At 35.4% G+C, this 144,179-nt stretch overlaps 11 protein-coding genes across 11 annotated transcripts; 3 read left to right on the top strand and 8 right to left on the bottom strand.

Moving 5' to 3' along the window:
- Positions 1-25,488: 25,488 nt before the first annotated feature.
- Positions 25,489-25,975, bottom strand: LOC110861390 (minor extracellular protease vpr). Its single transcript, XM_022110495.1, has 3 exons — positions 25,919-25,975; positions 25,765-25,848; positions 25,489-25,701 (listed from the first exon to the last, which is right to left on the bottom strand). The coding sequence occupies exons 1-3, from the start codon at positions 25,973-25,975 to the stop codon at positions 25,489-25,491; spliced, it is 354 nt and encodes a 117-aa protein (XP_021966187.1).
- Positions 25,976-26,029: 54 nt separating this feature from the next.
- Positions 26,030-27,491, bottom strand: LOC110861389 (bacillopeptidase F). The gene is made up of 5 exons (XM_022110494.1): positions 27,482-27,491; positions 27,018-27,246; positions 26,780-26,952; positions 26,374-26,565; positions 26,030-26,307 (listed from the first exon to the last, which is right to left on the bottom strand). The coding sequence occupies exons 1-5, from the start codon at positions 27,489-27,491 to the stop codon at positions 26,030-26,032; spliced, it is 882 nt and encodes a 293-aa protein (XP_021966186.1).
- Positions 27,492-29,163: 1,672 nt separating this feature from the next.
- On the bottom strand, positions 29,164-41,200 carry LOC110861388 (bacillopeptidase F). Its single transcript, XM_022110493.1, has 7 exons — positions 41,158-41,200; positions 40,870-40,945; positions 40,701-40,778; positions 30,541-30,737; positions 30,265-30,459; positions 29,544-29,929; positions 29,164-29,466 (listed from the first exon to the last, which is right to left on the bottom strand). Exons 1-7 carry the CDS (start codon positions 41,198-41,200, stop codon positions 29,164-29,166), a joined length of 1,278 nt encoding a protein of 425 aa, XP_021966185.1.
- A 6,269-nt stretch (positions 41,201-47,469) lies between these two features.
- On the bottom strand, positions 47,470-51,344 carry LOC118433108 (glucose dehydrogenase [FAD, quinone]-like). Its single transcript, XM_035844706.1, has 4 exons — positions 51,164-51,344; positions 50,055-50,241; positions 49,128-49,476; positions 47,470-48,389 (listed from the first exon to the last, which is right to left on the bottom strand). The coding sequence occupies exons 1-4, from the start codon at positions 51,206-51,208 to the stop codon at positions 47,501-47,503; spliced, it is 1,470 nt and encodes a 489-aa protein (XP_035700599.1). The 5' UTR covers positions 51,209-51,344; the 3' UTR covers positions 47,470-47,500.
- Positions 51,345-51,556: 212 nt separating this feature from the next.
- Positions 51,557-55,532, bottom strand: LOC118433109 (glucose dehydrogenase [FAD, quinone]-like). The gene is made up of 6 exons (XM_035844708.1): positions 55,022-55,532; positions 54,217-54,356; positions 53,598-53,657; positions 52,962-53,148; positions 51,834-51,965; positions 51,557-51,757 (listed from the first exon to the last, which is right to left on the bottom strand). The coding sequence occupies exons 1-5, from the start codon at positions 55,200-55,202 to the stop codon at positions 51,865-51,867; spliced, it is 669 nt and encodes a 222-aa protein (XP_035700601.1). The 5' UTR covers positions 55,203-55,532; the 3' UTR covers positions 51,557-51,757; positions 51,834-51,864.
- A 12,711-nt stretch (positions 55,533-68,243) lies between these two features.
- Positions 68,244-71,040, bottom strand: LOC110861387 (aminopeptidase N). The gene is made up of 10 exons (XM_035844666.1): positions 70,896-71,040; positions 70,599-70,737; positions 70,360-70,507; positions 70,259-70,292; positions 70,134-70,194; positions 70,033-70,053; positions 69,625-69,965; positions 69,384-69,573; positions 68,984-69,296; positions 68,244-68,881 (listed from the first exon to the last, which is right to left on the bottom strand). Exons 1-10 carry the CDS (start codon positions 71,027-71,029, stop codon positions 68,712-68,714), a joined length of 1,551 nt encoding a protein of 516 aa, XP_035700559.1. The 5' UTR covers positions 71,030-71,040; the 3' UTR covers positions 68,244-68,711.
- Positions 71,041-71,104: 64 nt separating this feature from the next.
- Positions 71,105-71,745, bottom strand: LOC118433082. Its single transcript, XM_035844665.1, has 2 exons — positions 71,392-71,745; positions 71,105-71,323 (listed from the first exon to the last, which is right to left on the bottom strand). Exons 1-2 carry the CDS (start codon positions 71,740-71,742, stop codon positions 71,105-71,107), a joined length of 570 nt encoding a protein of 189 aa, XP_035700558.1. The 5' UTR covers positions 71,743-71,745.
- A 2,548-nt stretch (positions 71,746-74,293) lies between these two features.
- Positions 74,294-77,947, top strand: LOC110861386 (sodium-dependent nutrient amino acid transporter 1). The gene is made up of 12 exons (XM_035844687.1): positions 74,294-74,384; positions 74,595-74,687; positions 74,992-75,494; positions 75,653-75,803; positions 75,870-75,989; positions 76,366-76,381; positions 76,451-76,538; positions 76,612-76,798; positions 76,877-77,053; positions 77,122-77,380; positions 77,614-77,708; positions 77,777-77,947. The coding sequence occupies exons 3-12, from the start codon at positions 75,091-75,093 to the stop codon at positions 77,870-77,872; spliced, it is 1,593 nt and encodes a 530-aa protein (XP_035700580.1). The 5' UTR covers positions 74,294-74,384; positions 74,595-74,687; positions 74,992-75,090; the 3' UTR covers positions 77,873-77,947.
- Positions 77,948-89,551: 11,604 nt separating this feature from the next.
- Positions 89,552-92,320, top strand: LOC118433096 (glutamate receptor ionotropic, delta-2-like). Its single transcript, XM_035844694.1, has 5 exons — positions 89,552-90,102; positions 90,185-90,253; positions 90,332-90,683; positions 91,065-91,398; positions 91,847-92,320. Exons 1-5 carry the CDS (start codon positions 90,051-90,053, stop codon positions 92,183-92,185), a joined length of 1,146 nt encoding a protein of 381 aa, XP_035700587.1. The 5' UTR covers positions 89,552-90,050; the 3' UTR covers positions 92,186-92,320.
- A 251-nt stretch (positions 92,321-92,571) lies between these two features.
- Positions 92,572-93,974, bottom strand: LOC110861385 (L-xylulose reductase). The gene is made up of 2 exons (XM_022110489.1): positions 93,908-93,974; positions 92,572-93,305 (listed from the first exon to the last, which is right to left on the bottom strand). The coding sequence occupies exons 1-2, from the start codon at positions 93,972-93,974 to the stop codon at positions 92,572-92,574; spliced, it is 801 nt and encodes a 266-aa protein (XP_021966181.1).
- A 32,933-nt stretch (positions 93,975-126,907) lies between these two features.
- On the top strand, positions 126,908-127,759 carry LOC110861417. The gene is made up of 2 exons (XM_022110526.2): positions 126,908-127,117; positions 127,178-127,759. Exons 1-2 carry the CDS (start codon positions 126,921-126,923, stop codon positions 127,608-127,610), a joined length of 630 nt encoding a protein of 209 aa, XP_021966218.1. The 5' UTR covers positions 126,908-126,920; the 3' UTR covers positions 127,611-127,759.
- The last annotated feature ends 16,420 nt before the right edge of the window (positions 127,760-144,179 follow it).

Raw genomic sequence — 144,179 nt, 5'->3', positions numbered from 1 at the left:
TTACTTACAACAAACATTTCACAACCTGTCAATTTCCAAGTCCCCTAGGTGAGCAGCCAACTAACCACTGCATATAAATTTATCGACAAAATAAAACAATATCTAAAATGTTGGACCGTCCAACTTGGACGGGAGTAACTCATACATATGTACTTTTTAAAGTAGTGAATTAGTATCGCTACGGTTTACGTTTAAAAACTATTGCAAATTTATTAACTAAATTTGTCAACAGATTATGTGGCACCCGTTTCGGGAACTAATAACATTGAATTTTCAAGATTACAACTAAACCTGATTACTTAAGGGATTCCGATTATTAAGATTGTGGTATATAAATATATGCCAAAATAAAGTGTTTTTTTGCTCTCTGAAAATTTTGATGTATAATTCCTTAAAACTTGCGTAATTTTTAGTTCATGAATTATCCTAAATACGTAATATTGCGGGGATACCAAGTCAGTTTTCGAGATGCCTAACACTTTGCCATTGGAAAAGTGTGCGAGTATTTTGCTAATTTTGACAAATTTACTTTTTAGCTTAAACTCGTCCAAAGTTTGTCAGATATGACTGGAAATAATTCTTAGAACTATTTTCAATTAATTATGGCCACCTGTCTCCCATTTGGAGATGAGTTTGGCAAAAATTTAGAAAAATAATAGCAATTTCTCCCTTATTATAGTTCATCTAATAAAACGTAGCCTGAGCGCCATACATAAGAGGCACAGACAAAATTATCTACGGTTTTATTAGATAGACCATAATAGATATACCGTTTTTATATGAAGATACAGTTTGGTAATAAAAATTCAATTTGCTGATGTTTCAAAATTTAATAACTGATTTACTCATTAAATCTCAAAAATTATAAAAGAGACCTGAGAAACATGGCTGAAAAATCAGCGGTAGCGATTCACATTAAAGAACATCCAACTCATCAGACCCAATTTGGCTCCGCAAGACTTGTGTGTTCCGAGCCCCGATATTTTCATCGAAAATTTATGGAATGATTACACATTCAAAAAAGTATCAACCCACTCAACAAGGATGCACATCAATCCCATATGGACAGCTTTTATGTTACCATTAATACGTTGCCCACGGTGATCAATATGTATGTACCGTTTTAGTAACAATGTGTCAATCCTACATATTAAAAAAAAATTAATTCCCTGTATCTTTCTCTTGATGAAGAGAACAGTTATTTCTTGAAAGCTTGAGTGTAATAAATCTACGTTACAGTGTCATCCTTGAATTCCACTAAAGACTTCAATAATTCTAAAAATTGTAAATTTCATCAAAGTGTTTATACAAATAAATTGTCTCCATTATTACTTTGTATTCGCAATGTCGCTTAATCTTATGAACACGCATTCGCTTTGGCAGCTGGCAGACGGAGCATTATTTTTCATAACTCTTTCAATAGTGACTTTGCTTGAATCCCGTTTACGAATTCAAACGATATGACATCTGCCCATGACATTATACCACATTTCATAAGTTTGCATGAAGGATCTAGACTTTTACAAACAAAACTTGTAGAATTCACATTGTACTACTTCGAATTCTACAGAGGATGAGCTCCAAAATAATCACTGATTTTGAACTAAAAGTTCCCGGGAAGGGTAAACACTTGTCGCTCCAATTTTTCAGCATCCGTGCACAATATATCCTGCGTGCAAAACTTTAGATCTCCGGTTTCAAAAATGAGCCCCCTTGTAACCTCTAAGGCATAGGAGGTCATAAAAACTAAAATACTACCGTAGAAAGATAATCAAGTATTTTAAAAATCAAGGATTGTCAATTTGCAAGAGAGTGATATATAATTTGATAAATAATCAAGGTTAAATAATACATACATAATTTGCTAATATATTACTACGAATTGTCAAATTATCTTTCAATTTTGAGACGGACTGTATGTAATTATTTAATATAATATCTCATTCTCTAACACTAGAAAATTCTAAACTATATTTATTAATATTTTTTTTCAGTTTGCAATGAACTTATTTGCGATCATGTTCATTTTGACATCGCATGGATTTGGGTCAGTCTGGGGTCAGGAAGGATGGGAGTTTATGTTTGGTCCACCAGGAACTAACAGCCCACCAATCCACGTATGCGATGTCGGGATGGAAAGTTGCTGGGGAGGAGACAGTGGTTAGCCCTCTTAACTCTTTCTCTTTTAGGCGTATTAGTTCTTGGACAAATCTGTAACGTCTGGGTAGTGGACTTTAGTTCCGTTGTAATGAAATTGTTGTGAACATGAACCAATCTACATATTTACCTTGCATATTTCTGTTCGCCTACACATCTTTATCACTTAAGTGTTACTACAATGTTATAGTGAATATGACAATGTTATTAATTCTAGGTCTATGTTACAAAGAAAGCTCCCGTTGTGATAACTACTTTGACTGCCCCGACGGGATAGACGAGTTTCTTTGCAAGCAGGAGCCGGATGTACGTTGCAAAGTGGGAGAAATAAAGTGTGGCTTATCAAAAATCTGCAGGCCATGGAATTCAAGATGCAATGGGGTTAACGATTGCCCTGGAGGAGAGGACGAGTTCGACTGTCCCCTGGCACTAAATCCTCCCACTATTACTCAATGCGACTGCGGACAATTATTTTGCGACGGTATATGTAAGCCAGCATACCGTATTTGTGACAACGTGGCTGACTGCCGGGACAACAGAGATGAATCAAATTGCAGGATTCCTCCTCCCAGAGTTCGTCAGGTAATTTCATGATTTTGTTTTACCAGGTGAACGATTGACTAATAAATACTTAGGGTGACGATTGATGTATAACCTAACTTACAGGTTTTAGCTTATGTAACCTCATTTATCCGATTTCTAATTTTGTATCCTATATAGGAAATGTAAATATAGGGTGCCACGGGCACCACAAAAAAACTAGTTTTAAAATAATTGGGGTTAGCCCGATCAACACCACTATACACAATTTCGCGAAAGTTTTCAAAGCGTGCTCAATGACGTCCGACGGGATCCCTGGATGTTTTGGGCTGTTTTAGCCTACGGGAATATTCTTGTTTTCATAATGCCCGGAACAGCTTAATTTCGTTAGCTTGACGGGCACATAGTGCGTTCTCCAATCTGGACACGAAATGATTTTTTGGTTAATTAAAGAGCCAGTAACAATTTTGCTGTGGTGACAACTCGCCGAGTACGAGAAAAAGAGTATATCATCTTTTGTACATGGCGTGATAAAAGGAATGAGACGCATCTTAACACATTACATCATATATGTCAGAACTTTTATCGGAATGAACAAGGTCGAAATTTCTCCGATGGAGCCTTTTGCTAATCCAAGCAATAATTTTTTTCTTAAACCTAATTTGGGGAGAACCTTATCATAGTATTTCACATTCTCTTTAGTTGCTGCGTGGAAATATTTTCTCCCAGGCATGCGTATATATGTGTACGTGTTCGAGGTGCACTGCTCTGGTTACTACAAATGAACAACGGCTCATATGCGGAACCGTTCACACTCGGCCTGACTGCTTTTTCTAGGCAAATTTAAATCAGAAAAGTTAGTTCAGAATGCGTTTATATAAGTTTCAAATTTGCTACGAACAGTTTCGTTGAGAGTAGCAGGTTCAGCATAAGCAATATTGACATGGGGATAACAACTCTCTAATTTTAAGTGGTCAAGACTTGTTGAATTGTAATATTCAAATAATTAATTTTAGGTGTCCACCATCGCAGTTTGGGAAGACAGATTCGAGCAACATACCTTAACAGTTAGATGGTGGATGGACGCGCTTGATTCAAATGCATACTTTCTGCCCAGTCTTTGCGATAGCTTGTCACGGTGGTGCATGAACGCCACAATATGGACACGAGAAACGTCGTACCAATTGCAAGATGGGAAAGATGGTATCCGAATGCTTCCATTCTGGAGGTATTATGTGAAAATATTTGTCAAGATTGGAAACGATGTCTATCCTCCCGGAGTCTATAAAGAGATACAGACAGCATGCTCAGGTTTGCGTGAAAATTCTTTATGTCCATTGGTTTGTGAAAGTAATTGGTCGGTGATGGTGATTAAACATGATAACAGATAATGCGGGAATGTAAATACCGGACGAATATACGAGTTAGAATATCACCATTTCCTCCTCATTCGGCAACTTCCCAAACCCTCTTTAAAATAATATTGTTATCTCAGTATCCGATGGCGGAAAACTACAATGGTGTCCATGGAATTGAGAAACCTATACCACAATGTGTATAGAGCCTGGCACTATAGTTGATATTTTTAAACGAGAACCAATATTGAATGTAATTTTTATGAAAACAAGATTCTCGTTTAAAATACCAACAATAGTATCTATTACGGTGTGGCACTGGTAGAAATACACATGTAACAATTGTATTTGTTAATCAATTTTCACAAAACTTTGGGAGTTTATACAAGGATAACATAATATCATTCTTACTTACGAGTAGTTAATTTGAAGGGTATTGATCAAATAGATAGTAAGAAAGTAACGCGAGGTTTCGTTATGTCGGAAGTATGTTTTGCAGTGTTAGTGCCCGAGCTGATCTGCAGTTGCTCCGCAATTTTGATTTTCATTTGCGACGAATAGCTGTGCAGACTATTAGTTTCGGATCCTATGAGCCAACGAGATATTTTCCCCGCCACATGTAACTCTTCGTTGTGAGAATTTTCGTTTTCATATTTATCCATACCATCAAAAAGCCGTTGTATTGGACATCCCCTAGAAACTCAAGCTACTTAGGTGCTTAGGTTTGTGAATAATAGACATGTGTGCAGAGGGGATTTTCACGTTCTCTTTCTTAGGATGAGATGCTACGATCCTTGCAACACGCAAATTCAGATTAAAAATTGAGTTAAGAACAAGATCCCCGTTTTTTCAGACAAACCTGGGGTACCACAACGAGTTCGAGTTGAACAAATAAGCTATAATCAAGTAAATGTGTCCTGGAGACGGCCAGCATACGTGAATGGATTCCTAAGGATGTACTACGTTTACAGCCAGCCGGTAATAGAAAACCCCTGGGGTGACGTCTATTATAGAGCGGATAATGAGTGGTTCGTCTTCGAGGTGCCAACAACTTTTCAGACAATAACGTTCTGGGTGAGTTAAACATATTACAATTACTGATTAGCATGGAAAACTTTCATTTTGTGCTCAATAGTCGTCAAATTAAACTTCAAATTCATATATGCTGAAACATATCTGTGTAAATATTTTTCTTCCAACGAAACAATACTACTAATTTTTCTCGACTCAAAATTGTTTATAAATGTATGTATGCGTCCAGTTTTACGGTAACTGAAATCATTGTATTCGTGACAAATAGGTCAGAACAAGGATATCTAACCTGATGGGAAATAATTTGAGTAAGCCATCCCTTAGTACGACTCACGTTATGGTTCCTGTGTGCAAATTTATAGTGGAGCCACACTCAACTTGTAAGTTTGATTTACCTTTTGACTTGCACTATTCTGGCAGTGTCCTCTGCATACACATCGTGTATTTACGTTCTGACCAGAGTAGTGATGATGATACACACGCCAACTTGTTCTGACGCGACCCTGTAAAAGTTATAACTACACCTCCTCTACATGGCTCACTGTTTGGCAATTTTCAGAGAAGCCTACACTACTGTGAATACTTCTCGACAATGTGAAATTACTTTCAAGTTGAGGTTACAAGAAAGCTGCAGGCAAAATATCAACGAAAAATATGGCTCCAATTCTACAGCATACATACACATTCGTAAATCAGGTGGTATGGAATGAGGCAGCATCATTGTGCATAAGCAGTTCATCATACGTGGGTGCTTTTCTTATTTCTGAAGAGAGGTGCAAATCCGTTTCTCGTCGATATCACAGAATTTCATAAAAAAAAATTATAATCATAATTTGGTGTCCAAGGATCAATTTGATTCTACGAAACCACACTCCTTGAATAAATTATGGGAGGAATTCTTGAATAACACAAAACTCAATGTACAATCTGTAAAACAATAATTTGGTCCCCAGGGTGCATTTGAAATTATATTCCACCTACGAATACGAACATTTTATTGCATGAAAGGTTTCAAAATTCGAAAATATGAGGGTGTGGTCCATACATAAAAATCATTAAATATATCAATTGGCCAATATTTGCTGGCTGACAACCTGATGCCAGAATATTTTCCTTGAAACGAGTTACATTTCAAGCTTTTGGTGTCTGTCGGCAAAACGATGGCCAACGGAAATTTAACCTTAGTGGGGACTATATTTTAGAATTATTAACTTAAAAACGTTAGTAAATTGTTAGGAAATATCAGTATTTTAACGCTTTCATGGGCACAACGAATATATATATATATATATATGAAGTGGCTGTCGTATATCTATTCTGAAGGTATATGTACGGTACACTTACAGACGTCCTCGAGCATCAAATCTCTCTTGACTGGACTACCATTGGGCTGTGTACGGATTTGCAGGGGATAGAACTTTTCTATAACGATTACCAAAACATCTCGGCAAAAACTATGGTCGTGGATGCTTGGGCAGGTAAATACGAAAATACTATTTGTCTGAAAATTATAGGTCTGTCGCTCTGAAGCTCCAACTTTTCGAGATCGGACCAACTAATGAGGAGCGTCCTTGCACATATGTTCCAAAGATGTATTGATGATTTTTGCAGGGTTTATACAGATCTGTATAGACGAATAGGTAGGATAACCCAAGAAAGGTTTCATGTCAAGGTCCCATTCTCGCCTGCCACACCCCTACAAGGAGATGATAATCATCAAACTTGGCAGATTAACACTTTCACCTAACATCTAATTTTGCTTAGATGTCCATAATTTTTACAGAATATTGATCCCAGATGAGTACTTGTTCTACTACATATACCCAATAGTAATTTCAACTTTTCAAAAAAATTCAAAATTTTTAGAAATTTCCTGACCAAGGCCACGTCTTGAAAAAACTAAAAAGGTTTTGGGAATGAGAGTGCAAGTGTCTGGGACAAATAGAAAATGTGACAATAACCTAAAACAAACCAGAATTGGATTTTTGACAACACTTTTAATTAACTAAGAACGGATTTTTTCGTGTTTTACACACATTTAAAGTGGTGCCATGGCCATTCTAGTATTATCCTACACTCGCCTAGATCTGTCCACCCAGTGGAAATCCTCTGAGAGGTATATGTGCGTGGACTCAACTCCTGAATATTAATGTGATTATGATACATAGTGACGTATTGAATACCATTAACAGCTGTTTCGAGAAAATGAAAATTATGGTACAGTAGTTTTAACAACTATATCTAAATAAACAGGGATAGGGGAGAACTTCTATAAATTCGATATACCAGGCTTGACCCCAGGAACATCTTACAACGTCACCGTCACACCTTTCACCAACGGAATCCCTGGAAAACCTCACACGCACACGGTTGCAACACAAGGTACTTATTTAGTCTCCTGAAACAATTATTTGCGCTTTATTTTCTTATTAGTTTGCAAATTCATTATCAGTTGCGTAATCATCAGGAAATCTTAACGAATTACAGGAAATAGTTCAACAACTTGGTCTAGATACCTAAGGAATATTTCATTCGAAAATAATGAGAACTACTTGAGATTATTTTAATTAAGTATAGCCATTTTTAAAGGCTCTCAAGGATGTAAAGTTGAGAATGTTTTTTCAACACGTTGAGAGAAATTATTATTTTAATTGTTTTATTAACAATTGACCTCTTTATAGGGAAACCAGCAGCCTCTGTGTCAAACTTAAGGGCAAGTAGGACGGGACCAACTTCAGTTAAAGTTCAATGGGAATACCCACAAGGCGAGACCAGCAATTTTATGATGTTGTATTGGAAATCTGGTGAAGACAGAACAGTGGCGACAGGTGAGCAAATAACTTTATTGTTTTCCACAACGCATAAATGGAACCTATTGGAGCCGACACAGTGTTATGGGCAAGTAGAAAACCATCATAAATGTATATGTACAAAAGAGTTTCCGTAGATTATACGACCTATGTTAAGTACCTTTCGGATTTTAAATCTACAAAAATATGTTCAGAATATTACAAAGAGCCAAGGGAGGGAAAAGGCGCGGGTGCAAGACGCGACAGAAAAAGGTACCGTTTTTGGCTGCTTGTAAGTAACGTAGCAGGGTCAGATGTGATTTATGCAGACTAATTTTTAAAAATCATCGGACTAGTATTAAATTCTGGGTCGAATGTATATAATGGTTAATGGTTATGCTGGACGCTAACATAAGTAGGGATGGATACCTAGTTAGCCATACTCGGTGTACGATCTTCTTTGGGATCTAAGACAATATTTTCCTGTTCAATTTCAGAAATACTAGTAACAGGAATGTGGCATGAGTTTGCTGATCTGGATTCTTGTAGCACATATACCTTCAACGCTTACCTATTCGACCCATATACAAAATTCCGTGGGGACCCTTATGCTGAAACAATTACGGAGACTACCGGCACAAATCTAAGGGATCCACCGAGACACGTTCGTGTTTTTAGAGAGCGTGCAGAGAGTATGCAGCTCAAGGTTGATTGGAAGGCTCCATGTCTTGTTCGGCTCGGACCTCTAAATTATGTTGTGGGTAAAATTTAATTACATTAAAACTATTCACACAGTTTAGCACTCGTATATAATTTCCTAAATTTTAAACGATAGGTGGCTTATCGCGAAACTGGAAAAGGAATTAAACCCTGGATTAACATTCCAGTTATTGGCGGGAATAGGCCTGACAAGCTAAGAGTAGCACTAATTACCGCATACGGAGCATCATATGAGTAAATTAAATTTTGACTTTATTTATTTACAACATGCAAATAAGTTAAGTACCGTTCACGACCTATCAGCCAACCGTGTCTTTTACATTTGGATTTTATTCCATTCTTTATTACTTTCTGTCACACAAGCATCCTGGACACCATTAGGGTTGCCGGTGAGATGAGACGATCTCATCTCATGAGACCAGACGAGATGAGATGAGACGGCCGCTAAATGAGATGAGATCTTACGTGAGACCGCCAAAATGTTGTGAGATGAGATGAGACGAGCTGATAATGAGATGAGACGAGCTGAGATCCATAAGCAGTAATGCATCTCGTCTCATATCACCATAAATGAAACAAAATTAGATGAGATGGAACCTTGACTATCTCACTTAAGTTCCATCTCATCTCACAAGTTGGTGAGATGAGACGAGATGAGCTCTATCTCGTCTTGTTTCGTCTCACGCCAACCCTTCCCACTACTACCTTCTTTGTGAAACGTGTGGTAATGAACTTCCCTCATGCTTTTGAACAAGTTTCCTTGCATGTCTCCTCGTTTAAGAAATTGTTCACAACCACCTTTGTGTAGCGTTTGTATTTATGTATTCCACTATGCTAGCCTGGTGGAGCGGCCACATAAAAAAGCTGTATTACATACTCATGTATCTCTATTCTGATTTACCTATGAAAATATAAGTAAATATTCTAATTTCCCAGGTTAAAAATTAAAACCTCCATGCCAGACGCCATCTACTCGGAGATAGTTCAGTTTAGAGGTGGCGACATTCCCGTTGTCGACCGTATTGAACAACTCACGAAAATTAGCAAATGGGTTACAATTGGATTTGATTACGCGGTTCTACCGCCTCAAGTTTTTCTACGAGGAAGGTAAGATCGAAATACGATATGGTTCTCCTATATGCTTTCCAGGTTATATTTTTATATATTATGTACAAATTCAACTAATAAACATGTTCACCCAAAAACAGAACAAACTACTTTGTCCTCGTTTCGCAAGATATGAACGATGATACACCTGATCGTTTCGAAATCGAGGCGGGTCAAACGACATATGAGTTTGACAAATTTCACTTCCAAGCTGGAGTAAAATACTTTGCCGCCATTGAATTAATCGATGGAGCAGGCTACAAGTCACCAACTTCCGACTGGATTCCTTTGGATATCTCCAAATAGTGCGGAGCTTGATGATAATGTATAGTATGTACATATGTCTCATAATAACAGCTACGAATAAACTAAAAAATGGTGAATATTTGTGTTATGAAACATATCTACTCTTCATTTACGGCGAGCTGGGCCTTGGGATATGGGAGTCTAAATCCTGTCTCATACTTATTAACGTTGAACTGGATTTAGTCTCCTATATATCCCAAGACCTAACTCGCCGTGAATGGAGTGATTAGCTTGATAGCACGTCCGTAGGACACAATCTGTTCCAAAAATTATTGAGTGTACCAATACGTTGATGTAACGTTTTCAAACAGTTGACGACGAATTTTAGTTGATTATAATTTGCACGTCTATGTTGGTTAATATTGATATACATGTATTTTTATTATACAAACATTCCAACAAAAATGATGAATAAGTTTGCGAATTTGAAAGTAGTAGTGGTCCTTCCTTGATGACATCTACAATACAAAATTTCTTTGTGTTCATCAGTCGCACATTATATCTGTATAGTTTCAATTCACCTGTGGATATGAAAAAATCTTCAGTATCTAGATATAATTGTTCTACTCTAGTCTGATACTGGTCTAGTGTCCTCCAGACGTTGGCACCTGGCAATTGTCTTGCTTGCTCACCCCTAGTTTTGGGCGTCGGCAACAATTGCAGGGTGCATCCGCAGAAGTAAATTGATTACTATACTTTACGCCTGGGTTATAGTGATATTTGTATTATTAATACCTCCTGCATTATTATCTAAATGCAAGAGAATTTTGTAAATCTGGCGCATTAAGAGTAATTCGAGCTAATTCATAAAAGGTTCTTAATAATATAACTGAACATATTATTTCGAATGGGATTTAATTTTTTGAGAAGCAGTCCATTAATAATAATTTATTTCTTAACAGAGCAAGCATATGTCTAAATATGTACGCGTAATACAATTCGGTTCGACTATTGCATTTTCGCTCCGGAATTATGGTGAACAAACTCCGTTACCCCTAATCAGGTCCGGAACAACCGCATCCTTTACAGACCGATCCAACGGAAGGTAACCCAATAGCGCTCGCTCTATAATTATGTAGCTCAGCCGTAGAATTCAAGCATGTTCTACTTCCTTGGAAACCCTTCAGCTCGAATACCGTCCAGTTTGATCGCCCGGATGTGAAAAGCTCGGATACCACCAGATTTCCAGGGGTGATAACTAAATCCGCGTCGGAGTCATACACGAGACGAATGTGAGTTCCACCAGCGGCAGGCAAGCCTACGGCAATTGCAGGTGTGGCTGTATCCGGTGGGCCGTAGTGATACACTTTAGTCACGTTGTAATAATTTCCCATAAATTGTGCGCAGACCCTGCTTGACGATGGGAACAATGAAAAGGTACCTCCTGGCATGGTGGTCTTCCATCTAATTGATTCAGAATAATTTACAAATTTCTTGTATTTTTATATTACGCATGCTTACGCTCCCAGATAGCAAAATGACTCAAACCCGTCACCTTGCCCGACCGTGGCAGTGATGGGGCTGAAGTCTGGATAAGTCCTGTGCTGTCCCCGGTATAGTTACTATATTGATATAGAGTCATCTCCATTGGAACTTGTATGGTGGGATGAATAAATACTTGCAGAATAAGGACGAGGGCAGCATGGATGAGTCCCATGATTGAGGTGAGGTGATGAAAGTGCACAAGAGTAAACTGACGAATGGATGCCCGTTGTGGTGGAGGTAGGCCAATTTATAGGTGTGCACAAGCCCAGATTTGCGTGTTGAATCGATTGGGAAATTACAAGGTGATTATTGAAATAAAAATTTACATTTAATTGTGTGCTGCGTTGATATAGCCCGAGTCAGGTCAACGAGATGCTAAGGACCAGTCCGTCTATTTTTCATAAAATCGTTAAAGAACCGAATTAGTCCTAACAAGTTCTGCGGCCGGTGGAAGTTATACATTTGGATCGGACATGGAAACATTATATTTCCGAATCATTTGTCATATCTACCAGCGATAGCTTACTTCAACTAAATGTGACAAGTTTGAATACTCCGTCTGAGTCACAAGGTGTGAGAAAATCAGGTAAAAAAAAAATTTCAAATCCAACTGCTCAATAGATCCATATGAGTCATCAGCAGATTTCAAACCAATGGCTACATACCAAGTTTCAGCTGTCTAAGTCAATTTCGGAAAACCGGCGTGGGTCTCTATATCTTTTTTTTCTTTAAATTTTAAATCCTAATCCTTCACTAGAGACCCTTTTGATCCACTGTTCCAAATTTCAGCTGTCTAAGATAATTTTGAAATTTTGATGCATAATACCCCCACCACATTTTGGTCCTCTCAAGCCAATCAGTCGATAAAATTTGGCTCATCTTGGAACCTGGCCTTATTCTTCACCCTATATAAGGATGTACTTAATATTAGCCATGTACGACAATTTTGAATTTCTACAAAAAAATAAAGCAAGGGGGCGCTTCTCTTTGAAAACCTTCACCGACCAAAATGACCCCCACCGGTAAAAAAAAAACTGGACCGATTTGGCTCATCCTTGACCATGACCCATGACCCAATAAATATGTTGGCAAAATTTCAACCCGATAAGACAAGTTTAACGAGAGTTATCGACAGACAGACCGAAGGACAGACAGGTGGACATGACGGTTACATCACCCCTTCCTCAGGCTTTAAAAATTAATTATTTTTCCTGGTAATTGATCATGCCAAAGCTAGATAAGGCTAATTATTACTAATGCAAAACTTCCAGTCAGTTGTGATTCTTGTGAAATTCAGCCAATTTTATTCACCGATTATTGTGAAAATTCAGCGAAATTCTGAGGCACGACAAGTCAAGTAAAATTGATAACTGTCAATTAGTGAAAAGGATTGACCTCATTAATGGAATGATATATTTCGTTGAATTTATAGATAAACGTTTGATATATGATTGATGATTGATTAATAAGTCGTAATCAAGTATGACTCCACCAGCCCTGTGCAACTCAAGAGTTGTTCAGGTAGCAAAAATTACAAAATATGTACATACATATATAAAAATATTGTCCTAACTTAGGAGGAGAGACCCTCATATGTCACAAACCAATTGCCTCCAAATTTTGACCCATGGTAGGTTTTGCTATTTAAAAAATATATATTGAAGGATTTGACTCCATGGCCACACCCACTCGAGATTTTAAGGGTTAAAGTTTCGAAATTTTCCCCATTACTACAACATATGATCCTTGATTGGGGAATAGGAACAAGTATTAATAAATTACTTAAATCTGCTGTAAATAATAAATGGAGTTTTTACTTTACAAATGATTAAATGTAAAACATATTTAAAAAATATTTTTTAACAAAAAAAACATCCTTAATTTTAATTTTAGAAAAAATATGATTGTGGTTGTTTTTGAAGTAATTAAGAAGACGATTTACTATTCAACTTGGATTTTTTTTGGTTAAAAAATACAATTGGTTTGTGACATATGAGGGTCTCTCCTCCTTAATTCTGGTATACCAGTACCAAACGTTGAACCAAAATCATATATCGTCGTACTAATTCTAAACAGAGTTTTGTGCAATCGATTTTTAATTTTAAAATACATAAGTGCATAATAAAAACAAGTAAAAAGACACACATGCAATTCTGATAATATATTTAATATGAGCTAATTAGTTAAAGCAGGTAATCTCTTAATAATTTAATTAATTAACTCATATTATATTATCGGAGTTGCACGTTTGTCTTTTTACTTGTTTTTATTATGCACTTACGTCTTTTCAAAATTAAATATCGACTGCACAAAAGTAGTGGTTCTACTTGACAAAAAATAATTTGGGTAGGCCTTCATTGTCTTGGTGCTATTCATTACATAATGGGATAAGAAAACTGAAAGGAATGTGTACCGTGAATAATTTAGCACGATTTCATAATTTAAGTACCCCATATTTACCCCGAACTAATTTTTTTTAATTAGGCGCTGTTCGTAAACTTCGTAACGCTGGCTTAACATTAAAAGATAGGGATTTTTTCCTATCTTGTAATGCTAAGCCAGCGTTACGAAGTTTATGAACAGCGCCTTAAATATATTTATTGTAATAGTTTAATTTAATTTGTATTGATACAACAGTGTCAAGTAAAGTATTAATACATTATAGAAAATGGCAAAAGAAGGACCTGATATATAAATGACTCCAAGATTGTTTGAAATAAAGTTGGACGTAATAAGATTAATACCCATATTATAGTTCAGTTTTTGTTGGTTACGGAAATGAAAGGAATTTTCCGAAATGGAAGTCAGAGTGGATAAAGTGATTGACTTCAGAATATTTTCAAATAATTTTTGCTCAAGGTATTTCGAAAATGCAGCTTCTTTTAATTAAAAAGTGTCAAAACCCTAGTCATTGGTTATTTGGCAGGCGGTGTGATATGTTTAAATTATGTATGGTAAAAATCCCGAATTGTTGTGAATATTTATTTAGGCCGAAATTGGAATTTTAAAAAATCGCCAATTTGTGCACTGTCACGTCGATAGGATTTCATTTTAAATATTACGTACATTTGTACAATATTTTACAGGTTTTATGATGTCTCGTGGGGCCATTTTACCTACTCATTAAGTTCCTTTGATTAAGTAAATGAATTAAATTACAATTTATGTGCAAGGATAGTCAAATCAAAATACGCTATAAACCAATCTTGCTCATAGTTAATTTAGTAATCACCAACATTTTCGAACAGTAGCTTTTTGCGCGCCCTATTTGCATATTTTCATACTGAACTACGCTCGAATTATTAAGCTTCAACCTAACTGCTCGATTATGTAAGTACGTAATTGATTCTGTAAAAAAAACGTTTATTTCTTTTGTCTTCATGACTTAATTGTAAGAGGATAACGCCGTCTTATACTCCTGAAAGGGCATGATCTATGTAAATGTATGTTAGGTGACTGTCCAGTTTTCGGTGTATAGGCTTCAATTTGTAAATTGTGAGTGTTTGAAATCAAATTATATATTTGGCTACAGCTTTGGAAATTGGTACATGCATATAACATCGTACATTTGCTGAACTCGAAAATCACATTTGGTTAACAACTTTTATTTTTTCAGTCCAATAAAAATTTTGGGTGGATATCATTTCAAAAATGTTTCTTGCAAGAAACATAAATATTTTAATGCTTATCACTAAATTTAGACGTATATGAGTTTACCGGATTGGTTATAAGCTTCATCACAGGTGACGATCTTATCACAAATTGTATTAACTTTATGACCAGCTGTGATAAAGCATATCACCAATCCGGTGGAGTAGTATATGTACACTCTAAATAAGTTAGAGTAAAATAGGGGATGACACAGCTTTCTTGTTAAAATTGCACAAAGATGATTAAAATTCACACATAGTTGAGTTAATTTTGTCCAAAAGTTGTGTAATCCCGTATTTTACTCAACTTTTCAACTTTGAGTAAATTTTACTCAAAATTATTTAGAGTGTACGTCTAAATTTCGTGATAATTATTAAAATATTTCTGTGAGTGTTGTTATTTTATTGGTGAAGTGTAAGGGCAAAAACAAATTTGATTTGAAAGTCACTTTGAAATAAAATATTTAAAGTCACTTTCAATAATACTAGAGCGGTTATGTCACCACAAAATACCGCCTGGTAATATTTTTTAAGAGTGTATATACACACAAAATGTTTGCATGTGGCAAACTAATTTGTATCTTCGGTGTCGCCAGACTGAACAAGTTATGCAGTAAAACTGCGGAAAATAATCTATTTTTTCAGTACTGATCTCAAATAGTAATAAGTGAAATAGCACTCTAATTTCCAAAATCGTTCCATCACGCTAATATCACTATAACTTTTCGGGGAGACAAGATTCGACAAAGAGGTTTTTACAGGGGACTCCCCACGACCTTAAGGAACAATATTCCGTTGAAATATAGTCAAAAAGTGTTTCCTCTATGCTGCACCCGTTTCAGATTGACGCTGTCCAAAATTTACATTTTGAATTTCCGCGCGTCATAGAAGCCTTATATTAAAAAAGCCATCCAATATTGATAATGCACAAATAGGTTGCGGACTAAGGTTCGCAATCCGTTCCGCAGTTTTTCCGTTCCGCGCGGAACGGAGCGGAATTTTGCGGAACGGAACAGCATTTTCAAGGGATTTCAAAAATCCGTGCGGAACGGATTGGCTCCATTTTCCGGCGGAATATTTTCCGCATATTCCGGCGGAATTCCGCATATTCCGGCGGAACGGAATGGCTTAAATCTCAGTAATTTAAAAAAAAAAGTGATGTAATTGTCGTCAGTTAATCACTGCTCTCATTCATCTGAATTCACAAATATGTATGTCCCCTCATAAAAATGGACGAATTTAATCCTGTAATCACCCCAATTACTCTGATTCTGAATCAGAACTACCCTCTATATTTAATGGATGTGCCTTAAGGAGTATGGTATGTTTTTTTTAGAATAAACTTTTAGAATGCATGGGGAAATGCTTAAAATTGAATGACGTTCTAATACGTATTACTTTTTGTAATTCTGAATGGATTGTCAAGATTTATACTATTTTGGAAACCTTGAATCATGGGGAACAATAAACTCGAAATACATGGGTCAGATACTGTCGCTGCTGACCCTTGGAGGTTATCAGTATAACCTGTAGGTCACAATATATTGTGTGGATGGCAGGGGGCGTGGTTAATCTTATTTAATTAATTAAAATAATTTAATTTTACATGTAATACGCCTTCAAAAATTTCAAAATTAACAAGGCTAACAGGCTTGCTTAGCAGCAACATAAGCATGCAAATTTTAATTTTCCACACCCACTGGTCCCCTGGGCCAGGGGGTGCGGTAATTAACGACTTTTCCCCTCTATGTAAACCAGGGCATGTGACATATCATTTTAATGGTCGAATAAAGAAGACCGAGATAAGATTTTGTGGTCCCTTATGACCACACTTTCTGGGGGTGTGGTTTTCAATTTTTAAAATCTTAACGTGATCGGCTAGATTTACGGATTAAAATGTTGTCACATGCCCTGGAAAAGTCGTCCATGACCGCACTCCCTGGGCCAGGGGACCAGTGGGTGTGGAATACTTTCACGCCTATGCTGCTAACCAAATCTTGTTAATTTTGAAGGTTTTGAAAGTGTATTACATGTGTAATTAAATTATTTTAATTAAATAAGATTATCCACGCCCCATTTCACCCCCACAATATATTGTGACCTACAGGTTATATTGCTAACCTCCAAGGGTCAGTAGCGATAGTATCTGACCTATGGAGTTTATACATAAGCGAAAAAAAGATTTACTGGTTTGTAGGATTTTTTTCTTTCTTGACCTTGTGACCTTCATAACAGTTCACTAAGGTCAAAATTTCATATTTTGAAAATATATATTGTTCCCCATACCGATCTCATGCTTTTACCCCTTAATAAATTATGACTATTTTATTATGCAGTATTATTATTCCGTTCCGAACGGAATTCCGCCGGAATATTCCGTTCGGAACGGAAAGACGTTAAAAATCCGCATATTCCGTTCCGTGCGGAATAAATTAAAATCTCGTTCCGCCGGAAAATATTCCGCTCCGTTCCGGCGGATTGCGAACCTTATTGCGGACGTTATCCTGCTAACCGTTTTTTTGTAACATGCACCCAAGTCATTTGAAAACGTATTTAGTGACACCAGGACCACCTGACACAAAAAGGTCAATAGGTCAATAAATAAACAAAATTTCAAAAAAACCTACAGTGTGCAGTGTTGATTTAGCCCGACTCAGGAAGGGGCTCCTAATGCATTTTACCGCATCTACCTATGTCATAAGGTGCCCCCACACGGGCCCTTAATATTTAACGTTGGGTGAGTGATTCCATACTATATGTTTCACATATAATTCCATGCAGCATGAAAGTAAATGGGGAAAAAATAGAAAAATTATTATATGTAGTTGTTTGAAAATCAAGGCGAACAGTTTTTTATTTCTTAAAGTGGGTTATGGCAAACTTTACATTTCTTAATGAAACGAGTTTCTAATTTTTGTTTGTTTTACATTTTTCAATTTTTCATGAATTTCATAAAACCTATCTCCTCTTTCTAGTGGATTTTCTCCTACGTCTGGAACGAGTCAGTACGACTTGCAAAGGCCTGCTGATTAATGAATTTATTTATGCTGACTGCTTATTAAATCAGTGCAATTAATTAATACTTCTAATATAGCTGCCATACTATCTGCAAAAAGAAAATATATTTGAGCATGCGTAACAATTAGTATAGACAATTAGAATTTCATTACATGGGTGAGCCCTGGCACTGGCGTGGTAAAACATGTAACTTTATTTCATTATCCAGCTCGTGACATATTTGACAAACATTGTGTTGAGAAATATTATTTTCGATGAATGTAATAAAGCTGCAATGGAGATTTTATTACTATTATTTTACACTGTACGTGGTCAACTGCATTGCACCCCTGCTCATTCTCGTATCTGCTTATCGTCATAGTAAATGTTTCTTGTTATGGTTGTTCATCCACTTTCATGAGCTCCTACATATATTTAATCCCATTGGTACGTTGCATGGTTAACATTGAGTTCAGTATAAACTCATGAGGATGCTTTGAATGGGTTGTATGTATCTAGCGGCTAGATTCTCGCCAAGTTATTCGTACATTAAATGAAAATGAAGAGTGATGTAATATACAGGTCCAGGTGCAAGGTTGAGGAAAATCGGGTGGTTCAAAACAAGATCAGTTCTACATCCATTTTCATAGTGAGTTGTAACTTTCAGTGTTACGTTTCTTGTGTATTTGCTACATTTTTCCTGCTGCAAAACAAATCACAAGGTGTTAGAAATGCAAGAAATTGCAAGGTGGTACTTATAAATACAAGAAATTGGAAGGTGGTATAAATGCGAAAAATTACAGGGTCGTAGATGTGCAAGACATTGTAAGGAGTTAGAAATACAGGAAACACAAGGTGGTAGAAATGCAAGAAATGCAACAAACCATATTCTTGCACTTATTTATATTACGTGCATCAGAAAGACTTATCATTCTCCAGCTTCATTATATGGATGATTAAATGCAAGTGAATCGTACAAGATTTAGGAACACATTCATTAAATTAAACTACTCAAAGGAATTAAGTGGTCCACGTAGACTAGTGAACGACTTGCAATAATCGCTCGGGATGCATCGGCTATTAAGTAATCGTCATTTAGTGAAACTGACTCAGTTCATTATTACAGTTTGGTGATTCAGTTCAGTGTAGTTTTAGTGCTGGTGCAAAAAAAAAAACAGTACAAAAACGTTTTTGTGCAAAACGAAATTTCTTTCTTTTAAATACAGTGAAAATATAGCGGCTTCAGCAACACGGAGTATCACCAGTTTATGAACAATCATTTTAATTGCACTGTTCTAAATTCCATATTAAAAAAAGACGAACCGTTGTGGTAGATACATATGGTTTGGCGTCAAGATGACCCCGTCACGATGACCCGGCCATGATGACCCCGCGACACGATGACTCCTACCCATGAAGACTCCGCACCATGAGGACCCCTACCCATGATGACCACGCGACACGATGACTCCTACCCATAATGACCCCGTACCACGATGACCCCAACCAAAAAATAATCATGACGATATTTTTTATTAAAATTATCTAGTATTTTAATTAAAATTTACTTAACCTGTGAAAGTTGTATTTTTAGAATCTTGTTATCCTATTTTTGAACTAATTTAAACTTTATCATAACAAGATCAGTGTCAGCCCGAGTAAGTCGGAGTAAGGTGTATGATATTTTAGGGGCCACTCCGTCTATTTAAACTGAGTTGATACAAATATTACCAAATTCTACAACAGGTGGGGGTTGCATATTTGGGTCACTATAAAAACATTTACGAACTTGACTCGTGTCTTGACCCATACTAGATGTGTACCAGATGTGTAATAGACAGACACACATGACGGTTTAACCGTCATGTCTTTTTAACCGTCACGGTTACAAACGCTCTGACTCTGACTAAATCAACACTGCACATTCAATGTTCTTGTTTATTATGATAAAGTTTAAATTGTAGCAAAAATAGGATAACAAGATTCTAAAAATACTAAATACAACTTTCACAGGTTAAGTAAATTTTAATTAAAATACTAGATTAATTTAATAAAAAATATCGTCATGATTATTTTTTGGTTGGGGTCATCGTGGTACGGGGTCATTATGGGTAGGAGTCATCGTGTCGCGTGGTCATCATGGCCGGGTCATAATATCGGGGGTCATCGTGGCGGGGTCATCACGTCATGGAATCATACATATTCGGTAAGCACTTATACTTCGTGATTATAACTTCCATACTAAAACGTATAATACGTTTAACCCTGGATTATTAATTTATTACCAGAGTGCTACCGACTTGATAAAGTCTTATATGTATCAATATCTCTCTTAATTGATTTTTGTAGCAGTGTACAAGTAATTTCTCTACAAACTATGGTTGATCCATTATTATTATAAGAAACCCGTACGCCATAAGGTTTGTACGTTAAAAAGCTTCTTACAATGATGTATCAACCTTAACATGTTACATTGGGAGTTTTCATCATGATTTCGAATCGCTAGTGATTAAATAAATCTCTCAGGATTTTTTCTAATTTGCAAAAAAAACTTACAAGAGATATTTGACGTCAAAGTGACAAAATTAATTATCATGCACGGAGAAATTTTAGTAAAAATTTAATTCCCTACGTGGGCATTTGGTTTCTCATGCATTTAAATATGTATGTGCATCAATTATAAAGCAAAACAAAATTAATTTTGTTTATAATGTCAATTGACAGCACAATTGAGGGACTAAATGCTGCCAAAGCGATTGAATTACTTTCTTTGCATGGTAGCATATTTTCGTCAGTTTGATGTCGAATATCTCGTGTCAAAGTGACCATTCATGGAAATGACTACCTTTCCAAACCAAAAATACCACTATTATAGTATAACTGGGTTTGTCTAACTCTCCGAATACATTATTAGTGAATAGGGTAAGCGCTGTGGCACGACCTACGGGATCTGAAACCATGCTGGTTTTCATCGAGTGAATTATTAGATTCGATATGTTTGATTAATTTAAAGTTTACACAATATTCAAAAAAGCAGAGGTATAAGGCGATAGTTTTCCGGATCAGATAATTTCCCTTTACCTTTATATATAGGGACTACTTACATCTGTAGCTTTCTTAAAATATGAAGGAAATTAACAATCAATAAAAAAGTATGTAAATAATGTTTAAAGGTAATTGATACCAACCGGTATCAATTTCAGCATGTTCACAAGGCATATTTTGTCTTGAAATGAGAAATTGGCTTTCCTTTTTTATATACCTTTTGAGTGCGTTTATAGAAGAACCGGTTCGATTGGATACAGTGGAAGCATCCAAGACCAGTATCTGAAATAATATCATTGTCCGCAAGAGCACTGGAATAAAGCGTATTTGACATGGGATGTATGAATTGCTGCCAAAATATTTCATTATATACAATGGCTTCTAATACATGCTTGTTCTTTCTTAAATTCCTCCACGCACTCACCAATATCGATTTTTAATGCTGTTATCCAACATTTAGTACGAGTCACGCAAATGGCGAAGGAGCTTACATAAACATATATAAATATAATGCAACTCTCGTGTCTGTCTGTCTGCCGCTTGATTCGTCATTTAATGAAACAGTTTCTCTATTTTTTTAAATTTTCTTCTTTCACTTTTAAATATTTTACATACAGGTCGAATATCTGTCTATAGTCTACAGTGGGTCAAATTGTCTGTGAATTACAATTTGACGGGGTAAGCGTTGCAGTGAGACAGGAATTCGAAATTCCTTTTCGAAAAAAGGTATCCTGGAAGATATGCTTCTACATTGATGTTGGAATTTGGTTGAATACGAAAAGAAGAAAGCAACGCTGCCTACTTCTGATGTTTGAAACTCGTCGAGGCTGGAGCTCCGTAAGACGGGACCTGTGAGACTAGTAGTTCAAGGAAGTGAGGTTTAAGAATTCGGGCCACCCACAGAGAGGAGATAAAATACTTTCACCTTGGAAATATGAGAGAACGATGCTCCAGGTGAATGGCTATGTAAAAAAATGCCAAGTTATATAAATATGCAAATGTGTACCTAGAAATAAACTTTGTCGGCACATTTCAGTCTCTGTCACGGAATGCACATTTCAGTGTCTGTCACGGAATTCACATTTGCTCACATTTGTCTCAGTGATATAAATTCCCCTGCAACTAATTCTACGTCATAAAAAACCTGATACTAAAGCAAATCGGAATTGCGAGAAGTATAATTCAAAAACAATAATTCCAATACTAAAAGTGATTCACTCCAAGTATGTCAATGAAATCCTTCTGCCCCCTACTCTATCTAATTACTAATGTAAAATACTTTTACTTGGTCAGTCTCTTACTACAAAATGTTACTCACTGTGTTGGGAATGGAGGAAAGGAAATATTTCTGAAACTTGGAACTTCAGTCAATCCATTGCTCCATAATTTCCTTAGCCCTCAACAAAAATGCCGAATCCATCTCGTATTTGATCAATTGGAGACAAACAATCTCATCACAACCCAGGAAATCCCAGTCACACTCTCTAAACTTCCAATCAATTCGGAAGACATTTTCTCCTATGGTTATAATGAGTTGAATATATTTCAAAACAAAGGTTGGATCTGCGAGTTTCTCGTTCTTTATGTCATGGGCGAACTGGGCAATGGCAAATTGGTCATGGCAATAAGGCATTGGTTGTTTTTTTTATCATTTCCGATACTTGGTAGGAAATAACTGGTCAGGCAATGGCACTAAACCCGAGAGGTACGGTAATGGTAACGGGCTTCATACACAAGAGAAGGTGTTTATTCTCTTTCTAGCTAGACAGGATCCCATGAAAGAGACCAACTTCCAGGTAAAACGTAGAGATCCTGAGTGGAATAGGGATATTGGAGGAAATGGTTTAGCGCTGCTCTACCTCCCTAATTTGAATTTGAATTTCCCGCAACTTCATCCAGATTCACCAATCATTTGTATTAAGTCGGTAGTTAAGGTATATCCATCAAGGACTAAATTTGTTTGTAGCATTCTTCAAGTGGAAGACCTTCCCTTAACGGAGACTTTCTTCGTTTTACCAGAAAGTACCTTGGACATAATAGATTTCACCGATCTTAGTTATGGCAGACCTGTCTTTGAATTTAATATAATTGCCCACTTTATTTGCCAAGCTTTTCAGTTAGCGACAGGTGAAAACTATTGGCTCAGTATACAACATGGCTACATTGGAAGAAATAGGTCACGAGAGGAGCATGCTAAGATGCAATATTTGGTAACTTATCCAATTATTAGGAGGGGCGAACATCCTGAGGATCATACCATAATTTCACGAATTGAGGCTTGGAATTTTTTAACCTGTTACACAGAATCAGAACTATCTTTTAGATTTTACACGAATCCTTTCGACCTCGAGGTTTGGTTATTTGTTTTTGTCGCCCTCACTATTTTTACCATTTTAACCGATATCTTTGTTAGAAGAAGTTTAAAACTAGTTGTAAAAAGCAGTTTATTCTTCTTCATTGGAGCATTTCTAGAAGAAACTAGTTCGATTCCTAGTAAACTTGAGAGGCATTCCGTATTTCGTCTGGGGGTAGGGCCTTAGATTCTCTTAAGCTCAATTCTAAGCAATGTTTATGTTACCCTAATCCTGCGAGGTTTGAACGTCCCGCCGGAACCCACGAGATTCACATCCTTCGATAGTCTCGTTTCTGGGAATGCTTCTATGAATTATTCTAAAAGTGCTGTCAGAGAACAGTTCGATTTTACTTATACCATTATTGATGTTAATTATAACGCAAGCAATAGTCCAAACCTGTCCGATTTCCAAGGATTCAGCACTTTGTCAAAGGTATTCATCGGAGAAGGACTGGATGAAGCTAAAATATATCAGAAATGGAAATATGCTTGGTTGCGAAAAATTATGGATTCGCTCGATGGTGGGTTCCGTATGGGCGTTGATATAAAGAAATATTATCATATTCTCGCATACTTTGTCAGTCCCAAGTTGCGGTTCTATCCCAAAAGTTTACATGACATTGGAAAAACAACTGTTATTCCTGGAATAAATATTACAGTCGCTATTGAAGAGGAAATTGTAGACTGTGGACAATCCGTCTATGTCCACCACACGTCGAAGTTAAACAGATATCATGAACATCTTAAAAAACAATATCCCTTCATAAAGATTTATCTCGGGGAGGAACCTGGTCTAGAAGAAATGCATGGATGGGGTATTAAGTATTTGAGAGAATCAAAACTAGTGAAATATTTAAAATCCTTTGTTCAGTCAGGAATTTATGATTTTTATTCAAACAATTACCTTAGAAATAAAACATTCGCGGAAAAACTCCAATTTCAAAAAAAATAAAGGAGACAAGATTTAAAGCGGGCAAATACTAGGAACGTGTGAAAAGATTGAATTTACAAACTGGGGTCAACACTCTTTTTATCCTTTTAATCTCCATTTTGGGTGTGGCTGGAGGTGTTTTCTTGATCGAGAATGCATCCTCAGGTAATCAGCTTAGGGAAATTGGTCCCCGTTTTATATTATTGGGCCGATGGATTCAGTATAAAGTAAGATTAATTAAGGTTGTTTTATGCTAGTGGTAAAATAAAAAGTTTTTAAAATACGTGATCTAATGCAATCTCCACTTTTTTAGCGTCGCCAATTTACGTTAATAAAACTAGATTTTCCAATCTATTCTGACATGTCCTTGCTGATTTTCCTCCAAAGCCGTTTGAATCCCTGTAAATTTTTAAGCTAAGGCAGAAGATTAGAGCTCACATGTTTGCAATTATCACAAAATTTATAGATTCGCCCATATTGGGGGAAATCTGGAGGTTATCTTTCTTGGAGACAAAATCGACTACTCTAATGTCCAAGAATGGGGTGCAAACTTTGGCATAAAGTGATTTTGCGAAGTAATTAGACCTCATGGCCGGTAACAATGGAGAAAAATACCAAGGAGTGATGTGGTTTGTTCTCCTCCGCCCTTAAATAATATTAAACATTTTTACAATAGCATTATATACAATATCACTGAATTCATATCTATTACTAAAACAAGTATAGGGTATAATAGATTTTATTGTAATAGCTTTTCAGCGCAATGTACTAAGAAATAAACATTACGAGCAAATAAATATATGCATAACGATAAGCGCTAACTCAAATACCCAGGTCAATTCCTCACTGGTATTTTGAAAATTTCAGGCGTTTTATTTTCACAACAAATATTTTGAATTTATTTTGATAACAAATATGTACATGCATGTTGAATTTTGTTAAGATCAATAGCTATATTTTAGTCCTTTATTAGCAAGAAAATGAATTTCAAACAAATTTTCATTGCCTTCCACACGACCTATTACAATTCGAGAGCTCTTTTGGCGTTGACTCTCCCATACCCACACGCGTTATTCGGGTAGATCGGCGTAGTAATGTTTCCACATGACAAATCCTTACTGGTAATCGTCAAACGATCCGCCGTCCTTGCCAGGGCCGTCAAAAAATTGTCATACTTCCACGTCGGGTTTGCCGAAATTAGCAAGGCAACCACGCCAGCAACATGGGGACACGCCTGTTGGGTAATTCAAAATTTTAGATTTCCGTTGACAATCACGTCAATAGTTTAAAAGGTAACCATGCTCGTTCCCGACTTTCCAACGTATTCTGTGCTACTGTTACTGATCCCAGCAGAAATAATGTCACGTCCTGGAGCGGAAACCTGTGGTACCAGATTGAAATACAAAAATATTTATTTTTCTGAGTAAGGGTTTTTCTGTATTTAATTTAACCTTTGGCGTAATTTGTCCACCAGTCGGTGACGGACCACGGCTACTGTATGCCTCCATGGTGTCATCCTTCTTCGTTGCGCCTACAGATATAACGTCCGGATGATTTCCTGGCTATCCCGCAGTGCGGCAACCATCTCCACTGTTTCCACTGGAAAAAACAGCAATGATCCCTGCAGCGGTCCAGCTTTTAATAACATCGTCGAAAAATGTTCCTGTAACGTAAAAATTCCAACTGTTGCTGACAACGCTAGGTCTCTGCTGGAAAATCCATTGACCACAGGTTTTCACCCAACTTTCTGGGGCTCCACCGCCCGGACCCATTGCTCTGCAGGCTATCCATTTAGCAGCTGGGGCGACCCCGATGCGGTTTGGGCGTCCTACTATGGTTCCTGCAAATCAGGGCTAGCTAAAAAAAAATGCTTAATGATTGGAAACTAATTGGAAAAAAGTCAAACCAAGTGCGTGCGTTCCATGGCCGTTAGGATCGACAGGATATGGCGATTTATCAACTGTGGCGTCCAACCATTTGCCTGCATAACCTCCGCGCACTGCTTCGTGTACCTGGTATACCCCAGTATCGATTATTCCGACAACGACGTTCTCCCCTTTTGATTTTGACCAGGCTGCAGGGGCCTGTATTTTCTCGACTTAAGCAAAAAAATTATTTTAGGCTTAAGTAAGCATTACTAATTTTAAATTCACCGCTGCTCTCGATATTTCATTTTAAAGTGTAAATCAGAAATGTTGAAATACATTGTGGGGTTTGGTAAAATAAGTCGATTAAATATTTTGATGGTACGTACATAATTTGTTTGATATACAAAGTTTGTAAAATACTTCACCAATACTTGGAACACTTACCTCCCCATTGTCCCCTAACTTGACACGATTCACGGTTTAAAACATTCTTATCTCCATCAGTCCAAGGATCCAATGTCGCTATGTATGGTTCTCGCAGCGTAAACGTCCCAGGAAGTGCTCCAAGAGATTTCACCGCTGATGTAGGTTCACGCTGAGGTTCACATTCTTTAAAGCTATGTCGTTTGAAATCCAGAATGGTGTTGCAGATTCCGCCAAACCAAGTCGACTAAGGGCTGACATAAACAGAGCCTGGGATGCCGATGTAGTTTGCTTCATCAATGTTTCCATCATGTCAGATTTGGCAGATCCGCTTAAAAAACTTAATGCCGGGTTGCTCATTACTTTCCCAAAGACGGAGGGAAGTTCAAATATGGCGTCGCTCTTTTCCACATTTTGTAACTTGGACAGGAGTCCACTGGAAATCTTACCAGCGTGGATTTGGTAGCCGTTCAATGCTGCTAGTAAAACTACAAAAGATAAAATCATTGTTAATTAAATTAGTTGAGGTTAGTTTAAGCGGTGATCAGTTTTTCAGTTAAATATTTTACAATTTTATGGTTACGTTTACTTATATAACAAATGAAAATACAAATTACGATCTGGCTTGCGGTTTTTCCTGGAAGACTAGCTTTTATTATACACGCGAAGCTAATTTGCTATAAAACTGAACGTATCATAATGAGCCACATTAAAATTTTGTACATCTCGACATCTTGGGATGTCGAGATGTCAGGATGTAAACATCCAGCCAGACATCCCGAGATCCCAAGTTGTCATGAAATGAATGATTTTCAACAGTGTAAAAAAGAATTTGACTTTGAATTCATTAAATTTCTTAAGTATTGTATTGCTAACAAAAAGTTTAGTAAATGCGTGTAACTATTTTTCATTATTATAGTCAGTCAGGCGATATTTTAAGTTGGAAATCTGTATATCAGCAAACGGGGGATAATAGATTCGGTTAGACAATCATTTACAGTTTGAATTTTACATTTACGATCAATTTTTTTGTGATCCAACAAAACAATATGAAACTATGGTAAACATGGAGTAAATATATAATTAAATGAAAATAGATCCCGTGTTTTACGCGGGTTAACGCCTAGTAGTAATAAATAATGTTTAACATTAAATCTATAAATAAATGTATGTTAGTTTTAATCAATAATTTACTAAATATAACAGGTTGCCATCGTTACACAATAATTTTAAATAAACATAAATATTTGTCACCTCCTTCCTACTAGGAAGTTCCTAGTATTATAGTAAAATAAGAAAGGACACTGCAGATTCTGCAGTGCAGAATGTAGTGGAAAATCGATCTTTTCAGGGTTGCAATAAAAAATCGTATTAATAGTCAAAAAGCGAGTGAGGCAGAACCCTCGAGCCAAAAGTAAGTTAGTGACTTACCAACCTACATTTGTTACCAATTTTAAGTAAATCCATTAACCAGGTCAAATTCTACAGGTCATTATACCCGGTCTCATCATAATCCGATCGCCCTATACGAGATAAAACAAACTAAATATGCCAACTAATTAATCTTCTCGGAAAATTAAACCATCTGCATATATATTACCGTTGACATGTAAATGATTATGCTGGTTGTTAATAATTATGAATTCTACCACAAAGCAAACCCACACTTCATCCATTTAGGGAATTAACCCAAATATCTACATGTTTAATATAACTAAATACAATCAATTAATCTCTTTAATTGTGAGGTGAATAAACGATTTAAGATAACATTAAGGGGGAGAGGCCCTCTTCATGTCAGACTCAAATGCGCTCAAGATTTTGGCCCATACCTAGTAGAGATGTAATTTTTATATCACTATTTGAAATCAGTACTGACAAAAAAGATGATTTGGCGCGGTTTTACCACGTAACTTGTATATTGAGTAAATGCAGAACCTTGTAACTTTTGTGAAGATTAGGTTTCTTAGGTTAGGATTTAGGTTTAGGTAAAAATGTATGCATATTTCAAGAATTTATTTAATTTTAAATCTGATACATGTAAATAATTTTATCTCATCTTCCGTCTCCGTCAACGTCACGGAGACAGTTGGTAAAGGTTCAGTCTGGTACGTCTTCCGTTTCCGGAAGATTCACAAAATCAGGATTTTGCTTCAGTCGGCTTCGCCGACATCGCAAAATCTGCAATTGTAAATCAACAGAAAACAAAAATTAATTTTGGAATCTTTTAAAAATCAGTTGTACTACAAAATCGATTCTAAGGACACAAATACTTGTAAACTCATACTATATATATGTAAGTATTATGAATTTCTATATATTATTCATGTCGTCTACAATAGAATTCGTAAACCATTTATATGTAAAATTCGTTTTCAAATTGTTATCGAAAATATGTTGTAAGGCTACATTCCAAGAGCCCTTTGGACATTAATTCGCCCGAAACCATAACCATTGTTAGGATAATTTGATGTGGTTGTGTTTCCACATGCTAGGTCCTTGGCATCCACTGGAGGGCGATCTGCCGTTCTTGTCAAAGCATTGAAAACTTGGTCAAATGTCCATGATGGGTTTGCCGATAGCATTAAGGCGATTGCACCCGCAACATGAGGTGTAGCACTGCTCGTTCCAGAAGTTACGTAGTAAAGATAAGGCTTATCATTTTGAGAGTACCATGCAGTGTAAATTTCCTCCCCAGGGGCAGTCACCTATGCAAAAGGGATGTTCAAATTGTCTTTAAACTTTTCCACTATTAGCAGTAATTCATGGTTTGCTTCCATCAAACCTCCGGCTTAATTGCTCCGTTCACAGCAAAGCCACGAGCACTGAACGTAGATAAGGTATCATTACTTCTGGTGGACCCAACAGAGATGACATTCGTCTGATCTCCGGGTGACCCTGCGGACCTGCATCGATCTCCCTCGTTACCAATCGCAAAGACGGGGATAATGCCCACAGCCCTCCAACTCGAAATGATATCATTGAAATTTGTCGCTCCTCTGCCAAAAACCCAACTATTACTGACAACGTGAGGTCGCTGTTGAAAAATCCATTGTGCACATTTTTTCATGTTTCCTTCAGATCCACCGCCGTTAGCTCCAATTGCTTTACAGGCGATCCATTTAACGTTTGGTGCAACACCAATTCCTTTGGGGCGACCACAAAGCATTCCTATGAAAATTTTATGTTCGACATAAGAAACTGAAAATATGGCTGATTTCGAAATTTGCAAACTATTATACTACATATTGCAGGTAATGTTATACTTTTAATTTTAAAAATCTGTTAAAAACGAATGCATACATCAGGCCAACACTTAAATATATCGGCAGGAAGAAACGGTTCATTCGACAAACGTCCATACAGGTGTCTACATACTTAGTTTCTCTTCCACGATTATTAAAGTTAGTGCGAAAAATGATAGAAAAAAGAAAAATGATAACGCATTTCGTGCACATTATGAGAAACCAGAAATTATAATACGTATAACTCTCGGATTGCGTTACCCATTGTAGAAGTGCCGTGACGATTGCCATCGTTTGGCGTTGTCAAATTACTTTCTCCAGTAGCATCATACCATTTTCCTCCATAGTTATCCCTCAACGATTCATGTCCCCCGAAAACTCCAGTATCAATATTGGCAACCACAATGCCTTCTCCCTTCGTTCGCGCCCAGACAGCAGGAGCACCGATTTTTTCCACTAAAATTTAAAAACCTCAAATAAATAACTATTAAAATACAAATATATGAATTGCCTTAGTGATTAACGATAAATTTTCACCTCCCCATTGAATAGCCGGAATTGCGCTAGTCTGCGATGATGATGGAGTTACTGATGCATCCACAGGTTCTACGCGGGCTATCAGTTGTTCACGAATATTAAAAACGCCAATTGGAAGTGAGCCAAGAGTTTGAATGGCTTTCAAGTCATTGGCTTCAATCCGATATCGTTTGAAATCCAAAATGGGGTTGCTGATTCTTTTAATTCAAGTTCTCTTATTGCTGACATGAAAGGTGCTTGGGATGCTGTGGTGAATTGCTTCATTAAGTTCTCCATTGCATTCCCTTTTTGAAGCGCCACTTAAGAACGACAAGGTTGGATGGCTCATAACTTTTGAAAAGACGGACGGAAGCTCAAGTATGATGTCCGCTTTGCCGTTTCTCTTGACTTTGGACAAAAGCACGCTTGAGATAGTTCCCGATTGTGTTAACTGGATGAAGTAGTAGATTGTTACCAATAGCGTTAACAAGTTGGAAGAGTTCATGATGATGGGCAACTTTGCAATCGTTCGTTATCAAGTTTTTAGTTCTACATCAACTGATAAAAAATGATATACAAAATGACGTTTTATATCGCTTTTACATTAGGATGTGGGAGCGTTAATTGTTTCCAATTAACAAGTAAATAACTAAATAAATAAATAACAAACAAATAAATACTCAATGTATCTATTATAATATAATCAATTTATTTATTAATTCAAAACCTATGTATGTCATTTTTCTAGTTATCTGCTTTTTAAGTGAGATATCAAATAAGGTCATGCATTTTGTTTTATTGCATTGTGGTTTTTCCAGGTGCTATCACTTATTACAGGTTTAGGTTGACCATTAACATACGTGGAATTTACAATCATTTATACTTATTTATTCATTTAGTATGCTGTATACTAATTGGTTTCACGTGCTGTGCTTCAGTTACGTTTCGGTTGCTCAATTAATTCTCTCGCAATTAACCTAATTTACAACAATTTAATTTAATTTCTACAAATTGTAAGATAAAAACCGCAAGTTTAATTTGAAATAAATTTGAAGTGGAAATAAGGGTTTATAGCCACTTGATGTTTATACTTTCGAAAAAAATATGTTGCATGTAATTAATGATCACTTTAACATAATTGTGGGAGCGCCATCGACTACAACTAACACGTTTATATCAATATTAAATGTTTTACTTTTTTTAATTTGTCATTCAAGTCATACGATTTTTGTACGAATACATAATATGAGATATTTTTGTCCATTGACACCTACCTAAAGTTTAAATTTGCATTAGGTTCTTGACAAGATTAATTATATTGCCTAATTTTACTAATCATTAAAAACTATTATTTTACATGGGTCGTCCTAAATTAATCGATTTCACCAATTTTTAATGTTGGGAGGCCACAGCAAGCATTTTTTTTTAAACTTTGCCCTAAAAAATAATTAAACTTCTTAAATAAGAAACCTATTTTAGAAATTTTGGCTTCATTATATCTGTAAGATCCTGCTCTGCAACACCTATATTTTGTAAACATAATAATGTAGGAGCTTGTAAAAAGAAAAAAGTATCCATTCATGGGAAAATAATTTTTCAGACGACATTTTTAGGGATACAAGATAATCTGAACATGACCAATTCTACATGTTGTTGAGAACGATCTTATTGATGCAATGCATCCAAAATGAAAAGAAAAATGTTCAATATTACTAAACTATCTAAAAATAATTTTCAATTGTATGATAGGTTTCGGGGGGTACTGCCTCCAACCCCGTAAGTTTAAAAACAATATTGGGAAGAAACATGCAAATTTTTTTAAATTGCATATTTTCCATTTTTGTAGAACTACAACAAAGGGATCGTCCATAAATAAATTAGGGTCGGGGCGTATTAGTGTGGACACGAGGCAATTGTCGACAGTGACGTTTTCGATGGGAAAATATCATATTTTTTCAAAGTCAAAAAGTTCACATCATACGTCCACTCCTTCTTGTTCTGACTTATGAATATGAAAATATACAAAAATCGCTTTCATCCCAAATAAATTCTTGGAAAATTTTTCAATTTTAAAATCATTTTTTGAAAAGGGGTTAGTGTGGACAGTGGAATCCCCATGTTAACAAGTTAGAGTGTTCACACTAACCCCACATGGTGAGATTAGTGTGGACACCTGTTTTTATATTTTCAAAAATTAATATCTATTATTTCCAATGATATTTTCCAAAATTTTCTTTTCGCGAAATAATCTTAAATCGTTGATTAATCGTAAAAAAATTTCAAAATAATTATTTTTAACAAACAACTGTTTCTATTGCATTTAGTAATTTTGATATTCAAAAAAGTGTCCACACTAATACTCCCCGACCCTACATCAAGACGTACCATGTAATGGTTTTATACACAAAGTTGGTGTCAATTTAAAGACGCAGGGCATTACACACATAATTCATTGACATCGCGCTGTAATATTCATGTGGTAACAACTCGACATATATGAACCATATATATATATATATATGTTTCTGAATATTTATATATTTGCAATAGGAAACTATATTACAAAAATATTGGTCAGCTTATTTTCTGTGGTGAATAAATTAAAATACGAGCATAAACGCTGACAAGCCCACATTGTTAGTAATCTGGAGGAAATTTGAATGCCATACTGAGGAGGAGGGGCCGGGGTATGGAGACTGGCAAATCAATCCAAAACCGCTACCAAGTTGAAGCCCATGATAAGTTAGCCCTGCCTGTTAATTATTAGGATTCGCTGGCCACCCGTTTCCGAAATATTGACCTTTGACCTCAAAATAATTAATAAAATATTTTTTACTTCAACGGCGAAAATTTATTTTTTGAAAGCAATATATTAATATTAACGTTTAAACTATTGTTAAATAAAATTATATTTACTTTAGGGCGTTGAAGTAAAAAATATTTTATTAATTATTTTGAGGTCAAAGGTCAATAAACAAGTGACCAGCGAATCCTAATAATTAACAGGCAGGGCCAACGTATCATGGGCTTGAACTTGGTAGCGGTTTCGGATTGATTTGCCAGTCTCCATACCCCGGCCCCTCCTCCTGAGTTCTTCGGAGAAATTGAATAAATTTGTAACATTTTTGATTCAGTGTAATCTGACATTTTAAAGAATATTATCCTTAGAAAACCCAGGTTGTCGAAAGTTGATCCATAGCTGTGTGAACCACATTCATGCAAGTATATTTCTGAACAACTTCCAAAAACTTCTTTCTTGATTGCTCTTCCAGCCCTTAAAATAACGTGAAACGTTTAAAATAGAATTACTTAGGAGGTGTATATAAACCGTCCCAGCTCCAAAGCATCTGGAAAGCGCGCGGCAACAAAATATACAACAAACTACGGCGTTTATGTAGATTATCGTTACTTGGAAAAACCGGAAAGTAATTGATTGGTTGATTGTTATTAACGAATTCGTAAACATATGCCGTAGGATTTGTGAGTATGGGTCCAGTTGCAAGTATACACCTGCAGGGATTACGAGATATGGTAGTACAACAGAAAAGTGGAATATAAACGTCAGAGCCAATGCATCCATCCTACTCCTTGAAGATGAACCTATTTCAAGAAAAATTCAAAGTCGGCTCATAATGTAGCATAAATAACTAGCATAAATATGTATTTCTTGATCCTACATTTGCTGGAGATTTCTTCTGCATTCTTCATTTCATGCAGTACCACTGAAATCGTTGTGGTCCAATATATACTGCCCAGTTCCAAAGCGATGGACAATGCTACGAGTTGCCCGGATACTACGACTATTAGGAGGTAGAATATGGACATATAAATGATCCCGTACAGCTGCAGTGTCACAAGCAAGCCACAAGCTACGACTTCAAAAACCGAGCACAGAAAGGCGAATTTCCATCCAATCTGATTGTACGGGGATGGCGCAGTGTATTCAAATCTTTGTGTTTGAGAGTTCCAATTACTTGGTGATTTCCACAAGTGGCCCTCCAGTCGCTCAAGTACATCGAGTGCTTCCCAAACTGTCCGTGGCAACGCTTTCATCTTAAATTTATATTTGTAACCAATTGTTCAACAAGTTAAATATCCTTCGAAAATTACAAACATGAAATGAACGTTCCAGTAGTTGGAATAACTCGTTTGAACATTAGCCTGGCCGCTTTTACCTTAACTATTACACATGTTGAATTATTTAGTTTAATCATATGCATTTGTCTGATATAAGCTCAACAGTAAGTAAAGCTTGTTTATTAATCATGAAAGATTTCTGTATAGTTTAGAGAACACAATTTTAAATACGGGTAATGCAATTGTTCCAAATTTAATGATTTTCTGTATCTCTAGGGATTAGTATTTACATAATCTATAACGAAATCTACCTCTAAATTAGATAACCTAAATTATTCGCTTTAATACTTGATTATTTATTTAAATCTAATTGTGATATGATTTACTGTACCCACAAAAGTAAACTAAATGAACTCTCTCGCAAAGTTTCGGTGCAAGTAATTCGAAAATTGAAAGTGTAATTTTAATTCAAGTAATCATATTTTTTTTAATTTGGTAATCAATTTACCCCATATTGGTAACACATTTATTACGATGCGTTAAAGTACGATAGTGTGAACGCCTTGTAATTTTACCTGCTTATTGTCAGCGCATTTATTTAAGGAGTGTAAAAAGTCCATTAATTCAGACCTGGATGTAATTAGTGTAGCTTTTGAAAGAGATAATAGTCATTATCCACAAATCTGCCATACGAACATGTCTCAGATATTTTATCCGTATCTATTCATAATGCTTGACTCATGACAGAATAAAGTTTAGTAAATAATAGTCGTTTTAATTACACATACATCATTAAATTTATTAATGATACACATATTCAAAACTTTAGCAATTAAGTGGCAATGAATACTCGAGATGTTTTTGAAATAGATAATTTGTTCTCTTAACATTTGATGATTATTATTATTTGACAAGTATTAATCTAGTTTCCTCAATATGCTGCATATTTTGGCTGGATTTATCATAAAGGTACTACAAAATAATACTTTTACATAGCTGACTAAATTTAATCAAGGATTGGTCAACTATCTATTATTATATGCCATGGCCTTAAACTACGCGCACTAATCACATTTGTTATGAGTGCTCCTAACAGTAATCAATTTCATACATTTCCGCATAACCAATTTAATATTCTTGTAATCAGAATAATCGCAATTTAGTTTCAGTATATCTGTAACTAGGATTTGGACAATAATTCGTTTTTAATATTTTTGAATGTCATACCTCTACTTGTAAATACATTACGTTACTCAGATACGTCAGAATCAATTTTAATTCACTACAAAGACAGCCGTGAACATGAACACAATAATTTTTAGTCAAGAAGATTCTATAGTTTCGGTACAAATTTGTCATATAATGCTAGCATAAACTGACAAGCTAAATCCTGCCCTAATTATCTAGTAATACGAACATCACGATTACTTGAGAAAATTAGTTACAGCGCCTTGTGCAATTGTCACTGTAAACGATACCCTAGGTGAAGAGATAGTACCGACTACGGTAGTAATTGTTACCAAGTTATGGAAAGTATGCGACAATCTCTCATTCCCCCCAAAACTATTTCAACTTTCGCTGCAGTCATGTCCTGGACAAAATTATGGGGTGGGTCCCAATTTATTTGGAACGGAAAACGGCGCCGGATTCGAACCACAAAGAGTTTCTTTGGGTTGGGAAGATTTGCGATAGTTGTGTATGGATGGCTCGTATTTCTTTCGTATTTACTGATCCAAGTGGTTATTTTCGGAATTTTTGAACAAAAACCGATCTACTGGTATACACGATGTTTCCTAAGCTTTATTGGGGGACAGGTACCACTGCTAGTTATGGTGTTGCTTACCATAAGAGAAGACGAAATTCCGGCGTGGATTAATTCCGCGTTAAAATTTGATGTGTGGTTTTCAGGTAAAAATTTCGGTCACTAAATATAATGTAGTAATTATCATTATGATTTGGAATCACTCTGATGCTCTGCCACGGCGGTAATCATTTGCAGAGAAAATGGTATTACAGATAGTATCTGGCCTAGTATTTTTTGAAAAATTTATAAACGATCTGGAACAGTATGAGAGTTATCTAAAGTAATGATTATTGCTAAACTATTAAGGACAATATCATTCTTTGTATTAATTGGCTTATCAATTAAATTGTTTACAGATAATTTTATAAAATATGGTTCCACCCGATTTCCCGGCATTGTTAGAAACCTGACTATATTTTTAAGAATGTTACTAATTCTTGCGAAATTTTACGGTTTGGCAACTTTCGCTTTCGCCATGACATTTCCATACGAGCCGATTCTGTTTTTAGTAAATTTGCCGGAAGAGTTTCGTCACAGAGGATTTATCCTAGGACAAGCCTGTTTAGCAAGCGGGTTCATTCTTGCGGTTGGGGGAGGTCTCGTCTCCCTGCTGGGAATGATAATAATTTTTGCGACCATATTGTTCGGAGTGCTAAACGAGATCAGGTGACTTTCGTATTCGAAATATAAAATTCTCACACATATTCAGTCCGATTGGTCCGAATATGAAATTTGAATTTTGTTGTGAAATTAAATGTTAGTCAACTAAATTTTTCATTTTAAACGTGAATTTTTTTATTTTTAATTTTAGTGAATTTTTCTATTATTTAAATACAAAATACCTCCACTAGGTGGCGCTCCAAGCAGAAAATCCAATTTTAAGTTTGAATCTACCGCGCAATCGTAAATATAAATTATCAATTTCGAAATGTTTGTTATTATCTTTCAGATTGTTTTCAACCCCCCGTGGAAAGTATCGGACTCACGGATATCTTCGAACCTCTAAAAATATTAAACTTGTCTTCACCAGTGTCTCCATCTTGTGGGTCGGGGCGAACACTTGGTTCCGCTCGTTTCTGATGCCTGCTCAGATGTTGATTATTCGATCCGTTCAGTTTTGCAATTTTCTCGTTATTAGATATCGTAATGAAATTTCGATCCTAGATTTTCCTTTGATTATCGGGTTCTCCGCACTTTTTGGAGGTTCCTGGCTCGGAATTGTGGCCATGGCGGGATTGACGAATACATTTAGTGGCCAAGTTTTGCGTTCTTTTCGTAACCTAAGGGGTAATTCGGGTTTCGAGAAAAAAAGTTGGAACAGGGAGAAAAAATCGTTTAAACCACTGATCCTCAATGTTGGCCAGTTTTATGTCATGAATACGAAAACAGTGCTAAATGTGGCATCTTCGTATGTCTGGGGGACAGCGAGGTTGCTTATATTGTTTCCACATGAATTAATTTAGGGATAAAATATTTATGTGAGATTTTTGATTTGTGCAAGTAGTAAAGTTTGAGAATAATTAGATAAGTTATATTTGATGTAGCTTAACACTAATCTTGTGTCGCACCTGAACTATTCTCAAGTGTAATGCTGCTCATCAAGTGTTTGGTAAACTAAATTACCTAAATTGTAAATGATACTGCATTATCCCATTGGTCCGAATACTTACCTATGTCCGAATTAGGGTGACGTAATATTTGGAAATTTTACTATTGGAGTCAAAATTCTGTTATTTCTCCAAGTTTTCTTTTAAATAGATTTCCAATCGTTGTATAATGTACGAAGGGGGAGCAAACGTAAACATCTACCACATCTACCACGGTCACATTTTATAAATAATCTGTAAGATAATACGTACAATTTCGTAATAATACCTTGTAACTTATTACTCCCAAGTTACAAAATATGCAGAAAAAAACACAAGAATTTCGAACAAATAACTGAATTTGTCAAATCTAAGTAAATTCTAAGGAAACAATTTATTGTTTGGTAATGTCTCGTTTCGGTAATAGTAATGAAATATATGCAACCTGGTAAATATTTCCTGATATTTACCTAGTACTTGATTCCTGCAATATTAAACTTTACTAGCAAATAGCTAAATTATTCAAATTTTACTAAAGTATTTGAATTTCATGGTCTTCAAATAATATCAATCACAGTATGAATGTAAGGCTAAGAGCTTACTCTACGCAAATTCCCCAGCGCCGCCTTGATTAATTTAATTAGACAGACTGGCCTGAGCCAGAGACTGGTTCAATCTGGTTGACCGTGAAGGCCAACCGTACTTATTGCGGGTGAGATACCCGCACCTTCACTATAAAAGGAGCGTTCGCTGTGGCGAACGCTATGCACATGTATGTATAACCTCTCTCTCTCTTACTAACTCGCCTGCGATAGGCACTACCGCTGAGGATAGTGGTAGCGGTGCTTATGCAACCGTCACGTTCGTCATCACGATAGAGCCAAAACGGCTGAACCTATCGACTTGAAATTTTCACCATATGTATATTGGACAAAGTTAGGAATCAAGTTCGAAGATGAGCCAAATCGGTCCACTGGTTGGCCGGTGGGAGCCATTTAGGTGGTGGGGGTCTTATACCCAGAAATTTCAAAATAGTCGTAGAAAGCTGAAATTTAGTACATAGGTAACTAATGGCTTCTAAAGAAAGAGAATATGAAGTAAAATTACGACAATTTTTTTTGAGGGACCCTAGTGGGACACCCATACTGAAATGTTATTGGCAATATTTTTTCTTAATTTTCATGCCAAACTTCATAAAATTTGAAAATGACTAGATAAATAATTAGAGCAGATAAAGTTTTATCTTGTTCGGCTTACAAATAACTGAGATTGAAAAAAATATTGAATTATAAATTTTAAAATACATAAGGTTTTTGCTAATTTTCTTGAACGAATGCTCCCCAAATATTTAATTGTGGAAATGCATGCCAAAAAAATTTCGTAGATATGCTATAAATTGCCAAGTGTAATCTACATATGTGCTATAACAGAAATTGGATGACGATTTTCAGCATATTAAGACTCTACCAGATTGGTGATGAAGTTTATGACTGCTTCTGACGAATTTAGCAGCAACGGTGTTAAGCTTACCATAAATCCGGTAGTGTCATTTGCGTCTTAATATGGTGAAAATCGTCACCCACTTTCTGTGAGTGTGTATTGGCAATAGTTTAGATTTCAACATTAGTAAATAAACTCACGATCTGTCGAATTCGCCACCAGGTCCTCCGCTTTCTGGAAATTTTCAAAACATTGTCATATTTCCAGGATGGATCACCCGTAATTCTCCCCCGATTATTGAAATCTTCTGGATTTCCGCGTAAATAAGTTAAGAATCGAGGAACCCACCAATGGTACGACCGGAAAACCAGGTGGATCACTAAATTGCGTAAGAATAATGTTCTTAGAATATATTTAACTATCATTTATTCTAGTATTATTTATTTTAGAAATTTTCCGCAAGCTTTTACATAGAATTTATTGAAGTAAATCATTTTTCACGAATTAATCTAATACTCTATAAAAAAGTATTTCTGATTCTCTAGCATATTTAACGTGGGAAAAAATGGACTGGAGTATTGTGATCTATTAACAAACTGGATGTGCAGAATTATTTAAAAATACAAATGGCTTCGCAGTAAAAATTTGCGGAGATTTTATCAAAACTTACAAAAGGTTATGAACTAAATAATTGATATGTACACTCTCCGAAATTTGGTTACCGGAATCATTACCCCGTGTAGTCTATATATGACTCTACTGGTTTGGTAATGGTTTAGTTACCGCGTATTGTTCAACGACATCATTACCAACACGGGGTTATTTTGTTACTTTGTCATATTAAGATCAACATTGCGCAGTATTAATCAATATTATATGCGGTAATGAAATAACCCAGCTCAGTAATGTTATTACTACTGGTTCGGTAAATAATCAACACAGTGCAATATTGTTTCATTACTGGTTTTTATTGATTTTTATCATTACGGTAATTTAAATATTATTAGGGATTTACTACATTTACAATGTTTACAATAAATTCTACAAATACTTACATATGTGCAAGTAAACTTTAAAGATTCATTTCAAATATTCACAAAGTATGTATACATAAAACTGACAGCATCAAAATTTTAACTAATTACTTACTGTATATAATTATTATTTACTAAAAATTATTACTAGAATACACTTAATATTTACAAACAATTTACTAACTGAAAGTATTCTTTTTACTAACTATATATTAATGATTACGTGTGTAATTAATTTACCTGTTTAACACTTGATGCTGCGGGCGACGGATAATAATTATGATGCTGGTGTCGCCGATGAGAAAAATGAGCCTTACACTGAAAAATAATTAATTAACATAAATATAAAAATTAGATGCATACAGTGTGTGTGCATCTAATGCTCAGAAGATATAAATAAACTGCTTACCAAACAAGCACCTCTAAATTCTTCTCATCTTGGTCATCGTCAATAAAAATCTGGACGAAATCAGCTACTCTCTTCCCTGTAAACAAATGACAAAGCTCTTAAAATTGAATGAATGATAGGAAATTCATGTGAGTAATTAATTAATTGAATTATTACCTTACCTTTTGTAAATTCGTCAAAAGTACAATAATTTTCCAAAGGAGTGAAATATTCGTTAACTTTCACGGGCTGGTTGAACTTAAATAATGCGCGTCTTTATGTATCACTGCAGCAGTAAGTACAACTTACCAAAGTAGTAGAGTAAGAACACCAAGTTTGTGTTGACGCTCATTACTACGGTGCGGTACTGCTCATCTTCTCTTTTCCAATAACTAATTTACATCGCATGGTATTTTAGGATTACCACGATTAGTTTAAACAATCTTACCAATTTATATTGAATTAAACAAAATAAGCAGTAATGAATTTCGGTAACTAAATAATTACCGCTTTTGGTATAATTCATATTTACCAACAGAACGGTAATGAGGGTCATTAGGAAATCATTACCACACTTCGGAGAGTGTAGTTCACAATAATATATGCAATTAAGTAACGTGACTTGAAACCCCGATTAATTTTTCGAATCATGCTTTTGTAAACGTTTTATGTAAATTAATTTTCTCTTACGCGGAGTTGGGAGAAGGGTCACGCTTTTTTTTGCTCGACATTATAACCTGGGGATAACAAACTTAAATTATTTTAATATTGGGATGAATTAATTTTGGTAAACAAAAAAATTCAAATTTTTTTGTAAAAACAATGGAATGGAACAATGGAACAATGGAACAATGGAAGTTACACGTCGCAAAATTATTTTGGTAAGATATAGATTTACTTTTGAGAAATAGAGATTCATTTATTTTGGTTTTGTAATATATATTTTAACGCCTAATGCATTAGTCGTTATACCTTCATAATGGTATAAATCTTTCCAATAAGTTGGAGAAGTAAATTAGAAAATTTTATTTGAATAATTTGTTAAATATTTAAGAAAGTATACTTTCTTCAAATTTATATTTGGGAATTTTTATTTAAAACCGTAACCATTTTTATGACAATTATTGCCGAATGGGGGTAATTCCATAATTTAATGATTAATCTCGTAAGTATTAAGTAGTTAATTAATATGTTAACGAATAATTTTTAAAAAATAGTAAAATGTACCTATTAATGACTGACAATTGCACATGCAAAACCTGGCACAAATTATAGCGGACCCCGCCAGATTCGAGAAGAATGTTGTATTGTTGAGATAAGCGATTAACAAAACACTGTTCCGCCACCGAATAAAAATTGATGAGATGAACAGTAAGTCAGATAAATTGAAAAAATATGGAAAATACGTTGATTAAATAGCTAAATTATAATCTTTTAGCGAAAGAAATGATGTGTTAAAAAACAAATAGATAACGTAGATTTTCCAAGTGTGATCGGTTATCATTCAAGATTGGAGTAGTAAATCTTGACTAGAAGATAAGTCTAAATACGCAGTTTTAGAATAATAACCACGTATCAGGAAATAAATTAAGAGAAAATTATCTTGGAGGTAAAGCGAGATCTTGGATAAAGACAGTGATCGAATTTACTGGTAACTGGGGGCCACTTTCCATTGTTTATCATAAAAAATGCAGGGCCCCATTATTAGATGAAAAATTAATTAAGAATTTTGGTTGTGTGGTAACAAAATAGAAAATCTACATCCAAAATTGAACTTCGTTTAGCCCGACTCAGGAGTCATGTCATTCAACGAATTTTAACTGAGTGAATTACAGTTGTTCATATTTCTACAAAAATGAGCAAAATTGAACTGCAGCAAGTAATAAACATAAATTATACAAATTCGCCATAATGTTTCCACATTTTTTCCAAAATCTTTTGAATATTTCAGCCAGTAGGCATTTCCAAAATTAAAAACCTATCAGTACAACTTTGCGGAGCCCGACCCAGGTATTTTTATACAACGACTGAAAAACACTGTAGTTTGACATCTTATTACTAGTTTGCAGCTTCATTGAAACCGTCATACCAAATTTCAGGTAAATTGGACGATTTTATGAAATCGGTATGCGTCGCCCCTTATATAGGGATCCACAAAGTGAATTTTTTTCAATTTAAAGTGATCACTTCACAAAGTGATGAAAATTTTGTCAATTTCACTTCATACTCTTTCACTAGAAGCCATTAGCATTGTATGTACAAAAGAATATCTATGGAAATGATTTGCTACGTGGCTAAAAAATGCACAAGTTTGATAATTTATTGTATGAAAAGTTTCATCCGCACCTGATGCATATTTACACCATATATGTAATCACTCAATTACTTCACAATAAAAAAAATGTAAAAAGGTGCGGATGAAACTTTAGGTGGTATAACAAAAATCCCGTGGGGGTTTTCATGGTTTGACATAACAACCAGTTTCCAATTATGAGTTTTGACAAAAAATTCCAAATACACCACTTTTTAATATTGATTGGTATAGGAAGAATTCCAGAATTTGTCAAGAGAAATGTCGAATTTTTACTAGTTTTTACCATAGAGTTTTCCACATTTTATCAAAGAAATATTCTCAAAAATCAAGTTGTGAAAACTTGCATTTAATTTTTTTCGTAAAAAGTGCCCAAGTTACCATGCATAATTATGTTGAAATAGTCAAAAATACAAGGGCCAGAGATTTTTGCTGGTAATGGTCTCTAAGGGGCCGAAAATGGGGGGGAAGGTCGTATGTATTCTTTCGTCTAGATCCTATCATTTCGAAAACCTATCAGTACAGCTTTGAGGAGCCCTACCCAGGGATTTTTATGCAACGACTAAAAAATTCAGTAGTTTGACATCGTATTACTAGTTTACAACTTCATTGAAACCGTCATGCCGAATTTCAGCTCAATTGGACGATTTTATGCAATCGGTATGGGTCACCCACTAGGGTTCCTCCAGATGAAAATTTTGTCAATTTCACTTCATACTCTTTCACTAGAAGTCATTAGCATTGTATGTACCAAATTTCATCAAGATCCTATGACTTCGAAAAATCGGTGTGGCTCATCCCATAGGGTCTCTCAAAATGAATTTTTCTCCAATTTAAAGTTATATTCTACCACTAGTTGTCATTAGTGACCTCCATGTCAAATTTCAGCTTGATAGAACGATTTTCAGAAATCGGTATGGGTCACCCACTAGGGTCCCTCCAGATAAAAGTTTTGTCAATTTCACTTCATATTATTTCATTACTAGCCATTAACTACCTTCACGCCAAATTTCAGCCTTCTAGGACTATTTTGTATTTTCTGCACCATGGACCCACACCACTAAAATCACCCCTACTGGTCAACCACTGGACCGATCATGCCCATCTTCGAACTTGATTCCTAATTTGGCACGTTTTAAGTGTGTGCCAAATTTCAAGTCGATCGGATAAGTTTGAAGAGAGTTATCGCAAGACGGACAGACAGACAGACAGACGGCCATGACGGGTACATAAGCCCTGGGTCGGGCTAAAAATCGGTGTGGGTCACCCCACAGGGTCTCTCAAAATGAAAGGTTTTCCAATTTAAAGATATACTGAGATATTCAAAAATATTTTGGAACAAACAGATGAAAAAATTACGCAGAATTTGTGTAATGCATACTTTGTGGATGAGCCTGAATAGGTCAAAATCTTTTTGACCAAAGTCATTTTTGAATTTTGTCATTGTATTTATAAAATGCATCTTCTTACCGAATTTTATTCAAATCGGTCAACGCGTTATGAAGCTATCACAACGCAGACAGACAGACAGTGTCACGAATACACAAGCCCTGTCTCACGCTCAAGTGAGTATGTGTGGTTACCTCTAACAACAATTCATGCAGAATTCATCATAAATTCTATTGAATAGGATAATTATGGCAAAAGTAGTGGTGGTTTATCGTAAAATAAATGATGACTGCAACATGTCCTATTTCTGATTTTTGGCTTATCCAATCTTCAGAATATGCAGAAAATTGTAAGACAAATTTTGGAAATAGGACATGTTGCAGTCATCATTTATTTTGGCTTTGAAGTTACTCATGAAGTTCGATCACTGCCTTTCAGATTCTTTTATTCGGGAAAAGCAAAACATTGAGATAGTATTTAAGTAAGTAATACTACATATGTAAGTTTGAGTTAATTATTTAAGTAAGCATTTTACTTTCTACGGTTCACTTGTTATACGGCTTTCAAGGAAATTTTGGAGTGGTCAAATAAAAAACTTGCAAGCTCTCATTTAACATTAATAATTTAATTAGGCAACAGTTTTAATATTTACATTGAACACCATAGTTTTCGGGTATTCTTTTCTATTACGAGTGTGAAAAGGAAATTAAAAATCTTAATCTGGAGAGCTCCTATAGGATGATCCATCCCGATTTTTAAGAATCGTCCAATAGAGCTGAAATTTTTCATCGAGAATTGACACAGGTTTATAATGAGGGATTATGAAGTAGAATTGTAAAAAATTTCAATTGAGGGGACCCAATCTGATTCTTTAAATCACCCAATGGAGCTTACAGTTTGCATGAAAGTTGCTAATGGCTTCCAGTGATTGATTGAGAGGTGACAATTGTAAAAATTTCATCTGTAAGGATCCTATGGAGTAACCATACCAATTTTTTTAAATCGTCGTATCGAGCTGAAATTTGGTGCATGTGTTGTTAATGAGTTCTAAAGAAAGAATATAAATTGGAATGTAAAGAGAATATAAAGAAAGTATGGGTTGGGCTCCGCTAATCCTAAGTTGTACTGATAGGTTTCCATTCATTAATGCCCTTAAATTTATGTTCAAAAAATTATTTTGGACTTTGTTGAGGTTTTGTACTAGCCAGTTGCAAACTATATTATGGTAAAGTATTATTTAATTTTGTGCAAAGAATGAACACCAATATATATATTTCTTGAAGAAAATACAGTCAAAACAAAATTCTGCAGATAACTCTGCGGAAATTCACATATTTTTTAGTATTTATTTTTAAACCTACTTTACTACGTATGACGAACTGTACATAATGGATAAAAATATTCATAAATATTATTTGAAGATTACTTGCATAGCGTTACTTGCAATAATGTATGCATATGAAAAGAAAATTCGAAAAAGTTTAAATATGTGTTGTTATCTTCGCCTCCATACAACATGCCAAATCTGTAAAAAAAATATTACGTAGATGCACAATATAAAAAATCATATGCATTTCGAACAAGATCTGTGACCAAGTAGGACATAAGATACTCGACTAGTTAACACACATTCAACTTAAAACTTATATTTATCATTTCAGAAATTACTCTGAAAATCTCGTGATTTACTTTGGAAGAAATCTTAGGATTAATATCTAAATCTTTTGTGAAATACAGGATTCTAGAATAGTTTAAAAAATACAAATTTAACGATAACGTAAAATATAAAACAAGTCAACAACATCTTAATAACTAATGGTAAAAAAATATTAACAATTTCAGTACGTCAAAAACTACCAGTATTATAATTAGCATTGGAATTGATTAATAACTATTTTGTGGAATTGTGTGATAACCAGTTATCATTGCTTGTTGTTTAAGCTGTACAGGTTTCTGGCTAATTTGTTGATACCTCCTCCACTGGTTGTGGTTTCTTCGTTCACGCAATTTATTGAAAATTACACGGCCAAAGGATTCGTAATTATGGTCACTTCCCGCTCCTACGCTGTCTTCACCGTGATAGACAGCCTTCGCTGGTTGGATCAAACTTTGACCTTGTTGACCCCCTTGACCTCGAGTTTGTTGACCTTGGCTCTGTTGACTTGACCCACCTGGAATGAAGCGTCTCAATCCGGCCATAATTTTGGCCTGGATTTGACTCTGACTCTGACTCAAACTTGGTTTTGGGACACGTCTCACAACTTTCCCGGGATGTTGGTGAGTATGAATTTTGATTGGTTTTTCAAGATAGCGGTTTCCATTTTGATTTTGATGATGGCGCGTGAATCTATCGAAATCTGGGATTTCTAATTCGCTCTCGGGGAAATTAAAGTTGAACGGAACCGCGACTTGGGGTGATGTGGTACTGGTTGAGATAACAGTTTGTTGTTGCGCTGGAGGTGGCGCCATTCGAAAAAATGCGGGTGTCGATTGGTAAAATTGTTGTTGGCGGTGATATCTTGGTGGGGAATTTGCGATGATTGGATGGTATTGGTAGGATGGGACGGTTTGTTGGTTTTGGATTTGTCCAACATTTCCTACAATCTGATACATGATTGGCTTAGTCGTCGAAGCTTCTTCAATAGCGGGTTCGATTTTGAATTGGGTCATTACCTTTGCCATAGGTGTGGACTTCGTACGGTCACCACCTTCTAGAATAGATTCGTTGTCTGGATCTATCATCACAATTTCGGGGCGGTACGTAGTAGGAATTTCTGGATAGATTTGCCGAATCTGCGAAAAATCTGTGGAAACTATTTTTGGAGGAATGTATGAAGATATTGTGGTTGTTTCGAGTCCACCAGATGGCGCTGATGTTCCAGCGACGTAGGTTTTTAGCAAGGATTCTGATACAGATTCTTCACTGGTAGGAGATTTTGTCGTTGAACGCAGTCATTTCTGTAATGGTTTCTTTTTCAGATACTGCGTTGGTTTTCGGGTTGTCGATGAAACTATTGGAAACGACATGTGCGTCGGACTGTTGACGTCCATGTTGAATAACATGACCGGTTTAGATGTTGGCATTGTCGCCATGGTTTTTGGAGCTGGTGTTGTTGTTGTCGCTGATGTGGTAGCTAGCGTTGATGTAACGAAATTTAAAAACGAAAATGGCGCTTTGGTAGTTGTCGATGTAGAAACTTTAATTTTCGGAATCGGGGTAGGACTTGAGGTTTTAATCGTTACAGAAAACGGACTCATATATTTCATCACATTGTTGCTAGTACTGCTTGCCGACAATGTCGACATGGTTGTGATCTTTGTTGTTGTCAATGGAGAAAGGTCACTACCCTTCAGTAAAAACGAATTAATCGGTTTCTCCAATTTTGCCACGTTTTCTGACTGTGCTGTTCCAGAGTCGGCGATAGAATTAAATATATGGTTTTGCTGTTGACCTCCTTGAGCTAAGCTGGTGACCTCAGCGTTTAAAATATCGTCCAATTCTTGTGGAACGTGATGACTCCAGTGCGACAAAATCATATCAGCCGCCTTTTCCGCGATCGCGATGGTAGGCGCGGCAGTTCCTCCAGACACGATTGCAGGCATTATCGAAGCATCTACGACACGTAGGCCAGTAACGCCAAGGACGCGAAGTTTAGAATCTACCACGGCAAAAAGTGAATCCTTCAGTCCCATTGCGCATGTCCCGACAGGATTGTACGCGGAAACGGTAAAATGTCGGAGATAGCATTCAAAATACTCATCCGAACGAAACTTTGTGGATTCGCAGCCAGGCAGGATTTCTGAGGTGAAACGTCCCCCGATATTTTGGAAGGTGGTGGATCTATAAAATTTAAAAGACAGTAAAAGTTAATTTGTGGCTTGCAAAACTCTATAACATTTTCGCATTTCAATTATTTTTTCTACTATATTGAGTACTTGTAATGCCTAAAATAACAATAAGTAAACTTATCCTTAATTACAGTAATTATGGAGATGCACAAGAAGGCGAGTGGATTATGATATCAAATAATTTGTAATCAAAATTAAATTAAAATTAATTACTGTAATACCTTTGTGTTACATGCATTGAGTAACACCAGGAATTATAATTATATATAAGCTGACTTAATTACAGTAATGACACAGATGCTTAACAGTGACAACAATTTGGAATGTCAATCATTTATCGGCAACCAAATCAAAAATATTAACTGAACTGTATCTTGCTAACATACTTATAATACTAAATAATCAAAGCAATGTTTTGTTATCGTAAGAAGTTGTACATTTTACGCAACGAACGAAACTGTAAATTGTTAGAAATTTGCGTCAACTATTGAATTAGATCACAGAAAAATTCAAAACTGAAATTCATACATTGGGATAGTTTGCTTACAAGTTTTTAAACCATTAAAAGTTAACGAGTTAAATTTCATCATTGTAAAAGTCTCCTGAATTACCAACTAATTGAAAGGCGTTGCAAATCATTAAAATTTGTAAGATTCTGGTTAAATATTAATTTTGTATGAGCGCCAATTTTGAACATTCTTTACGGAAGGCCACATAAGGAAATCCTTACCCTTCAATCAATCTCAAAGCTTTCTTTAGTCCATCCACTCCCGCTTTAACATCAAGGTCCCACGGATCCTCCAAATATTTTGGATTAATCACCAACGGGTTGGCTGGATTGCGGGAGGCCAATCGAATTTCTCCACGCCCCGCAGGTCGGGCCACATTGACCCAGACGTGGAAGGAATGCTTTCCAATTGCGTGAGAATAATATTTTTTCAAAGTTTCGGGATTCAAGGCGTGCGTGTGGGCCAGGTCAGCAGAGAAAGATTTGTCCACAGTGGTGGGGAAAAGTGAGATTTGTAGGTCAGGCCATGTCGCTTCACCGCGACCTTTGGCGTACAATGAGGCGATCAAACCTGGAAAGAAAATAGGTTGTAAAAATTAGAAAATAAAGATTCTGTGATTTTCTGGAAATATTTGCAAAGTTTTAACTCTCGATCAATAAAAGATGGATTATCTGCACTGAAAATAATCCATCAACAAGGCGATAATTAACTTACTCCATAGCTGTAAATTTTATATATGATCGTTGTCATAAAAACCCTGTTGCAGATTTTTTTTGACTGTGACTTTCTCAAATTCTGTGGATTATTGGAACCTTCTCATAAGTTGTTCCCCTGTTGTTAATCAAATAATAAATTTTCGGCTTTTTAGTATAATAACTGTCAGATAAAGATGATACAGTTGGAAAAAAATGGTAAAATTTAAACGTCGTTGTACAAAATATAGGCAGAACCAATTGTGTAACAAGATGTAGATATTCTTCAGAAAGATCAAAATAACTGGTTCTATTAAATATACATCATCAAATAATTCGTACGGTATGTAAAAACATTTACGTAAATACACTAACTTGCAAAACACTTTTAGCAAATTAAAACTATTCCGACTTTTGGGAAATGAAATAATTTTCAAAACTTTCATTTTAACGTACCCGTTGCAGTGAAACCGGTATAACTCAGAGGTCCCGTCCCTTGGCCGCCATACTCAACATAACTCTCGGCTGTGATGTCCCTATCTTTTGCAAAGGTTAGGGGCTCGTTGATAAAAAAGGGGCCGAGATAGGTGCCCACGTGATCTTGCAAATTTTGACCAACCGGCAAATTCACGAGGGGTTTGACCTACACAAAATAAAAAAATAAATGTAAGTTTTTGATTGAAATTAATCAGCGGGCAAATTTCTCTCCGTTGCATTAAAAAATAATTAGATCTGTAAAATCTTGCTGACTATAACTTGTAGAAATACCATATTTTCTTGTTTCTTGTGTAAGGACAAAACGCTAAATGAAAATCTATTTAATCCCTTAAACATGTCGAAGCTACTCCGAATTGCTAATTGGCTTATGATCCACGCATTATAAATAATTTAAGATTAATTCCATGAAAAATAGTTTTCTCTGGATACGTGCTTTTTTGAGTATGCTAAAATTAAATTAAAAACTTGTACTAGAATTTGTTACATTTCAAATTAGCCTAATTATAATAGGCATATTATGTATTTAAATTTATAGATGGTTGGATCATAATAAAGTTGCATCAAGATCCACGCCGTGATAATTAGTTTTGCAGTTGTATTATGTGTCACAGATAAAATTCAATCAAGATGTATTCAGTCAATTACTTTGTAATGGAATAAATGTATGGCCCTCTATACTCCGATAAAGTCTTTTTAAGATTAGCGTAAATTAAGGAATGTTACTGCAAAATAGGGCGAAATGTTTATGAAATGGGAAGCAGTTAGTGAAAACCTATAAAATATTACATTTCAAAGCGAAATAATTTTAATAGTTTCAGCCTGGAATTTTAGTCTTGCAATAAAAAGTTGCAAATTATATTAAATTACTTTTCGTAAATTCTGTAGCTAGTTGGGTCAAGTTATTCAAGTTAGTTGCAGATTTTCCGATATTATAAGCCTTTGCTCGGCTTACGTTAGTTTTAATGTACAAATTTTGTAAATTTTAGGATTTTTCATCTCAATTTCCGCTTAGATAATTTAGCACATTTTCTAACCATTTACCCCACTTGAAAAGTGAAAGTCCTTACCCCAAATTCTTCTAAATGTCTTTTCGGTCCTATTCCTGACAACATTAAAATTTTCGGAGAACCGACCGATCCCGCGGACAAAATGACTTCACGGTTCGCATACACCAAGTGCTTTTCTCCATGGCGTTCATACTCGACACCATAGGCGGTGTTGTCGGCGCGAAATTTGATCTGAAAAATTATTAAAATTGTTTCATAGCTCAGACTGGGATACCTGCCATTGCAAAAGCTTACGGAGCCGGATACTAATTCGTGTTAATTATTAAAAATCATTTTAACGAAATCAGTAATAAAAATTCAAATATTTTTAGCGCAAAAAAATTCAAATTCATAAATTTTTGGGGTTCCAAATAATCTGCAATCAAGGCAGTGTGACACGCTGTTTTTGCAAATTGTTAAAAAATATTGGGTGAAATAGTTTATGGGAATTATTAGAATTTTTAAACCGATCACGACTTTTTGAATTTCTTGCCTTCGAAACAACCGCGAATTTCCGAATGGTCAACGACTTTCGTTTCCCGACCGGATCCAGAAACGCTTTCAGAGGTGCTTGTCGTTCTCCCTTTTTAATTGTTGAGTACACATAGTCGAAACCTTGAATAAAAAAGAAACGTTAGGTTTTTTTGTACAGTTTATAAAATTAGATGACAAGAGCTACTAATTTTCAAACCTTCGGTAAAATGCCCGTTCAAATCCACACTTTAATATCCAAGTTCCTCCGCCGCAGATAAAAATTGTTTTCCGAGAGGTAGATAGTCCGATTTCTGGATCCGGAGTGTTCCACCGTGTCGGTGAGCGCCGGCTAATTTAAATTACAAGGAAAGGTTTACGATTAAGTTTTAATGTGAAAATGTTGTAATATATTTAATACTAGTTCGAAGAGAATTTTTTGAGATCTCATGTATGGTAATATATATTTCCATCAAATTCACGCTATTCTAATGGAGTAAAATTTCAAACTTCCGTAAACCATAGATTTATCAGTGCTACTACGCGTTAAACAAAAATGCCATATTAAAATTAATATATACATACATATATATCTTGTAAAGCAACTTGTTATAAAAGTTTTACAATTACAAAATATTTGTACATAAAACGCCAAAAGTGCAAAATTTGGAATGCCGGTATCGCTACATTATAAATAAGATTATAGACACTAGACACCATCATAGATAAGTGCTGCTAAGGTGCCAAATTGCTCAACAAATACACCAATTAAACTATACAAATACCTGAATTTACACCAATTTGGGAAAAAATTAAACTTGGAACATTTGAATTTGTTATATCTTAAATAACAAATATTAACGACAAATTATTGCTTCGTAAATAATAACTGGCCGGAGGCTTTTTTCGCAACAACATCACGTGTCCATAAGATAAACATTGCAAGCGGGGTGAAATTAAATTTGAATCCAGCGTCACTTATTCCATATTTGGCAATGGTTACATCGGCAGCAATAAAGAAAAAATTTCACTGGTAATATTTTTTTCTTAAGTTTGATGCCAATATTTGGAAAAGTGGAAAATGACTATAAATATTTAAGATTAGATCCTGCTGTCTGACGACGTAATTGAGATTAAAAATGATTAATTGAACAGTCTAATTTTAAAATAATTACTGTTTTTTCTAATTTTGTACAAATAATTCTCGCCAAATATTTTATTGTGAGAATACGTGCCTAAAGTATTGAGTAAATTTAAAGTATCTCTATCGCCATAAATTATCTATCAAGTTTAATTTATCTATATTCAAAAACGCTTAGATTTTATTTTAACATTAGTAAGTACTCACGATCTGTCGAATTTGCCACGAGGTCCTCCGCTTTCTGGAAATGTTTCAAAAGATTGTCATATTTCCAGGATGGGTCGCCCGTAATTCTCCCCCAATTATTGAAATCTTCTGGATTTCCGCGTAAATAAGTTAAGAAATCAAGTGACCCACTCCCACCCAGGGTACGACCGGAAGACCAGGTTGATCTCTGTATAAGAATATATTTTACACTCGTTTATTTTCGCATTATTTATTTTATAAATTTTCCAAAAGATTTTCTGTGTTTTGTCTTTATGTAATTTATTGAAGTAAAGCATTTTTCACAAATTAATCTAAAAATTAATCTAAAAAATTCAAGTCTTTTTAATTCTCTGACATATGTATGTATAACGTGCAAAAATAATTGAGCTAGCGTATTTATCTATTAGGAAATTATATTTGCAGAAGTAATTAAAAATATAAATGGCTTCGGAGTAAAAATTTGATGAAATTTTATCAAAATTTGCAAACTTTACAAAATACATAAATAATTGTTATGTACATTAGTTTGCAATAATGGAATTAAGTAATTTTTTAATTTGAAGTGAAATCCTGATTAGTTTTTTGATATTCTCATACTTTCGTAAAATTTTTCTTATAAAATTAATTTCCTCTTACGCGTAGCGGTGAGAAGGCGCACGCCTTTTTTTGTGCGACAGTCATATAGCTCCAGTCAACCTGGGAATAACAAACATAAAATATTGTAATACAAAATTGAATTTCTTTTTGAAAAATACCTTGTTTTTAAAAGAAGGAAATTGTAAAGTTAAAATTAGACGCCGGAATATAATTTTGATACGATTTAAATTAGATTAGGAAGACGAAGATACTTTGTTGGTTTCTGATTCCTATTCGGATTCGGTGTTGTAAACTTTTCAAATATTTTGGGAAAAGAAATACATAGAAAAATTTGATGCAATTTTTAGATTGTGAGGTGTGCCAAGTTTTATAAAAAAATGTTTGAAATTATACTATTTTTTGACAATTATTGAAGAGTAACTGCATAAATAATTACATTTTAATAAGGAATTTACAAGAAAAGAAAATTAGACAACTTTATCTGAATAATTTGTTAAATATTTTACTTTCTTCAATTTTGATTTTGGAATTTTTATTTGAAATTGTAACCATTTTTACGACAATTATTGTCGAATGGGAGTAATTCAATGATTAAACTGATTAATCTCGTAGTTAATTAATATGTTAAAAAATAATTAAGAACAATGGTAAAATGCACCTGTGGGTGGTTGACAATTGCACGTGCAAATCCTGGCACAAATTGGAGCGGACTTGGTTCCCCGCCTGCTTCGAGGAGAAGAATGTTGTACTGTTGAGATAATCGATTTGCCAAAACACTTCCTGCTGTTCCGCCACCGACTAAAAATTGATAAGATGGAGAGAAATTTAGATAAGTTGAGGATATATGGAGGGACGTGATAAAATATTTAGATGATAACCATTTATCAAAATGATATGTTTAAATAAGAAAAATGAGATTTTGTTTTTTCTCCAAGCAAGTGGTTATCATTCAAGCTTGGAATACAAATCGAGATGAGTAGATAAGTCAGGGCATGAATTAATTATGTACTGTTAGTAGTCGAATGATAAGCACATGTGAAGAAATAAATTAACAAACTACTTATCTGACTGGTAAAGTGAGACATGTACTTATAATGGTTTTCGCAGATTATGTTGGAAAAATAATAAAACGCTATGAGAATCAGATAACCGATTTGATAAGCAAGACTTAAAATGATAAGCTCTTATCAATCCGTATAGAAATAAATATGTAAATTTGAGCCGGACGAAATAAACACGAGGTAAAATGAGACACTTTTCCAATCTTGAGATTTACGGGTACTAATTTCGACTTTGCATAATTTGGAAAAAATTTAGGATGACATATTTGTTCCAAAATTTAAAATTCGCGAATAAAAATATTTTGCTGTATAAAAAATTGTGAACTTTGTTTAGCAAATTTGTAATGAATCGCATTCATTATTTTGTCGGATAAGTGGTTATCACCCTAACATCACACCCACCTATAATAAAGTCGAACTTGTCGCCCTGATTTTGATACTGGTCTTGAAACTTGTCCTGCGTTCTGTCCCCTTTTTCCCAGGTTGCCAATTGTAACGCGACACTGGCCATGACGCCGTAATAGAGCACCGGCGTAAATAAGAGGTTCAGTCCTTGGCGCACGTTTTGCAGTAAGACACCCATTATTTTAGATTCACTTTAATTTATTTTTTTACAGCAGAAATTATTGTATTTGAGATTTGCACATATTTCATATCGTTTCAGAAATTTTGCACAAATCGGAGTCCACTTTATAAGTTAGATTAATTGATTCCAGAATTGCAACAAGAAACTTTTAGGTATTTCTTAAAAAATTGTAATTTTGGTAAAAATTTGTGAAAAAAACTTGGGTCATAAATTCCAAGGAATTTCCAACCGTTATTATTTTACCCCCAAAAAAATCCAGTCACTCACAATTTCACTTATCAACCGGCTACTATAACACACTCTGATAAGCACCTACTTCCCCCACTAGTGAAGGCCAACTAACCCTTAGTAAATAGTTTTGCATTACGTTCACACAAATAGTGAAAACATGTAAGAATTCAAAAAAAGAGTTAAATAATAATCTCCTCGTCACCCCTTTGTGCAAAAAATATATAATTCGCAGCAGCCACTACTACGAATATTCGCATTCGATATGACATGACTAAACCAAATCAAGGATTGCCTTACAGGAGAGAATTTGAGAAAACAAAGTGGGGGAACAAACAAGGTGAGATTTTCTAAAGATAAGGATGAGGAGATTATGAGACACGATAACCCACAGACCTGCTGCAACTTCCGTCTTACATAGGTTGCTAACTTGACTCGACTACCTTCACCTTAACCGCGGAGGTAGAGTAGAAGTTGGTTTAGTGAGGAGAGTTGATTTAATGGATCGTCTCTAGTAAATAAGGGGACAGGGAGAAATGATGTATATTTTAGGTAGTATTTTTTCATAATTGTGAAAATTATTTTGGTGTTACACATGATGTTTTACCGGCTTATCTGTAGTTACAATTTTTGAACCCATATATGGGTTCAAAAATTGTACATGTACCATCTGATAAGTATATTGATAGCAAAAAGTTTGCTGGAAATTCAAATTTGTTACTATTGAGGAGACCGCATGGTGAAATAATATGGTAAAATTTAAAATTTTCTGTAGATTATTGTTACTATTTTTAGAAATTTGTAAGTAGATCATTGTCAAACAAGGGGAAATAGTTTGCTACCAGGTGTAGTAGCAAGCGATTTATTTATATGTATGAAAAGAACTACAATCGGGCGAGAAAACGGTTAGTTTTCTACCAACATTTCCAGATTTTTATCATTTTTCAAAACAAATTTCGAAGTTTTTCAGAGAAGGCAACACTCCGTGGCCACCATGAAAAATAATCACGAAAATTTGTTGTGGGTTTCAATTTTGTCGTCTCTGTCTGTGTTTGACGCTCTCTCCGACAACATGTTAGAATTTTCTATTTCTCTCGTGTTCTGAAGATGACCGGAAGTTCGAAACAAAGATCTTTGTCAACACGTACAGTTAAGGCATTTTTGAACATTTACGGAGCAATGAACATAAAAACTATTTCAAACTACAAATTATTTCGTTTACTTATCTGACCACATCATAAGAATTGAAAATAAATCGAAAAAAATCGAAAAAAACAAGGATATCATCTCAACCACTAATCTCAAAGGATATTCCAGGCAAAATATAATTTAACGTTTAACCCTTTCAAAAAATTAAGTGATACAAATTTTTTTTAAAAATTATCCCATTCTTTCCACCGGTCCCTAAAACAATGTGAAGTTTATACATTTGAGTTTTTTATTTAGTTTCAAAGAAAGTGAGAGCATTGCGGAGACCAAGTGAGTTAGTGACCAAACTAGACAGAGACGCATTATTATTGTTGCAAGGGTTTGAGGTGGCGTGGGTATATTTTTTATTTACTTCTTCTAAATATATATAATATTCTATTGTTTCTTTTTCAAATATGTGTATCGTCTCGTAATTTCAGGCAAGATTTATTTACTGAAAATACCCCATGTGGTCTTGATATATGTATTTCGATAAGGGGAAAAGGAGACGTAAATCTATCAAAAAAAGTCAAACTTTGATTTTTTTACTCGAAGTTTTTTAATATGACTAATCAATAACTTATCAATAAGCGAAATAACTCATGAATCACTGCTATATGTATCAATTCCGGTTAGATTCCTATTTTTTAATATTAAAAAAAATCATTTTCCACACCAGTTCTTGATCTGTGACACATTCACAAAGTAAAGATTTAGCATTTTTTCCTTTCGGTCGAAAATATGCACAATTTTGAAATATATCAGCATTATTTTTTTCTGTATATTTATCTGCCTCGACATGATAAACTTCCATTGTTTTTTAAGTAGGTGTATCGCTTTTTTAGACAAAATTTATATACTAAAAATACCCCACGTGGTAAAAATTAAAATAGATTCAGAAGGGAAAAAAGAACATAAATGAGTTAAAAAAACAAGTTCGGATTTATATGTATAAGATCCACCCATGTATGTATGTATGGAACTTATTGTGGATGAGTAAAAATAAAATAAATTTGTAGCCAATCAAGTCGTTTTGGGTTAAATTCACATCGTCTTTTTTATGAGGAGGGGCCGCGGTATGGAGACTCGCAAATCAATCTGAAACCGTTACAAATATGAAGCACATGATAAGTTAGTTAAGCCAGTTAATTATTGATTCTCTGGTTATTCGTTTTCGAAATATTGACCTTTGACCTCAAAAAATTTTATAACTTCCACACCGTAAAGCTAATTTAATATTACTTAACTATAGCTGAGATGTGAGAAAATATATTATTTTCACTAAAAAGCTTTACAACGTGATGTAAGAACTTTTCATATAACGATTTACACACAAGCGACCTAACTACCTAAATATTACACAATTTCTGCAGTTATTTAATTTCGACCGCAAACTTGTGCAAAATCAATAATTTTGTATTTCTTCTATCCTTATATTTCTTTTGATTAGATTAATAATTCAGTGAATGTGGAAACCATGGGGACAATATTCGCGACTAATTTGAAAATTTACGAAGATGATAGCGCCACCAAAGAAAAAATGCGTGGCTTAGAAATACGTGGAATTTCTGCGCTAATTGAATTTAACAAAATATTTTATACACCGGCATTACCAAATTTCTTCCAATCATCCAATTAAATCAGTCAGAAAGTCAAACAAAACCGCACACAGAGAAAATATGTAATCAATCAATAAAATTTACTTGATCATACATACAACAAAATTTGCATTCATTGTTAACTAGCCAAACATAACTAATTTCTCTATTTTTTTCTCTAATAAATTTTCATATTTGTTTAAACAAATTTTGTAATTTATCTGCTTTACCATGCTACAAATTAATGTTAATAAATTCGAAAACATATTGAACCCAGACACGCAATTGAATCAAGTATTTTTTAAAGTAAATAAGTATTGTATGAAACCTAATAAAATCAACTATTTAAATAAAATTACTTTTTATCATAATTATTATCTCGGTGGGCAGAATGAGACGAATTCCAACTGTCTTACGATAGCAAACAGTGGCCCCGCCAGAGACGGGGGTATTGCGGTAAATTTAAAGTATTTGCGTTCTCCTTAATTACATATATAAATTAAGCCTTATACTTTGACGGGTATAAATTTATTACCGACTATCTATAATTTATGAGAAGTCGATAATATATTTTTATTATTATCGATTAGTAATCAATTAATTAATTATAAATATTCGATAACAAATCTATAACCATGGTATAATAGTCGAAAAAACATTACAGTATACTACATCATACAACATTCTGGTTATAATCGTTACCCGATTTCTAACAATTCGTTATTGCTTTGTCCCTTAAAATTCCGCTGTCATTGGTGACAAAATTGGACTAAAAAAATGACACCGCACACCTTTGCATGGCTAGATAGCAAAACTCAACAAAAACAAGTCTGACAAGAATATTACGCGTTATGAGCCGGCTTCCTGGCTTCTCATGTAATAGTCTCACCTTACGCTTCACATCTTCCAATTACTTTTATAAAGCATCTTGCCAAACGAAAGGGAAACTAAGCTAGAAATTAATTCCAAAGTATCGTCATTATTATTACATTACTGTACAATTTAGTGTATAGAAAGTTACATAAAAATTGTACCCAAATAAAATATACAGCCTTCCAAAAAAATATAGCGATTATACCCCAACAACAATCTCGCTCAGTTAGTTAGTGAGATCATTTTCTAAAATGAAACGACCATCAATTTTCTCATACAAAGTAAAGTAATCGATAATACACGGCTTTTTATTAGTGATCGATATTTATCTAGCGACATATCTAGATCACTAACCGCAAGACGTGACGTGATGATGTATCTGATTCAAAAAACTTGATCTCGATTCTTGCATTGATTTTCCTTTTGTGTAAAATTCTCATAAAAATTGGGTATAACTTTGACTTTAAAATGTTATAGGGTGGACCTTGTAAAATTTTCATGATCTTGTTTTTCCTTTTTATTACAGACGACCTTTAGTAACCCCAGAGTGTCATGTTTCTGTTAAAATTATTACCTTCATGGGTAATAATAATGATGTATCTATGACTAAATTCACTTAAACATTAATTTATTATTATTTCAAATTAAGTTGTACGTAACAAAAGGTTAATGGTTTTACGAGGAGGGCGAGAACTGCCTCTGGGAGGGGGAAAGTAGTTAATAAAACAAAATGGGTAGATCTGACTATATGTATTTTAATAATGATGATGACATTCGTCTTATTAAAATTGTTGTGATGATTGTTTTAAAATATTTCGTGTGGGGAATATTTTGTTACCAATGGAGACATTTTTTTTACTAATGGTTTACTGTTAAAGTTATGTCGTAAATATGTATGTTTGATATTTTTGAATTATTATTTGTAATAAAGTGTATGACTTATAATTTTACGGTTTACATAGTTTTGGCGTTTAAATGTTTTTTTTCAAAACATGTGTAGTTTAACGTGATAAAGTTAAGTAATTAGGGATAATTTTTAAAAAATTATTAAAAATTCATTAAACACTAAATGGTTTAAATTTTGCAATAGGATTCACTCATTCAGTGACAAAAATTGGAATATTTACTGAGGTCATAATTTTGCTTGGAAAGGTTTCACGTCGATAAGGATAATATAAATATTCTAACGTTTTGTCATCATTGTTTAACAGATGAATAGTTTGATAAAAATGTTTTGATAAAAATTGTCTTGTGACCAAACAAAATTAAGAAAATGATGTATAGTAACTTACACAATTAAGAAAATTTTTTCAAAGAAATAACGATCCATAAAAAATTATTTTTCTTAAAAATATTGAAAAGAAAATTTTCAAAAATCTTGAAATCCATCCTAAAAAAAGTCATTCCAAAACGTGACGTGTTCTTCACCCCGACAGGAATTTTAATAAGGTGCCGAGCCTGTTTATTAATATTATGGCTTTTTACATAATAACCATGAAACAAAAATTATGTAGAAATGCGTAAAGTGATTGACACGTCGTAAATAAATCAGAGGAATTTCATACATACATAATTTTGAGAAATTGCTGTGAAATTGTGAGTAAAAACGCATAAAATTAAATTAGCAGAGAAGAATGCGACGCGTCGGGTTGGCATTTCATTTTGACGTGTTTTTGTAAAGGGCTTGTTAATTGTTGACTTGACTTGATGAGTAGAATTTGCTTTATCTTTTGATGTTATACGTGGCTAAATTACGCACTAATTGCGGGGTTTACTTCCTTCCTTACATACAATTTTACGAGTGGATTTCTCTTAGATACGTGATTGAATTTAAAATTAGAAAAAAATCTATTTATACAATTTACAATTGTACATAATTTATTTGATTAAATATTTCGCAAATGAGAGAGATTAATACCACGTATGTAAATTTTCTATAATAGTTTGGAAGTGGAAAATTGGCAAATATTTTTTTGCATTAGGAACAGGGATTATGAGAGTTTTATTAAAATTTAAATAAAATATTTTGTTCATGTTTAACTTGTATTAAGATTTGCAGAAACTTTGATTATACATTGATTCAAAATTATTAAAATGTAATTCACCACATTTTAAGTTTTTTTTACTGTATAAATATTGTTTATAATATTTAAATTTTCTCGTGTGAAATTTACACTTTCCTGACTTCAAACAAAACTTGCCAAATTTAATATTCTAACACTTTCCCAATTACGAATGAGAATCTATCAGCGCAATTTAATCTTCTTAAGAATCATTCTCAAAAATGCGACAAGGTGCCGATTTCATTTCTACGCAAAAAAGTGTCATCACCGCATTTCAACGTCACTCAAAATTTGTGAGGAACATGCTTTGCCAAAATATTAAAAAAATGACAAGTCAATTCCGCACCCCTACAATTAGTGAGTCAGCGAAAAACGAAACCTGTTCAATTAATCGGAAAATCCATTAATATATATTAATGAATTAATATAAGGAAAGTGTCATACGACCAAAACAGGAGATGTCAGTCATCAATCAAAAAATCATTTTTAGAAAGACTTTTTAAAATTTAGAATATTGAATGTATTACAAAAACAGATCGTATTTCAAAACTTTAGCAGAACGTATATGTAAACAAGAATAATTTGCAAATATGTATGTACACACTTCATATACGTTGTAACTTATGTAGTAGAAAATATATTTTTAAATTTTAGAACGACGGGTTGTTCTAAATCTAAAAATATATTTCAATTTGAACTTCTTCAACATACAGAAATTTGTCTTACAATTAATTGAGATTGGCCTTACAACCTAAGGAATTATGATAACACTGATTTTACAAGAGAGAATAATTATAAATGGAATTGATCTTTGCTTAAAAAATATTTGTCATTTTATACAAAAATTAAATCCCAATATTTCCAATTACACAAATAAGACTTTATTAAAATTTCCTGTCTTGTCAAATTTTACTGTATTTTTTTTACTTATTTATTTATATAAACACAGCCCCATTATATTCTACTGTTTACAAGTAAAATATAAAATACTAGAAGAAAAATAAGATAATTATGTATGCCATAAATTAATACATAATTTAATTTCATGTCCACAATTCGCACGCACGAGGCATAACAATGCTAATAGGTAATAATGGTGGTGAAGAATTTCATTGTGTTAATGAAAAGAAATCAAAATTATTACAATTAAATCGTCAACTTCAACTTGATTCCGTTCTGGGTTGGATAGAATAATAATTTCAAGTTTGACTTCCTTCCACGATACGATAAGGAAAAAAATAAATGTAAAACCACCACTTTCATATGGCAAAAAAAGAGACAGACACTGCATAACAATGAAACCGGCTTTCGTATGTATGGACCGCCATGCAGTAAGGATGTGCGAAATTTTTGCAAATTCACGAAAACAGAAAATTGCAATATCTGAATTATTTTTTATAAGCTTTGTCGATTTTATTTGCAAAGTAATGACTCCAAAGAATCCAGATATTTGAGGATGTTCCCTCTAATCGCCCAACATTGTGTATGAAGAGCCCTTAATTTTGTAAAATAAATAATTGTATGCGAATAATGGAAATAATAACGTCGTTATCGTGTCATTAATAAAGTTCTTTTCTTTTACTTTAGTAATTTCTGAGGGTAAAAAAGTGATAACTAAATTGAAATACAGTATGAAAGATAAGACATTATCTGTAACATGATCGACAATTTTATATACGCAAGGTTAATTATGATGTCTGTATTTTTATCGTGTTCGCACTTTATTTACTGTATGTATAGATTTCACGACATTCTGATTTTGTAAATTAGTGGAAAAGTGTTAGCAATATGGTAGATAGATTTGGCTTGTATAAAATGTAAGGTCCACGAGAAGAATTTTTTTAACGAGTAATAAAATTTGTAAAAATATTGTGTGAACCATTTGATACTAGAAAACATAAATAAATACAGGATGGAGCAAGATGTCGTAGAAATTTTTGACCGTGCACTATTCAGAAACTGACCAGGATAAATTAGATTGGTTGTCAGATTCTTGTAGTAAAACTCAAAAACTCTGTGTGTGATTTTTTTTGGTTCAAAAAAATCAAAAATGCACCCCCCATGCTCCCTGGAAGTGGATGTACTAGTGAAAGACTTTACCAGACGAAGTTGAACCGGAAGTGTGATAAAAAAAGAACTTAAAACCCGCGGCCATGAGGTTAATCTGTCCTTAATTTATAAAATACAAATAGGACAAGGTATTAAAAGCGAATTTACTAACTTGGGATTGACTCCTCCCCAAATAAAACCACCCAATTCCAAAATGCTCCAAAAAGCTGAAAACACCTCAAAACCGTTTGACCACCTAGGAAAACCCAAAGAACATTAGGAGAATGGCTAAACTGCTCAAATCCAAAGTAGCAACTATCTACAGAGTTATTAAAAAATATTTGCAGAAGGTCAAGCGGAAAAGACCAAAGTTTACGCCCTGATTCTACGGAAAATCAAGAATCGCATGATCAACGACAGAAAATTGGTTGAACGACGACTTACTGGAGGAAAGGACGAGTTCATCGTCACAGTCCACGAAGCACTCCTCTGGGTAGATGACTACAAGGGAACGAGATCAATTAGCTACGTGCGTCATGGAGAAAATGTCCCCATTCAATGCGTATGCCAGAAGAAGAAGAGCTTCGTTACCAAGTGATGATTATCGGAGCATTGTCCGACCGTGGTCCCCTTCCTTTGAGGAAAATGCCATCAAATGTTAAAATCAATGCAGCCCGATATATTTCTGATGTTTTGGTGCCATTGGTTGAAAAAGAAATTCCAAAGTTCCACCCTACGGAGGAGGAGAAAGTATAAATTCACCACGATAAAGCGTCTTCGTATACCGCACGGAAAACCCGACTGTATGCCAAGACGGTGAAAGATAATTTTGGTCCCGTGCTCATAGAAAATCAGGACATCCCTGTCAAGTCACCTGACATTGCCCCTTTGGATTTTTTCGGATTAGGCTTTCTAAAACAACGGGCTTTTCATCGGAAAACGACAACTGTAAGGGGACTTTGGCACGCTCTGAAGGACGAGTGGTCCAAACTCACCCCAGAAAAATGTCGGGAGGTTTTCTTATCATGGAAAAAACGATGTAGGCTTGTAGTTAAGAACATGGGGCATCATATGGAGCAAGTTAAACATAAAAATATAATTCGTATATAGGTCAGAAAAAATCTTGAAAATTTCTACGACATCTTGCTCCACCCTTCTGTATGTAAGGAATTAAAACCATGAAACTTGGAAAATTTGTTAAATTGCGGGATTAATGTGTTAGCATTATTAAACATAGCAGTATGCCACAAAATTAGAAAATTATGTAGACCTCATTTCAATTAAATAATTAAGATTTTCCTAACTAATTGGAACTACACTTTTATTTTTTCTTAGCAACTTTGCTTTTAGTAAGAAAAATTTAGAGAATTATTTTAAATTCTTATTTACAGCAATTTATAAATTTCACTAATTCTGAAGCTTTTAATCGTATAAATTTACAAAAAAAGATCACGGATTTGGAATTACATCAGATTAGTTGCTAACTAGACACAAACACTAGTTTCCCTTAATTTCATAAATTTATAAGACGACACAATTTCAATTAGTATGAGAGCAATGTTTGCAATTACTGTAGCAATTTTTTTCATAATCGCAATAAATTTTAAGGAAAGTTGTGCCTCCTAAGGTGAGATAAGTGTTAGGTGAGAGTGTGGCAAAGATCAAGTTTTTAAGGTGCAAATTACGTCATATGAAATTCATCACGGGATTTATTTCTTTTTCCAACAGGGGTAATCACGTCAGAAGTGTTGTTTGCAAAATTAATTAATTTCCGGGAAAAATATTGCAACTGTATTTATAGCTTTTGTAGCGCATTCTGAAATCTATGTATTACTTTAAGAAAAAATAAAAATTATGGAAAATTTGTGTAAAAATAAACTAACCAATTTTGACATAAATTCCTCTAAATAAATCGCCTCCGGCAATTTTATGACAACGGGAGCAAAATATTATAAGAACAAGGATAAATTGCTAAATAAATAGAAACTCCTAAATCTTATTTAATCCAATAGTTCCACTTTTTTATTTCGTTTATTTAATAATTGCTGAGAATTGTGTGCAACTTCTTTATACGAGATTTCTCGCCAATTTGAAAACTTAAGGAAACCATTGCAATGGTTTCCTCGTATTTGTTACATTACTATCATGCCTATCTATGTTGTAGCAAGTTACAGTCTTATCATGATTTCAAAATTATTTCCTGAGACAATGAAACATAATATAAGGCTAGGAATTTGTACATCTGTAGTGAGTAAGTCGATTAATATTGTGGTGATGAGTTTTTTGAATTTAGATAAGCCAGTTTCGATAAGTGCAAATTTTGTTTAACTAATGTCTTATGTCCTTTTTCTTCAAATTCAAAAATTAAAAACTTTTTCAAAAATTGTCAATATCTGGAGTGAGTACTATTAAAAAATTTCTAATGACTTGCTCTACAATCGTACAAATTTGCTTGGCATTCTACATTCTCAGAGCCGAGAAATAACTAAAAATGTGATGATTCCCATACATTTTCAGCTCCCCAGGCGATGAGTCAACTTTGCGACTCATATACATCATCACAAATAAAGAACGTCCGGGAATGAATGGGAATGCGCGCTCTAGCGAGTATATTGACAAATCAATAAACCCGCGAACTATAATAATTTAAATTTCTGAAAGCCCACTTCATTAGGGTCAATTTGGTATATCACTCTTAAATTTCAAAAATGGATAAGGGTAGAAGAAGCTTGTTTGAAAGGGAGCTGTTAGCAAAACGAGTGATGGAGTTCTACAACACGACAGTCAACCGAGACTCCAAGGTGACCTGGAACTTTTTTAAGCAGGAAGGAATTCCAAGTTCAAATGTGTATTCCTACATAAAAAAGTTCAAGGATTCCGAAAATGTGCAATTCAAGAAGCCAGCTGGTCGTCCGGCGAAGCTAGCGACCACTCGAGTGAAAAATAGAATTGAAAAAATTTTCAAAACCAAGCCATCAACGTCAGTAGCTGTAGCTGCCAGGAAAGTCAAAATTTCCAAAAGCTACCTGGGGGAAATTAAGGTCCATAAATTAGGAATCAAAGCAAGGACCAAAAAACCTGCACCAAATTACAAGCCCGTACAAGAAAGTCGGATCAAGGATTGCTGTCAAAAATTGTTGAAGAAAATGCGTGGAAAAGTAGTGATCCTGGATGACGAAACGTATGTTCCGGTTGACCCTTCAAATCTTCCAGGGCGTCATTTTTTTCATAGCTCGGATCCCTCTGAAGTGGCTTATGAAGAAAAAGTACGAAAAAAAGACAAATTTCCAAAGAAATATTGCATTTGGCAATGCATCTCCAGTCACGGACATGTATCAGACCCGGTAGTTCTCGAAGGGAATATCAATCAAGATATTTATCTGAAAAATTGCGTCAAGGCTGGATTGGAAGCATTTATTAATAGGTTTCACAAAAATGATAAAGTTTTGTTTTGGCCTGACCTCGCCACTTGTCACTATGCAAAGAAAGTGACCGAGTACCTCAGAAAGAAAAATATTGATTTCGTACCAAAAGATATCAACCCACCTAATGTACCCCAACTCCGCCCAATCGAAAAATTCTGGGCACGTTCTAAGTCAGTATACTCCCGGCTTCAAGATGTGCCTGACACCTTTCGAAAATTCAAAGGACGATGGAAGAAAATCACCTCGGAAGTGGCAAAAACTTCGGGAAAAAATTTAATGAAAAATCTTCGCAAGAAAATCGAACTAGTCGCCAACGGGGGTGTGGCGGCCTTAGCTATTAATTAAATTATGTAGGTACGTATTTGGTATTATACATATGCAAAAAGTTTAAAATTCCGATAACTCATTGTGATTTTATGACCACATTTTCAGACCATTCCCATTCATTCCCGGACGTTCTTTAGTTCGTACGGTATGTAAAAAACATTTACATAAATACACTAACTTGCAAAACACTTTTAGCAAATTAAAACTATTCCGACTTTTGGAAAATGAAATAATTTTCAAAACTTTCATTTTAACGTACCCGTTGCAACGGGTGGCTACACCAATGCATTGGTGTAGCCACCCAAAGTATTTACTCAAATTTAAGGTGGTGACACCGTTATGAATTTTTTCAAATTTAATTATTGGAATGACATTATTAGATGCTTTTTCGTGGCACATCTTTCCGTATTTATTAGTAAAAGGCGTTATTATTTTGCTTAAATTTTAGCTAGTGTTACAAAATTAATTTTTAATTTAATGTAAATGTGTGCGTTTTTGGAGTTATAAGGTTTTTTGTTAGTTAATACACTTGTGAATTATTTTAGAAAAATTTCAGCTAGTTATTCGTAATGAAAATTTGTAGCAGATTTTTAAAAATCACCTTTATCAATAATTTACGAAAAGTGATATTTGTGTGAATTTAATTCCAACAAATTTTTACGAAAAGGATGAGTAACTTTATCTCGAAAAAGCACAGATTATATACAAAGGATATGCGACATAATTAGTATTCAATACACAACACAAGACAAACATGGGGTTGTACTATTTTACAAATAGTGACTCCAAAATTCATGTTCATATCGTTGTAAAGGCTTTCACGAAACTGGGCTCAATTTCTAAATAATGTTACTAATTAATCATTGTGTTAAATAAAAGCAGAATAACTGACACCTCTATCGCTATACACTGCTAATAATTTGGTAATGATTTCCTACAAATTCGTAACGTATATGACTCTGCTATTTGGTAATAACGCGTACTACAATATGGTAAGGATTTGGTAATAATCTTTACCAAAATGGTTATAAATTTCACCGAATTGGTTATAAAAATTACCATTATGTATCACGTTAGTACCAAAATTCGTAACGTATATGACTCTAAAAATGGTGTCAATATTATTAGCAGTGTATAAATAGTGTCGTCGTATTACTTACTAATTAGGTCTACATGGATTATCACGAGAGTTGTAAATGTTTCAATTTAGAGACATATTTAGAAATCAACTATTATAGACAATAATTAATCATGATTTATTTTTGGCTAAAATATTTCAAGTGTTGTTCACTAATCTGTTAATTGCATAATTTTACAATGATCAGATCAGATTAAGAGAACTAAATTGATGCTAATTCTCATTTTTTCTCTAATTTCCTAATTTATAAGTAATTTTCAATGTTACGCCAGTGTCAGAAAAATATTTTTAAAAGTTGCATTCCACGGATAGATTACTATACACCTCTATATATGATTTAATATTTAAGGATATTTAAAAATAATTGTGGCAGATTTATTTACACAAGATTTCTCCTGTTAAGTTCGAAGTTAAACAATTTAATCTCAATAAGTTAAAAATTTTTATATTAAATGTTATGATTGATTTGTAATTTTTTTATATAATACATAACACGTAATACATACATGTGGTGGAATCACAAACGAAATGAAAATGAGAGACATTTTATATGATTTCTATGGTTTGTACGTTACACTAGGCCAGCACGTAGTCTGGCTATTTCAAGTAGTATTATCTTAATCTTGTTCATTCTCAAAAGTTTGTCGTCGATCTACGTGCTTATCCTCCATTTCGATGAAGTTGTACAGCTTTCTGAACTGATTGAACACAACTTCCAACACTGTAAAATGATCCTCCTGGCTCAAATAAGTTGTTAGGTCTAATGCCGTCTCAAGATGGACGTAACCTTGGGAAAAGCAATTAAGATTAAAATTATACACCAAATCAAACAATAACCTACACCACATGTTGTGAAAGATTTTGTTATTATTGTTTGATGAGAACTCACCTTTATATGCCAGATGGAAATAATCGTCCAGTAATTGGCTTCTACTCAGGGCAGGAATCTTGGAAGCATTTAATTTTAATTGTTGTAGAATCAGCGATGTGAAATGGGCATCATAGAGCACACGATAGAATCCAGTAGCATCGATATTTAATACAATCCATTTGCCAGTTTCGTGTTCATAAGTTGTATTTGTTTGATTGTTAGACAACCAAAAACTAGGGATGTGGTTATCCAAAGGAGGCGAATCTTGCTTAGCAACTGTTATGGGAACATACCACAAATCTGGAGATCCTGGTAGGTTAGAATATCTTTCCTAGATTTTCAAAATAAACATTAGGTAAACGATGACTCTTTCTTTACTAATGGGTCACGTGAATATTGTTTGTTTTAATATATTTACTTGAGAAATAAGGACTGCTCCATTCATAGTGTCACTAACTCGAACCAGCGGATGCCCGACTTGTAGAGTCCATGTGTCCAATATTCGTTTTACATCTGCCCCTGGTGGAAATGTCAAATCCCTGCGATCCTCAACAGCAGCTTGTTGTAAGTAAAAAAACAAGTCTTCTTGTACGGCAGACATAAATTTTCTAATTCAGAAATTATATATGCGTTCATTTTTAATGGGTAAAAAATCTTACCTTGCATCCAAATACAGGATCAATCCCTTTTGGAACGTTTCTTTTGTGAGGAACCCTTCAATCATGCGATTAATTGAAGACCCTTTTTCATACGTAATTGTACTAAAATATCTATCAATCTCGGCTGGTGTTATGGCATCATTCCTCAACGGATGAGTACTTGGACCAGCATCGTATGCCAACGCGGGCTGCATGGCGTCATTAATTTGCCACTCGCCATGTCGAAATTCTGGGGCTACTTCGTCTACCCCGATGTAGCTAAGGTATGTTGCAAAACCTTCATTCAACCATATTTCTGACCACCATTCACAGGTCACTAAATTCCCGAAATTTTGATGGGCCTTAAAACATCATTAATTACTTAAAAATCATACTTTATTGACTTGATTTATTTTTAAGCTATATTACCACTTCGTGAGACACAATACTCTGCAAAACGATTGGAATAATTACAGTTTATTAAAATCCCCCACCCCTTTGTTATTAAATATTTTTACATGCTTTCATACCGCAATCGCATTTTTGTATGCTTCCGTAGACAAACGTGGTGAATACATGAGCAAATCCGTTCTTTTATTTTGATAAATTAGTTTCATGGAACCGTTCCTTAACAAAATTGTTATGCTATTATTACCTGTATAATATCAGTCCATAATTTTCCATTGCACCTAGTAACATAAAAAAATTTCTCAGTTCAAGACCAATCATTCATCATCATATCATTAATATTCATACTGCTTTTATCCGTTATCGCGGCAGAATCCATCTTCGTCATGGGGTATGTTGTATTAAAAAAGTCATCAAAGAAATCCAGCAGTTTTGCAGTTATGTTGACAGAGTAGTTGCCATATCCATTCCTAATATGGTCAGGTGTGGACCATACCTTATCAGAGTAATTAAAAATTACATTCATGTACCAAAAATTATTACATCATTGTCTGCCATTAGATTGTACATGTTCCATTTAGACTCACCCTAACTTGTTTGTGGAACAGGCCAGCATCTGCTTCAATAAAGTCAAATTCGGCAATTGTAAAGGCAAAGAGATAAGTTGGCATTGACACGGTTGACATGAATTTTGATCTGACCCAACCATTCAGACCAGGTTCCGGGCTAGGGATAAGGTACAAACTATTATCATCTCTGTTTCCGTCAATACAATTTTGTTTAAAATTAAAAAATTGAGAAAATATATATGCTTGACAAGTTATGATGTTTTATCGATTGTTAAAAATTTGTTTTAAAAGAATAAAAATTTTTGGAAAACTTACACTGGCGCGCCTATCTCCTCCCCATTAGCCAGCGCTTTATAATTCTCTTCATAAAATAATTCCAACGTAAAGACAGCTTTCAGAGCGGGCTCATCAAAGCAAGGAAATAGTTGGCGGAGATGAAATGCTTCCATTTGTGTGGCGGCACTCAACCTGTAAATATTTTCCATATTTTTAGGAACAAACTTCTAGGCTCATAAACTGTTTTATTACTTTATCTCCCCTGATTCTGTAAAATATCTGCTAAGGTATAACCCGCTTGTTCTGCCATCTCTAAACACTGTTGCTAAAGATGCAGCTTCCAGACGATAGACAACGCCAACTTCAAGGTTTCCTCTTTGCAGCGGGATATGCAGGAAATGCGTTTCGAGGTTTGGATCGAAATATGGTTGCCCTAGGGGGATGACGACTCCGGCATCGGTTGTCAACTAATAATTTAACCCAAATGTGACAGAACTTAAAAAATCCGACTTTCATATTTTTACAAAAAACACACCGTAAAAGTTAACTCCGTTAACAAATTTGCATGCAGCGTGATGTGGTTTATAGGTTGTGCCACCCTGAAGGATATTTCGACAAGGCTGCGCGCCGTGAATGGTTGCTCTCCTGAAATAGCGTTGTCTAAAATCACTCTGATCTGGACGTGGTAACTGGATGGGATCCAGGTGTCATTAAGTTGGCATAAGGGCTCAATAATTTCGGAATTTGGTACAGGGAGAACGCTAAGATTTTCGGAACGCCATTTAACTGGCTCAAACTGTAGAGGCGGGTGAGCGTATGAAATGCCCGCAAGAATCAGGGTAATTACGAAAGTCTCCATATTTTTAGAAATTAAATTGACAGACATAAGGTTCATGCCTGTAATATGATCTCAAACTGAAGCAGGCTTCGACAATGCTGATGCAATCAACGAGCATTTATCTTTCACCAGGTTCTCTTATCTTCATCCGGAGATTGATAACAATAATTTGATTCATTGATATGCTATAACACGGACACTTATCCTTAGTTTCGTATGTCGCACTTTATCAAGACAAGTTTAATTGCATCATCCAGCACGTCATACCTACATCCTCTCAATTTTTTTCACTTCCTTAGTTGAAATATGTTGACCAGGCTAATGCAGAACTAAGTCTTCATTTATTAGCGGAAATCAGTATACGCGATGAAAGAAATTAATTACTAGAAATGCAAGAATTTAAATGGCGTCGAATTGAAAGAAAGGCAAGAAAGGCAAGAGAAGAAAATCTAAAATTCAATTTAAAACACCAAATTATGACTCAAGTTGGTAGGCAAATAATATTCATTATTAAATGTTGTTTGGTTAATTCTAGATAATCATTTGACTATAGAGGGTGTTCTGATGGGTTTTGGACACTCGACCAAAGTGATAGGACCAGAGTTGAAAAAGTGTTAGAGAGTTGTAAATTTGAAATCTCATTCACAGAAATATTGGACACGGTTAAGAAAAAAATTAGAGAAAACATTAGAAATGCCAAAGACATTCCCCCCGGAGTGCGACGCCCTTGTTAAAGCCTTTTCCAACGACGGAATGAGTCGTAGGGCCATCGTAGCTAAATTGAAATTCATGATTTTGACATCAGCAAGCCAACTGTATAAGATCATTCAAACTCATTCGTCCTATCTAGGACGACAAGCGGTGAGTTTTGGATACGATAAACCGCTAAGATCAATCCGCGCTACTCGGACACCAGAGATTGTCAAAAACTCGATAATCTCACTAAGAAGGAAGATCCGTCCAGTTTGAGAACAATTCAAAATTACTTGGAATTACTGTGACTGGAGTATGGAAAGCGATTTATCTCCATTTGAAGAACCTCAACCAAGTTGTGATACATAGCGATGAAAGTTTTTACTTCATTAAAATCAGTTGAGAAATTGCAGACTTATAGGCTCATGTCACTTTTTTAAAACCATAGTGAATGCTTACTTTAGTGTTATTCGTAACTATGGCCTCACCTAAGAAAAATGTAACTATTATATGACTCACCCGTCTGAAACCTGTTATTATTATTCATCCATTAATTTAGCTAATTTAGCAAAAGTAATTTTGCAAATTTATTTAGCAAATGTGCTTAATTATAGGACTTTAAAAACGTACGCATTTGTCTCCTTCTTGCAGTCTTTCTGGTTTAAAATACATAATTTGAATTCTCAAATAGCAGCATCATTCAACAAATACAACAAATAATGAAAATTGCAATTTAATTATAATTATCGTTTAACCAGGATTGACATTGATAATACACCGCGTAGCTCGGTGCATACATTACTCTTTAAGCTTTGACGTTAACAAATCTCTTATCTGTTAAAATTATTGGGTAATCTACATTATAATTTACAAAAGTCCGTTTTCCGTGACAGCATTCTGATTGGTTGTTTACGAATAAAAATTACGAATTAGCCAATCAGGGAGCAGCGCTTCATGGCTGGTAAAACATTCCTTAACAACGTTAAAAAAAAGTCCTCAGGAACGACAAAAAATTCAGATCTGAAGTTTTTGTTATCCCGAGTCAAGGCTTATGGGACAGTCATGATAACTCTCTTTAAACTTATCCTATCGACTTGAAATTTTTATCATATGCATATTGGGAAAAGTTAGGAATAGTTCGAAGATGAGCCAAACTGGTTGACCCGTGGGCAAATGGATGGGTGGTAATCCTAGAGAGCTGAAATTTGGTACATACATAAGTAGCTAATGGCTTCTAATGAAAGAATATGAAGCAAAATTGTGAAAATTTTTATTTCGAGGGACCCTATGGGGTCACCCCCACCGATGTTTTGAAATCATCCACACGTGATGAAATTTAGCTTGAAGGAATGGTCTATGTGAAAGGATATGAAGTGAAATTTAGAAAATTGTCAGAGATGACCCCAATAAGGTCATTCAGAGTTAACTTATGTATTATGATTCGATTTTGAGGGAGTGGTACAGTGATATGGGCGTGGTACTTCTATGAAAATGATTGCCACGTAAAGTTATAACATGGTAGCTTAGCAGGTCGACTTTTTGAAATTATAATATAGGTAAAATACAATAAATACGTCTCGAATTTCGCCTGTCTTTACGACAGGCTTATAGGCTAGTGCTCTTATAATTAAATATATATTGCTTATTTAAGAAGATTCCATTATGTTAGGTAAGTTTGTGATTATGGCACAATGATGTCATATATATGTCACTGTCACATAAGTTTAAAAACCTATTATGCATGAACTGCGGAACCTATCTGTGCAATCATTCCTACAGCGAAGCCATCACTATTTTGAAGCTGTAACAATTGGCTCTTATCTCTTATCGCACGGTTAAACCTTGTCAATTTAATTACTATTTGGTAATCAATATGCAACTGCTTAATTTGATTGTCAGTCTTTGGCAAAGTTCGGTTGAGAGACTAGCACATTTTCATACATAATTGACACCATTATGGGCGACAATGATGCAATCCAGAGGTCGATTATGACCAGGTGAGTAGAATAAAGGATACACGTTGAATATTATAATTCAATTTACAACAAAACAACAATAATTTATTGTCTGAAAATACTTGTAATTTCAGGCTTATTATAAAATTCAAACATTTCAATTTCTCATTTAAAAATTACATATTATTTTCTTCATAAAATTGTACTATTGTTATCGATTTGTATTTTAATATTAAAATTTGGTTGTTTCAGGATGTAGAGAATGATAATCAGGGATATGTCCCAAGTGAGGAGAAAGAAGTGGGCGATGGGTTTGGTGGCACGTTATCAGCACCGAACTATTCTGTAAGATTTTATATCTTATTAAGCGACATGTGATATTAATCTGGCTTGTCCATTTATTGGCTTAGGTTTGAAGTGGTCGAAAGTATTTACTCCTTATTTATTCCTTTAAATCAACGATTTCTATGTAGTTATTGTAAATCGGGGTGAATCTTAATGTTTAATTCTACCTGTACGATATAATCGTTTGTATTCCATTCGGTTGTTATGTAAAATATATCTCAGCACGACCTACACCTGTGAACAATTCCTGATTAGATAAGTAATCTGATTTATCCTAAAACCACACTAATTACGGATATTCTAGGAAGATGCACAACCACCTTCCGAAATTCTATCGGGTACAGGAAATGACGGCATCCAAGAATGGGACAGTCCGATAGAGTTCCTCTTGTCCTGTATTTCTATGAGCGTCGGGCTTGAAAACATTTGGCGATTCCCCTTTATCGCACTGACGAATGGAGGGGGAGCTTTTTTAATCCCATATTTGATCGTCCTCGTCATTATTGGAAGACCGATCTATTATTTAGAAATGTGTCTCGGGCAATTCACTAGTTGCGGACTAGTAAGGGCTTGGTCGGTGTCCCCTTTGTTCAAAGGTATCGGCTTTGCGGTCGTGCTGGCGTCATTTTGCGTGGGCACATACTATTGCACCATCATGGCTGTGGCGATTTATTATCTGGTGGCGTCATTCTCTAAAACGTTGCCTTGGGACTACTGCGACAAAAATTGGGGAGGCGATCTGTGTACGGATGATGGAAAGGTTAACACGAACCTAACGAGTCAACGGACAACGAGTTTATATTTCCAGTTGAGTAATAATTACAATTTAGACAATTATGACAAAGTCCCCCAGACATTTGTTTTTAAAAATAAATTTTAAAATTGCCCTTCAATTTTGAAAAAATTGATGTACTTTTCTACAAATTGTTTTCAAAAGTTTTCAAAAATTTTATTTTATGTTGCAGCATGGAAGTCTTTCCTCAATTGCCTAATGTAGAAGACGGTCTTGGAAAGATTCATTGGAAGCTTGCTCTGAGCTTATTACTGGCATGGATACCTATATTTTTAACGTTATGGAAGGGAGTAAAATCCTCTGGTAAAGTGGCTTATTTCACGGTTAGTTGAATTTGAATCAACGTTTGCTGATGCAGATTTGTTAATGCGAAATTTTGTTTCAAAAAGGCATTGTTCCCTTATGTGGTGCTGCTTATTCTATTAATCCGTGGAGTAACTCTTGAAGGAGCAGGAACTGGAATTGAATTTTTCTTCAGACCACAGTGGAGCGCTTTGTATGACCCAGAAGTAAGTATTAAAATAATTGGTGTTCTTAATGTGCTCAAACCGTTTCGGTTTTGAAACGGATTTCGCTCCTAGCTTCCTCTGTATTTTTGGAAACGTTTAATTTAATTTCAGTTCGTTGCCAAATTTATGATTTTTCGTATCCGTTTTGTTTCTGATTGTTTCCGTTTCGTTTATCCGTGCCACCAAAATCCGAAACGGTACGAAACGATTAAAGCACTAATTATTTTTACCTACTGTTTAAAATTATGCCAATTTGTGCTTACCTAATTAGTTTGGAATTTTAATAAGAAAGTTGGAAATAAGAGTTTAAATATCATATGTAATATACATATCTTATACTGTGGTATTAAATATAACTTTTTTAATGGTGTCTTAGGTATGGTACGCGGCAGGTGAGGAAATATAACATAAATTTCAATATATTTCTTTCATTTACTGAAATCTATTGTATTTATTAACAGTTGGCCCATGCTTCTTTTCCCTTGGAATCGGATTTGGACCAATTTTGTCTCTCTCATCGCACAATAAGTTTAACCATAATGTTTACAGGTTAAAAAACCTACCTATATTATGAGGAAGTATATCGACATGTTTATAATTATAATATTCGGTAACATTGCAGGGATACCATAATTATCAGTTTTATGGACACTTTTACAAGTATATTGGCCGGCTGTACGGTCTTCGCGGTACTCGGTTACTTATCCAAACAGACCGGGATAGATGTCGATATGATAACTTCCGGTGGAATGGATTTAGCTTTTGTCGCTTATCCAGAAGCCATTGCGAATTTTGGGTGGGCACCTCAGGTACTGAAATATCCAAATTATATTAATTAGTATAGAAATCCAGCTGAAATAGTAATACATTCGTTAATTCATTAATAGCTATTTGCTGTATTATTCTTTTTGATGTTACTCACCCTTGGGATTGGAACCCTGACAGGCCTTACGGGATCTGTTATTGGGGTTCTATGTGAGCAGTTCCGGTCTGTTCCTCAGTGGATAATAACTCTTTCCGTTTGTGCAGTTGGATTTCTCTTTGGGTTAATGTACTGCACAGAGGTAAAAGTTATAATAAGTAGATATATTGACTAGAATTTACCTAGCCTCACATTCTTAATAAATTGCAGGGTGGCCTTACAATGATCGATCTGATTGATTATTTCGGGTCTAATTTTATCATTTATGTAATGGGTGGACTCGAGTGTGCAGCAATTGCGTGGGTGTATGGGCTGCAGAGGTTCTGTAATGATATTGAGTTCATGTTGGAAAGACCAGTAGGATGGTATTGGAAAATTTGCTGGGGGTTCGTCACACCTGTTGGCCTCGCCATTATCTTCGTGTATGCCATGGTTACACAAGAACTTAAATATCCCACAGCCCATCTTGGTAAGTTGAGTCAAGTTGAGTGATTATCTGGAAGATTATTGTAGGTACTGCAACATTAATCCCTGTTAAAATAGTGACTAGCAGGTCATAACGGTTCGACTGTGTTAATGCTACTTGTGTTAAGTGAAGGTTATGCTTTAGGACCAAACGTAATTTAGATGCAGACTGGTTCAAACTATGTATAACTTGATTGGTTGAATTCCATAACTAGGTGAAATAAATTGTTAAATTAGTTGCAGGTTGGTCACTGGCTGCGGTAGCGCTATCACTGGTACCAGCATTCATGTTGCACACTGTGTATACAAGATTGCCGGATGGATTTTTGGAAGTAAGATTAATATACTCAAAACATATACTTAGATATTTTTTATTAACTTTTTTTGTTATTCATTTTAGCGAATGATAAGACCAAAGAAGGAATGGGGACCGTTGGACAATAAAATACGACTAGAATGGCTAGCAAATGTTCCGGCAAAAACAAAATTATTCTAAATATTTGGGTTACATTACACTGCAATATTTATGAAAATGTAAATGAATTTAGAAATTTTGCAAAATGTATTAATTTAAGCTTTAATAAAGCACAGAATTGATATTAGATTGCGGTTTTAGATCGCTGCTTTGGCGACTTGATGAATTTAACACCAACATTTCCGACCTTTGATCATAACGAAATTTTTAAAGTTATATACCACATGCAGCAATTGCTTCCATTGAGATTGTGTTAAAACAGTGTTTCCGCTATGTTGTGAATTGTTCAGTCTGAGACAAGTTAAATTTAACATGGTGAATTTTCGCGACTAATAAAAACGTTGTCAAAAACTTCATTAGGTACTTATTTTGCCCAAACAGGTTACGGATTAAATTTTACTAACAGCGTGATATCTTGTTCCAGAACCATTTGAGAACATCTAGTTGCCATAAAACCACACGACACAAAAAGGTCAATAGGTCAATAAATAAACTAAATTTTAAAAAACCGTGTGCGTACCCTAGAATTTGAAAGGGCTCCTAATGTTTTTTTTACAGCATCTTCCTATCTCATAAGGTGTCGCCAATCGGACGCTTACAATTTAAAGTTTGCGTGAGTGACTACACTATTTGACATATACATACTGGCATGCTGACAATACTGCATATCAACTTTCATGTTAAGTAAATTGTTTAGCTAGTTATAGCTGTAGAAAGAGTGCAAAGATTCTTAGAACTATAACTTATGGACGACCATAATTCTCTTTCAGGTATAAGAAGCTACATGTTTTTAAACAACCACATGGATATAAATTATTTTAACCTATATGAGCAAATCGAATCTTTCAGTAGTGCATTTTTAAATTTTGCTAAATAAACAACTCAAACTTAGATTTTGCTCTAAATTGTAAGCATTTTTCTACTCATTTTATGTGTATTCTATTTCATTCAAAATTTATATGGGAATCCAAAAATTTCTAAAATTTTAAATTGGCATAAGTTTATGAATAGTTTTAGTGAAGTTAAAAATCTTATTATACAACGACTAATCGACACCTTTATCTGTAACCTTCCAGGGAAACTTAACCTGCCAAAAAATATTTCTGGTGTCACATTTAAAATATTAAATAATTGTAAAAATTGGTTCATGTCTCATAATTGTGTCATGTGTTCCTTCTTAAAACAAGAATTTCCTCCATAAATGGTAAAAATCTATCTCAAAGCGATGAAATGCCCTAATTAGGAATTAATTAGTCAGTGTTCTTTATGTCGTGGGTTCATTATAGGCAGGAAACTGTATGGATTTTCTGGCAGAACTTTGTGCATAATATATCCTTATTTAGCAGGGTACCAATTTAAATTCAGTGTAATAAATAAATACACATTCATACGGCACGAGTGTCATTAAAAATACGAATTCAATTCCTCCAATCATTGTTCGAATGCAACATCCGCATTCTATAATGCCACGTTTGTATGAATCAAGTTTTCAATAAATTTGGAATATTTGTACTTAGTACAATAATACATTTACCGAGTTTGGCTTAGCACATCTTTTCGAATTCGTATGCACATCAGCTTTCTAACTATTGCCTCATTATTCTTACATAGCACACAATTTTTTAGAAAAATACACGCCTACACGACAAATCAAAAAATTCTCACTTATAGTATTTGAAGTTCTGGGTCAAGATATCAAACCCGATTTTTCCCATTCATTTAAGTATTCATTACCTCATCGAACCAATGGCATTAATTCCCCTAGAACCATTCGCCGACTGCTTGAAAGATCTTTATCCAATGGGCGATAGGCACCAACACGTTGACATTTCTTCACAGATTATCAGGGACAATCTGCATCACAGAATGCTTTGGTTGGTGCACGGTCCCGCAGCTGCAGAAATTTCGAAAAGTGGTTTCCTTGCCGTTCAGATGTGCACCCTCTCTATATTCTTAGCTCTTGATTTCGTCTACCATACTCGAATTGCGATAACCAAGCACATTCTAAGAAATAGTCACACAATCCGGGGAAATTTCGAGCATTCCAACATTCTAATAGTTTCCCCCAGCCAGACTTTTAAATCTCATGGAAGTCACGATGATGAGCTCCTTCGATTGGGAGAAGTCGACCGGTGGCCGGTTAGGAAGTACGTTTTGCGACTTGAAAGTAACAAAACGAACACCTAGTTGTACTGGTGTCACTTGTGTCGTGCATATTATCACGTGGATTATGCGGAAATCCGGTAAGTATGCTCTATAATCTGTAAAAACTCTGGTAGAGTCATATGTAAACTATGCAGCAGTAAAGATTTCGATAAATATTTGGTTCGGGGTGGTAGACGTTTAACATTTTGACGTGTATAACTTCTTTACCAAAAGTATATCGATCAATATTAATTTCATTGTCAAGTCCGTTAGAGCCATTTTTATAAAACTTATTTATAAAATCCTAACAGTTATGATTCATTTTAAATCACTATTTCCCATTTTTCCAAGAGCGTAAAAAAGTAATACAATCAAGATTGAAATGATTCTCTCTATACTAGATCGCTTACTCCAAGCTATTTCCAAGCTATGTGGAAATACCCGATTCGAATCGCGATCCACTCCTTCAACTACATCCCACCGCATGAAGACTGCCGATTTGTCAACTACCGGGAGATAGCAGGAAGCTCTTGCAACGTCGATGACGTCCGCCGTCTCGCAACTGTTCTACTCCATTTAAATTTGACACTATGGGACAAGGGTTACTCAGATTACACTCTAGACAACGAAAATGGCTATGTCTTCTACTTTGCGACATTCTTCTACATCTATGAAGGTTTCAAGTTCAGTTCTCAGAGGAGCGCCGAGCAGATGGAAATCGTCTATTGCAATTCCAAACAAAGAATGCTTCAAACATCGCTAAGCATTTGGCTCGAACCATTTCTGATGCACACCTGGTACTTTAATCTCGTCGTTTTGATCAGCCTTCCCCTTATCTTTGTCGGAATTAGTACGTACCGGTATTACAACAACCTCAAGGTTCGGGGTGATGTCAAATGGAAATATTATGACGGCTCTATTACTCTAAGCTTGGAGGTGTTTGCAACAATTTTGCGACAATCCACCACTATCACGAACAAAGTGGTGCTACTACTCATGACCATGTATAGCCTTGTCATGGTTACGAAATACGAATTCTACTGGACAAGTGAGGTCATAGTTCCCACGAGATTCAAACCTTTTAGGGATCTCATTCAATTTTTTGACAACGGGTACCAAGTTCGACTACAAGGATGGAGCAGAAACGACTGGGAGAAAACGACGATGCTGAACGCGTTCGAGTTGAAGGGCTTAAGCCAAGATCAGTTCAAGAAATCCGTGGTCCGATCCCACCTCAATGATGATGCCCTTAGGTCTGGCATATCTCCACAGGATCCCTTCTATGGTAAACTGTCAAACGATGCTGAGTGGAAAGTACCTGAAATGAAATATAGATACCTCCGGGGTAAGTTTGATTGCTACGCTTTCCCTGTGGCGATCCAGTACACTTACTTGGCGTGGTATGTAGGCGTGCTGCAAAATGTGTGGCGGATGCTCGGACGCTTGGACAATGGGGGGTTTCAAGTCGTTTGGAAAACGTTCGACTTATTGAAAGATGCCAGGGAAATTAGGAATATGAAGATGCGTCACAATGCGACCGAGGTGGATAAGTCCAACGAAATAACCTTTCATAATTTAAGGTATTGGTTTGTAGTTCAAGGGGCAGCTGGGGCTCTCGGGTTTATTGTTTTGCTCTTTTTGGAGCCAAAATTGTCGAGAGTTCGGTGTAAAGTAGTTTGCTACGAAACGACGTAAGATTTCAAACTATTACGTCCTTAAGACGCTCGAGATAAATCGGAACATGGATACATATTTAAAAAGTTTTAGAGGCTTTGGGAAAGGGAACGTAACTTGCACTTTAAACCACAAGCAATATGTCAACCTGCAATTTAGCTCCGTCTGCCCTGCAGCACCGGAGTATTGCACGTTGTGGAAGTCAGAGGGACTGATTCAAATTGAATTTCAGACCGCTCCCATTGTTAATCAAGTGGGCACGTGGTTTTCGCGTGAAAAATTCTATCCACCGACTTTCATGCAGTGCAATAGTATAACTTTGATACAGTTTGACACAAATCTGGTGCTAATTGATGCCTCTATAAGACGCTTTGGGCTAATTCTAATTCCAAAAGAAGATTGCCTAGAGACATCAATGCACGATGTTGGATTAGATACATTAACTTCTTAACTGTTACCGACCCAGCACTTTATGAATTACGTTCCCAAACAGGGATCCGTCGCACTTCAAATTTTGTCGAAAGCTAACATTTTTGATCATTTCATTTCTTCAGAGTAAAAAAAAACTTCTGTGCAAATTTTAGACAAAGTGTAGCAAATTACTCAGTTGGCTAAAATTTATCGAATAAGGGATAGATTTTATAAGACTTTTTAAAGCATTGTTACCGAACTTGTTATATCCATCATACTTGTATAAAAATATTTGCTTCGTGGGTGTGAATAATATGAGAATAGTCATTGTTCTCCAACGTATGGAAATATGTTTAATCTTTTTAATTTGTTTAAACCGGAGAGTAAATTAAGAGTTAAATAAACGAAGGACATGGATGTCGGATTGTGAAAACAGTTTTCGACAATGCTATTGTTGCCATCATCCATCTCATTCCGTTTTAACCTGACATGGTATAAATGGACTAGCATATTTTGTTAAATTTAATTTTCAATAGTTTATTTCATCCATGCTAGATTAACGTTGTTTTGCGTTTGTCTTCTTAAACACCCCAAATTGCTAGCAATGTTCATATATTTTCTTTGAATTATATATAGTTGTGATTGGATACATTTACAAGCATTACAAAATAAGCCAAGAGGGCTTCAATTTTTAGCCCGAGTCAGGGCTTATGGAACCGCCACGTCCGTCGGTCTGTCTGTCGGTCTGTCTGTCCGTGATCACGATAGAGCCAAAACGGCTCAACCGATCGACTTGAAATTTTCACCATATGTATATTGGACAAAGTTAGGAATCAAGTTCGAAGATGAGCCAAATCGGTCCACTGGTTGGCCGGTGGTGGCCATATGGGTGGTGGGGGTCTTATACACAGAAATTTCAAAATAGTCGTAGAAAGCTGAAATTTGGTACATAGGTCACTAATGTCTTCTAATGAAAGAATATAAAGTGAAATTGCAAAAAAAAATTATTCGGAGGGACCCTATAGTTCATCTAACAAAACCGCGGCCTTTTTTGTGTGGCATCCTTATGGCGTGCAGGCCGCCGTTTTAATGGATGGACCATAGTGGGTAACCCATACTGATTTTACAAAATCATCCAATTAAGCTCAAATTTGGCACCGATGCTAACAATAGCTTATAATAAGGGTTTATGAAGTGAAATTTGGAAAATTTTGAACCAGAGTTACCCTAGTGGGTGACCCATACCGATTTTTCAAAATCATCTAATTAAGCGGGAATTTGGCACATAGGTTGGAATATTAGTTCAAATTACTATAAAATAGTCGGATTGATAAATTACTGTCCTAAACCTGACTCGGGCTATATGGAGTCTGCACTGTAGGTTTTATTTTACTTTAACAGCTTTACAATATCTTAAACAGCGGACAATTTTCCGGATACTGGTCGCATGACGACAATTATCTAGTTGGCAATGTTTTCAAGGTTTACAAAAAATATAAAACTAAATAACAACTAAAACAATAGGCCTCGTACACACTTTTCCAGAAGAATGATTTCACCCTACCCCAGCATATCTTGATATTTTCCCAAATTTCTTTTTTATTCGCATAACAAAGCTCCCCAAAAAACATGGCTATTGCACCTGGAAAAGATGAAATACCTATAATAAAAATGGTTTGAATATTCCCATCGATTCTCACTGTTGAAAATTTCAAGGCTGATAGCTCTTTGAATTTAATTACTTTTAGAGTTGTCCTTCTTCCAACTCCATATCTATGCAACATGACCTGGGTTTCTAAAATCTTATATATTCCCGAGCTAACAAACAGCTTTAAGTAGTAAGGCACCTTACTTTTCGTATGGTAGCATTTGAAACTCCACACATGCAATGCAAACATCTCCTCCTTCCCTGAATAAAACTTTATTAGAGGATAATTTACCCTTAAGTAATTTATATAAGCTGCTATCTCAGTGGGTGAGTCGATATAAAGGTATTTTCCACAAGAAACAATTTCCCTTTCTAGAAGTTCTTTTATATTTTCTAGAGAAAATGTATTTTCGTTTTGGTTGTTCCAATGAAATTTTGGAAACCAACGAGACCTTGGATTCATGAAGTTGAAGAAATTCAAGTCACTTATTGCTAAGGCCATTTCTTCTAGGAAATTTTGAAAGGTGTAGTAAGCAAAGAAAGTTGTTTCATTATTTTTGTAACGTTGGTGATAATTCGCTTCTAAAACTTTAGGTTTTGACAGGTACCCGAAGCAATTGACTTCCTTAAATATACCCAAGTTTTGTTGCTTCCTTCTGAATTTTTCTACAGTCGTATATAGTATCGCCTTATAGAGAGTCCTTGCTTTTGTATTTTCCATACTTGGGGAATCCTTTGGTAATGAAAGGCAGAAGGTGTCATTAAATTTTTTTGGTCGAACTCCATCCAACGGGGAGTTTAGATTTTCAATTAGAACGGCAATATATAAGCTGCTTAAAATCCCACCAAATAGGAGCCACGGACAAATTACCGCTTTGAAAAATAAAGTACTTTTAACCTTCTCGGATATTTGGGTAGCTTCATCAATTACAAGGCCTACAAGGATTAAAGCGCTAGAAAGTAAGTGTATTGGCAATCCTTTATACTTAGTAATCAATCCTAGAACTAAACCTCCAAGTATAATTGATAAAATTAACGTAATCCATACTGGTGTTGAAAATGGCGCAAAATATAAAAGGAAGTTTATTTGGGGCACTCTATAGCATGAAAGAAATGTCATCCCTTCCCTCTTTTTAAACATATATCGCGTGGGAAATACTGTATCATCGTGAATCGTAGAATCGATGTAAAATTCTGGAAAAAATGAATTACCATGATCCGTGAAAATTATCGTGCCATTTGCTTTCTTGACGGCTTCATTAATTAAGTATTGTTCCACATAGAACGCCTCGAAATTTGTCCCTTTTCCTAGGTACGGTTGAGGCAAACTGTCGAGTACGTTGAGAGCTAAGCGGTTACATATTCTCCAATTTCTGTCAAAATTTCCCAACTGTTTGTCAGGGTTTAGGAATATATTTTCCGACTTTTGTATACTTTGATGTTTTGAAATGTTTTGAAATGACTGACATTTTATTTTCGAAATACCAATTTCCCACAGCACACATAATTCAGCGTTTTCCCAAAGTTTAGTCTACTCAAAAAATATAACGGATAACTTCTGCACATAGAAAGGACAAAACGAAGTCAGTTTGTCTTTATCTAGGAAAACTTTATTGGTTGAATTTGATATTAAAACGAAGTAGTTATTGGGCCACTCATTCCCGACAGTTTGCACATTTATCTTGCTTAAAAAACTATTAGACTTTGGGGGCGAGAACATCTGATGAACGATATGCATGTAGTCGGTAAAGAACTTTGGGTTTGAATTCCACCAGGAATATTCCGGCTGAGAACTACTCATGGGTTGATTCACGTATACAATTACGTAATCACAAATCCATCTCTTAACCTTAAAAAGGTTTTTGATGTGTAACTCGTTTTTTTCGTTTTTTACCTAAATTGAATATAGTGAGTAAGAGACCGCCAGTATTTCCCAGATTTTCCGACACCAGACCATCATGCATTATTAGCAGTCTACAAACTAGAGGGTGGAATGTATTGAGCAAATTATGAAGCTGAATTTCACTCCCTTCAAGATATTCAAGTGAGAGTAGAATAAGAAATAAGTTGAATGGTCGCATTTGAAAAAAATACTGTATATATTTATTTAAGACATAATTTCTTATTCCACTGCCATTATGTAGAAAATGGATACTGCAATACGAAACTACAGTTTTGTAAGTACTTTTAAAATTGTAGTTGTACATACTTATTCGATTTTGCGAGGATTTGACTTTGCAGCTTTGCCTAATATGTATAACTTATGAGCTTTTTCAGCTTATAGAACACATTGTTGTTCCCTTTCAAGGTGGCATTTCTTTTTCAGCTTACGTGTCAAACATATCATTAAATATATATTTTCTACCGAGTTATTGTAACTCACGAGTGTATTAATATGCAATTCGTGTCAACATATCATTTGATATGAGGCAGGACAAGTAATATTTATAAATAGACTAAAGGTGATGTGAGAATTCGCAAATTGTGTCATACTTATTTACATTGACCGCCATTGTGTTTCGAGATATCCTTAAGGTTGAAAATACTGGTGTGATATTTGTATAATGCAATTGGTGAATGGACCCTGAAGAGTTATAAATTTATAAAATAGAACAATTCAATATTCTGTATGACTTTCGAACCAAGAATAAAGTAAAGGTTTTCTCTACATATTTTTAAAAAAAAATATGCATGCATGCACTACGCTACGCTACGCAGTTATTCCCAATTCCCACGCATGGTATCAATAATTTTTAAGTCAAGGTATAGAATGCGACATATATTTCAACATCGGTGGCGAATTTATCACCAGTATCAATGCACTTTATCGCCAATCCGGTAGAGTCATATACGTCTAAATCTGGTGATAATCAACATCCAATTTCTGTGAGTGTGACAAGATCTGTACTTATCAAATCTAGGTAGTAACTATGTATGTATTTAAAGTGTAGAATAATTCTGATGTGTTCTTAGAAGATGAATAGTACGTTAAAACAAATTTCTTACTTATATTTCCTACAGAAAAAATCATGTCATGACATGGAGTAAATCCACACCATTTGGTGTAGAATCATTTCTACACCAACAGTGTTGATTTGACATCAAAACGGTGTAGCTGCAAAGTTACGCTCCTTGGTGTAAATCTGGTGACGATATTATTTGCAGTGCAGTAACATTTACCAATCGAAAATAGTAAATTGTCTCCTGGTGGGTGATATCTTTATTTCCAGAGCGTTTATATTTGATACCTCAGGGTGATGAAATATCACCGAGCGGGAGACAATTAACTGTTTTCAGATGGCAAATTGTTACTGTCACGGTAAAGTGGAATAGAGACTCCGCGGTGGACACTCTTTTCCAAAAATTATTGAGAGTATTTATTATATCGGACATAATACTAAAGTAGGTTGAACAAAATGTGGCATATCAACACCGTTGATATATTTGGTTGGAATTAAATTTAGAGTAAATTAAGCAGGTTTCGGTTTTGATTTTAAGTTGGTTATAGTTTATGATGTAAGATGCCTGAAATGGATGGATTAAATTGTATGTGAAGTAACACTCTTAAACAAATTAACAATAAATTGTATATCTGTACATATGACCCTACAGCGTTGTATTTAGCTGGTATTAGATTAATACTACACGGTTAAAAATCTAATACCGATTAGTATTAAAATTATTACCACATAGTATTATTCTAATACCAGCATGATATTGCAATTCAATAAGTACCAACCCGATAGAGTTATATGATATGAATTTATGATGAATATCACAGGCTACTGATTAATTGCAATACTGTGTGTCTTCCAGGCATCAGCAAATTGTGAAAACGTTCATAAACTTAACATGTGTAATAAGCCGTTGAAAACGAAATGCAATACAGGGGTGATTCAAGATGGATTTTTTTGGTAATTCCGCAGCCCCATAAATTTCCAATGGTAACTGACTGACTATGAGTAATTATTAATTAGTAATTTTAAAACATTATAGAACTAAATAGTTCACGAATAATTTTAGCACAGATATGTACACCATACATACGTTACAAAATTCTTACCACCCCCCACCCAACCACTCAAAATTCTAGAATCCTTATAATTTCGTTAATTTGTGTGCCATGTTTTGGTTTCTCAATGTAATTGTAACCGCTGTTAATTTCCTGGTTAGCCTAATTATTTTTTTGGTTAGACATAATTGCTTTAGATACACATACATATAGCGTTCATTAAAACCCAAACTAGGAAAATTTCCAATGCAGCTTTCGTGACAAATGACGAGACAAATCAGACATATATGCACGTCAATATTTTCCATTTACACAAGGTAAATATCCCATTAATTTAGAAAGTCAACGTTACCTGTCTGGACATACATATCGATTGCATAAAGCTAAAACTGTAATACAGCTTTATCGTGTTTACTTGATCTTTGCTCGCTACCCATTTGGCGAACATTGTTGCTTAATTGATTTTCTTTGTATGTGCTCTCACCTATGGCATCTGGAAAAGATGCCAGCAATTCCCAAAGCTTCGACCACCAGCTATACAGTAGATTGACAGATTGATAGATACTTTATTTCGCATAAGGCCGTGGGCAATTGCATACCCCTAGTTCTATATTGGTAGATATAATTGGTAAAGTTTTGTAACGTTCACATTATATATTTAGAACAGTAATAAAGGAAGAAAAGATAACAAAATTTTGACAGAAATCCCATTAACATTTTTTCCTTATTACAGCATACGTTGTCTAGATCGATTAATACAAAGTCGGTTTGAGATAAACTGATATTAAAATATCTTTGCTCTTTATTTCATTTTGGAATTCGAGTTATAAACATGACTGGACCTTAGTAAGAATTTAAGAAAATTTGAGGGACTACAGTTAAAAACGGTGGTAATACATAGATCGTTACTGTTTTGAATAACAATACTAGTCCAACAAGTAGGTTAAAATTTGTCGTAAAAATGCATATCATGATTTTAGCGAGTTTGTTACATTGTCTTGCTTAATTATGGTAATAAATTTGAATTTCGGTGAAATTATAATACGCATTTTTCCATAAACTGCTAACATACGCGGCGGGCAATCTTTATCATTCAAAACAGTAATGATCAATTTTTACAAGTTGTTGTGGGCTGGAACGTTATTATAAAATGAGTTTTCTAATTGTGAAGCTATATGCATTGTAATTTTTGATTGAAACGATGAATATATTTTGGATTTTGAGTGTATGTTTAAATGTTTTGACAACATTTGTCTCTGGAATCGAGTTATGTCAAGTGCCAGAACTGGCTAGATTTTTAGAGTATATTATCACCTTGCAGAGACATGTGGATTGTACCCCGTTTTTCATAAGGCAAGCAGCTAGCCAAGTAAATACCTTAGAAGAATTTGTGATCAGTGCCGTAGTAAATCGAGTAACGGACGTTGTCCCATATTTTAATTTATATTTTGATTCAAGAAGTTTGAATAATGTTAGAAATAGATTCACTGAAAAACAAGGCCGGCTCTACAGCCGGAGAGGAGATTCCTGTAAACTTGTACTTGTTCTAGTGCATGAAGTAAAATTTGGATTTTTAGAGGGAATTAAAAAGTAAGTAAATAATTTGTCTACTTGGCAAACGTAGTTTAATTATGTATAGGTAAAGCAAGTTAGTACGGGTAGGAAAAGGGAAAAGCCTTATCGTCGTACTAACTCCAAATAGACATAAGTACACTAAATGTTTAATTTTAGAAACACGTAACAGCACAAAAATTACATACAAATAGGTTGCACGTGCGTCTTTTAAAAATTCAATATCGAGTGCACTTATGTCTTTTTAGAATTAGTACGACGTTATCCTGCGTTACATATGTAGCTAACGTGCATTTTAACTATCGTTTAGAACTTTCACTGGTCCTTATCTTCCAATCATTGCAAATCATATCGACCCCTGGATTTGGATAACTTCTCAGCCCTCACAGCTAGAACCTCTCCTATTATCCCAAATTCTTCCAGCACACACGAAATACAAGTTGGGAATATCATTCGAATCATCCACATCAAGAAATTTAGTTATAAAATCGGTCTGCTTCTTCTGTGACGATGGACGACCACAAATTGTTACCCACCTGCCCTCACAGCCCGATTACTTTCCTGATTATGTAACAAATCTACGCGGAAAACTAGTTCGGGTTTCCTTTTGTGATGTGGAATCGTTAATTTATGCCGATCCCCCGTACACCGGAGTGAACAATGCGAAACGAGGCGTTTGGAAGGGCTACCTTAACGAACATCTCGTTCCCAAGTTCAACTGCACGTACAATGCATTCATGTCGACGGGGAGAGGATCCGGTTTAAAGTTGCCGAATGGGACGTGGATCGGTATGAAAATATTTGAGAGCAAATAAATATCCTGTTGACATGGGTATGTAAAGATAAGATAGATATCCTTCTATTTTATTAGGCACTGTGGGGGATGTACTCTCGGGCAAGGCTGATGTGGGGATAACAACGGCGCATACACCAGATAGAAGTGAGTTGAAGACGAGATTTCATCAAATCTTTAATTGGAAAACGTATCTATAAATTATTGATTTTTACTTTTTTTTAGTTCAAGCGGTGTCGTTCACCAGCTCATTTATGGACGTAAGCTACTTAGTCTTGGTAAAGGGACATGGCACGCAGATTTTTTCGCTGTTTGCCTTTCTCAAGCCGTTCGACGAGGTTATGTGGATATGTCTCGGTATATCTACGTTGGTGGCGTTTCTTACTTTCAAAATGATTTCTGAGTGGATGAAACGAATCCATGGAACTGATTCTTGGACGATCCAGCGGCAAATTGGTTTTATTCTAACGAGTTATCTAGATCAAGGTTTTGCACCGGGTATTCCAAAGTTTACTCCTTTGAGATGTTTTATAGGACTGTGGTTCTGTTTTGGAATTGTAATCACGACAATTTATAAGTAAGTCTGGATACGCATAAATGTTTTTGGATATTTTTACTTTACTACAAAGGTGCGTGGGGAATATATTTAAGATTTTACCTGTATGATGATGCATATTATGACGATTTTCATCTTTCGAAAATTTAAGATGTAATTTAAACAAACACTCAGACAACGTGTAAGCTAGTCGTTGGTCATTAAACCTTTGACCTGAGCAAGTTTACCGCAATTAGTAAGCTACCGGCTTTGGAAATATTGTTGTTACAATAGATCACAACAATCTTGGTACCTTACAAAGATTATTTTAACTAATAAGCGAATATATTGAAACCAGATCATTAAACATTGAAATATTCTTCAATGTTTAACGATCTTTTTTCATTTTTGTCTAATCTACAGATCAAAGATGGTTGGACTTTTAGCATTTCCCACATTGGAACAAGTTCCCGAAACGTTTAAAGAATTGGTCGACTCCGAGTATCAAGTAGGATTTCCTTTCCATGGCAATGCTGCGTACAATACCCTGAAAGCATCAACAAATCCGGTGTATGTGAAATTAGTGAAAAACATGGAGATCATAACTGGTTCTGGGTTAGATTGTTTGGAAAGAGTGGCCAAGACCGATAAATCCGCGTGCATCTTATATTTGGGGTCGGACGCTTATCTAAGAGCGGCTAATTTATCGGATTCCGACATAAGGAAATTGGTGTATGCTCCAGAAACGGTGTTTAACGTAAGTTGAGATTTGGACGACAAATTATTGAAAAAATTTTAAGATTCCTTTGCCCCACAGTTGTGTATTAGCGTTTATTGAGATTTGGTTTTGTTGCAACTTTTTTTTTACTACACCTTATAATAACACAAATTTAGTTAAAGTTACGCGAAATTCTAATCTAAGCAACACATGAGATAAATTCAGTTCCCGAGGTAAACTTACAATATATACGAAGTACATGTTTCATAACTTCTTTAGAGTGATAGAATAATTTATTTTGAAAAAAGTATGTAAGTACACACTCGCATAGCTTCAGTTTAACTGCACTAAAGCAATAGCGAATACCTGACTAACTGAATATTCATATGTATATATCCTAAACTGAATAGAGTACCCAACTAATTTTTTGGTCGAATTTAAATATGACTTTTATTTCAAAGTAAAAGTATGGAATTGATTTTTTCAGGTTTTCATCGGTCTTATCCTCGAACCTGGTTCTATCTATAAGGAAGGTTTCGAGCGTTGGATGAGTTGGACGCGTCCCTTCCATTTGCCCCATCTTTGGAACGTGCATGACTTGTATTACAATCTCCGCCTGCCTAAACGTGCCTGGTGGCTGGAGACCGGCCAGATGGACAAGCTGAAAACTTCCGTGAAGGAAACGGATGTTAATCTTACCCTAAAACATATTTCAGGAGCGTTCTACTTTTTGGTTGGATGCCATTTAATTTCCAGCCTGCACTTTACTGTTGAAATTTTGTGGTCTAGGTTTAAACCGTTTTTCAAAAGATTTCACAAGAAATAGTTAGCTATACAGAATAATACAAAATAATATTGAAGATTGTCGATAACAATGCAAATAACTTGTAAATAACACATGCCGTTATCTGTATAATGGACAGGATATAATAAGTGCATATGTGTAAGTTTAATAAAAGAAGCTACTAATTATGATAATCAGGTTGAAGTGTTTAATCAAGCTACGTATCTGATATGAAATTGTTTTAAATTTATTTTTTTATATTAATAGTTATAGGAAAATTTAAAACAATTTATTAAATTTGTTTGTGGAATATAACTTTCGATTTTATGTGATAATTTCAGAACAATATATACATCTGTATTCTCTAGGATCAAAAATATCAAGTATTTATTTGTTCAGCTAAATAAACTTCATAGCCCGACCTGATTTTACCCCACAGAGTATCCATTATCCACAAAGAGCTGTTGCCCCGTCGTGGCCCCCGCTGTTCTTGGAGAAAGTAGGAAAAGTACGCTTTCGACCACTTGATCCATCCCCATCATAAAATTACCCTCTGGACAAACACCTGGAAGTGGGGTCCTACTTATCATCCTCTGTAGACCAGCATTGCCCCAATTCTTGGCATAGAATTCCCCATCACTCCTCCCCATGTCAGTGTTAACCGTACCGCAATTTATGGAATTGGCACGAATCCCATGTGGACCAAGTTCCACCGCCATGGCCTTCGTGACCCGATCCACCGCCGCTTTAGAGGCCGCGTAAACTGACACAAATGGGAAGAAGGTGGAGGACGCGATTGAAGAAATATTAACGATCCCACCGCCCCCTCCCGCCTCGATCATTCCCTTAGCCACGAACTGTGAAACGGAGAAGATAGCGCCAACATTGGTGGCAAAGGTGGTTTGAAAATTGGCAGGAGTCGTGGTCATAAAAAAATCCGGGGTGAAGACTCCAGCAGAGTTGACGAGGAAGTGGAAGTGCTTATCTGAGCAGGACTTGGTCAGCGCTACAGTTGTGGCTTCCCAATCGGCCAGGTCGACACAGATACTTTTCGCTGTGGGATGGGCATCGGAGAACGAAGCAATGTTTGAAGGATTTTTGCCAACTATCGTTACTTCTGCGCCGTAGGAGAGAAGTGCCTCTGCTATTCCGCGCCCAATTCCTGTAGTAGGATATACAATTCAATGAATTCATTGAATTCAATTCAATGGATATACAATGATATATATTCACTTAAGATTAACGATTTAAGACGATGTAAGACGTCGAGAAGATGGTGCCCCAATACGTTAACTAATTTCGTATGTGATTGAAATTTATAGTACACAACAAGGCTTTCTGGGGTTTCCCAGCTGCCAATGATTCCCTCCACATGTAAAAGCTATGTCGAAACTAGCCTGCACATTATATTTCTTTAATAGAATGTTGAAAAATAAGAAATTTGTTCTCTTTACAATTCTTCGAGAAATTGACGCTGTGGCGTGCTACCGTCAGATTTTTAAAAACAGCTGGGAATTTTAGATATTTGCAAGTTCTGTTTTTGTTTTTGTATTAGAGAAACACCATGTGCAGGCTAATTTCCGACATGACTTTTAGCATAGAAACGTATGCATAGATTCTTGGGAGACCCGCAGAAGCACTGGTACATAATTTATGATTAAAAGTTTCTGAAATAAATTCCAATTGTTTTGTTTAAAAAAGTTTATAAATAATTTTAAATATTGCACTTTACAAGCTTACTATTTTTAAGGTTATTATTATTACCTCTAGAACCACCAGTGACAAGGACCCGTTTGCCCTGGAAATCTTCAGTGTATCCTTTGGTCTCCATTTATGTAGCCTTTATTAAATTTACGCAACAAGTGAACAGGAGTGGACGGGTTTATTTGGATTTATCTGACTGGCTCGTGTAGCCTCAGAAGACCGAAAGATAATTTTCATCCAAGCAGATTTAATCCTGACGTGACTATACATAAATAAATATGTATAGGTTTAAACAGCACGAATAACACCAAAGATTCCAGCTTTGAAATTACTACATGCAGAAAATGAACTTACAAGTTGAAGGTCAGATCCAAACGTTATACATATCGCATGTAGTGATGATAAATACTAACCCATTCATAGATATGGAAACATTATAAGCTTATCTAAATATCTTGGTATTAATGTATTTACAGTTTGGGAGATTATTTTCATCTCTATACGATATTGCCTCATTTGTTCTCATTGGTTACTACGATCCAATATGGAACTTCCAAGATTAAAATATTTTGTCACATTCCGATACATAAGTGCAGCATGGTAAGATAATTGTGCTAAAATATAACCTCATCATGTTTCCAGACTGCAATTATTGATTTCCCTAAAATTCACTAATTACAGGTAAACTACTTACGAGTTATAAACACTTATCATTAGAAGGATTATAAAATATGCAACAATAAAATAGTTTTCATGGACTGGATGTTTCAAATTCATACCTATTCAGATCTCATAACTATTCTTAGGCTATTTGAAGAATTGCAAAAATGTATATGTAATTCAGAACTTGCGATGTAATATATATTATATTTACAAAAATTAAATTATCCCAAACCCAATATCATTCTCACCAGAATTTATTACAACTTTGATCTACTATATGTATATAAATGGACTTTTTGATGTCTAGATTTTATCGTAAATTGTCAAATTGTCATAATTGAAAATTGAAATACCATTATGGCTGATCAAGCACAGTTAAATAATTGATTTACATATGAAGTGCAGTTTTTTTTCTGTAAAGTAAATAAAATAGAATTAAAGTACCTGAATTTATTTAAATAATTAAATAATTTTCGACATAATTATTTATTTAGCATACCTTAAGTTTAATTTTTTCAGTTTACAAGAATTCAATTTCTCCACTAGGTAATCTCAAGTAAATCGATTCTTGATTGGCCACCTTCTTAAGCCAGAGTCCAATTCGTTTTAGTTTAATACTTGCCATCCAATCTAGCGACACTACGATGTCATAGATCCAAACGTACTCCTGGTATAGTCGTCGCGTATGCATAACTCTGTTAGACTCCCATCCACCCATACCTTCTAAACGGGTGAAGCCTCCAAAGCTAGTCAGCAATTTTTTCTCCAGCACATTCTTCACTGGTATTAATGGAACGCCATTGTTGTCTTGGCGTGGCAAAATAATTCTTGCCTCACGAAGAACTCCTTCTGCGAATAATAGTTTGGTTAGAATCATTTTTCTATTTTTTTCCATTTACTTTCATGCTGCATGGAAGTATATGTGAATCGTATAGTATGGAATCATCACAGTTAATGTTAATTTGAAGGGGGTCGGTTAGGTTAGGTTGGATCATTTGTAAGTCTTGAATTATTTTATGAAGTGTTAAAAAATAGATAGGTAAAATCGCTTTCCAGCGGTTTTACCTCATAACTTGTCCAATAGTGGAGACAGCAAATGATATATGTAGAAATCTAATTTTTCTCCACAATGTTCTCATTTTTGAGATCAACGACAATTCCTGACTATAGATAATATGACTAATATTATTCCCAAATATCATAGAAATGTACTTGTTCTCGCCAATCTATTTCTCTCCCACTTTTTTTTTTCGCTTACATTTCCATTTTTTGGCATTGTATGCTTTGTGGTTGGTGGTACATTTTATGAAAAATGAAATTATAAATCCTTCTATTTTACTTATCTTTTTATGAATTACCTCTAGAATTGGATGCCATTTTTTAAATCAAGTTTGTTCTGCGGAAGATGTTATGTATACTTAGGTGAGATGTGATATCGAATAATGAATAAGTACGCACCGTCAAATGTGAACGCGTCTGAAATAAGTAATGGTTTAATTGAGAAAAGCTCAATGAACAATCTGGTTCTGTACTCTACTTTCTCTCAACACCTACTCTATTTCGATTTGTGTGAAGTTAGCTAATCTAAAAGTTGCAGCTAAGTGCTTTATGCTACCGTATTTGGTGCCTAATACTAAAATAACCAAAAGTACTCCGAAGTGACCCCCATCATGTTATTAATATCAAAAGGGGTGTGCCCATTATGACCACACCCCCCAAAGGGGTAAAATGAGATTTTTACCACAAATTGTACAGGATGACTAGATAACCACAAAAAATTGATATTTGAGGTGACCACTATATTAGGTGGGGTGAAATGAGATTTTTACTTCAAATTGTACAGAATGATGACAAAATCACACACAATAGTTGGAAAACCATATAATCCAACCCAGTTAGGGTTACCATGAAATTTCTACACCAAGTTATAAAGGGTGTTAATAAAGTCCGATCCCATGCATTTTTTGGAGCGTGGTTGTTACAAATTCAGCTGGAACTTTTGAACCAGTGAAGTTATTTATTTCGAATTTTTACCATGGGAGGAACAACTAAACGTGTAAGTCATGAGCATCTTAGAGTTGAGATACAAACATTGCATCAGCAGGGGCTTAAACCTACAGAAATTGTGCAAAAATTGGGCTGCAGCCGCAGAACTGTTTGGAAATGGAAGAATAAAAATTTTGTCCACGACAAAAAGCGACCAGGGCGACCCAGAAAGGTGTCACCTACCACAAAAAGAATGATTAAAAACAGACTTTGCAAGAAAACCGGTAGTTCATTACGTAATTGAGCAAGGGAGTTAAATGACTCAAAACGCTATAAAGAGAAGAAGAAGCAAATTAACTGTGTGACCGTGCAAAAATTTGTGAAAACTACGAAGTGGGGTCACACAGCTTACAAACTAACCAAAAAAACCTCTCATGTCACAAAAATATATCGATGACCGTCTGAAATTTGAAGAACTCCTTCAGAAAAGTGCCCATTTGAGTGAAAAAAGACTTGGTGAAGAATTGCGCAGTCACATCCTTTGGACTGACGAATCTATTATTGAACTATATCCAAAATTGAACCAACAAAATGTTCGTTACAGGACAGAAAACAAATCGGATGTACCATCAAGAGCGATCCCAAAATTCGGGCTTAAAGTTATGGTAGCGGGTGGATTTTGTGCACGTTGCGTGACCCCTCTACATATCATACCAAAAGGCAAATCAGTCAATGCAAAGCATTATATGGAAAAAATATTACCTATCTATTTCGATAGCATGGGGAACAAGGAAATATTTCCTAATGAAAGAAAAATAGTTTTCATGCAGGATGGTGCTACAGCCCATACAGCAAAAGCGAGTTTGAGTCTCATCAAGACGCAAGTTTCAACGGTCTGGAGCAAGGGGGTGTGGGCCGCTAACGGCCCAGATTTGAATCCCCTGAAGAACCAGTGGTCCATACTTAAGGAAAATGTATACAAAGAGCCACAACCCCGAACGAGGGAAGAGGTAGTAAAAAAAAGTTCAAGATGTATGGAATTCGATTTCCAGAGGCACATTGGAAAAATTAGCACAGAGCCTTAAACAAAGAGTTGAGGGCATGGTTAAAGTAAATGGTAACAAGACCAAATACTAAGGTAAATATGTCGAACATTTTTTGTAAGTATCACGGGTAGTTTTTTTTTATACTAGCCTTCACTTTTTTACAGGAAAAATGGGATCGGACTTTATTAACACCCTGTACCTAATAATAAACTGCGACATAAATTTCCGAAAAAAGCACTGACAACCTGGTATGTAAAATGAAATTGTTATAATAAATTTAGAGTAATCACGACTTTACAACATGAAATTGCGTCTACATGATTTCAGTCTAACTGCTCCCATGCGCATAACATGCGCTATATCTTGAGAGGAAACCATACATCCCTATGGAGAAGTACATAACTATACATCTATTGGGGTGGCTAGCACTTCGAGTGATTTCTCATCCTGCGCAAATTAATTAGCGAACCAGAAGACACCCAACATATGTTGAATTGTTTAAGGTTAGATCAAGTTGGCAACTACTTAAACTACTTATGTACATGTCAAGATTGCGGGAAAACAAAACCAGACATCGCTGTGGTACAATTAGGAAACGTGCAGGCACCGGTCTGTGTAATATTGCGCAGGATCTTTTCTCCTTCACCTCTGCTATTACGAAACCAGAAATTATTGAACATGGATCAGTTTCATTAAGCCTTATTTAGATTAGCAATTACAAGTCCAGATTGCGGGAAAAAAACCAGGCATCGCTTTGGTAAAACTAGGAACTGTAGAGGGATAGGTCTTGGTACTGTTGCGTGTGGTCTCTTCTTCTGCACCTCCCTTATTACCGAACTAGAAATTATTGAATATTGGTCAATTTAAATAAACTTGGACTAATTTAGCAATTTCAAATCAAGATTGCGGGAAAACAAAACAAGGCATCGCTTTCGTAACACTAGGAAGTGTAGAGGGATAGGTCTTGGTAATTCTGCGTGTGGTCTCTTCTCCTGCACCTCCCTTATTACCGAACTAGAAATTTTTGAATGTTGGTCAATTTAAATAAGCTAGGATTAATTTAGCAACTTCGAATTAAGATTGCGGGAAAACAAAACCAGGCATGGCTTTAGTAAAACTACGAAGTCTAGAGGGATAGGTCCTGGTACTGTTGCGCGTGGTCTCTTCTTCTGCACCTCCCTTATTACCGAACTAGAAATTATTTAATATTGGTCAATTTAAATAAACTTGGACTAATTTAGCAATTTCAAATCAAGATTGCGGGAAAACAAAACCAGGCATCGCTTTGGTAACACTAGGAAGTGTAGAAGGATAGGTCTTGGTAATTCTGCGTGTGGTCTCTTCTCCTGCACCTCCCTTATTACCGAACTAGAAATTATTTAATATTGGTCAATTTAAATAAACTTGGACTAATTTAGCAATTTCAAATCAAGATTGCGGGAAAACAAAACAAGGCATCGCTTTCGTAAAACTAGAAAGTGTAGAGGGATAGGTTTTAGTAATTCTGCGTGTGGTCTCTTCTCCTGCACCTCCCTTATTACCGAACTAGAAATTTTTGAATGTTGGTCAATTTAAATAAGCTTGGATTAATTTAGCAATTTCCAATCAAGATTGCGGGAAAACAAAACCAGGCATCGCTTTGGTAACACTAGGAAGTGTAGAGGGATAGGTCTTGGTAATTCTGCGTGTGGTCTCTTCTCCTGCACCTCACTTATTACCGGGCTAGAAATGATTGAATATTGGTCAATTTAAATAAGCTTGGATTAGTTTAGCAACCTCAAGTGAAGATTGCGGGAAAACAAAACCAGGCTTCGCTTTGGTAAAACTAGGAAGTGTAGAGGGATAGGTCTTGGTAATATTGCGCGTGGTCTCTTCTTCTGCACCTCCCTTATTACCGAACTAGAAATTATTTAATATTGGTCAATTTAAATAAACTTGGACTAATTTAGCAATTTCAAATCAAGATTGCGGGAAAACAAAACCAGGCATCGCTTTGGTAACACTAGGAAGTGTAGAAGGATAGGTCTTGGTAATTCTGCGTGTGGTCTCTTCTCCTGCACCTCCCTTATTACCGAACTAGAAATTATTGAATATTGGTCAATTTAAATAAGGTTGGATTAATTTAGCAACTTCAAATCAAAATTGCGGGAAACCAAAACAAGGCATCGCTTTGGTAAAACTAGAAAGTGTAGAGGGATAGGTTTTAGTAATTCTGCGTGTGGTCTCTTCTCCTGCACCTCCCTTATTACCGAACTAGAAATTATTGAATATTGGTCAATTTAAATAAGGTTGGATTAATTTAACAACTTCAAATCAAAATTGCGATAAAACAAAACAAGGCATCGCTTTGGTAAAACTAGGAAGTGTAGAGGGATAGGTCTTGGTAATATTGCGTGTGGTCTCTTCTCCTGCACCTCCCTTATTACCGAACTAGAAATTTTTGAATGTTGGTCAATTTAAATAAGCTTGGATTAATTTAGCAACTTCAAATCAAGATTGCGGGAAAACAAAACCAGGTATGGCTTTAGTAAAATTACGAAGTCTAGAGGGATAGGTCTTGGTAATTCTGCGTGTGGTCTCTTCTCCTGCACCTCCCTTATTACCGAACTAGAAATTATTGAATATTGGTCAATTTAAATAAGGTTGGATTAATTTAGCAACTTCAAATCAAAATTGCGGGAAAACAAAACAAGGCATCGCTTTGGTAAAACTAGAAGGTGTGGAGGGATAGGTTTTAGTAATATTGCGTATGGTCTCTTCTCCTGCACCTCCCTTTTTACCGAACTAGAAATTATCGAATATTGTTCAATTTAAGTAAGCTTGGATTAGTTTATCAAGTTCAAATCAAGACTGCAGGAAAAAAAACAGGCATCGCTTTGGTAAAACTAGGAACTGTTGAGGGATAGGTGTTGGTACTGTTGCGCGTGGTCTCTTCTTCTGCACCTCCCTTATTACCGAACTAGAAATTATTTAATATTGGTCAATTTAAATAAGCTTGGACTAATTTAGCCATTTCAAATCAAGATTGCGGGAAAACAAAACCAGGCATCGCTTTGGTAACACTAGGAAGTGTAGAAGGATAGGTCTTGGTAGTTCTGCGTGTGGTCTCTTCTCCTGCACCTCCCTTATTACCAAAACTAGAAATTATTGAATATTGGTCAATTTAAATAAACTTGGACTAATTTAGCAATTTCAAATCAAGATTGCGGGAAAACAAAACAAGGCATCGCTTTGGTAAAACTAGAAAGTGTAGAGGGATAGGTTTTAGTAATTCTGCGTGTGGTCTCTTCTCCTGCACCTCACTTATTACCGGGCTAGAAATGATTGAATATTGGTCAATTTAAATAAGCTTGGATTAGTTTAGCAACCTCAAGTGAAGATTGCGGGAAAACAAAACCAGGCTTCGCTTTGGTAAAACTAGGAAGTGTAGAGGGATAAGTCTTGGTAATATTGCGTGTGGTCTCTTCTCCTGCACCTCCCTTATTACCGAACTAGAAATTTTAGAATGTTGGTCAATTTAAATAAGCTTGGATTAATTTAGCAACTTCAAATCAAGATTGCGGGAAAACAAAACCAGGCTTCGCTTTGGTAAAACTAGGAAGTGTAGAGGGATATGTCGTCGTAATATTGCGTGTGGTCTCTTCTCCTGCACCTCCCTTATTACCGAACTAGAAATTTTTGAATGTTGGTCAATTTAAATAAGCTTGGATTAATTTAGCAACTTCAAATCAAGATTGCGGGAAAACAAAACCAGGCATGGCTTTAGTAAAATTACGAAGTCTAGAGGGATAGGTCCTGGTACTGTTGCGCGTGGTCTCTTCTTCTGCTTCTCCCTTATTACCGAACTAGAAATTATTGAATATTGGTCAATTTAAATAAGGTTGGATTAATTTAGCAAGTTCAAATCAAAATTGCGGGAAAACAAAACAAGGCATCGCTTTGGTAAAACTAGAAAGTGTAGAGGGATAGGTTTTAATAATATTGCGTATGGTCTCTTCTCCTGCACCTCCCTTATTACCGAACTAGAAATTATCGAATATTGTTCAATTTAAGTAAGCTTGGATTAGTTTATCAACTTCAAATCAAGACTGCAGGAAAAAAAACAGGCATCGCTTTGGTAAAACTAGGAACTGTTGAGGGATAGGTGTTGGTACTGTTGCGCGTGGTCTCTTCTTCTGCACCTCCCTTATTACCGAACTAGGAATTATTTAATATTGGTCAATTTAAATAAACTTGGACTAATTTAGCAATTTCAAATCAAGATTGCGGGAAAACAAAACCAGGCATCGCTTTGGTAACACTAGGAAGTGTAGAAGGATAGGTCTTGGTAATTCTGCGTGTGGTCTCTTCTCCTGCACCTCCCTTATTACCGAACTAGAAATTATTGAATATTGGTCAATTTAAATAAACTTGGACTAATTTAGCAATTTCAAATCAAGATTGCGGCAAAACAAAACCAGGCATCGCTTTGGTAACACTAGGAAGTGTAGAAGGATAGGTCTTGGTAATTCTGCGTGTGGTCTCTTCTCCTGCACCTCCCTTATTACCGAACTAGAAATTATTGAATATTGGTCAATTTAAATAAACTTGGACTAATTTAGCAATTTCAAATCAAGATTGCGGGAAAACAAAACCAGGCATCGCTTTGGTAACACTAGGAAGTGTCGAGGGATAGGTCTTGGTAATTCTGCGTGTGGTCTCTTCTCCTGCACCTCACTTATCACCGGGCTAGAAATGATTGAATATTGGTCAATTTAAATAAGCTTGGATTAGTTTAGCAACCTCAAGTGAAGATTGCGGGAAAACAAAACCAGGCTTCGCTTTGGTAAAACTAGGAAGTGTAGAGGGATAGGTCTTGGTAATATTGCGTGTGGTCTCTTCTCCTTCACCTCCCTTATTACCGAACTAGAAATTTTTGAATGTTGGTCAATTTAAATAAGCTTGGATTAATTTAGCAATTTCCAATCAAGATTGCGGGAAAACAAAACCAGGCTTCGCTTTGGTAAAACTAGGAAGTCTAGAGGGATAGGTCCTGGTACTGTTGCGCGTGGTCTCTTCTTCTGCACCTCCCTTATTACCGAACTAGAAATTATTGAATATTGGTCAATTTAAATAAGCTTGGACTAATTTAGCAACTTCAAATCAAAATTGCGGGAAAACAAAACAAGGCATCGCTTTGGTAAAACTAGGAAGTGTAGAGGGATATGTCTTCGTAATATTGCGTGTGGTCTCTTCTCCTGCACCTCCCTTATTACCGAACTAGAAATTTTTGAATGTTGGTGAATTTAAATAAGCTTGGATTAATTTAGCAACTTCAAATCAAAATTGTGGGAAAACAAAACAAGGCATCGCTTTGGTAAAACTAGAAAGTGTGGAGGGATAGGTTTTAGTAATATTGCGTATGGTCTCTTCTCCTGCACCTCCCTTATTACCGAACTAGAAATTATTGAATATTATTCAATTTAAATAAACTTGGACTAATTTAGCAATTTCAAATCAAGATTGCGGGAAAACAAAACCAGGCATCGCTTTGGTAACACTAGGAAGTGTAGAAGGATAGGTCTTGGTAATTCTGCGTGTGGTCTCTTCTCCTGCACCTCACTTATTACCGGGCTAGAAATGATTGAATATTGGTCAATTTAAATAAGCTTGGATTAGTTTAGCAACCTCAAGTGAAGATTGCGGGAAAACAAAACCAGGCTTCGCTTTGGTAAAACTAGGAAGTGTAGAGGGATAGGTCTTGGTAATATTGCGTGTGGTCTCTTCTCCTTCACCTCCCTTATTACCGAACTAGAAATTTTTGAATGTTGGTCAATTTAAATAAGCTTGGATTAATTTAGCAATTTCCAATCAAGATTGCGGGAAAACAAAACCAGGCTTCGCTTTGGTAAAACTAGGAAGTCTAGAGGGATAGGTCCTGGTACTGTTGCGCGTGGTCTCTTCTTCTGCACCTCCCTTATTACCGAACTAGAAATTATTGAATATTGGTCAATTTAAATAAGCTTGGACTAATTTAGCAACTTCAAATCAAAATTGCGGGAAAACAAAACAAGGCATCGCTTTGGTAAAACTAGGAAGTGTAGAGGGATATGTCTTCGTAATATTGCGTGTGGTCTCTTCTCCTGCACCTCCCTTATTACCGAACTAGAAATTTTTGAATGTTGGTGAATTTAAATAAGCTTGGATTAATTTAGCAACTTCAAATCAAAATTGTGGGAAAACAAAACAAGGCATCGCTTTGGTAAAACTAGAAAGTGTGGAGGGATAGGTTTTAGTAATATTGCGTATGGTCTCTTCTCCTGCACCTCCCTTATTACCGAACTAGAAATTATTGAATATTATTCAATTTAAATAAACTTGGACTAATTTAGCAATTTCAAATCAAGATTGCGGGAAAACAAAACCAGGCATCGCTTTGGTAACACTAGGAAGTGTAGAAGGATAGGTCTTGGTAATTCTGCGTGTGGTCTCTTCTCCTGCACCTCACTTATTACCGGGCTAGAAATGATTGAATATTGGTCAATTTAAATAAGCTTGGATTAGTTTAGCAACCTCAAGTGAAGATTGCGGGAAAACAAAACCAGGCTTCGCTTTGGTAAAACTAGGAAGTGTAGAGGGATAGGTCTTGGTAATTCTGCGTGTGGTCTCTTCTCCTGCACCTCACTTATTACCGGGCTAGAAATGATTGAATATTGGTCAATTTAAATAAGCTTGGATTAATTTAGCAACTTCAAATCAAAATTGCGGGAAAACAAAACAAGGCTTCGCTTTGGTAAAACTAGGAAGTGTAGAGGGATAGGTCTTGGTAATTCTGCGTGTGGTCTCTTCTCCTGCACCTCACTTATTACCGGGCTAGAAATGATTGAATATTGGTCAATTTAAATAAGCTTGGATTAATTTAGCAACTTCAAATCAAAATTGCGGGAAAACAAAACAAGGCATCGCTTTGGTAAAACTAGAAAGTGTAGAGGGATAGGTTTTAGTAATATTGCGTATGGTCTCTTCTTCTGCACCTCCCTTATTACCGAACTAGAAATTATTGAATATTGGTCAATTTAAATAAGCTTGGACTAATTTAGCAACTTCAAATCAAGATTGCGGGAAAACAAAACCAGGCATCGCTTTGGTAACACTAGGAAGTGTTGAGGCATAGGTCTTGGTAATATTGCGTGTGGTCTCTTCTCCTGCACCTCCCTTATTACCGAACCAGAAATTATTGAATATTGTTCAATTTAAGTAAGCTTGAAACCAAAATGTAAATTGTAAACAAAACCAGGCATCGCTTTGGAAAAATTAGGAAATGTTTACCCTTGACCTCGCCTACGATAAGGTGTGGCGTGCGCAGAAGGGCCATGGCCTAAACCCGCTTCACACTTTTTGTTGTCTCATCGGTCACTACGACATATCCTAATGCCATCAAGATTGGTTTTTATATCATTGGTGACCTCCCCTCCTAAGCTATAGATTTATGGGGACTTCTTTTTTGTATAATTCTTGGTTTTCTTTTTTCAAGTTCTTACCTGATTCTAGAAAAAAATGGACGCTATTTTTATTATACCCTTTATTTGGTTTTACAGAGAATTCTCCGATCAGGTCTCAAGCATTAATGAAGCCCCTTTATGTCAGATTACCAAATCTACTCAGTTAGCAGTGTGTTTTAAATACTATTTAGCACCTTAAGGATTATTAAATGTATATATAGATTAAAATTTTCACGATTTTTCACGATTTTGACTGTTGGGCGGAAATTGTGATTTCCGAAAAACTGCTGTAGGTTAATTAGCTTTAGTTATATATCGTCGTACTAATTCTAAAAGGACGTAAGTGCGGTTGATATTTTATTTTTAAAAGACGTTAGTGCAAAATAAAAACTAGTAAAAACACATACATTCAATTAAGAGAATACAATATGAGCTAATTAATTAAATTATTAAGACATTACCTGTTTTAACTAATTAACTCATAATTATATTATCCGAATTACATCTATGTGGTTTTGCTTGTTTTTATTTTGCACTTACATCTTTTCAGAATTAGTACGACGATATATCCTATCGATTTTATATGCCAGAATTACAAAGTTGATGGAAAGTTATTCTATTGGTTAAAAAATATTTCTAATTTATTAATTATTTATTAATAATTTGTTTATTAAAATTTCTATTCCGGTAACAAATTTTATTTCCAGCCATTGTATTTCCATGATTTTATGTGGTACGATAACGCGATACTATCGGGTTTATAAATTAGGACATAGCCTATTCATTCCCTTTACTTTGATAGTTTTCCCAACTGTATTTTTTATATTGGGACAAGCCCATAAGTGGAGGAGCCATTTTTCAAGGTAAAATTGTGGAAAAAATTCAAATACAATTTTAAACAGCTAAAACAGGTTGGGTTAAATTTTATTTGGTATTTGACCTTTGTAATTTTGCAAGATTTGGTGGACACTAAATTCTTGTAATCTTTTTACGTTTAAGCCTTACAAAGACAATTTGCAGGAAATTATCAATTAATTGTCCGATTTTAGTACCCAAGAAAAAATTGTTACTTCCACAATTTTAGGATTTTGAACTGGACTATTCTCTAAAACGTATACCATTTTATAAATAAATATATATTTCCGATATAAGCTCTTCCAAAGTTTGCATTATTTTAATTAAGATTGTACTTAATATTACGGGGGCGAGTATGAGACTTGATGGCTTAGTCATTGAGTTGGTATTTCATGCCGCAACTCTGAAGAGTCTCAAAAGTCTCCAACACCTGTGGCGTGTTTATATTGTAATAATTTATGTTCCTCGAGTTCACCTCCAATTCGACCATGGGCTCGAACTCTTCCAAAATTTTCTGCACAGGATGCAAGGTATGGCTTTTAAATTATTTACAAACAAATTGTCCAACGTAGCTGTCCAATTAATATTTTATCCAATAGTTATAGTTCAGAGTGTACAATTCTTGCATATGTATATATGTATATAAATATATAATTAGTCAACTTGTGTACTTATCTGAGGAATTGATAACTGCCAAGATAAGCCAGTAACGGCTAGTTGTCAAATCTATATCGTCGCCATAAATTAAGATAAGTCTAAGTTTTTAATTTGGGACGATTTGGGTGATAATTAGTCAACTTGTGTACTTATCTGAGGAATTGATAACTGCCAAGATAAGCCAGTAACGGCTAGTTGTCAAATCTATATCGTCACCATAAATTAAGATAAGTCTAAGTTTTTAATTTGGGACGATTTGAGTGCTCGCCTCTCTCTCTCTCTTCTCATGCTGAGTGACGTGATGCATGAACCGCCTTGAGGCTACACCGCAGGCAGGCAGGCAGGCAGCGGTTGCGATTTTAATAGGAGAGATAAATTTAGCGTGATCAAAACTTCACATGTACATATATGTTCTGCAACTTTAATTATTTTCTAGATAAAAGAGTAAGAAAAAAGCTCCCCAACCAATCAATTACAGAAATTCAAAAAAATCGCAAAGTAGGCGCAGCATCCAATATTGGTACTGCTATCCGTATGTGTCCAATTAGTTAACAAATAAATTAAATAATTTAATTAATTTAATTTAATTAATTTTAATTTAAGGCTTGATTGTGGGTTTTACAGGTGAAAGTCAAGAAGATCGCTTGAAAAAATTATTTCTTGCAGCTAGTTCAAGACATTACACGTCCTCGGATTTCAAGGATATCAAAAAATTACGGGAACTGGAGCCAGGAAAAAATGGACTACTTGAGGCACTGAGAAGATTGTCAGTATTATCGCTGCAGGAATTTTTGCTCAAAGAGGCACAGCGGCATTATAATATTAGGCAGGCTTTTGAGATTTGTTCGAACTTGACCCATTTCTCGTGCGAACAAAAATTCGGGATGTCTAGATTAGCGCAGTGTCCAGGTACATAATATTTATCATAAATATCTTCAATGTCTAACTATTCAAGTGGTTTTTTTACCCTTACAGACCTTCATCTACCGGCCTGTCTGAAAAGTCCGGCTAACCCAAATTTCTCTTTGCAGTTTGAGCCAGTAAATAATGACCTTAGCGTAGGTATGATGTGATACAACATAGAAAATTTTACTTTGTTTTTTATTTTTAGTTTACTGTTTCTAAATAATTAAGGCGACCTATTTAATAAATATATACAGCTTCTCGACAAACATCAATCGAGTCTGAATTGACCACAAACGAGGAGGGAAGTAACGACAAATACATGAATATTGATTTTGAGAATTTATTTGGTAATAAATAAATTAAATACGTTGAATACTGAATAGAACGTTTAATTAATTACAAATTTATATACTTATCAACTTATTTTTAGATTGCAAGGAATCACAATTACTCCACACAGCGGACGATTGGTCAGATAAATATGTCCTAAATTTTGAGGATCAGTGGGAACACGAAGGTAATATTATATATTTTGTAAATTGGCAATCACAAAAACGTAATATTAAAATTACGAAAATTATTTTGGAATTTCTAGTGTCACCTAGAAAATTTTCAGCAAACGTAAATGACACCATCCTACAATTTGTCAGTTCATCCCACCCTAAAGTCAAGAAGGATGATTATTGCTACTCTAGAAAAGATGTAATTGACATACAAAATCTACCTTCCGAAATTGCTGAATATGTTCGTCCTGACAAAATTCTAGTTCTAATTCCAGTTCAAGATTTTTTGGGATTTTGGGACATCAAGAATAATTTTATAATTAAGCGATCAAACTATGGGGCGTTGATTGACAAATATCTTGAGAAGATCAATTTTCCCTGTTCTTTCCACGTGTGGACGTCTTATAAATTATCAAGAAAAAATTATGAAAAGGAAGGCATGGCATGTGTTATGGGATACTGTAAATTTGGACGACAAAACAAAAAACATTTAGACGAAGATGCATGCGAAACAAAATTTAAATGTTTCATTAAGTACAACTCAAAATTGGATGGAAAAACGAATCCAGAAAATATGCATGGTGCGTCGGGACAGAAACTTATTTCTGCGGACGAAAACTACAATGTCCAAATAGAAGCCTGGTTGTCTGGTAAATTCGTGTTATTTTCTCGGCAGAGCACCTCGAGACCTACCTCTGGGGCGACAAGACAAAACTCCAAAATAAAACTTCTGAATGATAACCCATTGCGCCACCACATTCTTTCACATTCAGAAGTCCCCAGCCTGCGTATTTTGCACAATAACTTCAAGTATGCAAGTGAGGACGCGGTCCGGAAAATTCGATCCGAAGCCCTTGGTGATTGCAGTACAAAATCACTGGGGATTTTAGATGCCATGGAAAAGGTTACAAATTCCTTAAATACTGACTCCAGATTTTTTGACAAAATTAAGGGGGTCGGTGGATTTGTGCGACATCAATCAATTATCCCTCATATTACAACTATGTATTCCCCTCAGCAGTTAAGATTTGCAGCGACCTGTGATGAAATATACTTCGACGGAACTGGCAACGTCGTCCCAAAAATTAAAGATCCCTCTGATCAAAACAAACAAATTCTTCTTCACATGGCAGTCGGCCGAAATTCCCACCAAACTATGCAAACAACGCCAGTGCCAGTATTCGAAATGCTTAGCAACAAAGGAAGCGTACCATTTATTTCACAAAATCTTTTGGAGTTCGTGGCAAAAGTTCGACTTGTCAAACGAAAGTGGAAACCAGAGCGATTCGTCTGTGATTTCTGTCTCAGTTTTTTGCACGCAGCCTGCTTTTCAATAGTTGGGGAAACACCAGATGGATATATAAATCGCAAATATGAAATTTTATTTGGAAAGCTTGTGGATGATGATTTGCCGGTTCTATTTGTTTGCTCAGGACACTTCATGCATGCCAATGCTAAATTTTTGCGAAAAAAATGTAAAAAGGCAGTAGCAGTTGCAGCTTTACACGGATTCGCACAATTGGTGGAGGCCCGAAATAAGGACGACATTGATCACATTATTTCAGTAATGATAGAACTATTTTGCTCTAAAGAATTAACAGCCGAGCGCCAGGATGAATTGATGGACACCCTTTCAAATAACACTATTTTGCCAGAAATTTGTGAGCTAAATACGGCTGATAAAGAAGAGATCGAGTACAACTTTGAAGATGTCGAACTGCCAAGTGGTCCGAAATTGCAGCGAGAAAAATCAAAATTTTTCATGTATTTTTTTAACAAGAGGCAAGAATTTGAACAAAATATTATTACCCAATCCTATGTGGTAGAAAAAAATGCCTACATGTCAAAAGATTGCGTGGACACAATACAAAGGTGGATGACCTATCTCCCTCTCTGGAGTAAGGCTACATTTTTTGGCAAAAAAGCGTGTCCGCAAAATACCATTACAACTGGCTACGTGGAAACAGCAATTGGAATATTTAAGAACAATTTTCACACAAATCATAATCAGTTTGAGCCAGATCTTATTTATTCTCATGCTACCTTCGTTTTGAATACTGTAATTGAGTCGCTGCGGAAAGGAAGATCAACAACCACACGGCATCAAGACGAAAAGAAAGATAGGTCAGAGCCGACCAACCTGGAGAAAGTTGATGACGAAAAATTGGGAGAATTTGGCGAAATTGGCAACGCCGCATTTGCTACCGCAGAGTGGGGAAAAAAGAATAAATCCCCAAAATCTATCAATAAGACCTTTTTGCCACGAATGAAGGCAATTAAGAATCTTTCTGCTGCTTCAAACAAATCGTCTTTCTCAAAGCTTAGCAGCAACGACAATATCGTCAAAAAGAAAGTTACATTTAAATTGGACGATGAGGACGGGACTAATCGACGATACTGTGGTTTATCTGGAGAAAAACTCGAGACAAAAGTTGAAACTGAAATTACAATTGACCTTACCCCACGAGATCAATTTAAGGAGGACATCAGACTACGACTGAAGATTTCCAAAAGTTACTGGGAGAATCAGACAAAAGTGATTCGCTACCTTTTCTCCTCGCCTATTATCGGTACTGGCGACGAGAATGACTTATAGACGTTAAACGATGATAGTATGATAAATTCGTGTGTTGCCAACGCCGTCGCACGGCAGATCATGCTGCGCCAAAAACTTTCTCCGGATCGTAATATACTTGTTTATAGTAATTTCATCCGTCAGACGACCCCATTTCAGGCACAATTCAGAGTGGACAAAACACTTCTACCTGATTCAGATAGTTTCGATTCCAAGGATGGAAATTTATATTTTATTTGTTATGCTGATTGGCATTGTTGGTTAACGGTCATGAAATTCCAAGAAGAAGAATTGCAAATTTTGGACTCACTTCCTGCCCACATCCCTGAGACCACAAGAAATAAATTTGTAGTAACCATTTCCGACGCAGTCAATTCCCACTTTAATCTAACTACCGAATGGAAAATTTGTCAGAAAAATGTACCGAAACAAGGTAAAAATCAATGCGTCACTATGACGTTATTATTTTTACAGGCCTTGACAGATCCTTCACATAAACTGGAAAATATTAATATAAAGAAGTGCTTAGATTTTCGATATCGTGCTGCGAACTGGCTACTTCTCACAACTCCGATAGGCTGCAAGGTTTTGTCTTTTTTTAAATCGAAGGCCACTGACGTGCTAAGCACATTTCAGCGAAGGCAGAACGAGCGTGAATCATTAAGCAAAATTGACGATCACGTCAATGAATTAGTCGACATGTGCACTAAGCCAGACGGAACGTACAGCTACGATCCTGACGAGCACAGGTTGAAGAAACTCGAAGAGGACATGAGACGGAGCTTTGAAGAAGGGCAAATTAAGTACATAATGAGTGAACTCGCAGCAAATATCGACATATTAGGAGGTAAGATATTAATTTTTATTAATTAGATGAACAAATATGCTAACTTATTCTCTACTTATTTTATACCTTAAATTTTATATAGGCTGTGATCAGTAAGAAAAATTCCATTCCATCACACAAGCCCTGGACTGTCTAATTTTTAATTATATTCTGGTCTCCATTTTTAATTAACTTACACTATCTATGGTTCATATGTATACAAATATAGTCATGTTTTGCAATTTAGGTATCTTTTTGTTGTTTTTTTATTTCAATGTTAGTTTAATATGAAAAAATATAATAAAATTGATGCTACAATTCAAATATCAGCAAAATTAATGGTAGTATGACCTTTAGTTTTGAGCAACTTTAAAGCTAATAAAAATTTTAACTCTTCATAGGAACAAAATATTTTGCACTATAGAGTTTTTTTTTCATCCTGACGCGGGAATTACGGACTGCTGACAAAAAATGAAAACAATAATTAAACGTATTCCATGATTTGACACAATCTTTGGCTTTCCCTGTTCGAAATTCTATAACAATGCATCCTTCTTGCTTTGCTGAAGTCAACAAAATGAATCCGGGTTGCAGAGTTTTATTCCGACCAAGGGCTTATGTATACGAGATGTATGCCTTTCTGTTTGTCTTGCGAGAACCATCCTTAAACTACTCCTATCGAGTTGAAATTTGGCAAGAAAATTGTCAATTTCCAGGAACTTTTCCACTCTAGGTATTATATTATTATATACTCTAAAATCTGAAACTTTTATTTTTATTTAATTTTTAATTTTAGAAATGCCTACAAATCTACAACAAATTCGAAAGAACACTGTGTAGCTCTATTTGATTAGTACTCATAGTATTCGTATTCATGATTCTGAATATTAGTGAGTGAGACAATCTGAAACCTCATAAACTAGTAACCCTAATTGAAATATTGTTTATCTCCAGTTTACCATAAACTAAGTACAAACTTGAAATTCTCAACTAATTTATATAAGTGCAATATCCAACAAATTCTACCTCAGTAATTATCACGGTTCGCCAACTGGTACTATATGGAACATAACAAGCAACTATAACTACATTATCATATTTTCACATCGTGATGACTGCTTTCGTTTACTATAAACCTCCGCTTGTAACTGCACAAATAACCTGACAATAATAAACTTGAAAAACGTTAGCAATTTAAAGTTCGCTAACTAACGAGGTGAAGGACGATTAAAGCTTAATTAAAATGACCAATATTAAACAATTTCTAGCCCGGTAATAAGTGAGGTGCAGAAGAGACCACACGCAACAGTACCAAGACCTATCCCTCTAGACTTCGTAGTTTTACTAAAGCGATGCCTGGTTTTGTTTTACCGCAATCTTGATTTGAAGTTGCTAAACTAATCCAAGCTTATTTAAATTGACCAACATTCAATAATTTCTAGTTCGGTAATAAGGGAGGTGCAGGAGAAGAGACCACACGCAATATTACCAAGACCTATCCCTCTACACTTCCTAGTGTTACCAAAGCGATGCCTGGTTTTGTTTTCCCGCAATCTTGATTTGAAGTTGCTAAATTAGTCCAAGCTTATTTAAATTGACCAATATTCAATCATTTCTAGCCCGGTAATAAGTGAGGTGCAGGAGAAGAGACCACACGCAGAATTACCAAGACCTATCCCTCTAGACTTCGTAATTTTACTAAAGCCATGCCTGGTCGTGTTTTCCCGCAATCTTGATTTGAAGTTGCTAAATTAGTCCCAGCTTATTTAAATTGACCAACATTCAATAATTTCTAGTTCGGTAATAAGGGAGGTGCAGGAGAACAGACCACACGCAATATTACCAAGACCTATCCCTCTACACTTCCTAGTTGTACCAAAGCGAAGCCTGGTTTTGTTTTCCCGCAATCTTGACTTGAAGTTGCTAAACTAATCCAAGCTTATTTAAATTGACCAATATTCAATAATTTCTAGTTCGGTAATAAGGGAGGTGCAGGAGAAGATACCACACGCAGAATTACCAACACTTATCCCTTTACACTTCCTAGTGTTACCAAAGCGATGCCTGGTTTTGTTTTCCCGCAATCTTGATTTGAAATTGCTAAATTAGTACAAGCTTATTTAAATTGACCAATATTCAATAATTTCTAGTTCGGTAATAAGGGAGGTGCAGAAGAAGAGACCACGCGCAACAGTACCAAGACCTATCCCTCTATACTTCGTAATTTTACTAAAGCCATGCCTGGTTTCGTTTTCCCGCAATCTTGATTTGAAGTTGCTAAATTAATCCAAGCTTATTTAAATTGACCAATATTCAATAATTTCTAGTTCGGTAATAAGGGAGGTGCAGGAGAAGAGACCACACGCAGAATTACCAAGACCTATCCCTCTAGACTTCGTAATTTTACTAAAGCCATGCCTGGTTTAGTTTTCCCGCAATCTTGACTTGAAATTGCTAAATTAGTCCAAGCTTATTTAAATTGACCAATATTCAATAATTTCTAGTTCGGTAATAAGGGAGGTGCAGAAGAAGAGACCACGCGCAACAGTACCAGGACCTATCCCTCTAGACTTCGTAATTTTACTAAAGCCATGCCTGGTTTTGTTTTCCCGCAATCTTGATTTGAAGTTGCTAAATTAGTCCAAGCTTATTTAAATTGACCAATATTCAATAATTTCTAGTTCGGTAATAAGGGAGGTGCAGAAGAAGAGACCACACGCAACAGTACCAAGACCTATCCCTCTACAGTTCCTAGTTTTACCAAAGCGATGCCTGGTTTTTTTCCCGCAATCTGGACTTGTAATTGCTAATCTAAATAAGGCTTAATGAAACTGATCCATGTTCAATAATTTCTGGTTTCGTAATAGCAGAGGTGAAGGAGAAAAGATCCTGCGCAATATTACACAGACCGGTGCCTGCACGTTTCCTAATTGTACCACAGCGATGTCTGGTTTTGTTTTCCCGCAATCTTGACATGTACATAAGTAGTTTAAGTAGTTGCCAACTTGATCTAACCTTAAACAATTCAACATATGTTGGGTGTCTTCTGGTTCGCTAATTAATTTGCGCAGGATGAGAAATCACTCGAAGTGCTAGCCACCCCAATAGATGTATAGTTATGTACTTCTCCATAGGGATGTATGGTTTCCTCTCAAGATATAGCGCATGTTATGCGCATGGGAGCAGTTAGACTGAAATCATGTAGACGCAATTTCATGTTGTAAAGTCGTGATTACTCTAAATTTATTATAACAATTTCATTTTACATACCAGGTTGTCAGTGCTTTTTTCGGAAATTTATGTCGCAGTTTATTATTAGGTATAACTTGGTGTAGAAATTTCATGGTAACCCTAACTGGGTTGGATTATATGGTTTTCCAACTATTGTGTGTGATTTTGTCATCATTCTGTACAATTTGAAGTAAAAATCTCATTTCACCCCACCTAATATAGTGGTCACCTCAAATATCAATTTTTTGTGGTTATCTAGTCATCCTGTACAATTTGTGGTAAAAATTTCATTTTACCCCTTTGGGGGGTGTGGTCATAATGGGCACACCCCTTTTGATATTAATAACATGATGGGGGTCACTTCGGAGTACTTTTGGTTATTTTAGTATTAGGCACCAAATTCGGTAGCATAAAGCACTTAGCTGCAACTTTTAGATTAGCTAACTTCACACAAATCTCTATTTCGTGCCAACTTTCTCCGGGTAATGGAAACGGTAAGCTTGTCATTCACATATTTATTGTAGTAATAGACACAAGTTCCCTTGGTGTCGAACTCCATTGATATATCATTCACAGTTCACATGATTATATATAGAGAGAAAAACCAATGCACGCAAACATTTTTGGAAATAAACCGTAAACATGGTATTGATTGATTAATTATTTGTATATATGAAATGTGAATGAATACTTCTACCAATTTCGAATGGTCAGGTATCGATTTCTGAGTAGGTGTAAAGTAGACGATAAAATTATACCGATACAATTAATCTCGGGGATATCAAGCAGTGCCGTGGCTGCCAAAAACCACACAATATATGACTCAGTTATGTACATAGTATGTATGTACTACATACTAAAGATATTATTAAAAAATAATAATTTAAATGGTATTACAAATTCGTTTATAAACAGTGTTTATAGGTAACGAATTGTAAATTGAATTTATTGCTAATACGGTGCGGTGAAAGTGGATAGAAAAAATGGTGTTTTGACCATTATTCCGCTTTTGCTTGATTAAATTTAGCCAAATTGAAGGGTCAATTTTTCATAAAGAGTGAAAAGAGTAGGTTCACATTGAACTATAAAATTCATTATGAATTTGTAATATGATACCCTTATACCATTTCCATTATTATTTTTTGCCCGAGTCAAGTCTTATGGAAGCGTCACGTCCGTCCGTCTATCTGTCTGCCCGTAATCACGATTGAGCCAAACCGACTGAACGATTGACTTGAAACTTTCACCATATGCATATTGGACAAAGTTAGGAATCATCGAAAATGAGTCAAAGCGGTCCACTGGTTAGCCGCTGGGGGCCACGTGGGTGGTGGGGGTCTTATACACAGAAATTTCAAAATAGTCGTAGGAATCTGAAATTTGGTAGGTAACTAATGGCTTCTAATGAAAGAATATGAAGTAAAATTGCGAAAATGTTTATTTGGAGGGACCCTATTGGGTTACCCATACCGATTTTTAAAATAGTCGGATTGATGAATTCCTGTCCTAAACCTGACTCGGGCTACATGGAGTCTGCACTGTAGATTTATAATTCCTTTAGTAGATAACTGAGGATAAGTGCAGGGGATACGTAAGTAAGGAATGACCTAAGTCCAGTCTACTTACATGTTATTCTTGTGCACTTAAGTCATATATGAATTAGTACGACGATATCCATTTCTTTTGCAGTGATTTTATAGTGATTATAATTCTTCTGTTTATTTCCCAGGGAAAATTTATGTGGTCGTGGAATTTTATACGCTTGGGAGCGTGTATAATTATTTGAGAGCGAATAGAGCAATATTTGACCATGATGGAGGATTAAGGTTCGTATGAAATTGAGTGTTGTTCAATTAGTTGATTGTAAACATTCTACAGTCCTCCGAATTATGATTCGTTTATTATTTTCATGCAGTGAGTATGTTAGTATCAATATGCAAGCTATCCCAACAACAAAAGATCTTATCAAATGGTCCATGCAAACTGCGTCCGGGATGGAATATATTTCCAGTAAAGGGGTTAATAAGATATATGACAATTATTTTGACATGCGTGATATGATTGAAATTAAGTAAATATCGTGGGACTAATTCCTAAATGGAATAAGTGCAGTGGAAACTTAATTCCAAGTGTGCAGGCTTTTTACATGTTATTCTTGTGTACCAATTGCCTTACGGAATTAAGTATCCACTGCACATATTCCCTTTCGGAATTAGTCCGACGATATGTAAATACACGCATTACATATTCATCACATATGCATCATTATATATCTAGGTGATTCACGGTGATCTCGCGTCTCGTAACGTGTTGCTGACTGAAGATGGAAATGTAAAAATTGCAGATTTTGGACTTTCTCGGCAATTATATCATTATGCGATGTATCAGAAACATAGCTTGGTATAATCCGAAAGATATGTAGAACTTGTATTTCACGTTTGCTGAAAATCGTATCCTTCACTTTAAGGAACCTATGCCTTGGCAATGGATGGCACCCGAATCCCTGAGTGATTACACCTTCTCAACAAAGTCAGACGTATGGTCGTATGGTATCACATTGTTTGAATATTTCTCTTGTGCAGCAACACCTTATGCGGGTATTTTATATGGAGAAGAATTTTTAAACGCTATGCAATCATCGTCAGACCCCGACTCATTCCCACCACTTACAATGGGAAAACCACCTTACGCTAGTGATTTAATGTAAGTTTACATATTATAGTTTTAGACGGTGCATTTTTGTTGGTATAATTAATTGACTTTTGTTTAATTTAGATATTGCGAGATTAAAAAATGTTGGGCATACGAGCCAGACGAAAGACCGACGTTTTCACATTTTGAGCTCATCTTTAACCAAATGCTTGCATAAACGGGTTGATTTAGTACTCAATTTATATAGAGGATTCGGATTACCTAATGTATGTGACTAAATCAAGGATTAAAGAGGTACCGTTGACCATTTGTAATTTAGATTGTACTTTTTTATGCTCATTCGATTTCTACATCATATAATGTATGAAGAAGGTTTTTGATAAAATTAAGAGAATATCACTATGTCCCATTTGTCAAATTTAATTAAATTTAACTAGCCTCACATAAAGCGCTGCTTCTCCGATATATGGATACTTCCATATGCCTTTAATTCCATATTTCAATGTAATTTTTATATCACATTAATTTTGTGGTCAAATCTCCCCAATTTCACAGTTAAAATGGGAAAATTGGAAAATGAATGACTTTGGTAGGTTTTCCGATGAACCACCAGAATAAATCGCTTCTGAGGGATTTCCGTGGAAATTGGGGGTGAGGGGAATATGTAATTTAGAATCTCATATTGTCAGGAATATCCGTTCCAAATTTGAGGTAAATCGGATGAGAAACCTTGGTGACTGAGGATTAGCACAATCAAATACATTTTGAGTTTAGAAGGTTTGCATCACCGCTCAAGTTATAGGACACTGCTTGAGACATGGTAACGAGCGTAACTAAACAGTCATACATATTTAAAATTGACATAATGTCAATTTTGCTCCAATCTTCAAAATTCTTGAAACATTAGATGCACGACTACTTTGTGTATCAGAAAATCAGCTCGTGCCAATACATGTAGTCGACCGGAAGTATCTCAAAAGTCAATTTGAAAGTTTGGAATCGATTTTAAACGTGCTATATGTAAAGTTTTGACCTTAAAGGGCAGGAGTTAGTGGAATTATCTGCACGATTGCTTTCTTTCAAAATTTTGATACACTGCAAATAATTTGGTAGTCATTATTACCGAATTCGTAACGTATATGACTCTACAAAGACGGTAACAACGCGCACTACGTTTGGTAAGGATTTGGTAATAAATTTCTACATATCTGTAAAAAAATTTCCCACTTTGTAGCAAAAATTTACCAATCTGTATGAAATTCTTTACAAAAATTCGTATCGTACATGATGGCGCACCCCATGGTAAACTAGCTGCACCTATACCCAGCGGTTCTCTGAGACTGATACCCAATGTTATGAGGCAATACCCCACGGAAGTGGTAATCACAAACTACGTGACTTTTATTTACCCTGTGACGTCATAGGTGCATCCATGTACGTATGATTTTTTGGTTTTTATGAAAAAATTATAAGAAATATCGCAGAATCGGAAAATGATAGCATAAGGTCAGCAGGTCATCGTTTTCAAGGTCAAAGGTCACAAGATAAATAAATATGTCCCATTAACCCCCCCAATATCGGTGCCATTCGAAAGATAATATCAAGGGCTACAACTTTTGTCCTCATACCCTACGACCACACACAAGGTCAGGGGGCGTGGTTAAAGTTTTTTTAAGATTTGACAAAAAAAAACTTTAACCACGCCCCCTGACCTTGGGTGTGGTCGTAGGGTATATCTCATGAGGACAAAAGTTGTAGCCCTTGATATTATCTTTCGAATGGCACCGATATTGGGGGGTTAATGGGACATATCAATTTATCTTGTGACCTTTGACCTTGAAAACGATGACCTGCTGACCTTAGACTATCATTTTCCGATTCTGCGATATTTCTTATAATTTTTTCATAAAAACCAAAAAATCATACGTACGTGGATGCACCTATGACGTCACAGGGTAAATAAAAGTCACGTAGTTTGTGATTACCACTTCCGTGGGGTATTGCCTCATAACATTGGGTATCAGTCTCAGAGAACCGCTGCCTATACCTTCTCCAAATATCCTGTTTGCTCGGATTTTCATAATTTTTGCGTAGTAATGATCCCAGATAGTTGCTTTATCTTATTCGACACTAATCTCAACTTTTCTTAAACCTTCAATTTTACTAGCTAGAATACTGCTAGTAAATTTTCGAAAATTTCCAAAGATTTTTTTTTGTTATTTAATTCAAATCTTATTCGGATGAGACAATACTTAAATAGTTAGAACGTTTTGCTATGTCAGACACAAATTTGAATCCATCATTATTTTGAACATGTGTTGACGTGAATCCAAAGCAAACAATAATTGTTTTGACATAGTGAATGGAAAAATTCAATGATAAAAACAATATAACCAACTAACACAGTCCCCCCAAAAAGGATGAACAGCGTAATAATTGCTCCATTTAACTCCACAGCTGGCGCCAATTTTTCAGCTTCAAACTTTTTCCGTGGCGCACGATGCAGATATTTTCGTCGTACGGCTTCCTCCCGTAATCTTTCATATATCCCATTTTGAATCAAACCCTGAAAATATGCAGGTACTTTGGATGTCCCAAAATAGTGAAATTTCCACCCAAAATATTCCGGACGTAGGATTTCTTTCCCTTTATAAAATTTTTTGGACGAATAATGACGATTAAGGAACAAAAGTTCGGCATTCATAGTGTCGGATTTTGTAATTAAGATTGCCTTTCCGCAATCGACTAACTTATCCTCTATACCGATCTGGACCTTAAGATATGACTGATCGTTATCTGAATAGTTAAAAGTTTTCGGATAATGGATATGCCTCGGGTTGCTTAAACTTAACATCTGAAGTGTACGATTCGTGATTAGCTTGGTATTCCTCTGGAATACTAATGTGTCCCTAGCATGGTCGAATAAGTATTCCATGAACTCTGGAAATCCTGATTGTCTCGCTGTATATTCAGGTAGCAACGACAAAAAGTGGAAACATTTTGTTGTTGAGGCGTAGGTTCTGCCGCGATCTTGGATGTATTGAGTCCAATAGTTGTACTTGCCTTTTACGTTGTGTATATGCAAGACATAGAGAACCCTAAGATACCATTCTATATGTGTAAGTCCGTTCCTGGATGAGGTTTCTGGTTGAGTAATTATCAATGGATAATTCAGGTCTGACAAAGAACCTAACGATACTACGAAGTTTACGAGACTTGTGGATAGTTTTGATACATCCCTCACTTCTAGCTTCTCGCATATGAGGTGGTCAAATATGGTTGGTCGAAAGGCACTCAGCGGTGCGTTAAGTTCTGATATCATAATTCCGTTGTAGCAATTGGTCAGAATCACTGAGACCAGACACCATGCGCCGAGAATGAGACGGAAAAACGAGTTTATCTCAAGTTTGGTAGGAATATGACCAGATTCTTCAAAAATAGTGGCTAGAATGAATAACCAGGGGGCAAATGAGACGGTGCGCAATTCACCATAATGTTTATAGATTGATGTGATTACTACAATTGAGATTAGTGAAATTATCAATGACACCCACAGCATTGGCTTAAATGGTGTAATGTAGAATTTAAATGTGATATACTCTTCTCGATAACATGATAAAAATTGATACCCTGAGGTCTTAGTTACTACCATAGTAGCCATGTCGAACATATCTCCGGGTTCTGAATCAACCTCAAGTTTGAAATAATTAAAACTACAGGACTGTTTAAGAACTAAGGTCTCGTTTGCGGCGAAAAATATTATTTTTAGAGCGCTTTCAGACAGTGAATCTGAAGCCATTGAATGAAATGGGTTTAAAGTATTTAGTTTGTTATAGTTCTGGAACCCGAGTAGAACTTGATTAGTCCTTATTTCAGAGCACCACCCAGGCGAAAGCGATTGAAAATTTGTGAAAAGATAAACAGAGTTGTGGATCTGATTAGTTTTTTGTGCCGCGTTACATAATAAATTTTCTCCTAAATTATATATAACCGGACTTTCGGTGTACGCTTTAGCTAACCACGTACAAATTTCGACTTGATCTTTCTCTTGTGAAATGAAAAGTACGGAAATTTTATATGGAGCAAAATTCTGAGTAAAATGGACAGTACCAAGATTATTCTTGTAAGTTTCTAGGGTGACAAACTCAATAACAACGTTGTCCAGGCGACAAAGTATCGAAATTCCGAATCTCCCATCACGCTGGACCAAAGTTCGAACTGAAATTGGGCGTACATTGCACTAAATATATATTCGTCTAAATTCAGATCCGTCTTTAAACTTATACCGTCAGGGTCCACGTAGGGGGCAGATAATATTAATGCTACTTTGCAATGTGACGCCGCACGTGATTTGGTTTCACGGATTCGTTGATGTTCGTAATCTGCAGGGCTAAATTGAGACATTTTAATAATTTTGAATGGTAAATTTGCATTCGACCAATCTATATTGCTGTGTAGTCCGTCATGTAATATTTGCATATCGCAGGTACCGATATTGTCAAAGAGGATGTCGATAAGAGGAAGCATGTTAGCCTGTGATCGAATGCCAGATATAGATTGGAAACAGGTGTATGTTATGACGGTAATGAACCAAGCGAATCGTTGCATCCTATGTGGTTTTAAATATTTTAAAAAGTTTCTTAACCAACTATATGGGCTCAGGGTTTTATTCGGACAATATATGTATGATGCTCGGGTTTATACTTTTGCTGTGATCTTGTATAGCCATCTATGTCGGACAGTCTTCGACATTATATCTGTGACAACGTAGAAACAAGGAACGAATTGTGGTTCGGACTTGAATGCCACGCTGGTTTAATAATAAATACAAGTGTTTACATTAACTTCGTAAATTTTACTGCAGATCTAAACCACAGAAAATACTTATATAAGTTCACATGTACGTGCATAAATGTCTGTATTTCTAATATCCGTTACATAGCTACAAATGCTTAACTACCCTATAGCCCGTGTAGAACACGGGATACATTTTATCATGACTAAGATCGTGATACTAATCCTAAGCAATAGACTTCTTAAGAATCTGATCATATCACGATCAGATGGATAGTTTGGAAATGGAAACACAATGTGAAATCGAACAACATAGGGAAAATGCACGACATGGATATATGATTGGGTGACGACTTTGTAATCTATCAGATTACTTTTAGATCGCGATAGGAAGGATGGAAGGATTTCCAATCTGCAATCCTATCAGATCAAGATCAGATCGCGTTTGCACCTTTACAAGATTGCAACTAGCAATATGGATCTAACCGCCAAGAATAACTGGTTTGCTCTCCTTTTTGAGTATTCTAGATGAGCTTCGCTAAGGTTTGAATTAAATTGGACCCGTTGTCAAAGTGTTAGGAGAACTAAGATGTAGATACCTTACGCAGGGTTCTATGCTTGTGATGTTGACACTTCGATGTGTATCCGCAAATTATTATCCCAAAAAACTGGATATTCCCACTACTTCTAAACAATTAAGTTCCTCCGTGCTACGCTTCTCTACTTCCCCACGCCGGAGTAGTGGCGAGCACACTACCTCCTCGTCACCACAAAAATGACTTTTCCAATCTTCCCCAATTACTGCTACATAAATACTCAATTATAAATAAAACAAAAGCCATAACTACTTGAAACAAGTTGGCGAATATTATTCATAAAAAACATATAGTGTGTAAAAAAAGTAAGTTTCTCCATCCTGCTCACATGCGCAATTTTTGGTTGTATTTTTTTCTGTAACTTTTACATTTGGTCATGTTTTCAAAATTTTATTTCGGTGTTATGACCCCCACATATAGGGCTTCTCGTAAACCGAAAATAATTCGAATATAAATTTACATGGTGCAGGGTATAGTGACAAAGAAATATGTGAAAATTTAAAAGTGTCCCCCTACACAGTGAGGTCACGCAGAGACAAAAATTTTTGTAGGGACAGGGAACGGTCTGGAAGTTCCACTGTACTCTCTTCTACAATAAAAAACCAAATAATGTCAAAAATGTATCGGAAATTCTGTATTTTTACCACGAAACCTCAGGCACCTTCAAATTCAGTTGACGATAAAAACAGACGACTAAGAATATCTCTGTAACCACTGATGGGAAAGATCTAAAAACAACATGTTTTGGTCAGGAGGCATGGACAGGTCAGCAGAAAACACTTTAAAGCCAACACAGTTTTTCAAACCGGCTAAAATTTGAGAAGTAGTCGAAAAAAGAGGGTTTTTGACCCCTGGAGTACTCGGGATTTAGCTAAGTACTCGCTGATGATAGCCACACCGAACTATGCGAACAATGTACCCCCCAAAATTTGAGATATAGGAAGGAAGAAAGGAAGGATGTACCACCAATCCTAAGACCGAAACACGACACCTAAAACATGGTCGCTTCTGGTTTTTTTGTCAGTGGCGTCTTAAAATTACATTTTGTTTCAACGAGTCAAAAAATTAACGCAGCCAATTATCAACAAAAAATTCTTCCCATATATTTCGAGGTTATGGACACAAGTATTATTTCAAGTAGAAGGAATAAAGATTTTCAACAAGATAGGGCTCCAGCACACATGGCAAAGTCGATGATGGAGCTGTTGGAGGGGAGAGTTTGAATCGTGTAGGGGAAGGGGGTGTGACCTGAAAATTCTCCGGATTTTAGCCCGATCGAACACAAGTGGAATATACTAAAGGATTCGGCTCACGAGCAACCTTATCCAACTACAAGACAGGAATTGCAAGCTCGTTTCCAAGAAAAGTGGAATTCACTTACGGTTGAGCTTTTACAAAAACTCGCACAAGATCTTAAAGCGAGGGTGGAAGAAATGACTAAAAGTGGTGACAGACACACGACATATTATGGCACATGGAAAAAATTTGAAATATTGAAATATTTCGATCTGCACAGTTTTATCGGCTCGTGAAAATTGTAATGATTTCAGAGGGAGAAACTTTTTTTACACACCGTACATCGTTAAAATCATTAACTACATAATTCCCCAATTATTATGTCTAATAATTATGAAGGGTACAATCTCTGCATTGTACTATTTGCAGCAGAGCTGGCTGCGTAGTGCTAACAGAATTTCTTTGGCTCCAGAACCTCACCCATCAAACAGAGCTACTCTAATTCTGTACAACCAACGACACATTGCACAGAAATCTCATCATGTATATAACTGCATAGGTCGATCCGCCATCGACTTCTGCTCCAAAACCAAAATTCATAAAATCCCTACATTTTCTTGGAACAAAAAGAGTACTAAATAAATGAAATAATAATCTGTCCAATTTTTCACTAATTCGGAATTATTGGCTACTCCAATATTTTCTAAACTAACATTAACTAAATAAGAAATGACGCTTCATTACAAAAATTGTTAATAACTCCAGGATTTGACACCTTAATATTCATTCCGTCTATCTGTCAATTCTATTCTACGACGGACTCACGGATGGACAGACGAGAGACAGAGAGAGGGCTAGTCTGATATAGGATATCACATACATAATTCATGTACACATGTATACACTTACAAGTTTATACTTGTTAGTATAAACCGTTTACAATGATCGATACATATACATTCAATATCCCTGACGTGACAGACGACTTTTCAGTAGTCGCTTCGTCCAGCCTCTTAGCCTTCTTTTAAAGTCATTTCTGCCCCAGCCCTGGCGTGAGGCACGAAGCGAGGAATATGTACACGATTTAGGAGGAGAGACCCTCTACGTGTCCGCCTTAAATCGCCTCCAAACTTTGGCCCATGGTAGGTTTCGGTATTTAAAAAATATATATTGAAGGATTTTACTCCATGGCCACACCCACCGGAGATATTAAAGCTCAAAGTTTCGAAATTTTCCCCATTGCTGTAAGTATTAGAATTTGATCGGGTGATGGGAATAAATGTTTTATAAATAGCAAAATCTGCAGTAAATCAAAAATGGAGTTTTTACTTTGCAAATGATTTAATGTGAAAATATTTTTTAACCGGAAATTTTTACAATCTGAATGGAAATCATATTTGTAAGTACTTCAAAAGTAACTGCAATCATATTTATTCCCAGTAAAATTTAGATTGTAACTATTTTCAGTGAAAAAAATATTTTTTAAATATTTTCACAATAAATCATTTGCAAAGCAAAAACTCCATTTTTGATTTACTGCAGATTTTGCTATTTAAGAGACACTTATTCCCATCACCCGATCAAATTCTAATACTTACAGCAATGGGGAAAATTTCGAAACTTTGAGCTTTAATATCTCCGGTGGGTGTAGCCATGGAGTAAAATCCTTCAATATATATTTTTTAAATACCGAAACCTACCATGGGGCAAAATTTTTTAGGCGATTTAAGGCGGACATGTAGAGGGACTCTCCTCCTTAGCTGGGTGGTCACGCATGCAAATGAAATTCATACCTAAAACTCACACATGTAGCTTAAAGGATACTTATTTTCTATGCATACAAATTGCCCACGCAGTATACATAAAAGGAATATATTTGATGAAGAATAATCCTGCATGGGATTGCTGAAATTATTTAGATTTTCGATATAGTACGCTGAATGTACGCTCATCATGTAAGAATAAAATAAAATCTAGACCTTCAAACAACAATTTTTACTGGTAAACTCATACTTTTTTTTGGAATTTTTATGATACTAGGTAGAGGAGAATTGAATCATGTAACAATTTTCTCTCTTATCATTTTTTTCCCCGATGCACTGTTTGGGTGTGAGCATTTTGGAAGTTTTGGAGTACTCATTCGTGAAGGATACACGCTGGGCCCCACCTGACAATGAGCATATTCATTTTTTGGTTCCGAGCAGGGCCGCGCATTGCGGCTCTCGCCACGCCAAAGAACGAACCAAATTATAAAATGATCGCAATATAATTCACATTTGTTCCGATTAAATAAGTTTAGTCCTGTAATACTTGCTGCATGAAGAAATTGGTTGAAATTAAAAGTGAAAAGAAATAATAAATGTTATGTGTGCATATGTTATGGTATGTTATGTTATGTACTCCTGCTTGGTACCATATTTTACTATCAGCACGCCTTTTAATTATAGCACCTTTAGGGCATGATGTACTACCAATGCCGTTTAGTAAATTGAAATATATACGTTTTTTTAATTGTATATATGTAATTGACACACTACTTATCTTGGTATTTTACATATGTATATCCAGAGATAGTTGACTCAGGTGCATAAAGGAGATTTCGGATTGATGCATTAATTAACTCGGACGAAATGTCAGGACTGACAGTTGATGAATGGTCAATATCTGCACAAAAATCCAACAAACAACAAACAACAGGATAATTATGTTTTTATCAAACAATGATAAATTAATATATCGAAATTCACTGAAATGTGAACCAAGTGGTTTGTATTTCACTGAATTTTGGTTATAATACAAGTCTAGCTGCGCATTATTTTGATACCCGATTCAATTTAAAAACTAATTAATTTTCATCCTGACAGACTCAAGTGGTGTTGAAGCAAATTTCCAACAAACTGTGTCAACTTAATCTATATATTGTTCTAGAGTGATGCTTAAGATAACGAGTTGAACGAAACCCACGTCACGTTTTCTCAGCTACATAAAAGCCCAGTCAATCCGACCTTCACTCAATTAATGTGCTCTGCAAAAGCAATTACTTAATACGCCTAAATTACCGCTATCATGATGCCTGGAAGTTTCCGAAAAATGCTCATTCTGGCCCTATCGATTGCCACATGTTCCGCATTCATCCAGGAAATATCGCTGTATACCGGAACAGATTGTACTGGAGGAGCTATCACTTTCCAAACCAAGGAAGCTCAATTGACTAATTGGGAGTTCTTCCTACCCTCCATAAATTCTGTGAAAGTGCATGGATGGTAACACATTAAATTGTTCGAATTAATAATTACACGTAGTAATATTGAATATATTGACAGGTGGGTATTGTATTCTGGGGCCAATTTTAACACATATCTGAATAGTTATAGTTATCGTCCAACATTCGTGTGCATTAATTCAACTCACCCAAAAACATCACGGTCTCTCCGGCACCTAGGACCATCACAAACTGACACACTGTCCCTCTCTGTCTATGAAAGTGGTAGTTGGGTAGGAAGAGAACTAATTATCACAGCTCCAGCTGCAACTAATTTTGGGTTCGTCGCCACCTACGGGGTTGCATCCGACTACTCCAGTTGGACATTGTACACAAACGCAGATTTTACAGGAGCTTCAGTTTGTGTGGCTGGTAATGGCGGTCTCGTTTCTAGAACCTTTACATTTAGATCGGCAACATCAGGATGCAACAAGGACTATAAGCTTCGTGGCACTAAAACTATCACAGATGTATCAAAGTTCTACTACTTTTAAGCAATAATGCTGCAGATGTACGGGTTTGGTATTACAAAATTGTTTAGTTTACAACTAGTTTACTGTTTTGCAAATTGACTATTAGGTTCAATTATGACTAGCTAATGTAATGTTCGCGCATATTGGAGACTTTGCTTTTAATAAATTATACAAGCATTAATTTAATCGTTGATAAGATAAGTAAGCGATAATGAAATACCTCAGCGTTCTAAATTACTCACGCTGCTTACGAACATTTGTAAACAATTAAATGCTTATGTTCTTCTGAAAATGGCGCGGAAATATGTGACATGACGAGTATCAAAATATTATCCCTTCAAATCGGTCGCGAAGAGATTATCTCGTTAGCGGCCGTCTCATCTCATCTCGTCTAATCTCATCATCATACGAGATCGTCTCATCTAATCGGCAACTCTAATATAATCGCAATAGGTTAGGAAACATTTCTACCTCTTTCATGTCAATATTTGGATATTTTCTGGCTTGCGTCACACATACTTACGTTGGAGAATTGGATTCTACACAAACAAAACAAAATTAAATTTATCGAATTATTTCATTAAGTCGAACTCAATTTTTTAAGGATACATACATACAGATATACATACAGATATATGTATGGACAGACTGTATATTCAATCAAATTTAATGGGCCCTATAAACGCAAACTTTATGTATCATATAAATATATACTTATGTAACTGTCCCTAAACTAAAAGAAGTTCTGAATTACGTAAATAACGATCGGATAACTCGATCACTTTAGTTTTGAAATAACTAGACAGATGCAGAGAGAGTCTAGCTGAAATGTGCCGCAAATCCCGTTTCCATCACGAGAGAGAAAAGTGAGACTCAGCCACAAAAACTTGGCTCGAGTGCGCTTGCATGAGCGTTGCATGTAAGTGCCGTATCGTCTCACTTTGTCTCTCTGCATAAACATTGCATCGCACCAACCAACATCTCACTTAATTAGTATGGTATGCATTAATACCTACCATACTTAATACAATGAGATGTTGGTTTAATTTTTTAAATTTCTTCGCCGACTTAATTCACTGACTCGTTCTGATCCTTCTGATCTTTTGAACGAGTCAGTTCACTTTTGCAAATTGCTCCAGTTTTTTTAAATAAAAAATTATAAAAAAAGTGCAGTGCTTTTTAAAATAAAATAAAAAAGTGGTCATGGAGCATTCGTCCTCCCACGACAACCAGCCACCATCACCACCACCCCCAAATCCACCCCCGCCACCACAATCGACCATGTCGTCATCATCGTCATCACCCTCTCCACCTGACATTTCATCATTCCCACCACCCCCTATAACGGAAATGGCTACACCCCAGATGGAAAAAAACCATGGTACGTGTCATTTTTTTTGCAAATTTTTGCACAACGATCAATGCCACGAGAGGATGATTTTGCATTGGTCATCCTCCACATGGTACCACCACTCGTCGCAGCCAGTATGTTCCTCTATAAAAAATAAGGTAGTACCATGGGCATACAGAGGGGCATACTGGCTAGTTTTGGTTTTTGACCATATTTTAACCTTTTGGTTACTTCTTGCAGAAGTAGCCGCCGATGCAGAGGATGCAGAATCCAGACCGACCATGGAAGGTACAATTATTAATACTTTAAAACTTGTTTTAATTATTTTTAAAAAATAATAAAAAAATTTTAAAAAAAACTGGTAAAAATATGAAAATGGTGAAATTATTGAAAAGGGAAAAAAATCAAAGGTGAAAAAACATTTAAGTTGAAAAAATAGTAAAATTGTAAAAAAAATCAGAGGTGTAGAAATGAGAATATTAAGAAAGGAAATTCATTTATATTGGTAAAATATTCAAAGGTGGGATACTTATTTTACGTTTATTGAATTTTTTTTAAATTGGTAAGCAATTCAGGGATTGAAATATTTTTCTAATTTATTACATTTATTAAAATTGGTAAGAAATTCAGCGGTGGTATAATTATTTAAATTTTAAGACATTTATTAAAAGTGGTAAAAAACTCAAATATATGATAATTATTTAAATTTTGACCATTTTTAAAATTGGGAAAATAATTCAGAGGTGGGATAATTATTTAAATTTTATGGTCTTTTTTAAAATTGGTAAAATAATTCAGAGGTGGGATAATTATTTAAATTTTATGGTATTTTTTTGGGAAAATAATTCAGAGGTGGGATAATTATTTAAATTTTATGGTAGTTTTTTTAATTCGAAAATCTTTCAGAGGGGGGATAATTATTTAAATTTTATGGTATTTTTTTAAAATTGGGAAAATAATTCAGAGGTGGGATAATTATTTAAATTTTATAGTATTTTTTTTGGGAAAATAATTCAGAGGTGGGATAATTATTTAAATTTTATGGTCTTTTTTTAAAATTGGGAAAACAATTCAGAGGGGGATAATTATTTAAATTTTATGGTCTTTCTTAAAGTTGGGAAAATAATTCAGAGGGGGGTTAATTATTAAATTTCATGGTCTTTTTTTAAAATTGGTAAAATAATTCAGAGGTGTGGTAATTATTACAAGTACACAAATCTTATTAGAATCAACCCGGCTTGTTGTTGATATTCAAATAATCTGAATTGCGTTACAATTAAATTTTAAATTTTTGACAGGACGTTTTTGTGATATTGGACTCAAGATTGCTCATCACGGCTGGACCTGCTCTGAAGAACGAACACCTCTTCTCAGTAAGAGGAATTTCTCAAAACTCATGGAGTCTATTAATCAGGCGATCCCAGGTTTCAATTCTAAGAGTAGTTTCCATGATAATATTATTTGTAACGAATGTTACAAGCTATTTCGACTACGAAGGGGAGAGGAGTGTTGTCATCCCAATCATAATAACAAATATTCGAAAAAGTTCGAGCGATATATCACGGCGGAGGATTACTTTAATAAGTATAGGTCAATTGGGTTGTTTCCCAACCAGGCCATATGCAAAAGATCTGATCGATGTTGTGACAGAGTGGAAGAAATTCAAGCCCAAGGATTGCAAGACCCCAACTATGAAGAAACAGTTACGAAGAAGAGAATGTTGGAAAATTTAACCCTTATCAAACAGATCATTTCACCTTCGGCCCCTTCAATTTCGATTAATAAAAGAAATCTCAAGCAACAAGGAAAGCTAGTCACCAAAGAACTTGAACAAATAACTAGTACGATTACTAGTGGATTCCAAAATCTAGGACTACCGATTCCAGAAGATAACAACCTAGGGCAAATTACTCAAGATTCCAAGGATCTACAAGAGATCATGGGAAGTTTAAAGTCAAGAATGATGGGATGTTCTCAAGCAGAAAAAAAACAGCTCCTAACATTGGTTCCGACTTCCTGGACTCTTGAGAAAACAATGAAATTCTTCGGGGTCGGGAAACGTTTGGTACAAGGAAGCCGCAAACGACGACAAGAGACCGGTACCATTCTACCTCCCATAAAACCTAAGCAAGGACGCAAAATTTCACAAGAAATAAAATCCAAAATTCAAGATTTCTATTATCAAGACGACATTTCTAGAGCCTGCCCAGGACAAAAGGACTTCTTCTCCATCAAGAACAAGGAAACAGGAAAACGAGAACGTAAGCAAAAGCGTTATCTTTTGAGTAATTTGCGCGAACTCTTCACCATGTTCAATACTCAACATCCCGAATGCGCTGGAAAAGTTGGAAAATCATCATTTATGATGATGCGTCCAAGGGAATGCATCTCACTAACAAGCAAGGGTTACCATAACGTCTGTGTCTGCATCCACCATGAAAATGTTAAACTTTTGTTCCATGCTATTAAGATTTCATCCATAAAACCAGCAATTTCGCAATTAGTTTGTGAAAATGGTGGCAAGGATTGCTACTACCGACGTTGCCCGACGTGTTTAAAATCAACAGAAGTATTCAAGAAATCTTTAAGAGAAAATCAGATCATTAAGGATAGTACCAATATTTCATATAGAAGATGGCTGAGCACTGATGGAACCCAATATATGACAGAAGAAAAAGAAACTGCAGACTTTGTGGACTTCGCAACTTCGGAACTGGAGAAGTTACTCAAACACCACTACATCAGCAGAGCTCAACATGAGTTTCTTGTGGATCTTAGAAAGAATCTCAAGCCCGGTGAGATATTTATATGGGGTGACTTCGCGGAAAACTACACCCCTGTCACACAAAATGCTGTCCAGTCAGATTACTATAACCACAAACAAATTACAATTCACCCCTTCGCAATATACTGGACCTTGAATCAAGTTACTTACAACGTCGGCGTATCTATTATCAGTGACGGCACCACTCATGACACAAATTCGTTCTACGCATTCCAGCACAAACTCATACCATTTCTGGTTCGCGAGTTTGCTGCCGCTCAAATGAAAATTTCCTACATACACTACGCTTCGGATGGATGTGCAGCTCAGTACAAGAACCGCAAGAATTTCTGCAATTTGTATCATCACATTAAGGACTTTGGGATTCCAGCTGAATGGCATTTTGGAGCAACTGCCCATATGAAAGGACCCGCAGACGCACAAGGTGGAATTGCCAAACGTGGAGCAAGGACTGCATCCCTCCAAGGAACAAAAATCACAACAGCTCGAGATTTCTACGATTGGTGCAAATCTAATATCCATGGGATTGAATATCTATGGGTCCCAGATTCCGAAATCCAGCAGATAACTGAAGACAAAGATTTGAACACCCGATACGAGACGATAACAACAATTGCTGGAACTCAACAAGCTCATCGTATTGAAATTGGATCCGGAAAAATTCATTTGTACGAAGTTTCTCAAGACACTACGATCATGGCCACGAAATTAATGGAATCCGAAATGCAAGTTCCTTCTGTTGTCATTGATGAATGCTCCATCGACGATTGGATTGCATGTGTCTACGACAATAAATGGTACGTGGCTGTCATTGATGAGGTGGATTTCCAGGAGGAAGAAGTGAAGGTGACGTTCTGGAAACCGAACACTGCAAAATCAATTGCTGGAACTTCCTTTATTTCTGAAAATGCATCCTGTTATATCAAAATTGGACAAATTCTACAGAAAATATTCCCATCAAGAGCATCAAGACGAAGCGGAAGGACAATCAACATCCCTATCGTCGTACAAGAGGGTATCGACAGATTATTTAAACAATTTCAACGCTGAAAGCGGTAAGTAGTATATATGCAAGTAGTTAGTTTTTCAAATGGTTCACTCTCTTATGCAATTCGGTAGAAATATTAATATTTGATACCAATTAGTCGCAACCATGAAGGATGTGGAAGAAGGATGTGGTGGCGAAGATGGACTTCAAATGGTGGTTTTGGTGGCTGCTCCCCAAGGATATTTTTTAATAATTTTATTTATTAACTAATATCCTTAAACATTCTAGTTAAATTTAATCAACGTTTATTAAATATATTCATAAACTTTAAGGAAAAGTTTATCAGTATATTTTAGTCTACGAGAATAATCATTTCGGTAATTTAGTCACGATCGCATATGTCGCAAAAAAATGTAACTCTAATTATACTTAGAGTTATGTTTCAGCTTTCGATGACATTCAATTGGTAAGAATGTTAATTTAAGCATCCGTTGATTAAATTAACATCACCTTAGGCGCTAAGCGCTATTGGGTCCGAGGTTGTTGCTACCTCGCTGATGACTGGAAAATCCAGCAAGAAATATTTTAAATAAAATAATTCTTGGACTAAGCATAGTCGAAACCCTAAATTTCTGATTATAGTCACCGGGACATAATCAGAATAAAATTTGTTTCATAACCCTCTTGACTCATTATTCTTTCATTACAAATCCATGTAAGCTTAAGTTTTTAATTTGGGGCGACTTGGATAAGAAAATTGGCTTATCTGAAAAAATTGATAAGCATGTTGATAAGCCCCGTGGCACTAATTTTCGAGTAGATATCATCATTATAAATTCATATAAGCTTAAGTTTTTAATTTGGGGCGATTTGGATAAGAAAATTGGCTTATCTGAAAAAATTGATAAGCATGTTGATAAGCCCCGTGGCACTAATTTTCGAGTAGATATCATCATTATAAATTCATATAAGCTTAAGTTTTTAATTTGGGGCGATTTGGATAAGAAAATTTATTTGTTAATTTTAACCAAGTTTATTATTTAACTAATGGTCATTAGTTTGCTACGGCTCTTACTATAAGAAGCCACTCCCCCAGAAACTTTGACCCCAAAAATCTCGCTTGGCCAGCATTGTTCTTCGGGCAACAAAAGCTCAAAATATAGCTCAGTTCAAGGAGAACATTCTGGCATTAGGTTGCCCAAGGAACTTTGCTGGCCAAGCGAGATTTTTATTGATTTCTCAATATGGGGCACACCCTCAAATTTTCGAATTTTGAAACTTTGAATGCACTAAAATGTTCGTATTTGTAGGGAGAATAGAATTTCAAATGCAACCTGGGCACCAATTTTAGTTTTAGAGAGTGTACATTGAGTTTTGTGTTTTTAAAAAATTCCTGGCATAATTTATTAAAGGGGTGTGGCTTCGTAAAATCAAAAAAACACTATGTAAATCTGATCATCAGATCCAAAATTACGCTTGTAATTTTTTTTTTGAAATTCTGTAACATCGATGCGAAACGGATTTGCCCATATCCTATATTCTGTCTCTGCATTGTAGTAAAATAAATTCAGAACTCTAACGAATCAATTTATGAGAAACTATTTAAATTTCCGGATTTGGGTCGGGGAAAACTGACCTATCTTAAAAAATGCAGACTGCCATGTTTCGTGAATAATCCTGTACCTGACCGGTGACTATATATGACTTCATCTATTACCGGATTATTTTGTGTGTACATTTCCAATTAATCAGTAGTTGGTAATTGGAAGAAAAACATTTTATCTGACTAATTAGTAATTATACTGCAATCGCCAGTTCATCCAATTAGTTAGCAAAGTTATTAAAAAAGTAACCAATTGATAATTTTTACTGATTTTCTAAATCACTGTTCTTAAGAATAGTCCAGTCTCCGTCTGTCTGTCTGTCTGTCTTTCTGGCGGAAAGCATCCCTTCAATGTATAAGAGAAGGACTATTCCTTCAATGTATAAGAAAACGTCTATTCCTTCAATGCATAAGAAAATGACAATTGAAGGACAGTAGTAAGGATTGAACTCCTGGACAGTCTCCAACCAGTTTGGACATCCTCGACATCTCGGACATCTAACCTAACCTTATGAAGAAACGGGGGAGTAAGGGGCTAGGTACTTCAAGGGACTGACTCTACTCATTGCTCACCTACATATATATATGGACGTGCTCATCTCAATTACCAATATTTCACTAGTTATTACCCCTTGACCTTACCGAACCTTTACCCATGATCCCAGGTACGTTGCCGGAAGTGGTGATGATGATAAGATGAGTGGGTGAGGGTGTGACCAATAATTATGAGACGACGGAATATATTCGGGAGCAATCTTTATTTGCTGTTTCTGCTTCCGCTCCCACACAACTACTCTTGACTATAACAATCTTTCTCTCGCTTCTTCCTCCCCAGTTACTCTACCGCGCACACTCGTGCCACCATTATCATTACTTTGTCTCCTTATCCTATGCACGTATTACTGGCTATGTCTACTCTCTGATAACCTAATCTAACCCAACCTGACAGTTCGGACATCCCGAACATCCCGGACATCCTGTACATCCCCGACATCTAACCTAGCCTAATCTAACCCAACCTGACAGTTCGGACATCCCGGACATCCTGCACATCCCCGACATCTAACCTAACCTAATCTAACCCAACCTGTCCGAGATTTCCAAGATGTCCTAACTGTCTTAGATGTCAGGACAGTTCGGCCAGTCCAATGGGTCCGGACAGTCAAATAACCTAACCTAACGAAACGAAGCAAATTATGTTTCGATGAATGCACTGGAAGTCGTCTCACCGGGTGCACCAATAATGCTAGAATTATACAATTATATAGACGTCACGGGGAAAGACGGGAAATAGAAAGGGGGTGGACAAAGGAGGAATCGAATCCCGTGTTATACACGGGTAAACGTCTAGTTAGTTAGAATTAACTTCGATTGCCCGAAATAAAGTTAGTTAGTAGATAATAATTGGTTCATATATGGTACTTAATTAGCTAATTTGTTAGATTGTCTCAATGCAAATCAACTATTTTATAATGGAATCCTGCTGTATTCAGATCTCGAGCTGTGTCAAAATGGTTTGAGCAGCCAGTGTTTAAACACTTCAAATTTTACTTCAAATTTTATCTTATGTAGGGAACCTCAATCACCAAAAGGCTCTGTCATGATGCACCTCTGTCAATACAGAAAAATTCAACTGCTATCTCGCCTAAACAATAATGCTGGAAGGGATCCAAACATGATAACGATTGTCGGGGGAATTATCTTGGTAGAGGGAATTTGTCTCTTCGTCATGATTTCTTCGTATAATCGGATCCCAATACTAGTTTCAGGATTTTTTTTCCATGGTGGTAATCGATCTCTTTATCTTGATTCAATTTTTATTCAAAATTATGTGTTATCCATTCACACACTCTGTGGAGTTTATCATGCAACTTGGAAGAACAGTAAAGAACAAGGGGGACAAGATGAGCTTAAAAATTCTAAAGTCGTGCTCCCCCTTGAAAGTAGAATTGGGAATGTACGCAGTTTTCGATAGATTAACTTCTCTAATGATTTGGAGATTAGTTATTGATGTTGCTATTACGTTTCTGTTAATCTGAAATATTTACTGTCCATTTGGTTCTGCATACGTATATTAATTAGACTTAGGAGGTTACGGAAACAGAAATAAGGAATTTTCAATATTATGTATGTTCTATGGGCTAGTTTGATACCCCCACCATAGCAAATTATATTTATGTGTAAGAATGCCATTCATTGTTACCACATTTCTTTTTTATCTACGAATTTTTGCACAATGAAGTATAATGGAATTAAACTCGAAGGATATACTATAAGAAAACTGTATTTCGATATTTTGAATAAACAATTAGATTACCTTTATATGCAATATATGATGTTAAATTTATTAAATGTCGTTTGTGGAAATTTTTATTTGCTAAAGGTGAATACCATTCTTTAGAACCATTGTACAACATAGATCTATATATATATATATACATATTCATTTGCAAGTATAATAGTGGTTACTATAATTTATCATAATACATTCCATTGTAGTGTACATTCACCAAAGTTAAACAAGCAATGAATAATTCTAGATTTCATTCAGTTGTTAGATGCCAAACTAAATTTTGAACAACTGGAAACCTTGGGCTGTATCATTAAAATAAATCGATCCTTATTGTCACGGCGTTTTACTTTCTACTCGAAATATTAATATTTTCCCAACGGCAAGGAAACTACGGCTATCCAGTGTCTAACACAGAATATAATAATGTGGACCTTCTTGGTGTTATACGTTTCACTCTTCAAAATGGCAATGTCCTTCACAAATCTGCACATTTTTGAAAACTGTGTCCACCACTTTGTAAACCCGATTGGTCCAACTTTAATTTCATCGCAGAATAATCAGCATATCATTACCAATTATGCAATAAAAAGCTTTTGGGACTGGAAGCCATTTATTACTCAACGAGGACGTAACTGTAGAGTTAAAATTTTCTTTACTAATATAAAAAGTGTTTCACTGGAGGATGATCTAACATTAATTTCAGAACACTTAGAATCCCCCGATTCAATATTGGAAAACCCTGACTATATCATATTTTACGTTAGCAATAATATCAACAGGTACTCCTTACCCATCGAATTTTCCAATTTGTTAAAGAAATTGTCCGCACTAACAATTACCTCAAAATTCCTTGTCGTCGATCAAACCAGTACATTCCTTGTAAATCTTAAGGAATCTTCACTCTTTCATATTACAAACTATCAATCAATAACACCAGCATGGGATCTAATTTACAGCAATTTCAACGGTGGCCCTATTTCTGTACCAAAACTGCGTACATCTTATGAATATTTTGGGATAATTTATGGTAAAGCCGTCGTATGCGATCTCGGGTTCAAATATTCGTCCAGCGGTCAATATTGCTATATCCACAGCATTTCTACAATTCTCAATTTTACCGCGTATGATTATGTTTTCCAAAAGGATCAAGTTCCAAGTGCCCCACCCATTGCGGAAGTTAGGAAGGACGGCCACCAAATTCTTTTAAGCCATCTGAACAATCCTAAGAATAGATTGCAAGTCGTGCTGCATTTCTATAACGTTTTACCTTTTGGATTCGTTTTAGTAATTGACAGAAGTGAATATGAAATTGCAAATCCTACCTCATCGTTCGATATTTTTACTTGGATACTTCTGTTGACAACGATTGCTGCTGTTAGTACATTTCTATGGATAGAGAACGGAATTAGGAAGAAACATCTCAACCCTAAAGACATTCCACTTCTTGCAGTATCATGCACATTATTTGAACAAAGTTTGTCTCCCAGTTGGTTGAAGAATGTAAATCAAGATTCTGTAATCATCAAATCTTCAAGATTTATTCTCCTTGAATCGGGTTCAAGGATAATTTCTCTGAATAAATTGTCGTCCTGCAGGACGAAAATTTATTCAGAGAAATTATCCTTGAATTCATTACACAATTGCTTATACATGTATAAGCAATTGTGTAATGAATATATGGAGTCTTTACTTACTTTACCAAGTGGTTTCATATCTTTAAGAATTTATTTTTGACATACATACTGCGTCACCAGTGTTGCGGTTGCCATGCAAAATTGATCTCTTAAATACATATGCGACCATTCCATTTTCATATAGTTCAAATTTACACTTTCAATAAGAATACATACACGAATGTAAAGTACTTAGTAAAGATAAGTTGTCCAGTTGACATAAATTTGTTCAAGTACGTATTTACGTACATGAGAGCTTAAAATTACGACGGAGTTGTGTGCAATATATTAAAAATAAAATTACAACCCAACTTGAATTAAAAAATATTTCAATTTATTTGTCGTTTAGAAAAAAGTTATTAGTAATTTGCTTAAACATTTTTGTGAACATTACACCAAAATATCTCTACACCTACATAGGACTCACCTAGGTACATAAATTCTTGTTAATTTATGTAATTTTAAAAATTCTTAATTCTAGGACTTACAAATTAGTTTTGTTGCCTAACTATTATTCTAATCCATTTTAGTTTAACAACCACTGTTCAAGATGTCCCCAAAATTCCACTTCGTCCTTCTAATCCTCCATCTCTCCACTAAAACCATCCATTCTTTGACCTGTCCCCGATTCTACGTCCAACTCTCAGCCACCGAACTCAAGACCCCTACTGCTGGGACGGCATATCCCGGATTTTCGGCTGTTGTGAAGAAACCACCTGTCTCAAAGCCATTATAGGTTATTACTGCGACTGCCCTACGCGATGTTCTGGTTGGGCGGCGGCAGTTTCAAACGGGGACACTTTACCCTTTGACCTCTACAAGTTACCCGACTACAAAATCACTGCTGGTCAAGACGCCACCGTTTACGGGGCAGACGACCAATGCGTTTCAGTCAAAAGTATCACCGCATTTTATCCCTTGTCTCGCAGTTGTGTCAAACGTTGGGAAAATCAAGGTTGTACCGGAAACAGTGTCACGGTCAACAATACAATTCTGCAAATGTCAAAGGATTTTGTCGTCAATGGTGTCAGTCATTGTAGTTTTGAAGAAAAAAATGAAATCAAACTGACCCTCTACCAACACAATTTCTGGTCGTTTATTGGGTACACGGAAGAATCAATTGTGACAAAGGGAAAGTGCACAAATCTTGAGGGTTGGTGGGACAACAGAGCGAGTATGATAAAGGTCGGAAGTAAGGCTTGTTTCCGAGTTTGGGATGGTAATAATTGTACCGGGTTTTCCAACTGTATTTGCCCCTCTGTGACAAAGGTCGAGCTAAAAGACGAGGAAAATGATTGGAACAATAAAATTAGTTCTTTGAGCATGTGTGATTATGAAGCATAAAAATACAAATAAATCTATAGGTTATACATTACTATTTAATTTAACTATTGAAAAATTATTGTTAGTTTTTCGAATTTACGCAAGATTTGAACCATACACAAGCATATAAATATGTATAATAAAATTCGTAAGAATAAATGATAAGAAATGGTAATAATGGGCAGAGAATGTTTTCTTAAGCAAACGTATATATTCTGTTAAATTAATTTCTGTTCAGCCGCCTCCAATTTATTTAATCCTGGGCTCCACCATATTACAACAATAGAAAATTAGGTTCGTAAAAATAAGGTTAAACAAATATTTTTCTTATACAATTTTGGAATTTTCATTCCACCGACCAATGTTAAAAAGTAGATTGACTTTTTCGTCAAAAACCTCTAAAAATTGGAGACTTGGTAGAAAATAATGTGAACTTGGCCTTTTTTAGGAATTCATGGAAATTTAATGATTGGAGATGTTGTAATGAAACCAATACGTAGGTACCGTATTTAAGGGAAATTTTTTAAGAATAAGGGTAATAAACCGTTACAACGAATATGTAACCAAGGGGTGAAAGCAATGTCTTATCCGTCAACCTGAACACCAAGTTGTGATTGTCTGTTCAAAATCTGTTCAAATTTAAATGTCTAATGTGTTTCCAACAATTCTGACAAAAGTATCAAATTTAACTGGAACTGATCGTTCTGTGACCTTTTGTGACCTTTGAGGTCAAAATGGAGGTCACCATTGTATTCGGGGTTTAATTTCAGTTCAAATTGATATATGTATCCAATTTAAATGTGAGTGATCTCCAAGTGACCTTTTGTGACCCTTGAGGTTAAAATAGAGGTCACCATTGAATTCGGGGTGGTTCAATTTCAGTTCAAATTGAAACATGCATACAATTTGACCTTTAAGTGACAGGTCATGACCTTTTGACCTTGAAGGGTGTATCCATCGTCGAATTCGTCCTGCGCTGTTCGTAAACTTCTTAACGCTGGCCAGTATGTGCAGGATAAGGAAAAATCCCTATCTTCCCATTCTGAGCCAGCGTTACGAAGTTTATGAACGTTTGGAGTTCCACAGCAATTATTATCGTGAAGGGAAGGAGGTTCATCCTCTATTTTGCAGGTAGGATGGTGTATTAGGTTTCAACTATTTAATTTGGAACGTAACTATACATATGGCGAAATTTTACGATCAATACCATTATAAGTATTATTATAAAGTATGCAATTTTCTACCCGACTAACTACATACATTTGTATGATAGCATTAGCAATATAAATAGCGATTTTATTATTCTGCTATAGTAAATATAGAATTTAGGCTTATTGTGGTAGCGTAATTTTTCGTCCTCTATATTGGACATTAAAGAGGTGATAGGAAAAATTTTGATAATTCTGAACTGTATAAATTTACGTTTGTAATTTGAACTAAATATCGAACCATTGTTCTAAAACTACAATTGGTCATGGAATTTGCCAATCCCAAAATTTCAAGTTCAAATACATGAACTACCTCGTCCAAAAAGCCTATCGTTCAGTCATAAATTGATCGACTAGAATTCGAAATTATTTTTAACATGTTTGACATGAGCATTTTTGAGTATAACTAATTTCACATTCTGTTATTATACGGAGTACAAGGCTGATTTGTTCCTTTAACTTATACTCTGACATTAGAATTAGAAGTTCCTATTATATTTTATTAAAAAGTTTGCTCGAGATTACAAGAATTAGACTAAACATGTGACTTAACAAAATTTGGCGACCATTAACGTCGTTAAAAAATTTTATGTTCGAGTTGAATGTAAATTTTTAGTATAAATGTTAATCGAAACTTCTGCTCTCTAGTAATATACCAAAAGAACTACATAAAACCGATAAATAAGTGATTTTAAATGCTGAAAGACAAATCGGAAAATCTCGAAATCCCGGGATTTCAATTTTTAATTCCGGGGATTTCCAGGGAATAAAATCCCGATAAATCCCGGGACTGGAACCCCTAGGGGCAACGAGGTGACGAGATCATGTGACGCATCTTTAAAAAAAATTCTTGCAGTGAGTAAGTGAATGGTGGTTATCGCCGACTTTAAAGGGACTAATTTTAAATTGTACACGCTCAGAAATAAATCGACCCCGGTAATTTTGGGTTTTCTGCAATGTGCGTGTTTTCGCCTGTCCACACTGGTACGGATTAAGAATTTACTTGGCCATAACCTATTCTTCCCAATTTAAAAATTAAATACTGTGAATTGTACCAATAGTAGTCCTCAACAACTGTGAGAAATTTGATTTGATTTGTTACACTAACATGGGTGTGGTGCATGTGTAAATATGTTCTTTAACATTACGACTTATGGGGAAAACTTCAAAACCCAGGAACCGCTCGGAACCGCCCTGGTCTGACCAATAGTTTATGTTATCTTAGTCCATTATGTGTCTACTAGAAAACCTGCTTCCACCAGCTGCCACCACTGGAAACAAAAGGAGATATTTTAGTTTGAATAACTATATCTCCGATATGGTGGGTTTGTATATCACTTCCCCTAATTTAAAGTTGGCGCGCACAAAAATTCTAAAATAATTGTTGATGATCCAGAATTATGTCTTGAAGAATTTATGAACATTTAGCCTTGATATCTCGAAATTTCCAAACATTACAGTATTCTTTTCAAGCTGAGATTTTCAAATATGTTTTTACCTTTGACTACAACGCGTGGCTTCTAGACTATAAATATCAATATGATTATTTGGGAAATAATGCAGCCCATGCTGCAAGCTTTACAGGGATACCCACTTGAAATTTGTTTAAATCAATTTTTGAATTACGACCGTACCCGCTGATTTGGATAGTTGTTTCACGCTAAATATTTCCAACAGTTATGTAACTACACCTGAGCCTTCGTGCCGCACCCGATTTAATCGGGTATGATGAAAATGAATTGAGTCGCATATTCTGCCTGCGAACCTCGTCTTTTTATTTCCGACAACAGAATATGGAAAAAATAAAATTCCCGGCGAGCTATAGGTTTCGGCCAGCAATGTAGAGCAAACAAACTGTTACAATACGTAAAGCCGTAAAATTTCGGAGATGTCTGATTGTTTCTGAACCCAATCGGGCCATTAACACCTTCAACTTTTAGTATATTTTCTGAAATTAATTATTAATCATTAATTTATGAAATTAAAGATCACCAAAAATAAGGTTTATAGATTTAATATTTTGGAATGATTATTTTTTGATAGACCGTTTTGTTGGAAACGTTTGTATTTGACCATAATATGCCGATAATTTATCATGCCATTTAACTTACTTAACACGTGCATACATAAATGATTGTTACGAAGATTACACCACACAAGCATGCTTCGAAGATTTCATGTTTTCTCGCAATGGCTTCATTATGATTGTGAAAATTTCGGATTAATGCCATCTTACAAATACCTTGATTTGGTCGGCAAAGACCACACCCCCTGCGGGTGTGGTTTGTTAAATTTTTAATGGTCTGTCGAAATCCCCTTGCCCGGCTGCGAAAAATGATATATCGCATACCATAGAACGAAAAACCTGACCTGGGCGCAGAGGGCCACACCCAGAGGGCCACAAGCAGAGGGGTGGGGCAGTTAACCAATTTATATGTTAGAAGGGTACCCGGGTCCTGGCCTTTATCTTGCACATCAAAGATTTTTTTACGTTTTGAAACATGATTGTAGTATTTGATTACGTTTACACATTTTTTGACATAGTAACCTGAATTTCCTGTGGGTGTGACCTTATTTTAAAAATTTGGAAATATATATTTCGCAGAAGGGTCCAAGGTTTTCGAAACCGGCAGAATTTTCCAAATCGGTCAACAAATGACGGAGTACTGTGAGCTTCAGTTTTCAATGAAATTGATTAAGAATATATGCTCAAACTTTGCCCCTCCCCAACTTGGGGGTGTAACCAACCTAGCTGTTTAATAGGTTACAAGTAGCTTGCTACCTTATACACCAACTGCGGGTTGGGTAATTGCCGGACTCGAAAGCTTATCGAGTTATAGGTTTTGGCCAAGGAATTTGGTAATTCGTACCAGTGTGCGAGGGTGGTATTCTGCACGGTGCCTTGATTCTCGAATCTCCAGTAAATAAACTGCTCGGCTTCCTTAGTTATCAAATTTTTGTTGATGGTCGTAATATTGACAGCATTTAGCATGTAATTCAAAAAATGGGTCGCGTTCCATGCGATGTCCCAAATTGCATATGGGAATTGTGAAATTGAATTTTCTAATGTGCGTACTTGTGTATATATTTATACACGTACTCGCGTAAAAACATACACGTACTTGTGTATATATTTACAGGTACTTGTGCATATATTTATACGTATTTGTGTATATACTTTATACACGTACTCGTGTAAAAATATACACGTACTCGTGTAAAAATATACACGTACTCGTGTAAAAACATACACGTACTTGTGTAAAAACATGCACGTACTTGTGTAGCACAAGTACGTATATGCGTGTTAAAATCTGTACTTGCAGAAAGTGTACTTGTATATGTGTATGAGTTTTGCTGCTTTTG

The sequence above is a fragment of the Folsomia candida genome, unplaced genomic scaffold (genome assembly GCF_002217175.1).
Source record: "Folsomia candida strain VU population unplaced genomic scaffold, ASM221717v1 Fcan01_Sc041, whole genome shotgun sequence".
Taxonomy (NCBI): Eukaryota; Metazoa; Arthropoda; class Collembola; order Entomobryomorpha; family Isotomidae; genus Folsomia; species Folsomia candida.
Note: the sequence above shows the minus strand (reverse complement) of the source record. Positions and strands in the feature narration are given on the sequence as shown.

Coding starts and splice junctions, on each gene's coding strand:
- LOC110861390 (XM_022110495.1), bottom strand. CDS start 25,975: ATGGAGGCATACAGTAGCCGTGGTCCGTCACCGACTGGTGGACAAATT. Junction 25,849..25,918: donor GTGGACAAATTACGCCAAAG/GTTAAATTAAAT, acceptor CTGGTACCACAG/GTTTCCGCTCCAGGACGTGA. Junction 25,702..25,764: donor GAAAGTCGGGAACGAGCATG/GTTACCTTTTAA, acceptor ATTACCCAACAG/GCGTGTCCCCATGTTGCTGG.
- LOC110861389 (XM_022110494.1), bottom strand. Junction 26,953..27,017: donor GCATCCCAGGCTCTGTTTAT/GTCAGCCCTTAG, acceptor CAAACGACATAG/CTTTAAAGAATGTGAACCTC. Junction 26,308..26,373: donor CCATGGAACGCACGCACTTG/GTTTGACTTTTT, acceptor CCTGATTTGCAG/GAACCATAGTAGGACGCCCA.
- LOC110861388 (XM_022110493.1), bottom strand. CDS start 41,200: ATGAGCGTCAACACAAACTTGGTGTTCTTACTCTACTACTTTG. Junction 40,779..40,869: donor AATTTAGAGGTGCTTGTTTG/GTAAGCAGTTTA, acceptor ATTATTTTTCAG/TGTAAGGCTCATTTTTCTCA. Junction 30,460..30,540: donor TCCGGCTATTCAATGGGGAG/GTGAAAATTTAT, acceptor TTTAAATTTTAG/TGGAAAAAATCGGTGCTCCT.
- LOC118433108 (XM_035844706.1), bottom strand. CDS start 51,208: ATGTTGTCAGGAATAGGACCGAAAAGACATTTAGAAGAATTTGGG. Junction 50,242..51,163: donor GACATTTAGAAGAATTTGGG/GTAAGGACTTTC, acceptor TATTTTGTGTAG/GTCAAACCCCTCGTGAATTT. Junction 49,477..50,054: donor TACCGGTTTCACTGCAACGG/GTACGTTAAAAT, acceptor TTTTCTTTCCAG/GTTTGATCGCCTCATTGTAC.
- LOC118433109 (XM_035844708.1), bottom strand. CDS start 55,202: ATGGGTGTCTTACTGCAAAACGTGCGCCAAGGACTGAACCTCTTATTT. Junction 54,357..55,021: donor CAAGTTCGACTTTATTATAG/GTGGGTGTGATG, acceptor ATCAATTTTTAG/TCGGTGGCGGAACAGCAGGA. Junction 53,149..53,597: donor GCGCCTTCTCACCGCTACGC/GTAAGAGGAAAT, acceptor ATTCTTATACAG/AGATCAACCTGGTCTTCCGG.
- LOC110861387 (XM_035844666.1), bottom strand. CDS start 71,029: ATGGAAGCATTTCATCTCCGCCAACTATTTCCTTGCTTTGATGAGCCC. Junction 69,966..70,032: donor GTATTGTGTCTCACGAAGTG/GTAATATAGCTT, acceptor TGATGTTTTAAG/GCCCATCAAAATTTCGGGAA. Junction 68,882..68,983: donor TTTCCATCTGGCATATAAAG/GTGAGTTCTCAT, acceptor GCTTTTCCCAAG/GTTACGTCCATCTTGAGACG.
- LOC118433082 (XM_035844665.1), bottom strand. CDS start 71,742: ATGTCTGTCAATTTAATTTCTAAAAATATGGAGACTTTCGTAATTACC. Junction 71,324..71,391: donor TAACGGAGTTAACTTTTACG/GTGTGTTTTTTG, acceptor TTAAATTATTAG/TTGACAACCGATGCCGGAGT.
- LOC110861386 (XM_035844687.1), top strand. CDS start 75,091: ATGAGCGTCGGGCTTGAAAACATTTGGCGATTCCCCTTTATCGCACTG. Junction 77,054..77,121: donor GGTTAATGTACTGCACAGAG/GTAAAAGTTATA, acceptor AATAAATTGCAG/GGTGGCCTTACAATGATCGA. Junction 77,709..77,776: donor TGCCGGATGGATTTTTGGAA/GTAAGATTAATA, acceptor TATTCATTTTAG/CGAATGATAAGACCAAAGAA.
- LOC118433096 (XM_035844694.1), top strand. CDS start 90,051: ATGTCGACGGGGAGAGGATCCGGTTTAAAGTTGCCGAATGGGACGTGG. Junction 90,103..90,184: donor GCCGAATGGGACGTGGATCG/GTATGAAAATAT, acceptor CTATTTTATTAG/GCACTGTGGGGGATGTACTC. Junction 90,684..91,064: donor GTAATCACGACAATTTATAA/GTAAGTCTGGAT, acceptor TCTAATCTACAG/ATCAAAGATGGTTGGACTTT.
- LOC110861385 (XM_022110489.1), bottom strand. CDS start 93,974: ATGGAGACCAAAGGATACACTGAAGATTTCCAGGGCAAACGGGTCCTT. Junction 93,306..93,907: donor TGTCACTGGTGGTTCTAGAG/GTAATAATAATA, acceptor ATCCTACTACAG/GAATTGGGCGCGGAATAGCA.
- LOC110861417 (XM_022110526.2), top strand. CDS start 126,921: ATGATGCCTGGAAGTTTCCGAAAAATGCTCATTCTGGCCCTATCGATT. Junction 127,118..127,177: donor TCTGTGAAAGTGCATGGATG/GTAACACATTAA, acceptor ATATATTGACAG/GTGGGTATTGTATTCTGGGG.